Below are 144,179 nucleotides of genomic sequence, written 5' to 3' on the forward strand. Positions count from 1 at the left end.
ATATGGCATTTAAGGATTTAGAAATGTATCGGTAAAATAAATCGGTTGTTTGATAAAAATAGTTGTGAACGAATGTGAAGATAATCAACAGATTTTATTAAGAAGATAAAAAAAAAACCGAAAGAAAACATTGCGGAAGAAAGTGAGATAAAAGGGATCTGTGAGTAAACACCGCACATACACGTTTTAAAATCAAAACACCGCACATTCAAGTAGTACACACGTTTCAAAAACAAAACATTTGAAGAAATTTCTCTTAGACTAAAAATAATTAAATGGTAACATATTTGTGAATTTGAAAGTGAAACAAACAATATAATCGCCTACAAGTTGTTTAGAAAAAAAATCTTAATGAATTGCATGAACGTGCAAATGGGAAAAAACGATCAGACTTATTTTTGAATTTGTCAATTTCATTAAAAAGATCAAAATAAAACATATAAATATGCTTATATTAAATTTATATTATACTTGCATGTGGATCTATGAAGAAAATCATTTATTCTCCCTGCAGTCTCGATATACTGAATATCATTATGTACACGCTATTACATGTAAATAAAAACGCACACGATTTCATTTCTTGAGAGAAAAAATACTGACGTGGTTGATTATTGTATAATTATACAAGTTTTTATATAAAATAGTATTTTTTTTTCTTTTAAAATGCTGCAAAATGACATGGATATTTGTATTTACAACATAGCTTTATAAGGCGATTGGGTCTTACTGACGTCATAAGCAAGGGAGGTAAGCCGCGTAAGTCAATGTTCCTTTTCCCGATTAAGTAATTTTGATCGACTGTGGCGCTCACATTTTGCATAAAATATCCAAAAAACAATGTCAGTCTTATTAAATAGGCACTTATGAACTCATTCCTCTATATAACTCAATATGGTCAGGATATCGTTTCATATGACCTTTAAAAACCTCATAGGCATCGGGGTCACTGGCGAAAATCCCACAGCCGCCGTCCAGGTTGTTACAGCCTATATATATATATATATATATATATATATATATATATATATATATATATATATATATATATATATATATATATATATATATATATATATATCTTCTAGGAATAATGCTGATTATATTATACTGAAACATGCCCAAACAACGATGTTCCCTTTTTCCACCCCATAACCCTCCCCCTTCTACGTCATCATCTGCATCCAACAAATAAAAAGTTTGAAACCTGTCATTTGTTTTTAATTATGCAAATTCTGTGATCAATATATGTGATCTTATTATACATACATTTACTTATTTTTTCATTTAATTGGAGTAATTACTATTAAATTAACCTTCAAGGATGGCTAAAACATCATTTTTGCAACAACAAAGAAGATCGGTCTATTTCTGCAAGAATTCTGGCCAAGAAATCCATCAGGGCAGATCTGCCCGGAAAAACTAAAATGTTCTGAAAGGTTTTGATCAAAGGACTAAATTGAGATCTGCTACTTTTAGGGACACCCCTGTCCTGAAGCATTCAATTCTTTAACACTTGTGTTTTCTCTTCAACTTGCTAAAATTGGTGCAGTTAAAACATGTCTTATATTGACATTTAAAGAAATAACTGTTATAACGTATCATTTATTCGGTTTTGGCAATCTATGTTAGTTGAAAAGTAAAACAAATTACATTACAGAATGAACATTTATTTATGATGCAATATCTAAAAGTCAAGGTCTAATACAGGTGATAAAATATAAGTAATTAACACAAATTATTTAGTAAACTTGGCGTTATGAAAAGCAACTGCTGGCATATTTTCATGATGCACTAGCACCAGCAGAGCAATTGCTATTCATGACGCTGTCATGTTCTAAATTTTGAATTTACCGGGTAGCAGTAAGTACAAAATTTATTGTCAAGTTGTAAATTTTGTATTTACTGCCACCCGGTAAATTCAAAATTTACAGCATGACTACGCCATGTTAACTAAAACACGTTGTTTATTTCTTAAATAAATGACATGTACCTGATGACTTAATACAATGAATGAGTGTTCCATCGAACTTTGTTTTCCTATCTTTGAGCTGCTGGTAAACTTCTTCGGTCAAATGTTTCTTCAGCAGAGTTTTGCAGTCAGTTGCATTCTTTAGCGTGTTCCACAATTCCTCCAGTGACATCTTAGAGCTGTGTTGAGACGATCACTGCAACACTTCTTAAAAATGGTGTTTACATTTTTTTTCAAATTACTATTTAATAGGTCGGAACACAGCACACCCAGTTAACTATCTGTTTCCTTTTATCAACAGACCATGGCAATCCGGTAATGAATTGCAAGGTACTTTCATCATGCGTTATTACACGTTTTAGTGTATAGTAGGCGTATTGAAAATATAATTTACCATTTTGAATTATCCTTTATAAACTATTTTCAATTTTTTGTGTCAGAATTTATGACATAAAGATGGAAAATTATGTCTGATCTTTCATTTCTATTCTCACATTAAAAAAAACTAATGCTTATGAGGTCTTATATCAACTTATATAAACGCCTTATCGTCAAAGTTCAAAGAAAAGGTTTGTCCTAATAAATTAAAAGCACTGAGCACATTTTTCATGCGATATCCCTTGTTTGGGACAACATCAGTAGAAAGCACTTTAAAAATTTTCTTCAGGAAAAACAATTAGAATGTTTAACGTTCACAACTTTTTTTCTAGTGCTAGTGTTCGTTTTACATGTATTTTTAATGCCATTTCAAAACCCATGTGTATTTCCCGGACATAATCCACATGGTACAAATGCTATTCTGGACCGCAAACATATACATGCAGCAAATTTAAAAGTAGAAAAACCAGAGCATGGAATTCGGGATGTATTTGTATATTTGCGTTTTTTATTGCCATGGTTATTTAAGTATGTTAGAAATGTTTAGCTACCTGTATTTATTTTTGATGTACAATGAATAAGTCACCAATAAACAATCACTAGTATGCAGTTTTTTCCTATCAAAATCTGTTTGTACTTGTATGCGTATATTTGCCAGACTTTTGATACTGATCGACTTTTGAAGCAACCGATGACAATCTAAAAAAAATAACCGTTCTTCAATGTTAGCATGGAACAAAGTCTATGGTACGTAAATTTTCCTTTTTTACCTTTTAAAGTAAAAGCAAGAGGTACATATTTTCCGGAAAGCAATTAATAATAATTCTGTATAACACAAAAATCACGCGTGTCTGTTGACTCGTAAACAGGTAGTAGACCGCCATGCTTTGCGACTCATTCAGTGCATTGGAGAATCTGTTTGACGTAATTATTATCACATGTTAAATAATGCTATCCATATAAGGTAGAGTACCCGACCCTTTTAGGTAAGCATTAAATATATATGACTTTGAATATTTATAATTTTATAACTATATGCAGTTAAATGAGATATAACACCTTTTCTCATTTTATTAATTTTTTTTTTGCCTACACCCGTATTTAAACGGAAAGTACCTGTACTAAAAATATCACCAGAACCGCTTTTTGTGCTTTTTTTTTCATCTACATTTAGGGCCACGATCAGTTCTGTCAGCTTCGTCTAGCGTTAGCAATGCCCGCTCTTTAAACTTTATTTGGATTCAGTGGTTCTGAAAAATTTAAGCATTGAATGCTAATTTTTGGATGTCATCGGTCCTATGACACACCAAGCGGTGCAGACGAATTGAAAAGCGCTCGTTAGACGGTGTGATAGTTTGTCTGAACCGCTTGGTGTGTCAGATGACCGACAACATAAAAAAAAGCATTCAATCCATATCCTTATATTTTCATACTGATGTCTATTTTTATAAGATATTGTGTATCGCCGCTATAAAGTCTTTATTTGCGCTCTTAGTCAGGGTTTGAAACATACATGGAACAGCCATATTAACATGCTATTTACTTCGCTTCCGCAACTAAAAATATAGTGCCAGAAACTATGCAGAGAAACATACTTTTTATTATGGAGTAAATATAAACAAGAGGCCCACGGGCCACATTGCTCACCTGCTCAACAATAGGCATGATTAAATCAGCTTCATGGAGTCATAATACAAAATATCTGGACAATGTGGTATAATGTAGATCCTGTACAAAAAAATCTGTTTCCCCCTGAATATTCTTATATTTATGATCATGTCCCTTTTCTAACAGAATGATTTTATAGTCATATCACATTCAGCATTGCAGTTCTCAAAAAGACCCTTAACATTGTTTATATACAGGATATAAACCTACATCAAACTTTGAACCCCTTATGAGGCCCAATAATCGTCCAGGGGCCAAAGTTTAAACAATTTTAAAGAATCAGCAATATATAAAAATGCTTGCATATAAGTAAAAGCATATATAATAACATTTCAGTTTTTGTGAATAACTAAAATGTTTTTTTATGTACAACTGAATCCCCAATATGGCCCCACACTACTCCTAATGATTGTGATTTGAACAAATTTGAATCTACACTATCTGAAGTTGCTTTTACTAAAGTTACAGCTTTTCTAGGCAAATGTTGTTATAGAAAAAGATTTAAAGATATTTTTCTATATATTCCTATGTAAAAATTTGCCCCACCCCATATGACCCCATTTTACCTCCCGGGAATCATAATTTAAAAAAACCTTGAAATCTTACTACATGACAATGCTTTCAAACAAGTTTCAGCTTTCCTGTCCAAATTGTTCTTGAGAAAAAGATTTTTAAAGATTTATTCTATATATTCCTATGTTAAAATTTGCCCCCCCCCCCTTCCCCATTGTGGCCTCACCCTACCCCAAGGGTCACGATTATCACAACTTTGAATCAACACTACCTGAGGTTGCTTCTACATCATCTTAAGATTTTTTGGCCGCATGGTTTTGAGAAGATTTTTAAAGATTTACTCTATATATTTCTATGTAAAATTTCACCCCCCCCCCCCCCCATTGTGGCTCCACCCTACCCTCGGGAGTCATGATTTTCACAACCTTGAATTTACACTACCTGAGGATGCTTCCAAACAAGTTTCAGCTTTCCAGGCCAAATGGTTCTTGAAAAGAAGATTTTTTAAAGATTTACTCTTTATATTCTTATGTAAATATTTGACCCCCCATTGTAGCCCCACTCTACCCCTGAGGGTCATGGTTCTCACAAACTTGAATTAACGCCAGCTAAGGATGCTTCCACATAAGTTTCAACTTTACTTGCGAAATGGTTCTTGAGAAGAAGATTTTTACAGATTTACTCTAGATAGTCATATGTAAAAAGTCGACCTCCATTGTGGCCCCATCCTACCCCCGAGGGTCATTTTTCACAATTTTGAATTTACACTACGCGAAAATGCTTCCACACACGTTTAATTTCAGTTTTGCTGTCTGATTGCTTTTTGAGAAGAAGATCTTTAAAGATCCTGTGTAAAAAGTCAACCTCCCAAATTGGCCCCACCCTACCCATGAGGATCATAATTTTCAAAACTTTAAATCTACACTACCTGAGGATGCTTCCACAATAGTTTCAGCTTTCCTGGCCTAACAGTTCGTGAGAAGAAGATTTTTGAAAATTTCTCAAAATTTGTCAATAATTCCTAATTATCTCCCTTTGCAAAAGGGCGTAGTCCTTAATTTTCACAACAAATTCCCTTAGCCTAAGAATGCTCTGTGCCAAGTTTGGTTGAGATCGGCTCAGTGGTTCTTGAGAAGATGTTGAAAATGTGAAAAGTTTACAGATAGACGGACAGACCGACGGACGACAGAGAAAATGTGATCAGAATAGCTCACTTGAGCTTTCAACTCAGGTGAGCTAAAACAACATAAGAAATTTTTTATGTAATTCTGAACCTTTCATTTAATCTTACAAAAATATAGATATACTCAAAACACGTGGAGACGTTTATGATTGTGCACATGACACATGAATTTTCAAAGTGTATTCAAAGAAAACTGAACGTCGCAGATTTCCAATGCAAAGAAAGGGGCAAATATACACTGAATGTAAATATATGAGTAAGGATGCTTTCCATTAACGTTGCTTCCCTGGCGACGTCATCGGGAAACGGTGACGTTAATGTAAGGTTGGCAACGTCACAATGATACAACGAGGATAATTGCCACAATCGCTCGCCGGTGTAACGACGAAAAGTCACCCCGTGGAATATTGACTGGGGGTCAATTTTCTACGTAGAAACTTGTTTGTAGAATACTTGGAACACATCATAGAAAGTACGGCCTTAGGGTCATTTTTCTCCATGTGGTTTGTAGGAAAATTACACCATAGAATATTGACTATATTTTATCACATATTCTATGTTTACTTAGGTCCAATATTTTTTCTTTAGGGTAAAGACAGAGATGGTGGTGGGGATAGTTTACAATGCCTGTTTGGTACCTAGTTTGTAGAAAATATATTTTTCTTCCATATTAAGTTGTTCGAATAACGCTTGTTGATCACCTGTTATTACCCATCGTCATTATCTCTGTCTGTCTGTATTTTTTGTAATTAAAAAGTAATATTTTTAATTAAAGTACACTAATTATAAAAAGTTCCACTAACCCTAAATCTATGCCCAAAAAAAAAATGAAAACGACTTAGCTTTAATTAAAACTGAATGTGGGATGTTTATGTAATTTTTTCTTCTGCAATGATCTCTACATTTGTAACCCTCATGAATCATCAAAGGAAGCATAATTCTTTTAACAAATTAATAAATTGCCAGTAAAAAGTGTATTCGATTGAAAGGGTAAAAAAGACGTTAATGCAAAACGAACAACTTATTTTTAAAAACAAGCAAAAATACAAACAGACCAGCGTAAAACAAAATCAACATTCTCTTGCAAAATCAACAGAGACCGACGCAAAACAAACGATCATCAATGCAAAACCAACCCCTGTTTTTTAATTTTTTAGAATTCTGCAAAACGTACACAGTCAATACGTAGGTTTATCTATGAAATCATCTACTATAATACAATAGTGGGACCTATTCAGCAAAGCAAGTAGATGAGACTGTCCTGCAATTACCGTCTTTTATAATGCAAGAATGGAGCACAAGCGAGTGTATCGTCATTCATGTATATGCTGTCGTAACAACAAAACGATTTCCAATCGTCCGATACACTAACCATAAAATGGCAATAGCTACGTTTTTTCTTACTTGCAAAGACTCTTTTACAATTTTTTTAGGCCGGGCCGAACCATTGTCCAACTTTTCACATAATTTTAACAATTTTCCCTACTGCGTTAAATTTTTTTTAACTTTTAAACTGTTCTGTTGTACCAATCAGTTGTCAAATTTCCTTGATTTAGGAACACGCAGAAGCTAGTCCTATATCCAAATTCTAAAAGAATACCGCTTTTGTAAAAATTCACGTTTGAAATTTGTCCATCGCCTTATTTTTAATGACAATTTGATGATTTACTTAGGGTAAATAAATCTCGTCTAAACGCTTAGCAAATAAACTTTTACTTATATGTGTAAATTTACTCATGTGTTAATTTGCACAAATTAGCAAACGTTCGTCGTATGAATGGGGCATTACTCATACTTAATTAAGAACAAACAATTTGAAATAAATGGTGATACAGTGAACCAGTATTACTATACCAACAATATTACACCTAATTAGATGTTTAGTGTCATTAATGGCAGTCGAAGTGATAGAGATGAATTCCTGGTTTTCTACACCTTTTGATTGGCAATCGAGAGTCAATTAATGACTTGAACGATGATGCGAAAGAACTTGAGACGGAAGTGGAGAGTGAAAGGGGTTCATGTGCGTCTGGACTGAGCCATCTTAGCTATCCGTTTCTTACCGCACCCTCATACATTTTAACGTTGATGTCATTACTTCACTCTTCTCTGAACCGTCGATCACCAGTTCCATACAGTTGTTTGTTTGTTTACGTATAAAAATAACGGCTTTAGATCCTTTTTCCTGATAGATTAGCCTAAAGGTTGTTTATTAGGAGAAAGTTTGGGGCAAGTAAAGCGACAACTATTACAGTAGTAAACTAAATGAAAAATATTTTAAATAAATTATTTTCACATAATGGTATATGATATAATGTTACATGTATTCTGTTCAAAACTATCGTATTTTGCGTGCGCCGAAAACTGCTCTAAAGTTTTTTGTAAGTATCGTATGCAATGTAGCTATATATAGTCTAACCCAAATTTTCCTTGTAGAGCTACAGCTAAATGAACCGTATCTATGTTTTGTCACAAGTGTACACTTTCGAAAAATACCACAATTCCGACATTCATGAGTACCCTGGTGAATATTCCATTCTCTTGTAAGTTGTTGTTCTATTCATGCATAATTTAGTCTGTACCAGCAGCCAATCAGCGGTAAGCTGAATCAACCAATACGAACTTTGTGGTAAAGGGGCGGGCATTGTTTATGCAAGACGTACGTATCTGACAGAATTGAAAGTGACGCTATGGGAAAAAGTCAAACAAAGTGGTTCTGATAATAAGTTCCCACATCGTCTAAATTCACATTGGCACTTACTATGGCGAATTAGGAATACCCACTTTTACAGTTAAGGGAAAACAGTACGTTGATCACGTGACTTTCATTGATCAATTTACAGCCATTGCTAGCGCTAGCAACGCAATCGCCAGTTCTTGGGCCTTTCCGGCAGGCTCAGAAAAAAACCTCCAATGTCCATGAAACCCCCCTTATAAAAAAAAACCCTGATACATGCATAGATACAACACATTTTACGATCTGTTTAGATGTGATCTAGACTTCATAATTAAAGTCAAAATATACCACAGAAGCGATACACAAAGCTGTCTAGCCGATACTTATTTTAATAGGAAGCAACCCCATTTTGTATGAAATTCAAACATTTGGTAATGTTTTCGAGCTCAGCCGGAAAGGCCCGAGAAGTTGCGATTGCTAGCGTAGTCATTTTTACTGGAATACGCATGTTCGACTTCACAATAAGGCATTATGGGAATACGGTACAGTAGATAAATTGTACCATGTTAATTTTGCTTTATCATCCACATATGCATAGTCTGAAGTTTTGTGTTTCATTGTTAATGCGGAAAAGTAAGAGTAGCCAAGTTAATTTTAAAAGTATAATAAATAGCTAGCTTAATCTTAACTACCTTCAAGCTTACAAAACAACCTCGGATATGTGTTTATAAGCTTTCCGGAAGGGACCGAGAGGATGTGATTGCTACAAAACAGTACAAATGATTTTAATGATCTTGAAAATGTTCACCTTGAAATTAAAAAAAAATACAGTACAAGAAGACTGTCTAATGAGCTATACCATTGCCGACATGAAGCCCGCTTTTGAGAGCCCCCTTTAAACATTACTTTGTTGCATGAAAAGAAAAAAACATTGATACAATACATTTTGAGATGAATAGAAATTTATGCAAAAGGACTCGAAAACAAGTGTAATCACTTGTATTAATCCGTTTCTTAGATTATGTTAATTACATTAATTAAATAAGTAGTCTGTGCTCAGCAGGGTAAGAGGTCAGTAAATTTTACATGTACCGATAAATAACAATGATAGAGGAATGTGTATACGTTAGAGAAGTGAAAAGAAGAGAAGTGAGAAATGAAGGAGTAAGAGAAGATGGTGGAGAAAAGTAAGAATATTTAGGTTAAGAATGTGCAAGGGTTTGATAAGTATTGTTAAGTATTAAATCTTTAAGATGAGATTTTGTGTTTATAAACAGTATTGAATATACTGAAGTTATCAAGATATGATAGATTTTACTCACCAAATAATATAGTTATTTTTAATATTTATATGACCCTAAGGATATTCATTAAAGATATAACGTTATACGTTACATGTTATTTATCATATTTTCTTTTTAAATTTTTGTTTTCTAGTTTTAAAACATTTTTGATAAAGCGAAATATTGTATGGTGTTATGTAACAATAATTGAATTCTTATCTAGAGCAGGAAGTGACAAAGGTTATAGCTATTTCTTTTTCGGGAACAAGTTTAAGATCTCGAAATGAGGGAAAACGATGTATTTTTGTTCCGTTATTAAGAATAATATTGCTAATCATTGTGTGTTCTTTTTAGGACAACCTTTAACGCTTCATCGAGAAACTTTATTGTTTACTATTGTTTATAATGATAAGGATATAATTAAGTTATTGAACTCAACTGTAGTGTAATAGTTAGTAAATATGTTCTTTTCTTTAAAATCTGGTGTTCGATAAGTACATTGTACAAGTCGCATAATACTGACATTCTTAATAGAAGTGACACAAAGGTTATGTAGTTCAATTATAATATAAATTAACTGATAAAACGTGTTATGTTCCAAGTGAGGAACAAACCCGTTCTGATATTATAAAATCAATTTTTGGTTATTGTCTCGATGCAAAGAATTGTCATGTCATGTGATGTTAGCATCAGTCCACAGTCTTGGCAGCTTCTCTCAGCTCCTCCATTGATTTAAGCTTTCGAATGAAGACTTTAGGACGAATCGCTGGTTTCAAATTTTTTTTATGGCTGACCAGATGCTTCTCACTCGAATCCTGATCACAAGCTGTCAATTGGTAACGGTGAATGAAATTGTCAACTAACTTTTGGTCTTATTGTTTGACAATGTCCAGGTCCGACTCACAACCGTTCTCCCTAAAACTTATGAAAAAATGCTTTTTTGAACACACAAAGATTGGTCGAATACAGACTGACGTATAACATGAATGTCATCACCCATTAGAGGGGCGATGTCAGTCCATTGTATATGATTGAAGGTGGACTGTAACCCTGGTCGCTGTTGGCTGTGCATATTGATTTTGCGTGTTTGTCACTGCATTCGCCACATTGACAGTTGCTCGTCCACTGGTTTGGTTAAAAACATTTCCCATGTCGACTGACCGGCTACTGGCTTGATTAGAGGCACTTCCAGAGTCACTTGTTTGTCCACTGCTCAAGCTAGATGAATTGCTGTCTGGGTTGTTGGCAGAGGCGGAGGAAGAATGAATGGTCGTCTTTCCTGATCAGTATTCGTAGATTCTGATCCTGAGGCTGAAGTCTCGTCATCATTTTGTCTTCAGAACTAGTATTTGGCTTTATTTCGAGGTTGGGGTCTTATGGTTTCTCCACAAGTAAAATTTAAGTTATATTCTTGTGTGGGGAATGCTCCTCAAATAATCCGGACGTTTCGTTCGTTCCATACAAATGACGTGATTTGTCTTGGTGTACTAGCTGTAAAGCTGCAAATAACAAACAAGGAATGATGCTTGTTGATACGTATATTTTGTGAGCTTGCAATGAAGTGGTACAAAACAACATGTTAATACCATACATAAAACAGGACACAACAATTCTTTGCGTTATGACAAAGACCAAAAATTGATTTTATAACATCATAACACTTTTGTGTCTAAACTTACGTCATTTGCATCAAACGAACAAAACGTCCGGATTATTTGATCTAAATTCCCCAACTAAACAACAACAACAAATTTTATTAAATTTTACTCACTGGAACGGTTGCAAGGTCCCCTGTGGTAGTCATCATTAATTGTGTCATATGTTTCATTGCAGCGTGCACTGTTGCCTGGATTGTCTCAATAAAGTTGACAGAAGACGAGAATGGTGTTCTCATCAGACCGCGTTCCACAGTCTTGGCAGCTTCTCTCAGCTTCTCTGTTGATTAAGGCTTTAGAATGAAGATTTTGCCACGAACCGCTGTTTTCAGTTTTTTATGGTTCTGCTGACCAAATGCTTCTCACTCAAGTCCAGATCACAAGCTGCCAATTGGAACCGTTGAATAAAATGCTTCTATGAACACACCAAGAATGGTCCTCAAGAACAAGAAACCAACGCCTCACTAATTTCATAGTGTTGAATTGAAAAAAGTCCAGTGTATGTCTATCTTTTAGCGAATACAGACTGACGAATGACATGAATGTCATCCACCATTTAAGGGGCGATGTCAGTCCATTGTACATGAAGGTGGACTGTAACCCTGGTCGCTGGTGGCTGTGCATATTGAATTTGCGTCTTTGACACTGTATTCGCCACAGTGACAGTTGCTCGTTCACTGGTTTGGGTAGAAACATTTCCAATGTCGACTGATCGGCTACTGGCCTGATTAGAGGCACTTCCGGAGTCACTTGTTTGTCCACTGCTCAGGCTAGATAAATTGCTGTCTACGTTGGTGGCGGGGGTGGAGGACAAATAAATGGTCGTCCTTCCTGATCAGTATTCGTAGATTCTGATCCTGAGGCTAAAGTCTCGTCATCATTTTGTCTTCGAAACTAGTACTGATGGCTTCGTTTTGAGGTTTTAATTTTAATTCTTGTAAAATTTAATAATTATTTGTTGTTTGTGTTGTTGTTATTTTGTTGTGTGGGGAATTACTCAAATAATCCGGACGTTTTGTTCGTTCGATACAATGGTATGATGTCTTGGTGCATTAGCTGTAAAGCTGCAAATAACAAAGTCGAGATGAGGCTTGTTGATACGAATATTTTGTGAGCTCGCAATGGAATGGTATAAAACAACATGTTAATACAAAACACAAAACATGACATGACAATCCTTTTATAACATCATAACAGTTTTGTGTCTTAACTACGTTTTATCAATTAATTTAAATGAACTAGATAACTTTTGTTTCATTTCTCATAAGAATGTCAGTATTATACGACTTGCTACAAAGTACTTATCGAACACCAGTTTTTTTAAAGAAAAGAACATATTCACTAACTAGTACACTATGGTTTAGTTCAATAACTAAATTATATCCTATCACGAAAAATGGCAATAACAAACTGTCAACCATCTCAAAAATCCATAAACTAAATACAAATTCAAAGCAGAGCAACACGGACCTCTAAAAAGATAGAGGTAGGATCATGTGCCTAGGAATTTGAAGAGACATCTAGCATCTTCTGCTGCCCGGTCACACCCGCTGTGTGCTCTTTGTCGTGATAAACAATAAAATTTCTCGATGAAGCGTCAAAGGTTGTCATAAAAAGAACACACAATGATTAGCAATATTATTCTGAATAACCATACAAAAATACATTTATCGTTTCACCAATGCAATTTCAAGAGCTTAAACTTGTTCTCGAAATAGAAATAGTTATAAGTTTTGCCATTTCCTGCTTTAGAGTAGTGCAAAATTCAATTATTCTTATATAACACCATACAATATTTCGCTTCATCAAAAATGTATTAAAATAGAAAACATGATAAATGCAAAAGTTTAAAAAAGGAATATAATGAAAACAACGTATATGGGTTATCTTTGATAAGATATCCTTACGGTCATATAAATGCTAAAAGAAACTATTATTGTATAATACGAATTCAAACCTAAAGTTACACAGGAACATTCAACATAATAATCGTTTAGATCAGAATACCAAATAATATAAAAATGTATAACCTATCTGCAAATAACAAACAAAGTTTGAGTGAGGCTTGTCGATACATGTACGTATATTTCGCGAGTTCGCAATGGAAAGAACAAATGTTGGGCGCGAGTATATATATCGAATTTCAACTGACCAGCAGCCTTTGCATGTATCCAATCAAAATACATTATTTTAACCATGTGATACAAAACATTTATCACAAAATTTGCCAGAAAGCTGTATTAAATAATTACGTAAGAAATTATACAAATAGGAGCTGTCATGTTGTAAATTTTGTATTTACTACCACCCGATAAATTCAAAATTTACAACATGACACTACGTTGATTTGTGTAAATAGGACAATTGAAGAAAAAAAATGTTAAGTTGTTTCAATTTACCACAAACACAATCTGGAATGTCGACGAAATTTTGAGAATAAAGATAGGTATTTGGGTCATTATCAAAATATGCAGCCTTTTGTGTCAGTGTCAATGTAAAGGGGAAAAAATAATGTTCTGTGTAATATATACAGTACCATTGGATTTTATAAACTTAAACCTATATTGTTGAACAAATAAATCGACAATTTTACTGCTTAAAGTATAAAAAAAAATTATTTGTTATGAGATTTCAGTGAATTTATGTTGTCATTAAATTTTTCCAACGTCTTTAACCTACAATATCTTCAATAATATTGATGTTTTATTCCAAAAATCACCGTTTATTTTCAAAACAACATTCATATTTTAATTTCTGCTATGCTCCTTAACAAGTTCTCTTTTAAAAACAATGAATTTGATGAGATATATGCTTGTACAAAAAATTTTTGTCATTGGTGTTACAAGGCAAATTATATAAAAATATCTTAAAATACATCAAGTAAATAATATTGTACTACAGTTGGAATCCCCCAGATCATCATTCCCTGCTACTAAAAAGATAAATGTATCAGTGATGACATCATTGTGATAGAAATAATGACAGAAAATGTAAGTATGCTCCGAAAAATACAATGTAAACTGTGTCAATGGGATAACGTGCTATTTAAGGTTTTCTATTATGAAAGAACAAAAAAGTTTTTCACAAAAATGATGAATGTTTATCACATTATAACATAGGCTATGTAGCTTTGTGTAATATCTGTTCTCTTGGGTCATATTGCTACATTTACTATGGATACATCAGTGGTATAACGGTCAGTGGTGTAACCAAAAATTGTTGTTACACCACTGAAAAAACTGTTACACCACATGACATTATTTAATTATTTTACTTTTTCTTCCATTTCATTTATATTTTGAGCATTTTGAACGATTGTTATTAATCAATTTTACAAGTTAGACACTGTCACAATAAAGAAAGCTTGACTATTTATTTGCAATTGTGTTTTCTTAATCTGGAAAATGAGACCTGTTACACCATTGACATTATTTGAAACACCATTGACATTTTGTATGCTCTAATTATGTTTTACTCATTTTAATACTAGTACTTGATTAAAAGATAAAAGTAAAAACAAATTTATTCTAATAAAGAAATGAAATTATCAACATTTTATTTTTATTAAAAAAACAAACTTTATTAATGATTTATAGTGTATTATAAGATATGTTATTCCACTGACATTTCACATTCCCTATTATGTTATACTAAAATCTTTCAAATGCTTAAAGGTAACAAATGCTAGCTGAGCTTCAACAAACATATATAGACAAACAGAAAGTGTATATGCGTTGTATGCATTGATTTTGGAGAAAATTGGAGAAAATTCAATTTGATTGTCCAAAATGTATGATTGATATGAGCTGGTATAGTACTGACGATGTTGTTTGTGAGATTGATGAGGCAAAGAAAGTTCGAACTCGGTACAAGGTGGACAAAAGTGTGTGGATGCCAATAGTAAAAAATATAACATCAAAGAATGAGTGAATTCATGTAAAAAAAAACATCTACATGCAATTTTCCGTTAGTGGTGTTACACTGATTATAAGTGGTGTAACAGTGTGTCTATCTTCAGATTATGAAAGAATGAGGCACGAAAACTTTTATTTAAGATCAAATTTATCACGTTTTAAATGCAATCAAAAATAGAAATTAGTTTATTTTACAAAGTTTAACCCGCTTATCTCTTATTTATTATCGCTAGGTCAGTGGTGTAACTTTTATGTCAGTGGTAAAACATAATAATCAGAGGTGTAACATGTACATTTTTCTCCAAATAAAATTAACTGACAATAATACATGTATATTTGAAAACACCAGTGCATTTATAGTAATGTCTTTTTTATGATCCATTGAAAGAAAAATCCAGTTGTGTTCTTTTTAATGCTCAAATTAAAAATTTGTTGAGTAACATCAAGACTTTATCTCAAATGTTATGTTGGTCACTATGTAAATGTGTCAAATATTTTCTGTTTAAATGAATTTTGTTGATATAAACCTTATGTCCATCATTTTAAAAGAATTATTTTATTTTATTTAAGAATTTTTTCCTATACTATTTACCTGTTACACCACTGACAAAATGTTCACAGTTCATTAAATTACAGTCTAATTATCACCCAAATGGTAGATTCCAATGTTTGCAAATTTAAAGATGTTATACTTCATTGTTTGTTAAATGTGTTTTTTGCAATCAAAGTAATTTTTTCAGCAATAATTTTCTCATGTTTTTCATTTTTCAAAAGTCTGCATATTTTGATAATGACCCATTTAGGAAACTTTGTTCTAGTCTCAGTCTAGCATACAAGATTTGACATTTACGAGTACCATTATACAAGAGTGAAATATATAGATTATTACATGGCAATTTTAATATCGCATCCTATATTAGCCCAAGGTCGCAGTATATCAGCCCGAGAGCCGTCATGTTATGATTTTTATATCATACTAGACTTTAACCCATGCGTGCACGTGTTGACATTGCATATGATCTTCGGAAAATTATGAAATAGATAATCAAAAATACCGACTTTACATCCTAATTAGGTTGAAATTGCATTTAAGGTGCAAAAAAGGTCAAATTAAATTGGCCATAACTCAGAGGGATGAACACTGACCCCCATTATTTATGTATTTTTTTCTCTTTATTTTATCAAAATATTTAAATGATATACTTCTCAAGAAATTCTTGATACAAGAACATTGAGTATTGGGATACCTTAACAAATGGCTAAAATAACAAACCGAGTCGGTGCCGCTGAAAAGGTTGAACAATTTTGATAAAACATGTGCAGAGTTAAAAAATAATTTAGACGGTATGAGCAATGTGTTTGACGGAGTGAAAGAGAAAGTGGAGGAAATAAAATAAAATCACAGGCGCATAAAGAAGAAATAAATGAAATGAACGCAGAATTTAATTTAATAGATGCAAAGTCTACACGCTGCACATCTTTTAGAGATTCTGATATAGAAAAGCTAACAGAGAAAAACGTAGGACTGGCAGGCCAAATCATAAACTTAAAATGCAGATTCATGAAATGTAACTTAATTTTCTACGGTAATCACGATGTGTTCAAAGTCCAAAGACTTGGTAAGAGAAATAAAAAAGAAAAGCCAGACCAATTGTGACAAAGTTCATTTACCAAGATGACCTCGACTATGTCCTCGTGCGTGCAAATGAAATCAAAGTACTGAAGTACTGGCGGGAGTTGATTTTATCGATTATTATTTATTTTAAAATCAACGATATGTATTTTTGCATGCATTGCAAGTAAATTCCTATAAGTATTTGAATTACGCACATTTTTTATAATATGAATTCTCCTACAGGAAAAGCGTGAAAATCCAATATCAATCGTGTTGTGTAATATTCAAAGAATAAGTCCATCAAACTGCATGCGTATCAGTAATCGAAATAGTTATGAGAAATTGTATGGATCCAAGCAAAATTGAACTCTAGTCTCGTTCAACCAGACTCTCAGCTGTATCCATTTCTCTGCCTGTCGGAGATTTACGGAGACAGCTGAGCGCATGGTTAAACGATACTTTATTGAACTCTAGCGTAGGAATACATAAAAATGTAAGAATTCAAAAAATATCTAAATTGTTCGTACCATTTAAAATCTGAGTATTTACAAGGTATATATAAATTAGTTTCCTTGAAAAACAGAACTTAAACTCATTACATCGAATTTATTGATCAGAACTAAATGTTGTCAGCGATGTTGATTTGTGCTTAGGTCCAAACACTGTTTCACTTTCGGTTTGCCTGAGTAACTGCATAGGAGAGTTGATTAAAATCTACTCCCAAAAACGAAAGGTAAATCATACCGCATTCATGAATCGACAATTTCAAGAGGAAACTGAGCGAGCGAGGAAGAGTCTTTACCCAATCATGAAAGATCTGAAACTAAAAGCAGAAATTAAAATGAAGCTCATCCGAGACATTCTGTGAATGGTGATCCCTACTACCCGGAGGATGTAGTAGGGCACAGGGAACCACCGAGAGATGACGTACGTACTCCAAGCAGACCAAGGAACATGCCTCTCAAAAGGCGGCGGATCAACTCTACACCAGATTACAGATAGAAACTCGCTGGGGAGAGTGTAAAAATGATAATCCCCAGTGCTGTGACCTGAAGAATGTATTCATCAAATGTTTGTGGCAGTTTAAAGAATAATGGATAAAATCAATCATCCAGAATTCCAGGAACTTATTCAATAACATATTTTGTGCTTCCAAGAAACAAAAACTGATGACTTAGCTGAAATAAATTTGAAATTATAATTAAAAATCGAATTAATCATGCGAGAGAAATTCTGGAGGAATAATACTAGCATTTAGACAAACCTTAAGCGAATTCGTAGCTACTAGTACACATGCAACAGAATCCAAAACTGTATAATGGTTTGAAATTTGAAAAAGTTTACAAATTTCGATGAAATATTATTTGTTGGAATAGTGTATATTCCTCCAGAAAATTCTAAATATAGTTGTAGAGACATTTAGTATGATTGAACTAGAGACGCAGGAGTAGCCGGCAGATGATAAACATGTGATGTTAATTAACGGGTGACTTTAATGCTAGAACTGGAGCTGTAATCGATTTTTACGATATTGAAACGAAAGAAAAGACCAATTTAGTGAAATACTAGTATTTGAAACCATGGAAACCGAAACAATATTTACAAACAACGTGGACAAACTACAGAATATATATTTAAAAACTCCCAATAGAATTGTACAAAAATAAAAGCTGTTTATTGTAAATTGGCGTATCGATGACAAAACCGGTATTTAAAGGGACATGGTCACGATTTTAGTCAAAAATTATTTTTCCGATTTTAATATTTACAATGATTCAGAAAGTCGTTTTATAAACTATAAAGAAACCGAAATTTGACTGTCATTTGTTGAGTAATAAGCGAGTAACAGAGCTTGAAATTCTTCGCTCTGTAAACAAAGCCTTTGTTTACATTTTGAACGTAGAAGTAAAAATTCAAGTGTTAAACCTAAACGAATGTTTTAAATGTTAGACACTGTTTATCTATGCTTAAAATTAATAAAAAGATAGACAAATAAGCTGGAAAAAGATTTTTACTGTTATAATTGAACCTATGTAAACAAAATCAGGCACGAGCCTTGTTTACATGTTTAAGACTTGTGAGCCCTGTATCTTGCTTATTACTCTACGAATGACTCTCAAATTTTATTTGATCATTAGAAATGCATTTCTAAAGCATTGTAAATATTAAAAACATAAAAATAGAGTTTGACCAAAATCGTGACCATGCGCCTTTAACCGGAATACACACCTCTCTTGTGTAGTTGATTACTTTCTTTGTAATTACTCTATGTACAAATATGTGTCAAATATGCGAGTACGTGAACAAAGCAGCCCATTTTCTGACGTCCATACACCTATTGTATTGTACTTAGATAAACAAAAAATAGAAGCCACGATTTTTCAAAATCAAAGGGTTGATTGTGTTAAAAATTTAAATCATGGGATTCCTTCAAAGAACAACTGAATGTACGAAACTACAATGAATTGATAATGACCAATCATAGGGGCATCGTATGATCCACTCTACTCTCTGTGACATGGAGAGTAGAGTGGATACGATGCCCATGTGATTCAACCATGGCAGCCTGGCGCGCTCTCACGTTTTTTAAACCCTCGCCAAATATCACTCATACCGGTATATCACTAACATTGACAGATTGCTTACAGTTTATACTTTTGTTTAATCGGTTCATAAAATTCACTTCAATCTCCTAATTTTTGGTCATAGTTTATTTACAACATCAAATAACTTGTATAACGAAAATTTGATAAATCGAAAACAATTGAATATAGATAATTTACGAAATAAAATGACAGAATAAAATAAAAGATATCACAGTTCAGAACAATTTCCAAGACTATATTTGGTTTTTTCTTTTACTTTCCCTGCAATGCCTTCTCACGCTTGATGATTTCTTCCACTCCGCGCCTCATTTCCTGAATAGCCTCAATTTCACTCAATCCCAGGCGGCGCTTGTTGGAAATATCATACACTCCTCCCACACTCTCCGTGTGCTCTCCGTGGATTCCTTATATAAGAAAAATATATATTCTATTTCTTAAAGAATACTGTATTTGTTCTTCTTCTTTATATGATAGGCGCGTAGACGCGGGGGAGGTGGAGGGCTGGCCCCTCCTCCCGTCTAAATCTTTTCTTTTTCTTATGTCTGGGAAAGTTAACCTATAACCCAGTTGGCCCCTCTACCTTTAAAGTGATGAAAACACGATGCTTTTAAGTGCCTGTATGAAAATTGTTTGTAATCATAGTTATACTCTGTCCCGAGTTTTTCCTTCCACCACTTTTTACTTAATATTTCAATAATAGTAAATACCTTTGTGCTCAAACTACGTTCATCCACTAATATGAAAAATGTCCAGATTATCTGTTTTGAAACGCCCCCTCTACCACTTCAGGTTTCAATACACATCCCAAAATTGAAAGTCTACCGAGATTTTGCATTGCATCAGCCATTAATAAGACCGGTTGCTAACGTTAAAAAATTGCGCGAGGTATCCCGAGTACTTCCGAATGGAGAAAAGATGTAAACATTTCCCATTATAAATCTCCGTAAGAAGATTGTTTTCGTTCCTGTGAAATTTTATGAGCGAAAAGGGATAATTGTTCAATGAAGATATCTGGATATATTCCCTTCCAGCGATTCCAATTGTATTTCTTTCACAGTTATGTGTATTTTTATTAAAAACCATCAACAATTAATGGAAGCAATAATTTGGGACAGACTATAACATACAGAAAAGTATCAAAACAGCCTGATTAAAATCAAACCGTCTACTAGCCATTTTATTTAGTGGAAGATTTTATTTGTTCTTTTGATTCTTTTCGCCTTTACTTATGTCAATTTTTCATATTTATGTATGTACAATGTAATAGGGTCTCCTGTAAAATTCCCACTTCTATACTGTACTCTGTTTAATTTGTAAAATCTGCTGAGCTGCAAAGCTTAAAGAAATAAAGAATGAATGATTTTAAACAGACTGCTCAGGTGTCAAAATTACCTCTAGGCTGAAGGTTGAGTTTCTCGCAGAACTCCTTGAAGTCGGGTTCGGCCGCTAGTTTGGGGATTTTGATGTGGACACTTGCCCGGCAGGTGGTTCCTAGATTGGTGGGACAGAAGGTGAGGTAGCCAAGCTGATCGTGGTGGGCGAAGGTCAGCTTCTTCTCCATCTCCTGGATCGCCTGCAAATCAACAGATGGGGCATGCGTGCAGACAATCGTTTTTACCAAACATCAAATATGTTAAAATTCAAAATGTAAACATATTATCAAAGTAAAAACTTTTTTTTTAAAAAATACATGTATTAGTTAACATAAAAAGACTGAATATCCTCTTTAATATGTTACATGTAGTGTACATGTACATGTGTATATAAACTAGTACTCTAAGCTCCCCTCTCTGTCAGTTCGTCCGTTCATCTCTCTCTCTCTCTCTCTCTCTCTCTCTCTCTCTCTCTCTGTGTTTACAAACATTGATAAGACGTTTCCAGACGGCGGCGAGGTCTCCCCCCTTCTGCATGGAGATCAGACGTAGATGGTCCTCCTCATTCACCCAGCACAGGAAGGTTTTGTTGTTGTTGAAAAAGATCCCTCTGCCAATGGGCCAATCGTTGTAGCCCCCTGCATCCTGTAAAAACCTGTAATAATAGAAATGACTTTTAAAAATAATGGAAAAAATTCCGAGAAGATAAAAATAGAGTAATACTCATTTGCAAATCTTGCATTCAAAAGAAACAACTGTCTGTCATATTTTTTGGCACAAGAACCAACTATTAGTTTTAGTATTAGTTTACTAGTTTTTGGGCATGGTGTTTCGTTACGGCCACTTGTTCTCTAGCCTTAACGGCAAAGATGCAAATGTGTGAAGGCGAAAGTGTGGCGTTGCAAAGGCGAAAGAGCGAAGAAGAAACGCGAAGCGCAAAGATGCGAAGGCGTAGGAGCGATAGTAGTATTACATTAAAAGTTTTAAACTTAACTTTAACATTAAATTGTAATTAAAATCTTTGATTTAAAACTTTTCATGCAATTTTGCACGCTCGCCTTCGCCCCTTTTTCCCTCGTTCTCTGTCTCGGTCGATTACATAAACAGGTATCTTACTCGCTCGAGTGAATGTTAGGACTGTCACTGACCAGTCTGCTTACCTTGAGGTCAAGGTCTAGTAAATGACAGGTGCCAACAGGTTTATAAAATTCAGAATATGAATTCTTTTAATGGTGCTTCGTAGCAATATCTTTGTTTGATAGGGTGTACCGGAGCTCAATTTGTAATAAACACAATTTCAATGAAACATGAAGGAAATAAGTAACAAATCTCGGAGTTTTGTCCAATTATGACTTATGAAATGTACATCTACCTAGAATGCTTACAGTCTCTTTAAAAACGGTATCTAACAAGCTCTTGGCCTTTAAAATAATGTCAAATTGAATATATGTATCGGAATTCTTTTCCAATGATTTCAAATAGAATATCAAGATATTGTTTAATTTTCTACATAATTCCTTTACAACCGTTTATGACGGGAAAAAAGGTCCATCAAATGAATCATGACGTTATAATGGTTCTACAACTCAAAGGTCGCTCTGAAATCATTCACCACTGTATATAGATCTTGACATAATAAACACAAAATCATTTGAATTTCATTATACGACAAACTTTTTAGATTTTCTCAAACTTTTTTTTTTTAATCCTTCAGACACCATTTTTATCGCTTAAATCATCTTCAACGGATAAAGAGCTCTAAACACATTAAAAAATTCGAACACGAAAGTTTGGAGTTGCAAAGGCGAAATAGCGACAGAACTGTCCTTCGTCTTCGTACCTTATCACTTTCCCATCTTTGCCCTAAAGGCGAAAGAGCGGAGCTGCGAGTGAGCCTTATGGTTTAAATACTAGTCCCTATTGAGAACTAAGCAGTTTTTTTAACCAAAAATTTGTCTATCTTTTACACGACTTCTCCTCGAAAAAGAAAAAGACAAATATTTTTTTCAGTCTCGACGAATCTCGCTTGGGTTATGTACAATGTACCTATCGTCATTCTTGAACATGAAGTGGTCATCAATGAGCTGCTGGTTCTCCTCGGGGGTCATGGTTTCCAGGGAGTAGTATTTCCCCTTCAGCTCTCCCTCCAAAGAATTCAAAGCATTAACAGAAATCTTCTCCATCTCTTTGCATTGCTATCAGGGAATAAAGAATTCACGTATGAAAAAATAAACTCATTTGTATTTCCTATAAATACATGTACGTGTGTGTAGTTTTTTTGAGTTTTTTCTTCTCATTTTCGCTTTATAACTCTTTTTGCAAATTATACAATATTTATTTATAAAACGTTCATTCTCATAAAAAATTTAAAAGCGATAGCAAATTTTAAATCTGAGAGCGGGATGGTATAAGCGTGACAACACAATTTCACAAGGACTCGACCCAATAGTTGGTTAATTGTTCTTGGATAACTCTAATATCCACCATAAAACATTAATTCATTCATTCATAATTTACATTTTCCATTGTCTTTGTAATAAACTACAAGTCAAATTTCGATTTTTTTTCTGCAGTTTTCAGTAATTTCATTTTGGCACATTACAATTGCCTATAATTAATGGGCGTGTTCAATAGTAATACGTAACTGTACAAGTACCTAGCCCTGCGCCGCGCATTAACTTGTAATAAACTATGTATCGTATAATGAAATTAGAACGGGCTGGCAGCAAATACAGAATTTGCAATAAGACAGTATTACACAAAATGCATTACTAAATTGATGTGTATATACCATATGACGTACACACTTGGAGCACAAGCGGTGACTGCATGATAAATAAATGGGAGTATCATTACAGTCTCTACATTTGTAAGAGAACATATCTGATAGGATTTGACCATGAGCCCCACCTAAAATCATCACCACACAAAATCAAAAAGCGGTTCCCTTAATTATCTATAAAAATTGTTATTTCCATTATAATACTTCGAATACCCTAAAAGTACGTTAATGCCCAATCTAATTCAAAATTAAAATTAAAACTGCCATACAGGCAGCGGATGGGAGTTCTAATTTTAATTAGACTGGTTAATGCCAAGATTTAAACTCATTCGGTCTTATGTTTCAGAGAGACCTCTTTTGCACAGCTTATCGATGATCACACTGACAAACTGACAGGGTTTTGTCTTGTTTCAAACATGGCAAGTATACTGTTTGATACAACACACCTAGCTTAATTAACTGACCTCGGCATTGACCACTGGTGGAAACCCATAGCTGGCGTGGCTACGCCCGACCCTGATCCGCGTAGAGACGATGAAATCTCCGCTCGGGTCAAGGTCGCCGAATCCGAGGTTGTTCAAATCGCCAAAGTCTGGTTGAGGGTGCTTGATCTTGGGCACTTTGTGGTAGTCCTGTATGACTGGGTGGAGCACCTCCTTAAACACGTCATAGGCCTCGGGGTCACTGGCGTAGATCCCACAGCCGCTGTCCAGGTTCTGGCAGCCTATATTTCAGTGAACGTAGAGTTTTCAAAAGTGCGTATGTTTCTGTATATAAGCATGTATGCATTGTCTTGTGTAAGGTGTAGAATCATACTTAACAGAATTGCATTGATAATTATCTGTATAAGCATTAAATAAGGCATATAGATATAGATATAGATATAGATATAGATATATATATATATATATATATATATATATATATATATATATATGCATTGTTTCGGGTATTGGTAAGTTATAATCTGTCAGCTGTCCTGAGATATCTAAGCAGTACAGTTTCATAAATCATTTGAAATTAATAAATACATCAGTGTTCAAACGACGTTTGTTAAATAGTATGAAAATATCCCAAGATTTTTCTTTTGAAATGCCCCCTTTAGCTTGTCATGTTTCAATACACTGCTAATTGAAGTAAAAGTCTTGATTTTAAATTGCAAAAGAAATGAAAGTACCCGAACGTTAAAAATAATGTGCGATGTATTCTGACTGGCCAGTGGTTTTTTTACGAGAGAAAAATGATATAACAATGTGTCGATGAAGATATATTTGATATTTGATTTGTATGGAAACTGACAGGACTAAAATCTTCATGTCGCGTTTAACACATTGGTTGAGACCTACAACAACCGAAGAAATTTCATGGACTGCGCGAAATAGTCATCATGATCATGTCAGACTCGGATTCCCATAGACCAATTCACACTTTACAAAAGTTATGTCCCTTGGCCGCCATCTTTGGGGAAAAACCCATGCATTTCTCACAGTAGCCTTTGTAGTTTAGAGGGTTGTAACATCGTAATTTGACATTAGAAATCTGTTTCCGTTGTGAATTTAAAGTGCCCCAAGTTGGGGCAATCCACACATCGAAGGATTAAATTAAATTCCAAGAGATTTCGTCACAGGGCGCCCAGATTTTTGGTTGCATAAAGACGGGAAAAGTTGTTTTTTCCCTTTTGACCTTTGCGTTGACCCCGCAAAGGGGAACAACTTTTGCAAAGTGTGGATTGGACTATAGGAGACGATTTGGCTGTTTCTTTTATATCTAAGGTACTGGTATATATACATAAACAATGAATTTTGCTTTCTTTTCCGATCAATTTCTTAATTTTATAAAATGCATTTTTAAGAATCAAATAATGCAAACTTGAATAATTTAATATCGAATCAATCTACATGCGAGATGTCGAAAAATATTAATTTCATTAATTTGGCCTATCCAGAACAGGTCAGAGCAGCATTAAAATCTCCATGGTTTACATGTTGTTCTTCATAATGACATACCTGACTGAATACAATGGATGAGTGTTCCACCGAACTTTGTTTTCTTATCCTTGAGCTGCTGGTAAACCCCTGGGGTCAAATGTTTCTTCAGCAGAGACTTGCAGTCGGTTGCATTCTTCAGTTTGTTCCACAATTCCTCCAGCGACATCTTCGAAATTGTTATGAGTTGAGATATACTATTTTTTCTATACGTCCTTAACAAAACCTTAAGATTTTACTGATATCGCGTAAAATAATTTTAACCTGGTTATTGTGTAATTTGCGTTTTTTAAAAAATATTTTAAATAAATTTTGTTAAATATTGAAAATGGGTCATGTTTGCAGTAGTGCTTTTAATATTGTTGGCAAAATCGTATACTAAGTGTGCTATTCTTTCCATTGCTAGCATCTTGTCTCAAAATGGCTTGTTCAGTGGCATTTCGTTAAAATTATTCATCAATATACGGTCATTTTTTAAGAGAGACCTCTTTATACAGTTCATCATACTGACAAACTGACAGGGTTTGTCTTGTTTCAAACATGACAAATAAACTGTTTGACACGACACACCTAGCTTTATTAACTGACCTCAGCATTGACCACTGGTGGAAACCCATAGCTGGCGTGGCTACTTCCGACCCTGACCCGCGTAGAGACGATGAAATCTCCGCTCGGGTCAAGGTCGCCAAATCCGAGGTTGTTAAAATCGCCAAAGTCTGGTTTTGAGTGCTTGATCTCTGACACTTTGTGGTAGTCCTTTATGACTGGGTGGAGCACCTCCTTAAAAACCTCATAGGCATCGGGGTCACTGGCGAAAATCCCACAGCCGCCGTCCAGGTTGTTACAGCCTATATATATATATATATATATATATATATATATATATATATATATATATATATATATATATATATATATATATATATATATATATATATATATATATATATATATATATATATATATATCTTCTAGGAATAATGCTGATTATATTATACTGAAACATGCCCAAACAACGATGTTCCCTTTTTCCACCCCATAACCCTCCCCCTTCTACGTCATCATCTGCATCCAACAAATAAAAAGTTTGAAACCTGTCATTTGTTTTTAATTATGCAAATTCTGTGATCAATATATGTGATCTTATTATACATACATTTACTTATTTTTTTCATTTAATTGGAGTAATTACTATTAAATTAACCTTCAAGGATGGCTAAAACATCATTTTTGCAACAACAAAGAAGATCGGTCTATTTCTGCAAGAATTCTGGCCAAGAAATCCATCAGGGCAGATCTGCCCGGAAAAACTAAAATGTTCTGAAAGGTTTTGATCAAAGGACTAAATTGAGATCTGCTACTTTTAGGGACACCCCTGTCCTGAAGCATTCAATTCTTTAACACTTGTGTTTTCTCTTCAACTTGCTAAAATTGGTGCAGTTAAAACATGTCTTATATTGACATTTAAAGAAATAACTGTTATAACGTATCATTTATTCGGTTTTGGCAATCTATGTTAGTTGAAAAGTAAAACAAATTACATTACAGAATGAACATTTATTTATGATGCAATATCTAAAAGTCAAGGTCTAATACAGGTGATAAAATATAAGTAATTAACACAAATTATTTAGTAAACTTGGCGTTATGAAAAGCAACTGCTGGCATATTTTCATGATGCACTAGCACCAGCAGAGCAATTGCTATTCATGACGCTGTCATGTTCTAAATTTTGAATTTACCGGGTAGCAGTAAGTACAAAATTTATTGTCAAGTTGTAAATTTTGTATTTACTGCCACCCGGTAAATTCAAAATTTACAGCATGACTACGCCATGTTAACTAAAACACGTTGTTTATTTCTTAAATAAATGACATGTACCTGATGACTTAATACAATGAATGAGTGTTCCATCGAACTTTGTTTTCCTATCTTTGAGCTGCTGGTAAACTTCTTCGGTCAAATGTTTCTTCAGCAGAGTTTTGCAGTCAGTTGCATTCTTTAGCGTGTTCCACAATTCCTCCAGTGACATCTTAGAGCTGTGTTGAGACGATCACTGCAACACTTCTTAAAAATGGTGTTTACATTTTTTTTCAAATTACTATTTAATAGGTCGGAACACAGCACACCCAGTTAACTATCTGTTTCCTTTTATCAACAGACCATGGCAATCCGGTAATGAATTGCAAGGTACTTTCATCATGCGTTATTACACGTTTTAGTGTATAGTAGGCGTATTGAAAATATAATTTACCATTTTGAATTATCCTTTATAAACTATTTTCAATTTTTTGTGTCAGAATTTATGACATAAAGATGGAAAATTATGTCTGATCTTTCATTTCTATTCTCACATTAAAAAAAACTAATGCTTATGAGGTCTTATATCAACTTATATAAACGCCTTATCGTCAAAGTTCAAAGAAAAGGTTTGTCCTAATAAATTAAAAGCACTGAGCACATTTTTCATGCGATATCCCTTGTTTGGGACAACATCAGTAGAAAGCACTTTAAAAATTTTCTTCAGGAAAAACAATTAGAATGTTTAACGTTCACAACTTTTTTTCTAGTGCTAGTGTTCGTTTTACATGTATTTTTAATGCCATTTCAAAACCCATGTGTATTTCCCGGACATAATCCACATGGTACAAATGCTATTCTGGACCGCAAACATATACATGCAGCAAATTTAAAAGTAGAAAAACCAGAGCATGGAATTCGGGATGTATTTGTATATTTGCGTTTTTTATGCCATGGTTATTTAAGTATGTTAGAAATGTTTAGCTACCTGTATTTATTTTTGATGTACATTGAATAAGTCACCAATAAACAATCACTAGTATGCAGTTTTTTCCTATCAAAATCTGTTTGTACTTGTATGCGTATATTTGCCAGACTTTTGATACTGATCGACTTTTGAAGCAACCGATGACAATCTAAAAAAAATAACCGTTCTTCAATGTTAGCATGGAACAAAGTCTATGGTACGTAAATTTTCCTTTTTTACCTTTTAAAGTAAAAGCAAGAGGTACATATTTTCCGGAAAGCAATTAATAATAATTCTGTATAACACAAAAATCACGCGTGTCTGTTGACTCGTAAACAGGTAGTAGACCGCCATGCTTTGCGACTCATTCAGTGCATTGGAGAATCTGTTTGACGTAATTATTATCACATGTTAAATAATGCTATCCATATAAGGTAGAGTACCCGACCCTTTTAGGTAAGCATTAAATATATATGACTTTGAATATTTATAATTTTATAACTTTATGCAGTTATCACGATCAGTTCTGTCAGCTTCGTCTAGCGTTAGCAATGCCCGCTCTTTAAACTTTATTTGGATTCAGTGGTTCTGAAAAATTTAAGCATTGAATGCTAATTTTTGGATGTCATCGGTCCTATGACACACCAAGCTGTGCAGACGAATTGAAAAGCGCTCGTTAGACGGTGTGATAGTTTGTCTGAACCGCTTGGTGTGTCAGATGACCGACAACATAAAAAAAGCATTCAATCCATATCCTTATATTTTCATACTGATGTCTATTTTTATAAGATATTGTGTATCGCCGCTATAAAGTCTTTATTTGCGCTCTTAGTCAGGGTTTGAAACATACATGGAACAGCCATATTAACATGCTATTTACTTCGCTTCCGCAACTAAAAATATAGTGCCAGAAACTATGCAGAGAAACATACTTTTTATTATGGAGTAAATATAAACAAGAGGCCCACGGGCCACATTGCTCACCTGCTCAACAATAGGCATGATTAAATCAGCTTCATGGAGTCATAATACAAAATATCTGGACAATGTGGTATAATGTAGATCCTGTACAAAAAAATCTGTTTCCCCCTGAATATTCTTATATTTATGATCATGTCCCTTTTCTAACAGAATGATTTTATAGTCATATCACATTCAGCATTGCAGTTCTCAAAAAGACCCTTAACATTGTTTATATACAGGATATAAACCTACATCAAACTTTGAACCCCTTATGAGGCCCAATAATCGTCCAGGGGCCAAAGTTTAAACAATTTTAAAGAATCAGCAATATATAAAAATGCTTGCATATAAGTAAAAGCATATATAATAACATTTCAGTTTTTGTGAATAACTAAAATGTTTTTTTATGTACAACTGAATCCCCAATATGGCCCCACACTACTCCTAATGATTGTGATTTGAACAAATTTGAATCTACACTATCTGAAGTTGCTTTTACTAAAGTTACAGCTTTTCTAGGCAAATGTTGTTATAGAAAAAGATTTAAAGATATTTTTCTATATATTCCTATGTAAAAATTTGCCCCACCCCATATGACCCCATTTTACCTCCCGGGAATCATAATTTAAAAAAACCTTGAAATCTTACTACATGACAATGCTTTCAAACAAGTTTCAGCTTTCCTGTCCAAATTGTTCTTGAGAAAAAGATTTTTAAAGATTTATTCTATATATTCCTATGTTAAAATTTGCCCCCCCCCCCCTTCCCCATTGTGGCCTCACCCTACCCCAAGGGTCACGATTATCACAACTTTGAATCAACACTACCTGAGGTTGCTTCTACATCATCTTAAGATTTTTTGGCCGCATGGTTTTGAGAAGATTTTTAAAGATTTACTCTATATATTTCTATGTAAAATTTCACCCCCCCCCCCCCATTGTGGCTCCACCCTACCCTCGGGAGTCATGATTTTCACAACCTTGAATTTACACTACCTGAGGATGCTTCCAAACAAGTTTCAGCTTTCCAGGCCAAATGGTTCTTGAAAAGAAGATTTTTTAAAGATTTACTCTTTATATTCTTATGTAAATATTTGACCCCCCATTGTAGCCCCACTCTACCCCTGAGGGTCATGGTTCTCACAAACTTGAATTAACGCCAGCTAAGGATGCTTCCACATAAGTTTCAACTTTACTTGCGAAATGGTTCTTGAGAAGAAGATTTTTACAGATTTACTCTAGATAGTCATATGTAAAAAGTCGACCTCCATTGTGGCCCCATCCTACCCCCGAGGGTCATTTTTCACAATTTTGAATTTACACTACGCGAAAATGCTTCCACACACGTTTAATTTCAGTTTTGCTGGCTGATTGCTTTTTGAGAAGAAGATCTTTAAAGATCCTGTGTAAAAAGTCAACCTCCCAAATTGGCCCCACCCTACCCATGAGGATCATAATTTTCAAAACTTTAAATCTACACTACCTGAGGATGCTTCCACAATAGTTTCAGCTTTCCTGGCCTAACAGTTCGTGAGAAGAAGATTTTTGAAAATTTCTCAAAATTTGTCAATAATTCCTAATTATCTCCCTTTGCAAAAGGGCGTAGTCCTTAATTTTCACAACAAATTCCCTTAGCCTAAGAATGCTCTGTGCCAAGTTTGGTTGAGATCGGCTCAGTGGTTCTTGAGAAGATGTTGAAAATGTGAAAAGTTTACAGATAGACGGACAGACCGACGGACGACAGAGAAAATGTGATCAGAATAGCTCACTTGAGCTTTCAACTCAGGTGAGCTAAAACAACATAAGAAATTTTTTATGTAATTCTGAACCTTTCATTTAATCTTACAAAAATATAGATATACTCAAAACACGTGGAGACGTTTATGATTGTGCACATGACACATGAATTTTCAAAGTGTATTCAAAGAAAACTGAACGTCGCAGATTTCCAATGCAAAGAAAGGGGCAAATATACACTGAATGTAAATATATGAGTAAGGATGCTTTCCATTAACGTTGCTTCCCTGGCGACGTCATCGGGAAACGGTGACGTTAATGTAAGGTTGGCAACGTCACAATGATACAACGAGGATAATTGCCACAATCGCTCCCCGGTGTAACGACGAAAAGTCACCCCGTGGAATATTGACTGGGGGTCAATTTTCTACGTAGAAACTTGTTTGTAGAATACTTGGAACACATCATAGAAAGTACGGCCTTAGGGTCATTTTTCTCCATGTGGTTTGTAGGAAAATTACACCATAGAATATTGACTATATTTTATCACATATTCTATGTTTACTTAGGTCCAATATTTTTTCTTTAGGGTAAAGACAGAGATGGTGGTGGGGATAGTTTACAATGCCTGTTTGGTACCTAGTTTGTAGAAAATATATTTTTCTTCCATATTAAGTTGTTCGAATAACGTTTGTTGATCACCTGTTATTACCCATCGTCATTATCTCTGTCTGTCTGTATTTTTTGTAATTAAAAAGTAATATTTTTAATTAAAGTACACTAATTATAAAAAGTTCCACTAACCCTAAATCTATGCCCAAAAAAAAAATGAAAACGACTTAGCTTTAATTAAAACTGAATGTGGGATGTTTATGTAATTTTTTCTTCTGCAATGATCTCTACATTTGTAACCCTCATGAATCATCAAAGGAAGCATAATTCTTTTAACAAATTAATAAATTGCCAGTAAAAAGTGTATTCGATTGAAAGGGTAAAAAAGACGTTAATGCAAAACGAACAACTTATTTTTAAAAACAAGCAAAAATACAAACAGACCAGCGTAAAACAAAATCAACATTCTCTTGCAAAATCAACAGAGACCGACGCAAAACAAACGATCATCAATGCAAAACCAACCCCTGTTTTTTAATTTTTTAGAATTCTGCAAAACGTACACAGTCAATACGTAGGTTTATCTATGAAATCATCTACTATAATACAATAGTGGGACCTATTCAGCAAAGCAAGTAGATGAGACTGTCCTGCAATTACCGTCTTTTATAATGCAAGAATGGAGCACAAGCGAGTGTATCGTCATTCATGTATATGCTGTCGTAACAACAAAACGATTTCCAATCGTCCGATACACTAACCATAAAATGGCAATAGCTACGTTTTTTCTTACTTGCAAAGACTCTTTTACAATTTTTTTAGGCCGGGCCGAACCATTGTCCAACTTTTCACATAATTTTAACAATTTTCCCTACTGCGTTAAATTTTTTTTTAACTTTTAAACTGTTCTGTTGTACCAATCAGTTGTCAAATTTCCTTGATTTAGGAACACGCAGAAGCTAGTCCTATATCCAAATTCTAAAAGAATACCGCTTTTGTAAAAATTCACGTTTGAAATTTGTCCATCGCCTTATTTTTAATGACAATTTGATGATTTACTTAGGGTAAATAAATCTCGTCTAAACGCTTAGCAAATAAACTTTTACTTATATGTGTAAATTTACTCATGTGTTAATTTGCACAAATTAGCAAACGTTCGTCGTATGAATGGGGCATTACTCATACTTAATTAAGAACAAACAATTTGAAATAAATGGTGATACAGTGAACCAGTATTACTATACCAACAATATTACACCTAATTAGATGTTTAGTGTCATTAATGGCAGTCGAAGTGATAGAGATGAATTCCTGGTTTTCTACACCTTTTGATTGGCAATCGAGAGTCAATTAATGACTTGAACGATGATGCGAAAGAACTTGAGACGGAAGTGGAGAGTGAAAGGGGTTCATGTGCGTCTGGACTGAGCCATCTTAGCTATCCGTTTCTTACCGCACCCTCATACATTTTAACGTTGATGTCATTACTTCACTCTTCTCTGAACCGTCGATCACCAGTTCCATACAGTTGTTTGTTTGTTTACGTATAAAAATAACGGCTTTAGATCCTTTTTCCTGATAGATTAGCCTAAAGGTTGTTTATTAGGAGAAAGTTTGGGGCAAGTAAAGCGACAACTATTACAGTAGTAAACTAAATGAAAAATATTTTAAATAAATTATTTTCACATAATGGTATATGATATAATGTTACATGTATTCTGTTCAAAACTATCGTATTTTGCGTGCGCCGAAAACTGCTCTAAAGTTTTTTGTAAGTATCGTATGCATTGTAGCTATATATAGTCTAACCCAAATTTTCCTTGTAGAGCTACAGCTAAATGAACCGTATCTATGTTTTGTCACAAGTGTACACTTTCGAAAAATACCACAATTCCGACATTCATGAGTACCCTGGTGAATATTCCATTCTCTTGTAAGTTGTTGTTCTATTCATGCATAATTTAGTCTGTACCAGCAGCCAATCAGCGGTAAGCTGAATCAACCAATACGAACTTTGTGGTAAAGGGGCGGGCATTGTTTATGCAAGACGTACGTATCTGACAGAATTGAAAGTGACGCTATGGGAAAAAGTCAAACAAAGTGGTTCTGATAATAAGTTCCCACATCGTCTAAATTCACATTGGCACTTACTATGGCGAATTAGGAATACCCACTTTTACAGTTAAGGGAAAACAGTACGTTGATCACGTGACTTTCATTGATCAATTTACAGCCATTGCTAGCGCTAGCAACGCAATCGCCAGTTCTTGGGCCTTTCCGGCAGGCTCAGAAAAAAACCTCCAATGTCCATGAAACCCCCCTTATAAAAAAAAAACCCTGATACATGCATAGATACAACACATTTTACGATCTGTTTAGATGTGATCTAGACTTCATAATTAAAGTCAAAATATACCACAGAAGCGATACACAAAGCTGTCTAGCCGATACTTATTTTAATAGGAAGCAACCCCATTTTGTATGAAATTCAAACATTTGGTAATGTTTTCGAGCTCAGCCGGAAAGGCCCGAGAAGTTGCGATTGCTAGCGTAGTCATTTTTACTGGAATACGCATGTTCGACTTCACAATAAGGCATTATGGGAATACGGTACAGTAGATAAATTGTACCATGTTAATTTTGCTTTATCATCCACATATGCATAGTCTGAAGTTTTGTGTTTCATTGTTAATGCGGAAAAGTAAGAGTAGCCAAGTTAATTTTAAAAGTATAATAAATAGCTAGCTTAATCTTAACTACCTTCAAGCTTACAAAACAACCTCGGATATGTGTTTATAAGCTTTCCGGAAGGGACCGAGAGGATGTGATTGCTACAAAACAGTACAAATGATTTTAATGATCTTGAAAATGTTCACCTTGAAATTAAAAAAAAATACAGTACAAGAAGACTGTCTAATGAGCTATACCATTGCCGACATGAAGCCCGCTTTTGAGAGCCCCCTTTAAACATTACTTTGTTGCATGAAAAGAAAAAAACATTGATACAATACATTTTGAGATGAATAGAAATTTATGCAAAAGGACTCGAAAACAAGTGTAATCACTTGTATTAATCCGTTTCTTAGATTATGTTAATTACATTAATTAAATAAGTAGTCTGTGCTCAGCAGGGTAAGAGGTCAGTAAATTTTACATGTACCGATAAATAACAATGATAGAGGAATGTGTATACGTTAGAGAAGTGAAAAGAAGAGAAGTGAGAAATGAAGGAGTAAGAGAAGATGGTGGAGAAAAGTAAGAATATTTAGGTTAAGAATGTGCAAGGGTTTGATAAGTATTGTTAAGTATTAAATCTTTAAGATGAGATTTTGTGTTTATAAACAGTATTGAATATACTGAAGTTATCAAGATATGATAGATTTTACTCACCAAATAATATAGTTATTTTTAATATTTATATGACCCTAAGGATATTCATTAAAGATATAACGTTATACGTTACATGTTATTTATCATATTTTCTTTTTAAATTTTTGTTTTCTAGTTTTAAAACATTTTTGATAAAGCGAAATATTGTATGGTGTTATGTAACAATAATTGAATTCTTATCTAGAGCAGGAAGTGACAAAGGTTATAGCTATTTCTTTTTCGGGAACAAGTTTAAGATCTCGAAATGAGGGAAAACGATGTATTTTTGTTCCGTTATTAAGAATAATATTGCTAATCATTGTGTGTTCTTTTTAGGACAACCTTTAACGCTTCATCGAGAAACTTTATTGTTTACTATTGTTTATAATGATAAGGATATAATTAAGTTATTGAACTCAACTGTAGTGTAATAGTTAGTAAATATGTTCTTTTCTTTAAAATCTGGTGTTCGATAAGTACATTGTACAAGTCGCATAATACTGACATTCTTAATAGAAGTGACACAAAGGTTATGTAGTTCAATTATAATATAAATTAACTGATAAAACGTGTTATGTTCCAAGTGAGGAACAAACCCGTTCTGATATTATAAAATCAATTTTTGGTTATTGTCTCGATGCAAAGAATTGTCATGTCATGTGATGTTAGCATCAGTCCACAGTCTTGGCAGCTTCTCTCAGCTCCTCCATTGATTTAAGCTTTCGAATGAAGACTTTAGGACGAATCGCTGGTTTCAAATTTTTTTTATGGCTGACCAGATGCTTCTCACTCGAATCCTGATCACAAGCTGTCAATTGGTAACGGTGAATGAAATTGTCAACTAACTTTTGGTCTTATTGTTTGACAATGTCCAGGTCCGACTCACAACCGTTCTCCCTAAAACTTATGAAAAAATGCTTTTTTGAACACACAAAGATTGGTCGAATACAGACTGACGTATAACATGAATGTCATCACCCATTAGAGGGGCGATGTCAGTCCATTGTATATGATTGAAGGTGGACTGTAACCCTGGTCGCTGTTGGCTGTGCATATTGATTTTGCGTGTTTGTCACTGCATTCGCCACATTGACAGTTGCTCGTCCACTGGTTTGGTTAAAAACATTTCCCATGTCGACTGACCGGCTACTGGCTTGATTAGAGGCACTTCCAGAGTCACTTGTTTGTCCACTGCTCAAGCTAGATGAATTGCTGTCTGGGTTGTTGGCAGAGGCGGAGGAAGAATGAATGGTCGTCTTTCCTGATCAGTATTCGTAGATTCTGATCCTGAGGCTGAAGTCTCGTCATCATTTTGTCTTCAGAACTAGTATTTGGCTTTATTTCGAGGTTGGGGTCTTATGGTTTCTCCACAAGTAAAATTTAAGTTATATTCTTGTGTGGGGAATGCTCCTCAAATAATCCGGACGTTTCGTTCGTTCCATACAAATGACGTGATTTGTCTTGGTGTACTAGCTGTAAAGCTGCAAATAACAAACAAGGAATGATGCTTGTTGATACGTATATTTTGTGAGCTTGCAATGAAGTGGTACAAAACAACATGTTAATACCATACATAAAACAGGACACAACAATTCTTTGCGTTATGACAAAGACCAAAAATTGATTTTATAACATCATAACACTTTTGTGTCTAAACTTACGTCATTTGCATCAAACGAACAAAACGTCCGGATTATTTGATCTAAATTCCCCAACTAAACAACAACAACAAATTTTATTAAATTTTACTCACTGGAACGGTTGCAAGGTCCCCTGTGGTAGTCATCATTAATTGTGTCATATGTTTCATTGCAGCGTGCACTGTTGCCTGGATTGTCTCAATAAAGTTGACAGAAGACGAGAATGGTGTTCTCATCAGACCGCGTTCCACAGTCTTGGCAGCTTCTCTCAGCTTCTCTGTTGATTAAGGCTTTATAATGAAGATTTTGCCACGAACCGCTGTTTTCAGTTTTTTATGGTTCTGCTGACCAAATGCTTCTCACTCAAGTCCAGATCACAAGCTGCCAATTGGAACCGTTGAATAAAATGCTTCTATGAACACACCAAGAATGGTCCTCAAGAACAAGAAACCAACGCCTCACTAATTTCATAGTGTTGAATTGAAAAAAGTCCAGTGTATGTCTATCTTTTAGCGAATACAGACTGACGAATGACATGAATGTCATCCACCATTTAAGGGGCGATGTCAGTCCATTGTACAAGAAGGTGGACTGTAACCCTGGTCGCTGGTGGCTGTGCATATTGAATTTGCGTCTTTGACACTGTATTCGCCACAGTGACAGTTGCTCGTTCACTGGTTTGGGTAGAAACATTTCCAATGTCGACTGATCGGCTACTGGCCTGATTAGAGGCACTTCCGGAGTCACTTGTTTGTCCACTGCTCAGGCTAGATAAATTGCTGTCTACGTTGGTGGCGGGGGTGGAGGACAAATAAATGGTCGTCCTTCCTGATCAGTATTCGTAGATTCTGATCCTGAGGCTAAAGTCTCGTCATCATTTTGTCTTCGAAACTAGTACTGATGGCTTCGTTTTGAGGTTTTAATTTTAATTCTTGTAAAATTTAATAATTATTTGTTGTTTGTGTTGTTGTTATTTTGTTGTGTGGGGAATTACTCAAATAATCCGGACGTTTTGTTCGTTCGATACAATGGTATGATGTCTTGGTGCATTAGCTGTAAAGCTGCAAATAACAAAGTCGAGATGAGGCTTGTTGATACGAATATTTTGTGAGCTCGCAATGGAATGGTATAAAACAACATGTTAATACAAAACACAAAACATGACATGACAATCCTTTTATAAAATCATAACAGTTTTGTGTCTTAACTACGTTTTATCAATTAATTTAAATGAACTATATAACTTTTGTTTCATTTCTCATAAGAATGTCAGTATTATACGACTTGCTACAAAGTACTTATCGAACACCAGTTTTTTTAAAGAAAAGAACATATTCACTAACTAGTACACTATGGTTTAGTTCAATAACTAAATTATATCCTATCACGAAAAATGGCAATAACAAACTGTCAACCATCTCAAAAATCCATAAACTAAATACAAATTCAAAGCAGAGCAACACGGACCTCTAAAAAGATAGAGGTAGGATCATGTGCCTAGGAATTTGAAGAGACATCTAGCATCTTCTGCTGCCCGGTCACACCCGCTGTGTGCTCTTTGTCGTGATAAACAATAAAATTTCTCGATGAAGCGTCAAAGGTTGTCATAAAAAGAACACACAATGATTAGCAATATTATTCTGAATAACCATACAAAAATACATTTATCGTTTCACCAATGCAATTTCAAGAGCTTAAACTTGTTCTCGAAATAGAAATAGTTATAAGTTTTGCCATTTCCTGCTTTAGAGTAGTGCAAAATTCAATTATTCTTATATAACACCATACAATATTTCGCTTCATCAAAAATGTATTAAAATAGAAAACATGATAAATGCAAAAGTTTAAAAAAGGAATATAATGAAAACAACGTATATGGGTTATCTTTGATAAGATATCCTTACGGTCATATAAATGCTAAAAGAAACTATTATTGTATAATACGAATTCAAACCTAAAGTTACACAGGAACATTCAACATAATAATCGTTTAGATCAGAATACCAAATAATATAAAAATGTATAACCTATCTGCAAATAACAAACAAAGTTTGAGTGAGGCTTGTCGATACATGTACGTATATTTCGCGAGTTCGCAATGGAAAGAACAAATGTTGGGCGCGAGTATATATATCGAATTTCAACTGACCAGCAGCCTTTGCATGTATCCAATCAAAATACATTATTTTAACCATGTGATACAAAACATTTATCACAAAATTTGCCAGAAAGCTTTATTAAATAATTACGTAAGAAATTATACAAATAGGAGCTGTCATGTTGTAAATTTTGTATTTACTACCACCCGATAAATTCAAAATTTACAACATGACACTACGTTGATTTGTGTAAATAGGACAATTGAAGAAAAAAAATGTTAAGTTGTTTCAATTTACCACAAACACAATCTGGAATGTCGACGAAATTTTGAGAATAAAGATAGGTATTTGGGTCATTATCAAAATATGCAGCCTTTTGTGTCAGTGTCAATGTAAAGGGGAAAAAATAATGTTCTGTGTAATATATACAGTACCATTGGATTTTATAAACTTAAACCTATATTGTTGAACAAATAAATCGACAATTTTACTGCTTAAAGTATAAAAAAAAATTATTTGTTATGAGATTTCAGTGAATTTATGTTGTCATTAAATTTTTCCAACGTCTTTAACCTACAATATCTTCAATAATATTGATGTTTTATTCCAAAAATCACCGTTTATTTTCAAAACAACATTCATATTTTAATTTCTGCTATGCTCCTTAACAAGTTCTCTTTTAAAAACAATGAATTTGATGAGATATATGCTTGTACAAAAAATTTTTGTCATTGGTGTTACAAGGCAAATTATATAAAAATATCTTAAAATACATCAAGTAAATAATATTGTACTACAGTTGGAATCCCCCAGATCATCATTCCCTGCTACTAAAAAGATAAATGTATCAGTGATGACATCATTGTGATAGAAATAATGACAGAAAATGTAAGTATGCTCCGAAAAATACAATGTAAACTGTGTCAATGGGATAACGTGCTATTTAAGGTTTTCTATTATGAAAGAACAAAAAAGTTTTTCACAAAAATGATGAATGTTTATCACATTATAACATAGGCTATGTAGCTTTGTGTAATATCTGTTCTCTTGGGTCATATTGCTACATTTACTATGGATACATCAGTGGTATAACGGTCAGTGGTGTAACCAAAAATTGTTGTTACACCACTGAAAAAACTGTTACACCACATGACATTATTTAATTATTTTACTTTTTCTTCCATTTCATTTATATTTTGAGCATTTTGAACGATTGTTATTAATCAATTTTACAAGTTAGACACTGTCACAATAAAGAAAGCTTGACTATTTATTTGCAATTGTGTTTTCTTAATCTGGAAAATGAGACCTGTTACACCATTGACATTATTTGAAACACCATTGACATTTTGTATGCTCTAATTATGTTTTACTCATTTTAATACTAGTACTTGATTAAAAGATAAAAGTAAAAACAAATTTATTCTAATAAAGAAATGAAATTATCAACATTTTATTTTTATTAAAAAAACAAACTTTATTAATGATTTATAGTGTATTATAAGATATGTTATTCCACTGACATTTCACATTCCCTATTATGTTATACTAAAATCTTTCAAATGCTTAAAGGTAACAAATGCTAGCTGAGCTTCAACAAACATATATAGACAAACAGAAAGTGTATATGCGTTGTATGCATTGATTTTGGAGAAAATTGGAGAAAATTCAATTTGATTGTCCAAAATGTATGATTGATATGAGCTGGTATAGTACTGACGATGTTGTTTGTGAGATTGATGAGGCAAAGAAAGTTCGAACTCGGTACAAGGTGGACAAAAGTGTGTGGATGCCAATAGTAAAAAATATAACATCAAAGAATGAGTGAATTCATGTAAAAAAAAACATCTACATGCAATTTTCCGTTAGTGGTGTTACACTGATTATAAGTGGTGTAACAGTGTGTCTATCTTCAGATTATGAAAGAATGAGGCACGAAAACTTTTATTTAAGATCAAATTTATCACGTTTTAAATGCAATCAAAAATAGAAATTAGTTTATTTTACAAAGTTTAACCCGCTTATCTCTTATTTATTATCGCTAGGTCAGTGGTGTAACTTTTATGTCAGTGGTAAAACATAATAATCAGAGGTGTAACATGTACATTTTTCTCCAAATAAAATTAACTGACAATAATACATGTATATTTGAAAACACCAGTGCATTTATAGTAATGTCTTTTTTATGATCCATTGAAAGAAAAATCCAGTTGTGTTCTTTTTAATGCTCAAATTAAAAATTTGTTGAGTAACATCAAGACTTTATCTCAAATGTTATGTTGGTCACTATGTAAGTGTGTCAAATATTTTCTGTTTAAATGAATTTTGTTGATATAAACCTTATGTCCATCATTTTAAAAGAATTATTTTATTTTATTTAAGAATTTTTTCCTATACTATTTACCTGTTACACCACTGACAAAATGTTCACAGTTCATTAAATTACAGTCTAATTATCACCCAAATGGTAGATTCCAATGTTTGCAAATTTAAAGATGTTATACTTCATTGTTTGTTAAATGTGTTTTTTGCAATCAAAGTAATTTTTTCAGCAATAATTTTCTCATGTTTTTCATTTTTCAAAAGTCTGCATATTTTGATAATGACCCATTTAGGAAACTTTGTTCTAGTCTCAGTCTAGCATACAAGATTTGACATTTACGAGTACCATTATACAAGAGTGAAATATATAGATTATTACATGGCAATTTTAATATCGCATCCTATATTAGCCCAAGGTCGCAGTATATCAGCCCGAGAGCCGTCATGTTATGATTTTTATATCATACTAGACTTTAACCCATGCGTGCACGTGTTGACATTGCATATGATCTTCGGAAAATTATGAAATAGATAATCAAAAATACCGACTTTACATCCTAATTAGGTTGAAATTGCATTTAAGGTGCAAAAAAGGTCAAATTAAATTGGCCATAACTCAGAGGGATGAACACTGACCCCCATTATTTATGTATTTTTTTCTCTTTATTTTATCAAAATATTTAAATGATATACTTCTCAAGAAATTCTTGATACAAGAACATTGAGTATTGGGATACCTTAACAAATGGCTAAAATAACAAACCGAGTCGGTGCCGCTGAAAAGGTTGAACAATTTTGATAAAACATGTGCAGAGTTAAAAAATAATTTAGACGGTATGAGCAATGTGTTTGACGGAGTGAAAGAGAAAGTGGAGGAAATAAAATAAAATCACAGGCGCATAAAGAAGAAATAAATGAAATGAACGCAGAATTTAATTTAATAGATGCAAAGTCTACACGCTGCACATCTTTTAGAGATTCTGATATAGAAAAGCTAACAGAGAAAAACGTAGGACTGGCAGGCCAAATCATAAACTTAAAATGCAGATTCATGAAATGTAACTTAATTTTCTACGGTAATCACGATGTGTTCAAAGTCCAAAGACTTGGTAAGAGAAATAAAAAAGAAAAGCCAGACCAATTGTGACAAAGTTCATTTACCAAGATGACCTCGACTATGTCCTCGTGCGTGCAAATGAAATCAAAGTACTGAAGTACTGGCGGGAGTTGATTTTATCGATTATTATTTATTTTAAAATCAACGATATGTATTTTTGCATGCATTGCAAGTAAATTCCTATAAGTATTTGAATTACGCACATTTTTTATAATATGAATTCTCCTACAGGAAAAGCGTGAAAATCCAATATCAATCGTGTTGTGTAATATTCAAAGAATAAGTCCATCAAACTGCATGCGTATCAGTAATCGAAATAGTTATGAGAAATTGTATGGATCCAAGCAAAATTGAACTCTAGTCTCGTTCAACCAGACTCTCAGCTGTATCCATTTCTCTGCCTGTCGGAGATTTACGGAGACAGCTGAGCGCATGGTTAAACGATACTTTATTGAACTCTAGCGTAGGAATACATAAAAATGTAAGAATTCAAAAAATATCTAAATTGTTCGTACCATTTAAAATCTGAGTATTTACAAGGTATATATAAATTAGTTTCCTTGAAAAACAGAACTTAAACTCATTACATCGAATTTATTGATCAGAACTAAATGTTGTCAGCGATGTTGATTTGTGCTTAGGTCCAAACACTGTTTCACTTTCGGTTTGCCTGAGTAACTGCATAGGAGAGTTGATTAAAATCTACTCCCAAAAACGAAAGGTAAATCATACCGCATTCATGAATCGACAATTTCAAGAGGAAACTGAGCGAGCGAGGAAGAGTCTTTACCCAATCATGAAAGATCTGAAACTAAAAGCAGAAATTAAAATGAAGCTCATCCGAGACATTCTGTGAATGGTGATCCCTACTACCCGGAGGATGTAGTAGGGCACAGGGAACCACCGAGAGATGACGTACGTACTCCAAGCAGACCAAGGAACATGCCTCTCAAAAGGCGGCGGATCAACTCTACACCAGATTACAGATAGAAACTCGCTGGGGAGAGTGTAAAAATGATAATCCCCAGTGCTGTGACCTGAAGAATGTATTCATCAAATGTTTGTGGCAGTTTAAAGAATAATGGATAAAATCAATCATCCAGAATTCCAGGAACTTATTCAATAACATATTTTGTGCTTCCAAGAAACAAAAACTGATGACTTAGCTGAAATAAATTTGAAATTATAATTAAAAATCGAATTAATCATGCGAGAGAAATTCTGGAGGAATAATACTAGCATTTAGACAAACCTTAAGCGAATTCGTAGCTACTAGTACACATGCAACAGAATCCAAAACTGTATAATGGTTTGAAATTTGAAAAAGTTTACAAATTTCGATAAAATATTATTTGTTGGAATAGTGTATATTCCTCCAGAAAATTCTAAATATAGTTGTAGAGACATTTAGTATGATTGAACTAGAGACGCAGGAGTAGCCGGCAGATGATAAACATGTGATGTTAATTAACGGGTGACTTTAATGCTAGAACTGGAGCTGTAATCGATTTTTACGATATTGAAACGAAAGAAAAGACCAATTTAGTGAAATGCTAGTATTTGAAACCATGGAAACCGAAACAATATTTACAAACAACGTGGACAAACTACAGAATATATATTAAAAAACTCCCAATAGAATTGTACAAAAATAAAAGCTGTTTATTGTAAATTGGCGTATCGATGACAAAACCGGTATTTAAAGGGACATGGTCACGATTTTAGTCAAAAATTATTTTTCCGATTTTAATATTTACAATGATTCAGAAAGTCGTTTTATAAACTATAAAGAAACCGAAATTTGACTGTCATTTGTTGAGTAATAAGCGAGTAACAGAGCTTGAAATTCTTCGCTCTGTAAACAAAGCCTTTGTTTACATTTTGAACGTAGAAGTAAAAATTCAAGTGTTAAACCTAAACGAATGTTTTAAATGTTAGAAACTGTTTATCTATGCTTAAAATTAATAAAAAGATAGACAAATAAGCTGGAAAAAGATTTTTACTGTTATAATTGAACCTATGTAAACAAAAACAGGCACGAGCCTTGTTTACATGACAAAGAATTGTGAGCACTGTATCTTGCTTATTACTCTACGAATGACTCTCAAATTTTATTTGATTATTAGAAATGCATTTCTAAAGCATTGTAAATATTAAAAACATAAAAATAGAGTTTGACCAAAATCGTGACCATGCGCCTTAAACCGGAATACACACCTCTCTTGTGTAGTTGATTACTTTCTTTGTAATTACTCTATGTACAAATATGTGTCAAATATGCGAGTACGTGAACAAAGCAGCCCATTTTCTGACGTCCATACTCTTATTGTATTGTACTTAGATAAACAAAAAATAGAAGCCACGATTTTTCAAAATCAAAGGGTTGATTGTGTTAAAAATTTAAATCATGGGATTCCTTCAAAGAACAACTGCATGTACGAAACTACAATGAATTGATAATGACCAATCATAGGGGCATCGTATGATCCACTCTACTCTCTGTGACATGGAGAGTAGAGTGGATACGATGCCCATGTGATTCAACCATGGCAGCCTGGCGCGCTCTCACGTTTTTTAAACCCTCGCCAAATTGACAGATTGCTTACAGTTTATACTTTTGTTTAATCGGTTCATAAAATTCACTTAAATCTCCAAATTTTTGGTCATAGTTTATTTACAACATCAAATAACTTGTATAACGAAAATTTGATAAATCGAAAACAATTGAATATAGATAATTTACGAAATAAAATGACAGAATAGAATAAAAGATATCACAGTTCAGAACAATTTCCAGGACTATATTTGGTTTTTTCTTTTACTTTCCCTGCAATGCCTTCTCACGCTTGATGATTTCTTCCACTCCGCGCCTCATTTCCTGAATAGCCTCAATTTCACTCAATCCCAGGCGGCGCTTGTTGGAAATATCATACACTCCTCCCACACTCTCCGTGTGCTCTCCGTGGATTCCTTAAATAAGAAAAATATATATTCTATTTCTTAAAGAATACTGTATTTGTTCTTCTTTATATGATAGGCGCGTAGACGCGGGGGAGGTGGAGGGCTGGCCCCTCCTCCCTTTTAAATCTTTTCATTTTGTATGTCTGGGAAAGTTAACCTATAACCCAGTTGGCCCCTCTACCTTTAAAGTGATGAAAACACGATGCTATATACGTGCCTGTATGGAAATTGTTTGTAATCATAGTTATACTCTGTCCCGAGTTTTTCCTTCCACCACTTTTTGCTTGATATTTCAATAATAGTAAATACCTTTGTGCTCAAACTACGTTCATCCATTAATATAAATAATGTCCAGATTATATGTTTTGAAACACCCCCTCTACCTCTTCAGGTTTCAATACACATCCCAAAATTGAAAGTCTACGGAGATTTTGCATTGCATCAGCCATTAATAAGCCCGGATGATAACGTTAAAAAATTGCGCGAGGTATCCCGAGTACTTCCGAATGGAGAAAAGATGTAAACATTTCCCATTATAAATCTCCGTAAGAAGATTGTTTTCGTTCCTTCGTTCCTGTGAAATTTTATGAGCGAAAAGGGATAATTGTTCAATGAAGATATCTTGGATATATTCCCTTCCAGCGATTCCAATTGTATTTCTTTCACAGGTATGTGTATTTTTATTAAAAACCATCAACAATTAATGGAAGCAATAACTTGGGACAGATTATGTCAATTTTTCATATTTATGTATTTACAATGTAATAGGGTCTCCTGTAAAATTCCCACTTCTATACTGTACTCTGTTTAATTTGTAAAATCTGCTGAGCTGCAAAGCTTAAAGAATAAAGAATGAATGATTTTTAACAGACTGCTCAGGTGTCAAAATTACCTCTAGGCTGAAGGTTGAGTTTCTCGCAGAACTCCTTGAAGTCGGGTTCGGCCGCTAGTTTGGGAATTTTGATGTGGACACTTGCCCGGCAGGTGGTTCCTAGATTGGTGGGACAGAAGGTGAGGTAGCCAAGCTGATCGTGGTGGGCGAAGGTCAGCTTCTTCTCCATCTCCTGGATCGCCTGCAAATCAACAGACGGGACATGCGTGCAGACAATCGTTTTTACTAAATATCAAATTTGTTAAAATTCAAAATGTAATACATATTATCAAAGTAAAAACTTTTTTTTTTAAATACATGTATCAGTTAACATAAAAAGACTGAATATCCTCTTTATTATGTTACATGTAGCACATGTACATGTGTATAAACTAGTACTCTAAGCTCCCTTCTCTGTCAGTTCATCTCTCTCTCTCTCTCTCTCTCTCTCTCTCTCTCTCTCTCTCTCTCTCTCTCTCTCTCTCTCTCTCTCTGTGTTTACAAACATTGATGAGACGTTTCCAGACGGCGGCGAGGTCGCCCCCCTTCTGCATGGAGATCAGACGGAGATGGTCCTCCTCATTCACCCAGCACAGGAAGGTTTTGTTGTTGTTGAAAAAGATCCCTCTGCCAATGGGCCAATCGTTGTAGCCCCCGGCATCCTGTAAAAACCTGTAATGATAGAAATGACTTTTTAAAAAATGGCCTAAAGCAAAAAAAATTCCGAGAAGATAAAAATTGAGTTATTAATATACATTTGCAATATCTTGCAATAAAAGAAACAACTGTCTGTCATTTTTTTTTGGCACAAGAACCAACTATTAGTTTTAGTATTAGTTTATTAGTTTTGGGGCATAGTGTTTCGTTACGGCCACTTGTTCTCTAGCCTTAATGGCAAAGATACGAATGTATGAAGGCGAAAGAGGGAAAGAGCAAGAAGAAACGCGAAGAGCAAAGATGCAAAGGCGAAGGAGCGATAGTAGTGTTACATTAAAAGTTTTAAACTTAACTTTAACATTCGATTGTAATTAAAATCTTTGATTTAAACTTTTAATGCAATTTTGCACGCTCGCCTTCGCCCCTTTTTTTCCCTTGTTCTCTCTCTGGGTCGATTACATAAACAGGTATCTCAATCGCTCGAGTGAATGTTAGGACTGTCACTGACCAGTCTGCTTACCTTGGGGTCAAGATCTAGTAAATGACAGGTGCCAACTGGTTTATGAAATTCAGAATATGAATTCTTTTAATGGTGCTTCGTAGCAATATCTTTGTTTGATAGGGTGTACCGGAGCTCAATTTGTAATAAACACAATTTCAATGTAACATGAAGGAAAAAAGTAACAAATCTTGGAGTTTTGTCCAATTATGACTTATGAAATGTACATGTACCTAGAATGCCTACAGTTTCTCCAAAAAACGGCATCTAACAATCTCTTGGCCTCCACATTGAAATAATGTCAAATTTAATATATGTATCGGAATTCTTTTCCCATGGTTCAAATAGAATGTCAGGAAATTGTTTAATTTTCTACATCATTCCTTTAGAACCGTATATGGCGGGAAAATCATCAAATCAACCATGACGTTATAATGGTTCTAGAACTAAAAGGTCGCTCTGAAATCATTCACCACATACACTGTTTATAAATTTTGACCTAATAAACACAAAAACATTTGAATTTCATTATGAGACTAAATGTTTCGATTTTCTCAAACGTTTTTTTTTTACATGTAATCCTTCAGACGCCATTTTTATCGCTTAAATCATCTTTAAAGGATAAAGAGCTCTATACACATTAAAATCCAAACACGAGTCTAGAGTTGCAAAGGCGAAATAGCGACAGAAGTGTCCTTCGTCTTCGTACCTTATCACTTTCCTATCTTTGCCCTAAAGGCGAAAGAGCGGAGGTGCGAGTCTTATGGTTTAAATACTAGTCCCTAATTGAAAACTAAGCAGTTTTTTTTTACCAAAAGAAGATGGGGGAATAAGATGGCGCAAATGCCCATTCGGTGAAATACAATTTTTAATTTATTTTTCCCTGATTAAATCTATTCAAATATATTACTATACAAGTTTGCAAAAGCAAGATTTCTAACTATAGTCAGTTTTTAATATATTTAACAAAAGATAAGAAAAAAAAATAGTCTGTACTTTTGGTGGTATCGAACCCATAACATAAAAACCCTAGATATATAAGGTAAGCTTATACCAGGTACTCTTACCACTGAGCCATTTCAGACACAACAAAGTAGGCTGTTTAAATATCATGTGTGACTTTGGCCACGAACTAACGGACTTATATTATTTTTTTCAAAACGTTCAACTGTTGGGATACAAAATTATATTTTTAATGTATAGTGGGTCATCTCTTCACGTTTTTGTTGATTGGAATCGGTTTGTTTTCCATTAGACCTTATTTAGACTATGAGAAAAATATGGAGCACAGACCCACTCTATAAAAGAAAATGCCTTGAAGTTCTAAAAAATGACAGTATTTGCAAGTTTTGATACGCATACGCCTGTTTGAGTCAACGTACTCCAAGTATTGAACATATCTATAGGTTAAAAATCAATGATTTGTTAAATACATATTGTTTAAAATATTTTTTTTTAAAAATATCAGATTTATTGAATACTTTAATTTTTCAGTAGCTTGTCCGACCGTGTATGGGCATTTTACACGCCTTATCCACCCATCTTCAAATTTGTCTATCTTTTACACGACTTTCCCTCAAAGAAGAAAAAGACAAATATTTTTTTTCAGTCTCGGCGAATATCGCTGGGGTTATGTACAATGTACCTATCGTCGTTCTTGAACATGAAGTGGTCATCAATGAGCTGCTGGTTCTCCTCGGGGGTCATGGTTTCCAGGGAGTAGTATTTCCCCTTCAGCTCTCCCTCCAAAGAATTCAAAGCATCCACAGAAACCTTCTCCATCTCTTTGCGTTGCTATCAGGGAATAAAGAATTCACGTATGAAAATAACTCATTTGTATTTTCAATAAATACATGTACGTGTGTGAAATTTTTTGGAGTTTTTTTTTCTCATACAGCTTTATAAATCTTTTTTGCAAGTTATACAATTTAAATTTTTCAATGACATTTAAAAGCGATACAAAATTTCAAATCTTATCTAAGAGCGGGATGGTATAAGCGTGATAACACAATTTCACAAGGACTCGACCCAATTGTTTGTTAATTGTTCTTGGATAACTCGAATATCCACCATAAAACATCAATTCATTCATAATTTACATTTTCCATTGTCTTTGTAATAAAACTACAATTCAAATTTCGATTTTTTTTCTTCAATTTTTAGTAATTATTGCAATTGCCTATAATGGGCCTGTTCGTAGTAATACGTAGTACAAGTTGTCATTTTCATGTAATAAATTATGTATCGTATTATGAAATTAGAACGGGCTGGCAGCAAATACAAAATTTACAAGACAGTATTGCACAATATGCATTACTTAAAAAATTGATGTGTACCATATGACGTACACACTTGGAGCACAAGCGGTGATTGCATGATAAATAAATGGGAGTATCATTACAGTCTCTACATATCTGATAGGATTTGATCATGAGCCCGACCTAAAATCATCACCACACAAAATCAAAAAGCGGTTCCCTTAATTATCTATAAAAATTGTTATTTCCATTATAATACTTCGAATACCCTAACAATACGTTAATGCCCAATCTAATTCAAAATTAAAATTAAAACTGCCATACAGGCAGCGGATGGGAGTTCTAATTTTAATTAGATTGGTTAATGCCAAGATTAAAACTCATTCGTCATTGCGGTCTTATGTTTCATAGACAATCGGTTTTTAGAACACAGTTCGCAGTTCGTAGTTCGCAATTGAATAGTGAACTGCGTTCTATCTAGAACGCAGTTCGCAATTCAAAATTTAGAATTCATATTCGCAGTTCGCAATTGAATAGTGAACTGCGTTCTACCTAGAACGCAGTTCGCAATTCAAAATTTAGAATTCATATTTGCGGCTTGATTGCCTTATATGCATTTGATTAGTGAACTGCGTTCTATCTAGACCGCAGTTCGCAATTCAAAATCTAGAATTCATATTTGGGGCCCGATTGCCTTATATGCAATTGAACAGTGAACTGCGTTCTATCTAGAACGCAGTTCGCAATTCAAAATGTAGAATTCATATTTGGGGTCTGATTGCCTTATATGCAATTGAATAGTGAACTGCGCGTTCTATCTAGAACGCAGTTCGCAATTCAAAATTTAGAATTCATATTTGGGGTCCGATTGCCTTATATGCAATTGAATAGTGAACTGCGTTCTATCTAGAACGCAGTTTGCGATTCAAATTGTTGAATAGTAAACTGCGTTCTATCTAGAATGCAGTTCGCGATTTAAAATTTAGAATTTATATTTGGGGCCCGATTGCCTTATATATGCAATTGAATAGTGAACTGCGTTCTAGAACGCAGTTCGCAATTCATTTTTGGGGCCTGAAATTTTCAGGGGCATCTACTAGTGGTATTTCACTACCACTGTGAAAATATGGTGATGCAGTAATCTATAGTTTTTGAGATCTGTATGGTGTCCGGATAGGGCCATTTGCATTAGCGCGACATTGCGTTCAGATAAACGAGACATCGCGCTAACACATGTACACAACACATCGTCGCGCTAACGCAACTTTGCAAGTTTCACAGTCTAGTAGGAAGTCGTGTCCGGAAATATTAGACTGCGCATGCTGAAATTTGTTGGCCTGCATGCAAGCATGGATGAAAAATAAATAAAATGTACTTTGAAATACATATATTATTTTCAATTATTATCAATACATATGAATAAAAATATAGTTACTAGTATGTCACTGTATAAGGACATGCTAAAGTGCATATAAATTATTAATAAATCTACCAATTGATAAATTTACCTCAAATATTTGATATAATTAATAAATTCAGCAATGATATATTTATAACATGTACATGTCACAAATTCATATTAGGTGCTCTGTATATTACCTAAGCAAAGAAATTTTAAAATGTAAAATTACCGGTATATAACATGTCACACTGGCGTCGGAAGCAAATTGAAAGTGGGGTATTGAGAGAAAAAACCTAATTCCCAAAATTATGAAAATCCTAATCCGTTTTTTTTTTTTTGGGGGGGGGGGGGGGTGTAATCCTATACTTCCAAAACAAAAATCTTTCCGTCCATACATCTTTTTTCCCCAAATCATGAAAATCCTAATCCGTGGGGGTAGGGGGGGGGGTATGCCTTTCACTCCAACTTCTAAATCTTTCAAACGTACATTTATTTTTCATCCATGCTTGCGTGCATGCATATTTCAGCATGCTCAGTCTGATATTTCCGGACACGACTTCCTACTAGACTATGAAACTTGCAAAGTTGCGTTAGCGCGACGTCGTGTTGTGCAAAGTTGCGTTAGCGCGACGGCGTGTTGTGTGTTAGCGCGACAGCGTGTTGTGCAAAGTTGCGTGAGCGCGACGGCGTGTTGTGTGTTAGCGCAATGTCTCGTTTATCTGAACGCGATGTCCCGCTAACGCAAATGGCCCTATCCGGACACCATACGATTCTCAAAAACTATAGATAACTGCATCACCATATTTTCACAGTGGTAGTGAAATACCACTATACTCTGTCCCGAGTTTTTGCTTCCACCACTTTTTGCTTGATATTTCAATAATAGTAAATACCTTTGTGCTCAAACTACGTTCATCCACTAATATGAAAAATGTCCAGATTATCTGTTTTGAAACGCCCCCTCTACCGCTTCAGGTTTCAATACACATCCAAAAATTAAAAGTCTACGGAGATTTTGCATTTGATCAGCCATTAAAAAGCCCGGATGATAATGTCAAAAAATTGCGAGATGTATTCCGAGTGTATTCCGAATGGAGAAAAGATGTAAACATTTCCCATTACAAATCTCCGTAAGAAAATTGTTTTCGTTCCTGTGAAATTTTATGAGTGAAAAGGGATAATTATTCAATGAAGATATTTTGGATATATTCCCTTTCATCGATTTCAATTGTATTTCTTTCACAGGTATGTGTATTTTTATAAAAAAATCATCAAAAATTGATGGAAGCAATAACTTGGAACAAACTATAGTAGATGCCCCTGAAAATTTCGGGCCCCAAATATGAATTGCGAATTGTGTTCTTTCACTATTCAATTGAATATAAGCCCGATTCTAAAAAAAACTATAGATAACTGCATCACCATATTTTCACAGTGGTAATGAAATACCACTAGTAGATGCCCCTGAAAATTTCGGGCCCTAAATATGAATTCTAAATTTTGAATTGCGAACTGCGTTCTAGATAGAACGCAGTTCACTATTCAACAATTTGAATTGCGAACTGCGTTCTATATAGAACGCAGTTCACTATTCAATTGCATATATTAAGGCAAGCGGGCCCCAAATATGAATTCTAAATTTTGAATTGCAAACTGCGTTCTAGATAGAACGCAGTTCACTATTCGATTGCATATAAGGCAATCGGGCCCCAAATATGACACTGGATGAAATATCTGGTTTCAGCGCTGCGGAAACCCTTTGGAAACTCTGCGGAAACTTAAGGTTACTTTAAGTTTCCGACAGGTTTCAGCACAAAAACTTCAAGTTTCATTAAGTTTCCGCAGTGCTGAAACTTAGGCTGTCCATGAATCCAAATGGTTTCCGCAACGGAAACTTACTGAAACTTGAAGTTTCTGCATAGTTTCAATCTCCATATACGTTTGGGATACATATTGTTTACAAATGGTTTCCGCGACGGAAACTTACTGAAACTTGAAGTTTCTGCATAGTTTCAACCTCCATATACAATTGGGAAACATATTGTTTACAAAGGGTTTCCGCAACTGAAACTTTTTATATTTTTGCTTTCACAAAAGCTGAGCAAGGTTTCTACTTTATGTAAAAACAAAACAATTTCAAACAGTTCCAAATTTATTTTGTTCAAAAATCTGAAATTGTTTCCAATAATAAATAAAATACAGCCAAGATACAATAATGGAGAAACATCCATATGGCAATTCCCTTATTAGGGACTTTTATTTAAAAAATGATAAAATTGCACAAGAAAAAAAAAACTCCCATAGAAATCTTTACATTTGTATTTTTTTTCATCTCGATTAAATGCCTATCAAATCTCCCTTTAAAAATGCAACAAAGATCTTACTTTTTAAAAAATATGAATGCAATTTACAAAATAACTGCACGTACATGAATAAACAAAGAAAACTTCACTGTTACATGAACATGATACACTTGTCTCAATTTGAACTACAATGAATATGTACACCATAAAATATTTTTCAAAAGTCTAAAGTATCCATCTTTAAAAAAAAAAATACACTACAAGATAGTAGTTGACTATAGAGGTATGACCCAGATTTGATTTGAATATGTCAATAAATTCCAAAATGAGGTCAAAGTGACCCACTTACAAGTTGGGATAAACCTTTTCTACAATAGAACAGGATTTGATATCATTTTTTTGATAATCCATTAAGTCCAAAGTGAACTTTTCATTTCCACCCATGATGTACCAACTGATCAGATTTTAATATCATAAGCCTGTCAGCATTTAATAGATGACCCAGAGGGGGATATGAAAAGCTTGTTAGCCAATAAAAAGCTAACAATGGAGCAGTCTGTCAAATCATGTGCAAAAATATGATGTACACATTTAATAAATTATGCTGATTGCAACACACTTCATTCCTGATGAATATTCTTCTTTACACATGGTTAACCTTCCTACATTTCACTACTTTACCTACATTAATATTTTTAAATCCAAGACATAAGTAAAATATACATTGTTTATATATGACAAGTATTACTACATGTACATGTACTTGCTTTTTGTAGCATGAATGTATAAAATACAAAGTATCACACAGATCATTCACCTTACAATTCTCATCAATACCAGCATTTTACTTATGATATAAAAGCTAATTCCAATTATATATTAGTTACATAACACAGATTAAAATAAAACCCACATGGAAACAACTTTCCATCCAAGTAATTTTGTTATATAAAAATTGTAATACATGGGGTATATGTTGTCTTTATATATTTTCATATACGACATAATTGAATATTGTTTGGTGTATTTTATCATTTCTATGACCCATGCATTCATCTCCTAATGCAGTGTTTTTACATTTAAGATTGGTTTCTTAATTTTTCATATATTGCTGCAAATAAAAACTAAGTTATCAACTAGAGCAGAGCTCGTGGCAAAGCCACGAGTAGGTCTTCCGTTGTTGCTGCGAGTTGAAAGTGTATGTGATATGCTGTCAATAATTTATAATGACTAAACCTTCAGTTCTGCTTTTGTTATAAAAATGTGTTGTGATTGAAAGCCTGTTTATAAAACGTGTTTTGAAAAAGAAAGAAAGAAAATGTTTTAGGAAAACTATCTGTCGAACACAGTTTATGTAATCGTTTCAAACATTCTTTAAAAAATGAGATGTTTAATGGCGAGTTAAATTTTCAGAGGGTAGCAAGCATTGTTACATGTACTCATGAATCATGTGAGGAATTGTGTTTTTGGGAGTTGATTTTAATAAACTCTCCTATGCAGTTACTCTAGCATACCGAAACTGAAACTGTGTTTGCACCTAAGCACAAATCATCGCCGCTGACAAGACTTAGTTCTTGAAAATAATGAAGTATTTTTTTAAAGGAAACTTTTTTTATAAATACCTTGGAAATAGTCAGATTTTAAATGGTAGGAACAATTTGAAGTTTTTTTAGTCCTGTGTATTCCTACGCCAGAGTTCAATATATAGTCTCGTTCAACCATCGGCTGTCTCCTTACATCTCCGGCAAGTCAGTCTATATTTAGAGGTCGCATCATCAAGCTATCATGTGACCTGGTATCTCTTACTTGTCGGAGATTAACGGAGACAGCCAAGCATCTGGTTGAACGAGACTAGAGTTCATTATTGGTTGGATCCATACAATTTTTGAAATATTTGGAATACCAAAACATAGTTTGATGAAATCAATTCTATTTTAAAATATTACACAACATGATTCATTAGAGGTTTTTCAAAATTCTAGTCGGAACAGTCAGAGAATTCATATTATAAAAATGTGCATAATTCAAATGCAGATTATAAACTACTTGCCAAGCAAACTAGCATATCGTTGATTTTAAAATAAATAATATTCGATAAAATCAACTCTCGTCAGTACATCAGTACTTTGATTTAAAAACCGAACCCGCCTACAAAACACGTAACCTTTTCTCTAAGATAACTTCTTTATTTAAAAATATTTCTAAATTTTTGAAAACTATGTGCAAGTTTAGAATTGTTGCGTGATGACAAAATTTACAGACCCTGAAACTTACTACTACACCAAAAAACGTGCAACTTACTTGCGAGAAACGTTTCGTGTAAACCGTTAAGCGTTTCGTGTGATTGTGAAGCGTTTCGTGTAAACCGTTTAGCGTTTCGGGCAAAGCGTGTAAATCGTTTCGGGCAAAGCGTGCGAGAACCGCGTGAAACATTTATCAGATTTCATTCGGAACTCACTGACACTTCAATTCACTTTCAATTGATGAAAGGGAATATATCCAAGATATCTTCATTGAACAATTTTCACTCATAAAATTTCACAGGAACGAAAACATTTTTTTTACGGAGATTTATAATGGGAAATGTTTACATCTTTTCTCCGTTCGGAAGTACTCGGGATACCTCGCGCAATATTTAAACGTTATCATCCGGGCTTATTAATGGCTGATGCAATGCAAAATCCCCGTAGACTTTCAATATTGGGATGTGTATTGAAACCTGAAGCGATAGAGGGGGCGTTTCAACACATATAATCTGGACATTTTTCATATAAGTGGACGAACGTAGTTTTAGCACAAAGGTATTTACTATTATTGAAATATCAAGCAAAAAGTGGTGGAAGAAAAAACTCGGGACATAGTATATCTTATAAATTTATGAAACTTTGAAGTGTTTTGAAATTCTTTAACCAGGGAACAACGATGTCTATATATAAATCAGTAATAGGATAAGGTAATGTCAAACATCGAAGACTGTACAAATATTTAAGAAACTGTTTTTATTACAAGTGTTACCGTTAATAATTAAATCAAAGTTTGCCGAATCTTCCTGGAATTAAACAAAGGTTGTAAATTTACTTTGTATAAAATCTTTCTTCATGGTTACTCAGTGTGAAACATTCTTTACCTTAGACGTTTTACTTTTCCACTAAGCATCCGCCTTCGTTGCCTTTCCTTTACACTACATCTAAATTCATCATGTTCATAAGTGATTACTCGTTCGCATTTTAAAATTTTTAATGTCCGTATTCTCGGACTCCATGCTAGGAAATTTAGTTGAATATAAGCTACGTTATTCTTATCCATGTGCATGTTGTCGACGGCGCGCGGCCAAAGAAATTTTCACAATCGTTCTTTAAAAAGCTTTAAAGTTATACAATATAGGATACACATGTAATTTTTATATGCAGACCTTAATTAATTTGTTTGCAAGTTTGTAACTAATGATTATTCCTTTATCAGCCCCACTTATAATTTACTCAACTCTCTCTCTCTCTTTTCTTTCTCTCATCCAAGTCACGAGCGGCAATGTCTTAACTCCGCCCAGCTACGATCTGATTGGACAAAGGTCAGTGAAAACATTAGGTAGAAACTTTTCTGGAGTAAACCCCTATTAAACGCTTCAATGTACTTCGCTGTAACTTAAACGATCATGTTTTGATAAGCATATATATTTTTTTATTTATTCACATCGATAACTCTTACTGAGACCATTCGACTTTGTACAAGCAGCACACATATAACCTCGGACATCGGGTGTCTCCTGCACCTGGCTGAACCTGTCAATCAACCTCTGTGTATTTGTTTTCATTGGATGATCAAGCGTCTCTTTTTTTATCAATAGCCAATCGAAAATTAATGACTTCAAGGTAATCGGAATCAGTATTTGATGAAGCATACAATTCAAATGACAAAATTTTTATTAATTATCTGAAAATTATTTAAACCACTGTTAATGGAAAACAAAGAGTCTTAGAAGTAATTAACACACAGGGATTTGCCTACAATGTACAAAGTCATGCAATTACTAGTAATTATTATGGGAATCTTTACGCATGGTACTTAATTCGAACAGATTATAATAATCTATACACTGTACGCCGTTACACATGTACGAAGCGCCGGTAATATATACGAATATTGAGTCAAAAATTTAAATCATTTTTATTTCTTGTTCTTTTCAATACAATGTGAAATTACTTTCAGAAAAAATTCCGAAATACTAATTACAACTTTCTTTTTTGTGTAATCATTTGAATTTTTTCTGGTTTCATGTATATATGTGTACAGAACATACTTATTTACGCGCGAATGACACGACTTAGGAAAAAAATAATCGGTTGTTCGTAGAACATTTTTATCTTACGAATGTGACTAATTTAATTTTAAATATTTTTCAACATTATCAATGTAAATAATATCAGGTGTATTTACTGTTTGTGTTTTTACATCGTAATCTCTGAAACCAATAAAAACACTAATGTTAGCAGAAAAATCAAATCCCGCCGAATACTGAAATACCGATTTCAGTTAGCAATCTTACGGATTTTATTTTTGGTATTGACTATTGAGTTACGGTAACTTTTTTTCTGGATGATTTTATTATTTATTATTTTATGTAAAAGCACCATTCCAACAGTTACTCAATTATATAACAATTGATGACATGGGGCTATATATGTTCCGAGCTGTGTGCGCTGAAGCGACACAAGATTCTCGGTCGCATGTGGCGATTGAATTTACACAGACTGACCGAATAAACAAACGGGTGGGAATATGAAACAAAATGTTACACATGAGAAGAAGCCACCAAAAATGATTTTCGATAGATCTTGATATCGTTTTGACAATTAAAAAAGTCCAGCGCGAGCTCCTGTCAGCGGGGCGGGAGGGGGCAGCAATGAGTTCGCTTCTACAAAGAAACGAACGACCATGTAGAAAAACTACAGAAGTGATTAATATGTGACCGATAGAATCTAATCTAAAGTTGTTTAAAATTCATGTGAATTTTTTTTTTAAAAATCATCGAATGCCTCAATTCAGGACATTTTTTTATCGTGCTAGCACCTACTGCAAACATGTTACATGGAACTTTGATTATAATTTGATTTTTAAACTACCTGTTTATCTTTTCATCTTAAACGAATATAATAGTTGAAAAAATAATAAAATATTGTTGTGTCCGTGCAAAATATGAAACATGAACGCGCGATAAGGTACATGTAGAAGAACCGGAACCGACCCCTGATTACTTGGCGCCGGTTCTCCTCAGCCATGTGCGAGGGATGATCATCATTTAAAGGTTTACTATTTGTGTGTGTGTGAAGGGGGGTTGATTCAAAACATTATTTGTGCAGTTTCTAAAATATTTTACATAAACAAACTAACCATTAATTTATGTCTTAAATGTACGATGTTTACGATTTGGAGTAATATCGCTCATTAATATTCATTTACACTCAATTGTTCAATTGAATAAATATAAGATGGACAAACTTTTATAGGATTAAATTAAAACAGTTCCTGTTTTTACGGCTATATTAACTCAAGCACGTTCATATGCATGTAAGTGTGCGTCGCAGTGTGAGAATCTTGTGTATTAAAACCCGCTTAATAACAGCTAGGTAGTGCAGCCGTGGCTGATCTCAGCGGCCGTTGGCGAAGGATATATTACGTAAAGTATATGTACAACGCACAGACAGGCACAGTTCAGAACCCAGGAAGATTTGAAAAGTTTGCAGTATAATGAACATACTCTATCAAATAAAAGTTATTTATTTTAAACTTAAAACCCACAATTGATCTGTGTCTTATTATTGCTTTAGATTGAGAGTGACATTGCTTTTATTAATTAACTGAACGATTTCTTAATTGACACCCAATCGTTTAATCCATAAAAAAATTATGTGTAATCAAAACGAAACCAATTATCGAGTTCGCGGCTAAATAAACTCATACATGTATATGAGAGACACAGCTCTCGTGTATTAGATAACCGCTGACCGCTACAGCCGCGAGCATGGTGACCGATTTTCTCGGCCGCGGGCGAGGGAGAGCTTACGTAATGGTACACACACACAGCTCTGATTCAAGGTAGATTTTAAATGCATGGAGTTAATAAATAAAATGTAATGCATATAGTTTTTTAATTCCATATTTTGTGGTTAAATAGAAAAGAAAAAGAATGTTTTGTTTTCCAATTGCCGTTTTTAATGATTGTGCACTATAATAACTTAACAACAATGACTTAAACTCCTAAAAAAAAGCATGTACTCCAACAAAAACAAATTTCTTATAAATAAATGCCTCCTGTATAAACCAGCATACTTTCTGTGGCAACTTTATGCCAGTTGTACGCACAAAGACTTTCGTTAACTTGTCTAATGAAAACAGGTACATGTCAACATGTTAAGCTTTTTACACTCATACTACACAAATCACTTACAAAATAATATTGTTACGACCTTTATGAGATCCTAACAAACAACTTTTCCAGCGACATCCATATCAAAATCCTAACCGTTTTTGAGTTATTAAGCAAAAACTTTTAGGGGCTATTGGCCCTTAATTTAAGGGGCCAGCCCTTTTTTATTGGTGTCAAATGAAAGCCCTTGATATTCTGCACAACTTTTATTCTACATGTTTTAACAAAATATTTTTCGTTAAAAAGATATAAAGGAAAATATGTCTAAATTTTTGCACTTTTTGGAATCCTGTTTTTTGACCCCCTATCTTTTCCTAAATAAGGAACGTAATCCAAAAACAAAAACCGATGTATACAACTTCAATGTCTTTGTTATTCAAATTCGTTGGATTCCCATTCCCTGCTCTTATAGTCTCGGAGCCTTTGTCTGGAAACCAAAGGCCCTAAAAAAATTTAAAAGGGGAATAACTCGTTAACGGAAAGGAAATTCTAACTTCTATGAATTGATGAAGATAGTGTTTTGTAAAGTCCATTAGCCCTGAAAATTTGAGCAAAAACCGTTCAGAAATGAGCACGATATGAAGCCTCAAAGTTCGCGTCTAGGAAGAAAAAAAAAAAAAAGAAAAATAAGAATAATCTTAACCCGCACAATAATAGAAAGGTCTTCCGTTGGAAACGGAAGACCTTAATAAATGTTTAAACAAAGAAAATGAAAAAAAAAGTAGTTAACACTTATTAACTTGGAGGTGTGAGGATATATGTTACATGGAGTCTAATATTTTATGCAATATTTGCAAATATAACAAATTATTTAAGAAAATGAAAGTTAATATCTGCAAGGTCTAATCAATCATTTAATAAGTCAAAACCATGTGATTTTCTAAGATTCTAGCTTACAGACAGACATTGTAATATACTGGTATTTGATCATATAAAAAAAATACTTTTATAGTTTATAGGTTTTTTGAAATGAGAATACTTTACAGTTAAAAAGTCTTGTTCTGCAGAGGTTTAGTCGGGTCGTAGAGATGTGTCCATTCGAATCAATAAGGAGTGTCCTTGGCTGTTGTTGATGTAACCTGTAACCCGAGTCGTAGTTTATGGAAATATGCCTTTTTTGGAGACTTTCGAGCATTGTCCAGACCGATGAAGCACTCATATGATCACATCATGGCTACAGCAGACTTAATAGTTCTGGACAGTGGTAGCATTAAAATTCTTCTTCTTGCGATGAACTTGTTCCTTTCACTGGGCTGTACTTTATGTCTGTTCTATTTATCTTAAACATGAATAATAAAGTTTCATTTAGATTTTTAAACAATAAACATAAGTCATTCAGCCTAACATGTAATAAAAGCATTCTGAATAAAATTCTGAATACAGAAGCTACTATGCAGTTGCCAGTTGCTGTTTAAACTATGTCATATAATGACTACAGTAGTATCTGGTCTAAAATGTTTCATTTTATGTTTGAAGCTATGTTATTTTCATTTTGATTCAATTATTGTTTGTTGAACAATGGAAAAACTTATCAACAATGTGTTTCACCCCCACCCCCCCCCCCCCCCCCCCCCCATCAACCTCCTTTTCAAGAACTTAGACCTGGATTTCCCAAAAATTACTACAGTAAATTATTAACATCCAACACATGTATAAGTTAATGGTGAAAATAATCAATTTCAAACCAATACCTTGCGTTCACATCGTCCAGCTGGTCAAAACATTCACCCGAATCACCGAACAGAGGATGCAACTAATCACCGGAAACATTGACTTTGTATGCTGTCAATGCTGAAAAAGAAAAACGTGAAAGATTTCATTTTCCGGATTTAATTAATAAATTTTTTTCGTTACATTTAGAGTTTGTAAATTGTATAATGTGCGAAAGATTCATTTTTTGTCTTGTTTACCAACCAAGCATTCATATATTAGGGACGTTTATATAATTATGTATGTGTATACCCTGGATAATCTTGATTATCATGCATATAAAGTTGGTTAATGGTTAACTTGGTCAAAACGTATATTTAAAAGAGATACGGTAATAAAAATTAAAACGCCGAACCAAGTTTGAAAAAATGACGCCATCTTGATTTGATGGCGCGAGATCTCGTTTACAAATGTCGAGAGATAAATTATAGCCTTGAAAATGTTATTGGGAGTATCTATATTGTGAATTAAGTTACCTTGACATGAGTTCTTCGTTCCTGCATTATCTCCTTGTTGTAGAGGCTATTAATGCTTCTCAGTTCTCCATTTTACAACAGCACCTTCTTGTCCATTTTAACCTTCGCTCGGAATCATAAAGTGCGCCAATACTGACCAATCAGAACCAGCTAAATCTTGGAAAAGTGCATCTTGGGATAGTTTAAAATGAATAATGCTTAATCAAAATTATCATTTTTTACCGAATAGTATACTTTTTACATGTATATTTATTTTAAATAAGAAATGTCGGAGTCAGTATTTCCTGGTTAAATACGACAAAGTATTGGCGTGTGTTTGTTACACTATTGTATTTGTAACACGTGATTAACCCCAAAAAATGGCCGACCGTTTGTTTACAAATGTCTAATGAAATTAAACAAGTTTTAATGAGACATATGTATCAGATTTTGTCTTTAACTATATTGTATTTACATGTACTGATGATTTTGCCAAACTAAATATGATAGAGCCATATCTAGTTTACTGACAAGTTAGTCTTGACTTGTCCAATTTTCACCGCGATTCTAAGCATGGTCATATTCTTATTCAAATTATAGAGGTGTGAAAATATTATGTTCATCACAGAGCAGGTTCTGCATGAACACACAGAAATCACAAATATAATTAGATGCCGATCAATTAACGGGGTCCGGTTAACAGCGTTCACCCGTACGGTGAATTTACAACTACGATGAATTGATGGCAATTATTTTACAGTTACACATGTGCACTGATTGGTCATGCGATGAACAGTACGTTAAGAATACTTACGAAATTAAAATACAAACGCGTTAAACAAGCCGGGAAGTAAGACGTACACGTCGGACTGATATATAAACAAAATATAATCTTAATTATTTGGTATACTTTCTACATCAAATGTATACGAATGTATAATCAAATTTTAAAAATGGGATTAAAATCACGTGTACCACATGGCTAGTGCTGGATTTTAAACTGATTTTGTAATATAACGTATAACTTCAGTAAAATTATAAATAATGCTTATTATATCTTATAACAGAAACATGTGCATGTTTCATAAACATGTACGTACCAATATCTGTGTTTACAGTACAGAAAGAAAATACAAAGTATAGAAATGCACGAATCACATAGGCGTCGAACCGGGGGGGGGGGGGGGGGGGGGGGGGGGCTTAGTGCAAAGTTAGACTTAACCAATAGGCATATAGCCCCCCCCCCCCCCCACTTTTTCTCGCCGGAAATGTAATTGTTCCTAAATTTACCTTGAAAGATTGAGAAGTTGGAGTAATAGGCATACTAGCCCTCCCCCCCCCCCCCCCCCCCCCCCCCCGACTCGAGTTAGGAATTTCATGATTTTGGGAAAAAAAATTTGGGTAGGGAAATATATTTTCGGAAGTATATAGTAAAGGTATACCCCCCCCCCCTCCCCCCCCCCCCCCCCCCACGGATTAGGATTTTTTATGATTTTGGGAATTAGTTTTTTTTTAGGGTTTTTCCTCAATATTTCCGAGGATTAGTCTAGCCCCCCCCCCCCCCCCCCCCCCACTTTCAATTTGCTTCCGACGCCAGTGAATCATGATACAGTCATACATGCAGTAAAGTCTGAAATGCATGTAAATAATTAAACAATTATTATATTAGACTCAAACTCCAAGTGGGTTTTACTTGTTATTATCAACTGTAGAATTTTTTAAAAAAAATTCCTGTGTACATGTGTTGGCGTGGTATTAAAAAAGAAATGAATTAGCTCTAAACTTCAGGTTGTACGAATATTTGGTACGATTTGTAAAAATTTACGACGACTTTACCTTAATTTGTTTGCTTAATTAGTTAATGTACCTCAAGGTTCATTCAAATGATAACTAAATGATTTAAGAAGGAGTCTTACAAAATAGGTATATTAATTTATTTTACTAAATAATAATAATAATAATCAGTTTTAGTAACTCAGGTACACACAAATTGAAAAAAAATTCCCGCCGGGCTCCAGTTATAAACTCACGCTTCGTACTGTGTATATGTTATGTAATAGTCTTTTGTTCACTCCTGACAGAAAAAACCCTGCAATCCACACAGAATATACAGGCAAATCACAGAGGAGGTCACCTGGACAAAGAATGTATACACATGTATACACGTGCCCGAGTACCTAAGATTAATGATTTCATCATATGCATTAAACAAGATCAGACTTCCGTTTTTCTTTTCAAATTCAATTAATTACTTAGTAAGGTTCTTAATCGCCTTATTTGCCACATTTGAAGATAGTTACATGTATACATATAGTTTCAGTCACGCTGAAACCTTACTATACATTTTAGTATGTACGGATTCATTATCATTAGTCTAGAATTAAACCTGTTGAAAATAAATGATATCACTATTAAACTCAAATCAATTTTAGTAATAGTTTCAGCAATGCGTAAACCATTTGGAATCTTAACTTAAAGTTTCAGCATACTGAAACCTAGCGGAAATGTTCTGAAACTGATTGATATTTCCATAATAATTTACACAACTTTTCACATGATTCAAATTTAGTTTCCGCATTGCGGAAACCATCAGGAATCTTAACTTAAAGTTTCAGCATACTGAAACCTAGCGAAAATGTTCTGAAACTGATTGATATTTCCATAATAACTTACACAACTATTCACATGATTCAAATTTAGTTTCCGCATTGCGGAAACCATCAGGAATCTTAGACTAAAGTTTCTGCTGATTGAAACCTAACGGATACTTGCTGAATCGATATAATGGTTTCCGCATTGCGGAAACTATACATGAAACTTCAACTTCAAGTTTCAGCAAGGTTTCCATATAGTTTCAGTTTTGCTGAAACTTGATTTTTCATCCAGTGTGAATTCTAAATTTTGAATAGCGAACTGCGTTCTAGATAGAGAGCAGTTCACTATTCAACTGCATATAAGGCAATCGGGCCCAAAATATGAATTCTAAATTTTGAATTGCGAACTGCGTTCTAGATAGAACGTAGTTCACTATTCAATTGCATATAAGGCAATCGGGTCTCAAATATGAATTTTAAATTTTGAATTGCGAACTGCGTTCTAGATAGAACGCAGTTCACTATTCAACAATTTGAATTACGAACTGCGTTCTAGATAAAACGCAGTTCACTATTCAATTGCGAACTGCGAACTGCGTTCTAAAAACCGATTGCCTCTCTCTGATCAGAGAGACCTCTTCTGCACAGCTTATCGATGATCACACTAACAAACTGACGGGTTTTGTCTTGTTTCAAACATGGCAAGTATACTGTTTGACACGACACATCTAGCTATATTAACTGACCTCAGCATTGACCACTGGTGGAAACCCATAGCTGGCGTGGCTACGTCCGACCCTGACCCGTGTGGAGACGATGAAATCTCCGCTCGGGTCAAGGTCGCCGAATCCGAGGTTGTTCAAATCGCCAAAGTCTGGTTGAGGGTGCTTGATCTCGGGCACTTTGTGGTAGTCCTGTATGACTGGGTGGAGCACCTCCTTAAACACGTCATAGGCCTCGGGGTCACTGGCGTAGATCCCACAGCCGCTGTCCAGGTTCTTACAGCCTATATTTCAGTGAACGTAGAGTTTTCAAAGGTGCGTATGTTTCTGTATATAAGCATGTATGCATTGTCTTGGGTAAGTTGTAGAATCATTCTTTACAGAATTGCATTGATAATTATCTGTATAAGCATTTAAAAAGGCATATATATGCATTGTCTCGGGTATTGGTAAGTTATAATCTGTCAGTTGTCCTGAGATATCTAAGCAGTACATTTTCATAAATCATTTGAAATTAATAAATACTTCAGGGTTCAAACGACGTTTATCAAATAGTATGAAAATATCCCAAGATTTTTCTTTTGAAATGCCCCCTTTAGCTTGTCATGTTTCGATACACTGCTAATTGAAGTAAAAAGTCTTGATTTTAAATTGCAAAAGAAATGAAAGTACCCGAACGTTAAAAAAAATGTGCGATGTATTCTGACTGGCCAGTGGTTTTTTACGAGAGAAAAATGATATAACGATGTGTCGATGAAGATATATTTGATATTTGATTTGTATAGAAACTGACAGGACTAAAATCTTCATGTCGCGTTTAACACATTGGTTGAGACCTACAACAACCTAAGAAAATTCACAGACTGCGCGAAATAGTCATCATGATCATGTCAGACTCGGATTCCCATAGGAGACGATTTGGCTGTTTCTTTTATATCTAACGTACAGTACTGGTATATACATTAACAATGAATTTTGCTTTCTTTTCCGGTCAATTTATTAATTTTATAAAATGCATTTTTTAAGAATCAAATAATGCAAACTTGTAGGTACAATTTAATATCGAATCAATCTACATGCGAGATGTCGAAAAATATTAATTTCATTAATTTGGCCTATCCAGAACAGGTCAGAGCAGCATTAAAATCTCCATGATTTACATGTTGTTCATAATGACATACCTGACTGAATACAATGGATGAGTGTTCCACCGAACTTTGTTTTCTTATCCTTGAGCTGCTGGTAAACCTCCGGGGTCAAATGTTTCTTCAGCAGAGACTTGCAGTCGGTTGCATTCTTCAGTTTGTTCCACAATTCCTCCAGCGACATCTTAGAAATTGTTATGAGTTGAGATGATCAACAAAGAAAACAAAAAACGAACTAACGAAACTAAAACGCAACGAACAAATGATTGTTGTTGACTTGTGTTGTTTAGATACTGTGATATGACGTCATCACACTTTCACGTCATTTGGTGGGAAATGTCACATTTTCTTACCTTTCAAGGTAACCAAGTAAAAGCAGGATTTTCTCAAGCATAGGACCTTCCCCTTTATATATTTGCATCCAACAAGTATGATTCCCTCTATTTTTTTTTTTTTTACGGAAATTGGTTGTAATTCATACTTTTGAAGAAAATGACAGGACTGGAATATATAAAACTAAAGCCGGTTAAATATATATATGTTTCCGCTTCCTTTGCTGATTCTTCCATCAATGTCTTATCAATCTGAACTAAAATAAATATTCACACAAATAATCTGTACAATGCATTTGAGCCAATCATCACTCGCTGAACCTTTAATTTCAGGATTTTAGCTTTTATTGTATAGTCAAACATTTGTTTGTACTATGTAAAGCGGATTATTTGAGTGGATGTTTATTTTAGGGACGTTTCAGATTAATAAGGCATTGTTACATAAAACTTCTTTTTTTAAATTTACACTCAGGATTTTGTTTTGATTTAACCATATCAAATTTGAGAGAGAGAGAGAGAGAGAGAGAGAGAGAGAGAGAGAGAGAGAGAGAGAGTTCATTTATAGTATATAATTATTAAATAATCGAACAGGTGCTTAACTGTTTAAACGGTGAATATCCAGGACCATTTTTTTAAGAAAGCTAAAAATAAAGTTATTTCACAAGCACCTAAATTATACATATATTATAAATTAATTCAGAATAAGTGCAAATGTATATGAAAAATAATACTGGAACGTACCGCTGTCCCCGTTTCCTCAAGTCAATACTCAGCAACAAATCTGAGTTTTAACCTCAAATGTATACATGTGCATTTCTTTTGAAGTAAGTGAGAATTTTAGTTGTGGACAAAGTTGAGGGATTGGAAATTTTGGTAACGGTGGGACCAGTTAGTCAAAGAGTTCCTTTAGATAGAAAAAAAGGACATATTTATTATGTAACCAAAATTGTGTAGAAAATGAATGTCACTTTATTACTGATTGGCCATTATATAAGGAGAGCATTTTTCCACTGTATCTCAAAACTCAACAAATATTTTATCAACAAAGATAAACTCATCTGGTAATGTCCAATGAAGAAAGAACATTAATTAAAAAGTTAAGTGAATTTTTAATTAATGCACTCCAATAATAAGCCGTCTTCGTCCTTTTAATACTTTCTGCTGTATGGAGTAAAACAATTTTAAAATTAAAATGTTCCTCGTGCATTTCTGTTTTCCTCTATATATCTGCAATCCCCCCCCCCCCCCCCCACTAACCTCGTACCCTATATCTGGGTTTGGAAAGTTTCTGCGTTTTATTCTTATATTAATATTTATTTTGATATATTCTCTGGGATATACACATCATAAATAGTAGGAGTCTCCCTCTCAAAATTATAATATGTCATTAGTTACTGTGGAATAAAACATTGATCCACTCCCCTCTTTGATCCAATATACGCACCCCCCCCCCCACTTCTTCTCAAACATACCCCTATACTAATTTCAATTCTTGGCTTGAACATCTTAATTTCCCGCTTTTTATTCAAGGATGCTCAACGTACAACAAATTAACCATCGGGTCTACCAACAGATTTCAGATATGAATTGCTTACCTATAATTATTATTTAGTAAGAAAAAAAATTCATAAACATTTTACATTTTATTTGGATATTTTCTTTATATTTTAATATCGAGCTGATCAATACAGTCCAAGATTGGCCACGACCATCAGGCTCGAGTTTTAAGGACTTTGATTGCCAAAATATTTTCCGTAGATCAGGTTCAATTCATAACATGAATTGAGCCAAATGAATTTTTGTGAGCTCACACAAGGAATACGTATTATTTTACCACTTGCAATTTAAATGTTTTTTCGTTATCATAAAAATAGAAAAAAAATTGCCGAGGGTTTCATTCTACCTTTTGAATAGAATTATACTTTTTATTTTATTTTATTGACACTCTTGGTCATCTTGAAGACAATTCATCACGATTCAAAACTTCATCCTCCAAAACATTTGTTTAAAGAACTATTGTCGTAAATAGAGTTATTGCCCTTTAAATGTGTTCAATGACATGTTCATGAATTTTTCCAGAGAGACACACACAAAATGAATTGTTCATCAGAGAGAAACCCTTTAACGGTCAGGTTCTTCCAGATAAAAGAGGCAGCAAGAAAAGGAGTGGAAAACAATTTATTAAATGTTTCTAAAGTAACAACAGAATGGAATAGGAAAAATGTCACACAACAAAATGGCGTCGTCTTCACATCTCGCCCCCCCTGGGAAAGAAAACACAGACCTACGGTAAAACATAACACAGCTCCTTGTTAATATATAGAAAAAATATCACAGCTATAAAAATAATGTATAACTTAGCAATAATCTGCCCACTAGTCTTCACATACAACTAGAGATCTACAGCTTAAATGACATAGCACATCCTTTGGCACCAGGAATAGATAAGGATCAGGGATCTTCTCTTCACTAATTAACAAAGTAAGCAAACAAGTCAAGAAATTTACTCCAAAAAAAAACAAACAATATAACCATTGTTAGACACAGGAAAATATTAAGTATACGTTCCACAACCAAATAATAACATAATAAATAAATAATTCCAAATCAATTTTTTTTTCTGTAGTCTTTAAATGTCATAAATATTCCTAATACTGTGAAGGATTTTTTTTCTCTAATCTCCATTCAAAAGAGAATGGGATAAATCTGCACCAAGAGAGAAATTCGGCCACAAGAGAGATAGCAGTTCTTCCGGGGGGCGATCAGCAAGATCGGCGCCTGCCTGACAAACGACTGGTCACACACAGTGGGGGGAAAATGTCCACACTTCCTCTTTACTTGGCGTTCTTCTCAGCCTGGATGATTTCCTTGATTCCATTGTACATTTCCTGCATGGCTTGGTACTCAGTGAGACCGAGGCGGCGCTTGTTGGAGATGTCGTACACTCCTCCCACACTCTCTGTGTGCTCACCATGGATTCCTAGGAAAGGAGACCAAAAATTACTCAGTAATGCAATCTAATAAGACTAAGAGTCATTGCACATAGTCCATAACTTTGAAAGGAGAAATAATATGGCTAACTATCTTGATAAGTAGTGGTAATAAGCTTAAGGCTCTTGAATTCCCTTTTCTTTAGTTTAAAGAAGAAATAAAATCAAAAGTTAATCTCTCTGTACTTAATATACATTCAAAAAAGGATGTTATGACGTACACACTTGAAAGAATTATAATAATCAAGAGTTATTGCCCTTGCACTAAGTTGACCTCCCCACACCCTCCCTGCCACCGTGGGTGGGTGTGGAGGGGTGCTCAAGTTCCCCCTCCCTCTTCCTAGGGACCTCCAGTAGTCCTTTGTTTTAGCTCTAGGCTGGAGTCAGGTGTCTGCACAGATAGTGTTTAGGACTTACCTCTAGGCTGGAGTTTGTTGTCTGCACAGATCTTGTTCAGGACTTCCTCGTTCTTGGCGAGTTTTGGGACTTTAATGTGTACACTGGCTCGGAGTGTGGTTCCCAGGTTGGTGGGACAGAAGGTAAGGTAACCATGGCGTTTACTGTAGGCGAAGGTCAGCTTCTTCTCCAGTTGCTTGATGGCCTGTCATAAAATGAAGAATTTAGTAGAGTACAGAATTATTATTATTCACTAAGCAATAATTTTATTTTGGCCTGATATATTTAACTTCCGTGCACTTACAGAAACGAGGCGTTTGTAGACCTCCCCCACATCACCTCCCTTCTGCATGGAGATGAAGCGAAGATGATCCTCCTCATTGATCCAGCACAGGAAAGTTTTGTTGTCGTTGAAGAAGATTCCTCTGGCTTTGGGCCAGCCATTGTAACCACCGGCATCTCCCAGCATCCTGACCATCAAAGAAATTTTTATTGAAATAATAGTTGTTGAATAAATAAGTCCTTATCAAAACTCTTCCAACTTTGCATTCAGTTAATCAAAAAATCAAATGAGAAATTTAAAAAGTCAAACTTCATTATATCACTTGTTACAGTGGTCTCTGAATTTTTCCCAATTCTTTGCTTATCTATCAATGTGTATCTGGATTTTTTTTTGCAGGTAAGTTTTTTTGTTTTGGCAAAATGTTGCTTTTTTCCTTTTCAACAAAATACACAATCAACAAATAATAATTTGTATAGTTTTACAGTTATCAATGGAAAAACTGCACAAAAAATAAATAAAAAGAACCTTACAAAACTCCTTTTTTTTTCTAAATGAAAAACACAAAAATTTGCATCCCCCCCAAAATACAGGTTATACAGCAATTCTTGTAACATGCACATACTTGTCGTCATTCTTGAACATGAAGTGGTCATCAATGAGCTGCTGGTTCTCCTCGGGGGTCATGGTTTCCAGGGAGTAGTATTTCCCCTTCAGCTCTCCCTCCAGGGTATTTAGAGCGGCAATGGTTTTATTTTCCATTTCCTTGCGTTGCTACAAAAAAAAAAAAAAAAATGTGTGGTTATTTTCAGACCTTTTGCCAATTGGCCACTCTTGTTGTTCATAGATTTAACCCTCCAACATTCATAATTAAAGATTTGCATTCAAAAAAACAAAACACATAGACTGTGTATTCTGTAACACTAAGCATCAAAGTGTATTCAGAGAGTTTAATACAAGCTGGTATATTTTAAGGAGTCTTATATGAATAGGTGATTATGTATGTATTCCTCACTTCTGGAAAAGTTTTTAAAGTTGTAAAACTGAAGGGTTCCCTGCCCCTTAACTGCTAAGATGTATGCATGTTGTGTATATTGTGTAGCAGGAATGTTTTGTGGCTCAGTTTATTTACAACCATTCATACTAAAGCAGATGTACTGAAGTGGGTCCAAGTTCATTTCAAATTTTGTAGATTAAATTGCATCCATAGAAAGATTACACTAAAATTTCATGTAACATTGACAACAATAAAGTAGGGAACCACCTGAGAGTGGCTTCCTCACTGTAAAATAAAACCTAGGGCAATGTGAGCATGGAAATAAGAATTTTCAGTTCATTAACTGTGCATACAGAAACATCTTTCATGTGTATTTATACATGTATATGCATGCAATGTTAAGCTAAGAAACTTATTACAACATGAAAATAAGAAGTCCCAATTTACAAGCAGGGGGTAGATCGAAAGCCTCAGCACAATGACCATTCTTACCTCATCTGTGGAGACGGGTGGGAAGGGGTACCCCTCATGACTCCTACCCACACGCACACGGGTGGATACGATGAACTCGCCAGTTGCGTCTAGTGGGTCGAATCCCAGCTTGTCCTGGGGGCCAAAGTCACATGGGGGGTGCTCTACCTTGTCGACCTTGTGGTAGTCCATGATGACTGGGTCCAGGAGCTCCTTGAACACCTCATATCCCTCGGGGTCACAGGCGTACACTCCAACCCCCGAGTTCAAGTTCAAGGCACCTGCAAGTATAAACACTGACTGTCAGAAAGGGTTTAATATATTATATTATGCCAGGGGTGAGCAATTACCATTGCCCGACGCCCAGGGCTACCGATTTTAGAGGTAGGGCTAGCAGAAATCCTCACTGTGGTAGCCCATCAGGCTAGTAAATAATAACGATGATAAACGAAATCAGACTTCCGTAAGCGTCATTATAACGTCGACTGATTTTATGTACGACTTAAGTGTTATGCAAAATTAAGATCTCTCATTCGCTATAATGTATGTGCATTGTATGTACTAATCGCTGGTCCGCATGGCAATGACGCTTTGTTTCAAACATGGAGAAGTACCTGACGATAAGTAAGCGTAAACGTTCGTTTGATCGCCTTGATGACAACAATAATCAGCAGTTGGATACTACTGATCGTAATGTCGATAAAACCTGTCCCACAGAAACTACTGAAAAACAAATTGATTAAAAATAAAATAACAGTAACTATATATATTGTTTGCATTATTATCTATTTGACATTGTTTACAGCTTTAATTCAACTGATATGAAGAAAATGTTGGGCTAGTAAGTTTTAACTTTGGGCTAGTAACTTTGCTACTGCCAGTAGCCCCTGGGCTAGTAGACAATTTTTGTAATTGCACACCCCTGCATGCACAATTTTTTTTTTTCCACTTTAACACTTACTTTAATTTATTTATTTTTTTGGGGGGTGGGGTGGGAGGTGTGGTAATTAATTAAATTCTTTACTTAGAAAACTGCATTAATATAACATTTACTACTTTCAATTCCCCTTTCTGCTTTTTTTTTTTTTTTTTTAAACAATGACTATTTAATTCCGTTTCTCCCAAAATTGTATAAATACAGGTAACTCCGTTTTGAGACAAATAATGATTAAAAACAGGTCTAACTGGAGAGAGAGAGAGAGAGAGAGAGTTAGTTTTCCTATTGATAGCACATGGCAGAGAAATACTCCAGATAGCATTCTAACATGATTCATAATGCACTGTAACCCGAGGTGACCCAGTAATTGTTGTGTACGTGTGTGACCTCTCATTGCCTCACACCTTCCCATTATAACTGGAGTCTCTTGCAAATTAATGTCAAAATTTTCATTAAAACTCAAAGGTAGTGTGTCTCCTTCAAAGCATGAGAGAGAGAGAAAGAGAGAGAGAGAAAAGGCTCTGCAACTGTAATCCCCATATAACAAGGTGACCCTTGTGTAAGTAGCTAATATAAACAGGAAGTCTGGAAGAGATATTACCCTATTCATATTTGTTCATAGCTTACTCGCTTCCGCACACACATTCCCAAGCTTTATCAAGAACACCTGTTACCTTACAGGTATATCAATACTAATCCTCCACTTGTTCAGTGTAAGAACCTATTATATAGTAGACGATGTGAAGCTGATGAGAACTAATGTAATTCATTCAGTGATAATGGCAATGAGGCAGATAACATTGCAATATTATTTTTCTTTGAAAAGTGAGCTATTTTTAATATGTTTATCCATATTTATTGTTTATCTTTGAAGCATACAATTTTTTTAGTGGTTTTGAACATTTAAATTTTAAACATTAGTCAATTTCAGAAAAATTTCACTCAACCACTTAATTTGTTAAATGTCCGTTGAAGTTTATCAGATTTAAATAAAATCTCTGTGAAATTATTTATCAGTGTTACAAACCACTATTCATAATTTTTTCATAATAAATTTTACGAGAGATTTTACAGTTATAAATCATAACATAATATATAGAAGGTGTATTTAAAGCTATAACGTTATAGAATAAAAATCAATGGACAAAAACCTATCCCTTGAATGACCTTGGGTTAACATTGATCTACACTGAGTTCCGCACACGTCATTATACCAATCAATTGTCGAAATTCAAAGCTCTCGCATCTGGGCGAAAAAATCGTGCATTTCGTTTCTTAGCCTGCATTACATTGTAATGGAAGCATGCTTATTTCCCCCAAAAATCGGCTATGTAAATCAAATGACAGGATGCTGTATGTTGTTTAGCTGGAATTTTTCGCTGCGCCGGTGGTGTTCAATATTTTTAAAGGTTGGTTTGGCTGCCCTCCAAACTGTTTTTTATCACTCTGTGTAAGTTACCACAGGCACTGAAGTGTGACGTCACAATGACCGACTGCATTGAAATAAAGGTCGAATAGGGCAAATTTTTAAAGGTGGAAGGGGAATATCTAACGGTGAATAAAAATGAATAGAAATTAAACAAATTGAAAGAAAATCGCATTTTCCTTCATTTATCACTGTAGCAAAGCACCAAAGCCTGCTAAATTTCTTCTCGTGGGGCGTTTTCACATCTATCTGAGATGCCGGTATTTTTTTTATCTTACCTGAGCGAATACAGTCAGCCAAAGTGCCTCCCAATTTACTTTTCTTGTCCTTTAGTTTTTCGTACACCTCCTTAGTACAGTGTTTTTTTAGCAGAGATTTGCTCTCCCCCTCGCTAAGTTTCTTCCAAAGCTCTGGTAAATCAGACATTTTTTCTTGTGTGTTGCTTTTCCCACTCTGGCTGGTAGACTGTGAGGCTAAATCGCTGCAATATTTCTTGTACATTGCGCTTCGTTTTGTATGATGTCTCCGATTCGTTACCTAGGCAGTGCGCGATTGTAACGAGCGATTTCATTGGTTGATCGGGCCAACGACTACTTCTAATACTAATGTCATTGTACTGTGTATTTGGCCGATTGATATCAAGGCTTGAATGGCACAGGCCACCGTACGTACGTTTAGACATGACTCATAAGGGTTTGTTTTTTTTTTTTCAAATTTATTGTAACGTCTTAAGGTCAATAGAGAATATCAGTTATTTTCGGAACCGAGCTTTTTACCTGTGGAAATGCACGTGCATGCACATGCATATAACTGTACATAATACAGCTTACCTGAGCGAATACAGTCAGCTAGTGTGCCCCCAAGTTTTGTTTTTTTATCCTTAAGTATCTTGTATCTTTCCGGCGTTAAGTGTTTCTTCAGCAAAGACTTGCTCTCTCCTCTGCTTAGATTTGCCCACAATTGTTCCAATTCCGTCCCTTGCATCTGGGGTTCAAATTTCCGCACGGGCGGTTCCCTCTTATTGAAGCTTTCCAATTGTTCGATGTAATGTTTATACATTTTGACGCGGTTTTTTTCGTTCGATTTTTTACGTACTGTACTCAAAAATATCTCAAAATCCAAGCAGTTGCTATGTGTGAAATGGTCCCCAAAGCTAATCCTCGGTAAATTGAATTAAAAACCTCCGTTATACGTTGGAGCATTAATGCGAACGTGCTCGAACAAGCCAGTTTTGATTTTTGAAAGAAAAGAATTGATCTTTAAGTGCGCCATGTATCTGCTTTTGATAAGTATTGAACGTGGAGATTTAACCAAAGTCTTGTATATCTTCCTCAATGGACGTAACCCAAAACCAAGCGGTTATAGTGGTGGTAGATTTACAGAGATGCACTATTGAATGTTAGGGATTTATTTTATGATTCAACACTGGACAATACAAATAGAGAATTTGCACTGATAGAAAAATAACATTAATAGATGAATTTGTATTCAGTTATAGCTGGGAGAGAGAGAGAGAGAGAGATGATACTGTATGAATCAGTTGATTTGATTGGTTGAGTCAATTAAATCAGAAAAAGGCATTAATTAAGGCACATATTAATTTTCAATATCGCTGAAAATAGAAAATAGTGCTGTCTAGGAATATTTGCATATGTTATTATCAATGTCCTTAAAAGTTAAAACATGCAGTAACCTACGACCAAGCGAGCTACATTATGTAATATTTGTCTGTTTTTATATGAAGATTTCCATATTACGTTACCGCAAGAGATAAAATGAAATAAGGTTAAACAATTAGCCGACTGGGTAAGAGTGAGGGGAAGAAAGGATAATGTCAAGCACGTAGATATTGGTACTTGTTAATGACGCGATGCATGTGCATGAATGAATAAAAAATGTACATTGTCCCCTCCAGCCTCCTCATTCAGAATCATATTCCTTGAACTTATAGCATCCTTTAAAATCAAAGGTTGTGGATGCACGAACAAGCTACTGAATATTACCCATATATTGACACCAAGCCTAATATAAACTGTGCATGCCTTCACACATTTTCGTGGTCATCAATTTTCGCGGAATTAGTACAAAACAAATTTTTCAAGGATGCATAAAATAGTGGCCAATGAATTCAATTTGGTATTATGAATTTCACTTTGATGAACACATATGAACAATATGTTAATCAGTCTAACAACGAAAACCGCGAAAATTGTTATCCATCGAAAATTCATTTAATGAAAACACGGTCAGTTTAGATCTATTCCTCATCAAGGGATCTCAAGATACATAAATATAATTAGATTATTAAAATTAAGTAAAATATTGTTCAGTTCCTCGTAATGCAAACCACATGCATGCAAAATTACATTCATACAATGCAATGTTATATACATCATAAGCATTAAGGATAACCCAAAAAGCTATACACTTAAAAACAAATATCCTATTTATATTTTCTATATAGATATCGTTGTGCCATGTCACCCTATGCTTGTCTTGCGCATGTCTGTGCATTTTTATGCAAATCGAAAGATACCCCCCCGCTTTTTCACACGCCGTATCCCCTCCCCGCGCTCGATTCTACTGGAGTGTATGCAGGTAAAGCGTTTAGTAACGCATGACCTCATTTCGCCACACCCTCTCCCCACCTGAGTTTCTTACCTGAGCGAATACAGTCCGCTAAAGTCCCGCCCAGCTTCGTTTTTCGATTCTTCAGTTTCTCGTACCTGTCTGGAGTCAGGTGTTTCTTTAGCAGGGACTTGCTGGCATTCTCTCTCAGGCGCTTCCACAAACTTGCAAGATCAGACATTTTGGAGGGACACGAAAACTTCACTGTGTAGAGCAGACAGGAGTGACCTCTAACACTAATCTCTTATTGACCAAGTTTAAATTTATTGATCGCGTTAAAAACTCTGGCGGGTCTATTGAGTCATTCCAAGCAGGTATATATAGGTATATAGTATACACAGTTTTAGATCTATACCGACACCTAGTTTGTGGGGGAAGACCAATTACACATCGCAATGAAAAAATATCTAATCATAAAGAAATTTTGATTGATAGAAAGAGTACATACAACTTCAAATTTCAAATCATTTATTACTAGTAATTTGCATTTACATTTTCTTTGTTTGTTTGTTTCTTTCTTTCTATCAGAATCTGTTTCAAGAACAGAATAACAACCTCACCTTCATAGAATGAGTACCTCTATCAGCACATCAATTAATCAATTAACTTTGAATGAATTTGCTTAATTTGACCTGTCTTTGCCAATCCTGCTTACAATTACGAAAAAGTACGGACATTATTGCTAGTTAAGAGTGCATATTATGTAAAAATTGCCATCACTAGTCTCTGTCTGACAATAGTGATTGCAAGACGACCTTGTCAATGTTTATGCTTGTCAATGCTTATGTGGAGAGAGAGAGAGAGAGAGAGAGAGAGAGAGAGAGAGAGAGAGAGAGAGAGAGAGAGGAGAGAGAGAGAGAGAGAGAGAGAGAGAGAGAGAGAGAGAGAGAGATAGAGACAGACAGACAGAGAGAAAGAGAGAGAGACAGATAGAGAGATAGAGACAGAGACAGACAGACAGACAGACAGAAAGAGAGAGAGACAGATAGAGAGAGAGATAGAGACAGACAGACATAGAGAAAGAGAGAGAGAGAGATAGAGACAGACAGACAGAGAGAAAGAGAGAGATAGAGACAGACAGACAGAGAGAAAGAGAGAGAGAGACAGATAGAGAGAGAGAGAGATAGAGACAGACAGACAGAGAGAAAGAGACAGATAGAGAGAGAGATAGAGACAGAGAGAAAGAGAGAGAGAGAGATAGAGACAGACAGACAGAGAGAAAGAGAGAGAGATAGAGTCAGACAGACAGACAGACAGACAGAGAAAGAGAGCGGGACAGTGAGAAAGAGATAGACAGAAACACACAGAGAGAGAGAGAGAGAGAGAATAGTTGGGTGGGTGGGGTGGATTGAGGAACCCTTTTAGCCATATTTAAGTATAACTATAACATGATGTTTCTGGAAAGATTTTCATTTTTGCATGCTAAATATATGCACACCTAACTGCAGACATGTAATGCCTATGTACTTACCGCTGATAGAGGGTTAAGAGTATCTAATGAATCAATATACATGTACTAGCAAAGGTGTATTTATGTATCATAGCTAAAAAAATCACGTAAACCCCTTAGGCCATTACATCATATTCTTCATTACACCTGTACACTGGAAGTCCACACACTGATTATACATGTACCTTAACTAGATCTATCTATCCATGAGATTTGGTTGATGACGTGTTACAGATATAGTAACATCTTTATTAAATAAAACATAGCGGGATAAAGCCCCGGCTGACAATTTCACGCTCCCGAGCTCTGACTTCTATAAATATCACCATCCTCCCGTCCCTTGGTCACTCTAAGCCAGACCTCGTACGCACGGCGGATTCTGGGTCACACGGAAGGACGATTTACGCCAGAACATCAGATGAAAAAGAGAGAGTTGATACTATATAATGGCTGTTTTCTTATAAGGCCCAATATCTATTGTAGAATCTACGTAATTAGACACCAATATTGCAAATTACATACGTCATCACAAAAAGATACTGAAGATAGCATCCTCTTCCTCATGCAACAAAGCCGAACTACAAACTAAAACAAAATCAAAATTAGTCCCTATATGAATATTTGTATTCTTAGAATTTGCCGTCATACGCTTTGCTGTAAACCAATCTATATTCGCGGCGATTTTATTTCGCGATTGTTCAGTAATAGCTGGCGGGAGCTAATTTTTACGATAAAAGATATATATGTATAGTTCAGCAAATTATTCACGGACAGGGTTGCGGCGGTTTTTTTTTTTGGGGGGGGGGGGGGGGGGGTTGGCAAGTTAAAGATACGTTCTCGGTAATTTTGAGAAAATTTCTCACACAAAATTAAGATAAAAGTAGGTTTACTGTAAGCAGTGTTCCGCTTATAAAGTGACAAAGTTCATTCAAATATCAATAAATAATGTTTACATTGTAAATCGATGTCTTGTGTTGACAATGAATGGATTATTTATTTTGTAATCAATCAAAATATTAGTTACAGCGAGGACGTCAGACTTCAAAATTTTGGTTTAAAACGCCCGAGGTGTGCCGATGGAATTTCATTTAAAGAAAAAACTGGATGATAGTAGCCATTTTTAGGCTGAGAAGAAGAGCAGTATTTTTATAGAAAAAAACACAAATATACATATTTGGAAAACTATTTGGAGTTTTCCTTTATTAAATTATTCTTCATGGCGAACGGCACGATCTTTGCAATTTTAAGATAGATATGATGAGAAGTTCGATGAACATCCAGTCTCCTTTAATTACTTCTATGCAGCGTTAGGATAAACATCTAGAAAATATGTACTAGTATGCCTAATGTTGCTCACTTAGTGTCAATAAGAATAGTCAAATGCTTTCTTTGTTGGTTCATACGGGCTATGAAAAAAGGTTGCTGCAAAAAAAAAAAAAAATCCAAAAAAACATAATACCCCCCCCCCCCAAAAAAAAAGCAAACAAACAAACAAAATTTTTTAAAAAATTAAGATAACAAAACAAAACAAAAAAACATAGCATGGGTTTGTGTTTTTACTGTCATGCTTATCATCTCCATTTTCTTATTTTAATTAAGAGATATACCAATTTTTACTTTCCAGGAAGTTTTGTTTCTAACAAAGTATAAGTCTTGGTGCTTTATGTACTTGATAACAAAGGCTCATTTAACATTGCACACTGTATAGAGCTACAAGTAAAAAATCACAAAGTGCTTAAACAGCGCGGGAAACGGGTACTTCAGACCTAGATGACGGCGGAGATAGACCATTTGTCAGCGGACCAACTAGGAAGTGTGTTGTATAAAGCAAAGGAATGATCGAGCAAAGAAGTGGGGCACGATACAGAAATGTCCGCAAAGAGTTCATACATCAAACAATCGATGAAGTAATTTTATCATGTTGACCACCACGTTGAGATAATGCCACTTCATTCATAAAAAAAATGATTCCAATTATATGGCAAGGTCAACAAGGGAATGTCAAGGCCATGTGATTGCTTAAATGCCTCGATGAGGTAAACATTTTATGAAGTCAATATGGCGTAGCATAGACAGAAACAGATTCTAAACAATTTTATGGCCAGGTCAAAGATTAAGGCAATCATGTATTGGCCAAGCAAATTTAAGGTAAAAGGGAGGCCAGGACAAATGACCAAGCTATTGTAACATTAAGACGAACAATGATGATCTTTGGCTATGGGCAATACTATGGTACATTGTGACAGGGTTAAGGGTTCAGGCAAATGTAGACGGACAAGGGTCCGGAACCATATTTCGGCTATCACAAGTTGATGTGCAAGATATTGTGCTCAGAGGAAGGGTTCGGGGAAATACGTTGTGGCTGGGAAATAATTCGGGCTGATAATGTGGTTATCGTAAGTGTAAAAGCCATTGCGTTATATGTTGTTTTCATATTTAAAGAGTTAAGGGCAATATGTTGGGGAAGGGCACGGATTAAGGGCAATATGTTGTTGATGGGCAATGGTTTAGGGCAATCTATAGCGGTTGCAAAAAATTAAATGCAAGGTGTTATGGCCGGGCTGGCAAGGGTTGGCGCCAGTAAGTTTCGTTACATACAAAGGTGAAATGCAATATATTTTGGCCCGATAGCAATAAAGGATGAGGTCAATAAAGGCTGAGGGCAATTTGTTGTGACCTGAAAAGGTTAAGGCCAGCTACATGTAGGATTATGACAGGAGAAAAAGATCGGGCCAATTGTGAAACCAGTGGAATGATTAAGCGTAGTATGTACGTCTTGAAAGAAGTTCCGAAAATATTAATATGGTGTGACCGGACAAGGATTCAAACAAGATAGAAAATGCATGTTTTGTTGTGTAGCATGTTCAACAATATGTCACCGATGCAAGGGGGGGGGGGCTCCAGTTCTGAAATGTTCACGTTCACGTGCATTAGGCTTGTTACAAACACGACCTCAGATGGCGGGGTCTCGCCATGTTTCGGTTGCTATCTCTGCGTTATATGTCAGCCGATATTTGTTACAGACAGAGAAATGCAGTTGCATGGTTTTATTTTCTCTTTTTCTGACTATCTAGGCATCTTGCAAAAACGAAATATTCGAATACAGCAAACGCTCTAAAGGTGCGATATCAAAGACCGTTTGATTATTGTCGTCTATTATATCTCATATTGCGTAATTAAGTTTTGAAAATAATTGAGGAAATTTACATTACTGGAGTTCACCTTTGCCCAACCTAGGGTCGAACTTCGGACCTATACGCAACATTTTCTCTTAGCTGAATGCGACCTGCGCTCACATCTCTGCCATCTAGACAAGTCAAGAGTCCGAAGGTTATAAATTATACATTCATGAAAGTTTGCCCCCCCCCCCCCCCCCCCAAATTACCTACTCAGTACGATTGCTGTTTATATGCAACGTATAAAAGTATTATTATGGAATGCACTGAATTTGACTTGAGCATTGAGCAACATAATGAGGTAGCAGTTAATCTTTATAATACTGAGCAACATATTCTGTATTTTCTGTAATAAAACTTTACACTTCCTTGCCGTAACAAATTTTGCTGACATGTCAATTCCGTGTTGAACGTGTAGGAAGATTGTTTCGGTGTTGTCGATGATTTGAAGATTAATATTAAATTTAGAGTGTTCTGAATGCTAAATTATGAATAATGAATCATTCCTTGTCGTTTTGAAATCATAATACATTAGATTTGTCAATGAGAGAGAGATAGAGAGAGAGAGAGAGAGAGAGAGAGATATGTACACGGACAAAGCAAACAAGTCCATTTGGATCTACATAACATACAGTACAAACAAACAAAGGGTACACAACCTATAGTTGGCTTCTGTACTACTCTGGTGATGGGGAGAGAGCGGGCAGTCAGCTTCATACTACTACATGTATACTATAGGTAAACCAAAGAACAATTCAAGAATGCACTCAGGTAACAATTAGTACTGTGTACGTAAACCCAAACCCAGACTCTGCACTGCCTAAGTAAATAAATACAGGTCTCACCTGGCGTCCTTGCACATAAGAAGTCAGAGTTCATCGACCTGGGTTTTGGTCCGTCTAAGTAGATGATTCCGGTATATTATCTTTTGGATCTTCTATTGCACACCAGAAGAACACTTTAAAATTCACGATCGAGTGCAGTGTTTGAATTCTAAGTATCAAGTTGAGTGCACGTTCGTGCATACAGATTATGGTGTCCGTGCACACAGATAATGGTGTCCGTGCACACAGGTAATGGTGTCCGTGCACACAGATAATGGTGTCCGTGCACACAGGTAATGGTGTCCGTGCACACAGGTAATGCTCTCCGTGAACGGACCAGCGCAAGATGGTCAAGGAATGCGGAAGTATATATAGACCAAATATCTGGACGTTGTGACCATTGCCGACCATTCCTGAGGAAATAAATCCATAGTGTTAAAACACTGCAAATTTTTTTCATCCAAGTCAATGAAGTCATGTATTGAGATAATGAATAAATTTGCAAAAAGTTGATGATTTTATTCATAATTGTGTTTAATCCTATGGAGTTTACACGTTAGATTTTTGGTTTTGTTTTTTGTTTTGTTTTTGGTAATATTGAAGTGCTCTGGATAAGCACATGACGTATTATTGACAATATGCATAATCACAACTCAAACTCTAGATGTCTTGATAAAGCATCAGATACATGTAAAACATACAAAACTTAGCTAGTATTCAGTATATATGATACAGAAATTGTTGAACCAAGTTCATTTACTTTTTTCGTAATAATTTCTTTACAGGGTCTGACGGGGTCTGTCTTCAATTAGTGTACAGAATTAAATGAGGTACTAGTACGCATTACAGATCCCTCCCACGAAATAATCAGACAATGGTTTCTACGGAACTCTGAAGTACAAAAAGTAACACTGCATTGTAAAATAATAACGATCCTTGCGGTTTTCTTTTTTTGTGCATCAAAGCGAACATTAAGTTTCACGATTGAAATGCGATTGCATATTGCATATTTTTTCAATGTTCTACAAAATCTGCAACCCTTTGGATTATACCGGCATGTGTAATCACGATTGAGATTAAGATCCAAATAGATTTTCTAATTTTCAATGATAAAACAAGATGTATAGAAGGCGTACGTAATAAAGCCGGTGTAGGATTTCACGTCTTGACGACCGAAATACCCCGGCCAAGTAAGGAAGATGCTTGCAGTTTGAGAGCGGCGGAAGGGGGTTCAAGGAAACACACAATCATTGGTGAAAGCAAGCAGTTCCACGTCAAAATATTCGGCTACGTCGACTGCCAGATAAAAACAGGACCAAGGTATCCCCTCTCAGCAAAACATTTGTTTGCAAACTAAAAGCTGATGTTGTATTTTTATTTGCAAGTGTAAGCGAAGATCGCAGTGGGGGGAAGGAATCTTTTTCTTCATTTCGGTAACATTCTTCGCATGCATTGCAGATAATATATGATATAGATGTTCAACATAACTCGGTAATAAATAGCTAGATATGTTTAATAGATTGGAGTGTTCGATTTATTTCGATGATCCGCTTTGCATTGTATACACAGGGACTGCATGCAGCGGTGGAATTTCAATTAGTCGGATCAAAACACACTCGACACAACGGCAATATCGGACAAGTGCCTTCAGTTGCTGCTTCATCGTAAAGCTCTTCTCAGTAATGACGTATCTCACTCCAAAATCTCCGATTTTGATTAGTTACGCATATCGAACGCTACGCGATGAGTTACATCTCATGACGTCTTTATATAAAAGTCCCCTGTGGGAAAGATGTAAAGCATATAGAAAAATCGACATCACTAACTAAAATGGGGATATACACTCAAGCCATAATTAAACATTTTGAAATGAAACGACAAGTATATGGATAAAAATAGCACACTCCTTTACACCAAGTTGCCGTGTGTAAAACAGAAGGCTGTCAAATATCAAACAATGTATGATCAAAAGTCTTTCGATCTGTAAACTGCTTCTTATGTACATATAGAGTGAATATTGTTGGCTTTCATTAAAGAGAGCCAATTGCATCCCAAGGACAACACTCGGACAATATTTCTAGACGGAACATATGAAATTGAGGATCTAGATGACCGGGTTGCGTTCTGTAGCAGGTTTATGCTTATTTTACAGCAACCACTGTCTCTGCTCATTAAATCACAACCAGCTTGCTGTTCGGCGTGGGTGTCAGGCGCGGGAGTCGCCGCGAGGTTCTTTTTTCTGTTGCCAAGCGCCGAGCATGTCGCCATGTTAACGCGCGCAGATTCAGAAATAGCCAGGAAATGGCATCATTAATTTACTGTACGCGACGACGCCACACTTGTTCATTCATAGCGACAATGGTTATGGGGCCGTAACGAGATCAAGAAGTCGTTTTAGAACAATAATTTCTTTTAATATTTTTCAGACAATCCGTTCATTTACATGTTCAGAAAACATATAGTACATGCATGTACTTATATGTATTTTGTGTGCTGAAGTTATAAATTAATCGAAATATTTTTATTTTTAATTTTTTTTTTCAAACTTTAATTTTTTTTAAAACAATTGATATTCTTGAGTTTAAATAAGCCAACTCAAGGACTTGATAAGGTAACTTATTTGACTTCTGATCAAAGTCCCACCTCTTGCACATCATTATCTGGTCCTACAAAGCTGAAGTCTTCCTTTATCTTTTGCTATACGAGCTTGCCTTACCCTGTACAAAAAAGAACATTCGTAAATGAGTAAATTTTATAAGCGTGATATTATGTTTTAAATAAGCGTATAGATTAAAAACTCATAATTATGATTTTTAAAAAAATCTTTCATCAGCCTTTTGAATTGTATGAAACAATATTGAAGACCATATGATACGATCAACAATTTGGACAATTGAACTACACATACAATGTATAACAATACGTCATGTGACGATTAAATACAGGACCACGTTGGGTAGTCTGTTTTAATATCCTAATAAATCTAGGGATGTTATATATGGCTGAACATGAATTGAATCACAGTCGACAGAAATTAAAGAAATGAAAAGCTGTATTTGGAGTTGTTTTAGACGTACATCTGCCTAAGTTGGCCTAAAAAAAGCTGGTGCATTGGCAACATGACAAAATATCCTTGCAGACTACGCAAACGGGTCTAAATCCAAGCGGCTGTTTACCCGTAATCTGCTTAACATGTTGGTAATGCAGAAAGAACATGTCGTCTACACTTAATTAATTACGGTACAGCTTAACGTCTCAATGGTAAGAAAAATCTGCGGGAAATCAGACCTGGCCGGTCTATAGAGCCTATTGATCCCCTGCACTTTCTCAGCTATCTTGTTTTCAACTTTGAATAATTTATTTGCATATATACAAATAATTAATATTATCTCCGGTAAAAGGGGGTACATAATCTCAATTAAAATTTACCAACAGGTGTGGAGAGAGAGAGAGAGAGAGAGAGAGAGAGAGAGAGAGAGAGAGAGAGGGGTCCCCTACTATTTATCAATTATATTAGAGAGATGAGAGATTTGAATCAAATCTCTTTGTATTATACATTAATGGTCTCTGAAGGGAGTATTATCAGTTGCCCGGATGGTGTGAGCTGGGGTGCAGTACTGAATTAACAAGGTATGACGAAGATCACGTCCACAAATCACCGAGCGACAGGTAGACAGGTAAACAAAATGTGCAGGTAAAATAAATATATGGAGCGTCCACAACGTTACATGTACCAAAGCGGGATTCTTTGAGGACATTGAGAGAAATAATTTTCTAGCTGTGTCAGACTATAAGACAAGGAAATAAGGCCACACATTCAATCTATAGCTAGTTTTGCCCGACGGCTAAATTCATCAAGAAAAAAAAGTTTTTAGATAAAAAGACAATGAGTCATACGCAAGGTAAATACGTGTAGATTAGGATCAAATTCAGCAAACTTAGAGAAGCCCCTGTCATTCTTAAAAATTGTCTATTTTGGCCCCCCCCTCCTTCCACATGGAGTCTTCTCTTCCGCAGGAAATACAGGCATCGGGGGGGGGGGGGGGCTACCTTCCCCGCACTTTTTTCACAGTTTTCTTAAATTTACATACAAAAAATTGAATTAACATGGAGTTGCCCCCCCCCCCCCCCCACACTTTTATGGGACCATGTAAAAAATTGAATTGAAACTAATGAAATACCCCCCCCCCCCCCCTGCGGATTAGGATTTTCAGGATTTTGGAAAGTAACCATTTTTCTCTGGCCCCCTCACTTTCAAAAACGATGCTACGTGTCTGAAATATACAAGATCAATAGCACTGCATATAATATAACATTTGTGGTGGCAAAGAGTATGTTGTATGTCACCAAGTACTTGAGGTCTTAGCCGTCTATAGTCTGTTATCAGCGATTTCCATTCGTTAATGCTTGTAATGTTACACTATGTCGTTTAAAACGCCAGCGAGTAAAACGGTAGTCGAATGGTGGGTATCAAATTTCCGAAAAAAAATCATTTGAAGCAACACAATCATTTTCATGCATAACACTGATCAATATAAAAAAAATATACGAGTTTTTAAATCATTATTCTTACTATAGCGTAATTCGTCCTTCGACGGGATTATCAAAAGAGGGGATTATAAGATTTACATATAAGTCCCTTGCACATGTAAGGGTACGTACATGAAATTGATTTTTTAAAGACTTGTTCTACGCATTAAAAAATCCTGGTTTGAAAATAATAAAATGGCTAACGTGGCAGATACATAATACCGATAACACACATATCGTATGTATAGATCTGTTCATCTAATGCTCGCCTGACATGGTTCCCATTCGCATTTGACACATAAGACGATATCGGAAATCACAATCCCCCTTCTGACTTGAAATCACTGTAGCATTCAAATCTCTTTGTTAGAGGAACACAATGTCTTAATTTTAAAAACTAGTCTATTTTTTAAACATATATCTGTACCGTTTTAAAACGCTCGCATGAAGAGTTCAAAGACGATTGTACGAGTGTATTCTCAACGCTCAATATTAAATAACTCTTTTATCATTTTTTTACTTATTTTTACAGGTAAAATAATTTGTAATAATTGTGTGACCTTCAATGATGTAAGGTCACTCATTTCTTGCAGTTCTTACGACACGCAGAAACAATTAATGACACAACCTCGGAAAACCCAACATTTATATAACGAACAGAATCTTTCTCCCTTTGAAAGAAAATTCTGCGATTTTCCTTATTTAATCAATTTTATTAGATTCTATTATATGCATGTCTTCATCACGAAGATATGGAACTCATAAGCGTGGGAGAGTTATCTTCCTTTACACCCCCCTTTTTTTTTGGGGGGGGGGGGGGGGATAAACATGTATTAGATATCAACAGCTTTTAACTTTATTGTTTAACATTATTCTTAAACACATTACGATATTTCTTTCATAACAAGATTCTTTATTACAGCACAGTATTATCAGAATAAAATCACATTAAAAGAAACACATGGATTTAGCTGTGCTATCTGTGTTGAATTATTCACACATGCAAAGAATTAAAGAATTTTTTTATTCACTGATGACAAGACAGAACTACAGGTTTAAACAATGAAAATGGCTTTAAATATTTCATAAGATAAATATAATATCATACTGTAATATTTACAACCAGCATCAATAAAATAATGCCGATTATCCAAAATTAAATTGAAAATTTTGTACAATCAAAATGATATCACAGTGAAGCTGACTGAGAATAAAATGCCCTTATACCATTTAATTTGTCTGGTACTAGTTCACACAGAACAGTCAGCAGATCAGAACCGCAAGTTTCTGAATCAATTTACATGTTACATTATTTAACTCAAAATGTCTACATGTACACCGGCATCATACAGATCCATTGGATTATGAATTGGCTGGGAGTCTTTGTCTTAGTAACTACTAAAATGAGTGGCTATAAAATTTATTCCTTAAAATTCTGTCTACCACAACAAGAACATAATTAACGACAAAATGTGTACCAAAAATCTAAATGTAGGTCATATGGATTGATACGTTTTCAGACACAATTGTGCAAAAAGGTTTATGCAAATGTACATGTATAAAATGACTCTACAAGTACAAGATTTCAGCAAATGATGATTTGAGCAGGTTTACATGTATCAACTGATATGAAACACAACTGTTTAATAATTATTCAAACAATTTCAGGGCCCAAAGATTAAAGGCTTCATTTGTCAAAAATCATTCTAAGCACTAAAAATTTCATAGAAACTTATGTTGCCTAACAAAAGTTTCATTGTTTGCATGATCATTTAAGCAATAATTACAACATGTTGACTGTTGGCTATATCATTTCAAACGACATCTATCCTTAACTGTTATAACATCTAGCTAGGTAGCAGGACATTTCTATGTACGTACAAATAAATTACACCCGACTAGGTACAGCAGATTCTTAAACAAACACAAGGACTTAATAGCAACATAAAATCCCTAAAGTACTCCTCACATAAAATCGCAAAAAGTACCCCTCGCGGATTTTAAAATTTCTGTCAGTTGTGAACTATATTCAATAAAGATAAAAATTTATGATAACTTGCTTTTTCATAATTTTCATGATTTGATAAAAAAAACGATGAATCGCAGAATTAAGTTCTTGCGTAAAATAACGAATCTACATTATGCTAGCATCTAATTCAGCTTCTGCTTTCTCCAGGCCAGGTCCCATGATCTCTTTAACATGCTAGATATAGGTCACTTCTACTGATCCATGATGCGTGTCCATCACCAGAGAGGGTTCTTGCGGAACATCCCCCTCCACTGCGAGATCTCCGCCTCATTCAGCCGCCTCTGTAGGAACACCAGTTTGTTCTCCAGCTCTCTGATTTCCTGCAAGATAAATTTGGATGTTAAAATCAATCACTTAAATCTCCATCATCTCTCCCCCGTCCCCTCCCCCCTCCCCCACAACCATTAACATCTTTCCTTCCTTCTCTCCATCTTCTTCTTAAAACCCCTTTTTCTCTCCTTTCCCCCTCTCTTTTTCTCTTCTCTCTCTTCTTCCCCTCTATATTATTTTTCTAATGGAGGAAGGTGGGGGTCCAGGGAAAGTTTTGTTTGCCAGAGGGGTGTCCATGGCCTATTTTCTATCAGCATATCATTTTCTATATACGGTTTAATTTTCCTCATCTCTCTTATTCCCCTTGTTAATTTCTCTCTCTCTCCTGTACACTCTTTTCTAAGAAGTTTTTGTTGGATCACACGATTTCCTGCTATGAAGTAACAAATAGCTTGATACTTCATCACCACTATTGGATCATTTTCTAAAACATAAATGATCTTCTTATATTGTCCAGCTAAATGTTGGTGCTGCTTTTCTAAAACTGATAAAGTAATATACAATATTACTGCTACCACTCTCTACATTGATAGAGTTGTATACAATCTTACTGTGAATGTGTCCACTCTCTATAAAGATAGAATTATACACAATCTAACTGTGCCCACTCTCTATAATGATAGAATTACCTACAATCTTGCCCACTCTCTACATTGATAGAATTACCTACAATCTTACTGTACTCACTCTCTATATCTATAGAATTAACTACAATCTTACTGTGCCCACTCTTTATATTGATAAAATTAACTACAATCTTACTGTGCCCACTCTCTATAATTATAGAATTAACTACAATCTTACTGTGCCCACCCTCTATATTTATAGAATTAACTACAATTTTAATGTGCCCACTCTCTTTATTGATAAAATGATTCCAAATCTTACTGTGCCCACTCTCTACATTGAAAGAATTATACACCATCTTACTGTGCCCACTATTTATAATGATAGAATTAACTACAATCTTACTGTGTCCACTCTTTATATTGATAGAATTAACTACAATTTTACTGTGCCCACTCTCTATAATGATAGAATTACCTCAAATCGTGATGTGCTTACTCTTTACATTGATAGAATTATACACAATCTTACTGTACTCACTCTTTATAATGATAGAACTACCTACAATCTTAATATGCCCACTCTCTACATTGATAGAATTATACACCATCTTACTGTGCCCATTATTTAAAATGATAGAATTTACTACAATCTTACTGTGTCCACTCTTTATATTGATAGAATTAACTACAATTTTACTGTGCCCACTCTCTACATTGATAGAATTAACTACAATCTTACTGTGCCCACTCTCTACATTGATAAAATTAACTACAATCTTACTGTGCCCACTCTCTATAATGATAGAATTAACTACAATCTTACTGTGCCCACTCTCTACATTGATAGAATAAACTACAATCATGATGTGCTTACTCTCTACATTGATAGAATTATACACAATCTAACTGTGCCCACTCTCTTTAATGATAAAATTAACTACAATCTTACTGTGCCCACTCTTTACATTGATAGAATTATACACAACCTAACTGTGCCCACTCTTTATAATGATAGAATTACCTGCAATCTTAATGTGCCCACTCTCTACATTGATAGAATTATACACAATCTTACTGTGCCCACTCTCTACATTGATACAATTATACACAATCTTACTGTGCCCACTCTCTATATCGATAGAATTATACACAATCTTACTGTGCCCACTCTCTACATTGATAGAATTATACACAATCTTACTATACCCACTCTTTATATTGATAAAATTAACAACAATCTTACTGTGCCCACTCTCTATAATTATAGAATTAACTACAATCTTAATGTGCCCACTCTCTATATTGATAAAATTATTCCAAATCTTACTGTGCCCACTCTCTACATTGAAAGAATTATACACCATCTTACTGTGCCCACTCTCTATAACGATAGAATTAACTACAATCTTACTGTGCCCACTCTCTACATTGATAGAATTAACTACAATCTTACTGTGCCAACTCTCTACATTGATAGAATTACCTACAATCTTAATGTGCCCGCTCTTTACATAGATAGAATTATACACAATCTTACTGTGCCCATTCTCTACATTGATAGAGTTTTATACAATCTTACTGTGCCCACTATATAGATAGAATTAACTACAATCTTACTGTGCCCACTCTCTACATTGATAGAATTAACTACAATCTTACTGTGCCCACTCTCTCGTTTCTTCTGATGTCTAGGCCCGGTGTGACAGATTCTATGTTCTCCACCTAAACCAGAATATACAAAGAAATGGTAAGACAAAGATGTACGTTCCTTTTATTATACATATAAACAAAAAATACAGTGACTGCATTCTCTTTGAGGTTAATGTATTAAGAAAATGAGACTTAAAATTCTCAACATATTCAATTTCAACATTTTACCTGACTGAGAGGAAAGTGATATTTACATTGAGAGATGTTTCAATTTAAAATATCCATGAACTTGTAAGTTGAGTTAAAGTAATATCTAATGCCACATATAATCATGCCACTTTATTTACTACATGTATATCAATAATCCTTACGAGAGCTGGATGGTTGCTGCCATTCATAAGATCAGGCACAACTTATCTTCCATTTTTTCTCTAATTTTTTTCTACCTCCACAAAGTGAAAATTCCACTTTAATTTCATTTTATATACCGGTAATACTTTTCTATTTGGATACATGGTTTCAATGGAAAATATGTACTATGGATTAATGTACCTTGAATTTTTAGCATAAGTTAAGATGCAAATTAATAAGGAAATAATTTTAGTGGAAATTTATTTTAATTTGAGAAATACATGTACATGTAGATCTTGTGTGTGCGAAAACTTTATATTGTGTGTCCTAAAACTTTATAGAACTCCTTTATGAGAAGAGCTCTGTCTGAACATATAGAAAAACATATAAATTATAGAGCTAAAAGATATGGAATTTGTTGTTACTTAATACATGTACTAGTTTAATTTTATGTAACTAAACAAATAATTTAGAAAAATGCTAAGGTAGATATGATGGATAATTTGTTGCTCAACCATATCCTCCTTAACTGTTTAGAAATATTGGTTGATCTTGCTTAAGGTAACTTACTACACCTACACTTTTTAACACACTACATCACAAGATGGAGATACAAGTGTTTTGTTGATTGATTTGGTTGAATATTGTCATAGCCCAGTGGTTAAAGTATCAGGCTTGTGAACTGCAGATCATGAGTTCAAATCCACCTTGGGCCTTTGTTCACATTTTACAGAACTAGATTTTTGAAAATATAATTTTTTATCTAAAATTGCACATTTTTTTGCCTGTTTGAATTATATACTTCTTATCCATCATGCTACCTATCATAATCAATTAATTTGCTGTTGATTTGACAGAGATATCAGAAGAAGTATGTTGAAACTGGGGGGGGGGGGGGGGGGGGGCTAGACTTATCAAAATCTTAACAAGCCAAAATAAAATAAATTAAAAAAGGGTCCTAGGTTTAGGTTATATGGATAACTTAACAAAAAAAAGGGAGGGGGCTATCCCCCCTCTCCCCTACCCCCTTTTCCGATGCCTATATTTAATACTGTAAAACGAGAAAATATGGCGCACTACAAATTTTAGCGCCTTTGGCGCAACTGCCTCTGAGCGCTAAAATTAATAGTGCGCCAACAATTTTCCATTTTAATATGTATTAAATTTCTTCAAGTTGCAAAACAATAACGTCAGTCCATTTTTAAGGCTATATAGAAGTGTTCATTTAAATATCAGATGCTGTCGGTTCTGTTTATTTAAACAATTACGCAGGTAAACGGTATGGGTTATCGGGTATAAGTGTCTAAACATGAATTAATTAATTCAGTTTCAATTGCTTTTTAATATCTCTCATTAGCACCTTGAAAATTGGGCTTCTCCCCATGCCACTTCCATTTAGCGCCTCAAGGTGAAAATGTGATTATACGTGGCAAACGTTAACGCTAACAATACATGATTGATCATAATTTCTTTGGTCTCTGATTAGTGGATATAAAGATAACAAGACGATACCTATTTTTGTGTCTTTTCAATGTAAAATTACTGTGAAAAAGATTCTCTCATGGCGATCGAAACGCATGGTAAATGTAGCATTCGATTTCACTTTTAGTTTCGGGACTCTTCTAGTGTTATCCAAGTCGACACGTTGAATTCAAAGTTCGATAACTCAAATATGTTTACCAACAAAAATTACACATCATCGCCAATAAATGAGGTTTTCATATCTATCTACTGACGATTTACACAAAAAAAGTGTATTGTTCTCAACGACAGTTTACCGTGCATGCGAGATAGAAATCAAAGTCGTTGTGTTCACGTGCATGAGTGAAAACAGAACTAAATTTTGGGCGAGATCGTTTATCAAACAACAACATTTTTTGTATTCTTTTAAAAAAAAAAAGATGCATGCGCTAAAATATAATTGCGCTAATGTACTGACACTTGCGTTTGCGCTAAAATACGTATGCGCCAACTTTTCTCGTTTTACAGTAATTATTTCTAGGTGTAGTGAGCCACCTTAAGGTGTAGTGAGCCACCTTAAAGATTCATACCCTCCTCAAGATGTCCTCTATTCTCTTCTTCATGGTTTGCGTTTGATTTGAGATTTTGACTGATTTTGCTTTAGGTGTCACTGAAATGACAAGAAACAGATTTCACTAGCTGAATGTCATCAGGAAAAAGTTTCTTGCATGCAAACCATACACTAATTCTCAACATCAAACCATGGCATTATGCCAAAAATCAAATTTCATTTCACATCTTCTATTTAAATTATTAAATACTTTTTTTTTTCCAAAAGAATGACATCAGACAATAAATTTGTTAAATAAATAGTTATACATGTACTGTATATTGTATCAAAATATGAATATATGTTTAAACAAGTTATGCTTGTGAGACTGGTAAAAGTGTATGCCTTTAACCTTAGAACAGGAATTAAACTAATGTGTATATCAAATAAGCCAAGTCTATTTATCTGTTTATTTAAACAAAGCAAACTTATATAAAATTTATTCGAAATCATATTAACTACTTGTACATGTATAAATCACTTCCTCACCATTCTGATGAAACTTTACAACCTCTAGGATGTAAGGGCTAAAAATAGAAATAAACATAAATTATGGTCATATATTTTTGATTTGTATCAAAAGATTATGCGAGAGAGAAGCAAAGAAAGGGAGACAATGCAAAAGAATGAGTTCAACAAGACATCAGCCTTGAAAAGCAGCTAAATAAATGTAATGTCCTCATTTTGTACAAGCAAAAGATTCCTGTATAGAATCACCTTTATGACATTGACAGGTTGCATTGTATTTGTAACTTACACAGACTTGTTCACCTTATGACATTGACAGGTTGTAACTTACACAGACTTGTTCACCTTATGACATTGACAGGTTGTAACTAACAAAGACTTGTTCACCTTATGACATTGACAGGTTGTAACTTACAAAGACTTGTTCACCTTATGACATTGACAGGTTGTAACTTACACAGACTTGTTCACCTTATGACATTGACAGGCTGTAACTTACAAAGACTTGTTCACCTTATGACATTGACAGGTTGTAACTTACACAGACTTGTTCACCTTATGACATTGACAGGTTGTAACTTACAGACTTGTTCACCTTATGACATTGACAGGTTGTAATTTACACAGACTTGTTCACCTTATGACATTGACAGGTTGTAACTTACACAGACTTGTTCACCTTATGACATTGACAGGTTGTAACTTACACAGACTTGTTCATCTTATGACATTGACAGGTTGTAACTTACACAGACTTGTTCACCTTATGACATTGACAGGTTGTAACTTACACAGACTTGTTCACCTTATGACATTGACAGCTTGTAACTTACAAAGACTTGTTCACCTTATGACATTGACAGGTTGTAACTTACACGGACTTGTTCACCTTATGACATTGACAGGTTGTAACTTACACAGACTTGTTCACCTTATGACATTGACAGGTTGTAACTTACACAGACTTGTTCACCTTATGACATTGACAGCTTGCAAGTTACACGGACTTGTTCACCTTATGACATTGACAGCTTGTAACTTACACGGACTTGTTCACCTTATGACATTGACAGCTTTTAACTTACACGGACTTGTTCACCTTATGACATTGACAGCTTGTAACTTACACAGACTTGTTCACCTTATGACATTGACAGGTTGTAACTTACACGGACTTGTTCACCTTATGACATTGACAGGTTGTAACTTACACAGACTTGGAGTTGACTGGAATGTTCCTTTTGATTGGAATCAAAGACCCTCTGTGGTTTCTCAGCTGAAAATGAAAAACAATCATCATTCATAGAAAATCTGTTGAAATTGCTTATCGTACAATAAATCAATCTTTTTGCTGTATGTGCGCACTGTGAAATGTGCTAATCATACTGCATTCTGCATACGTCAAGTACATGTACACAGTAGCAGCAACTTTTAATAGATGTGGACTAGCTGTTAAAATTGAGATTTTCTGTGTCATAAACTAAATTAATTAATTTGGGTGTCTAAGTACAATGTAGCACAGCAGACAATGCATGAGAATTCGCTTCTCACTGCTGTGAACCGTGATCAATCCCTGAGGTCATCAGTCGCTGTATGTGAAGGGGTATGATGGTCGACTGCTTGGACATGTGGGTTTTCCCCAGGTACACTGGCTTCCTCCCACACACCAATGACCCCCTTGCACTAACATCAGTGCCAATGAGAGATATTCCCATTCAGTTGTAGAACTTATTTATTAATTAATGGTTGTAAAATAAGTTTACTTTTAAAAACTTAAAATTATTTAATTATTCAAATATATTCAAGCTTGGTCTCAGTCTGGCTGATCAAATTGAGTCCTAAAATTTCAATTACTAATCAAGTATGTATATGTATAGAAATTAAATGGCTATTTGTGATACTAAAGAGTCCAGAAATTATTTGGCTATTTGTGATACTAAAGAGTCCAGAAATTATTTAGCTATTTGCGGTACTAAAGAGTCCAGAAATTATTTGGCTATTTGCGGTACTGAAGAGTCCAGAAATTATTTGGCTATTTGCGGTACTGAAGAGTCCAGAAATTATTTGGCTATTTGCGGTACTGAAGAGTCCAGAAATTATTTGGCTATTTGAAGTACTGAAGAGTCCAGAAATTATTTGGCTATTTGCAGTACTAAAGAGACCAGAAATTATTTGGCTATTTGCAGTACTGAAGAGACCAGAAATTATTTGGCTATTTGCGGTACTAAAGAGACCAGAAACTATTTGGCTATTTGCGGTACTAAAGAGTCCAGAAATTATTTGGCTATTTGCGGTACTAAAGAGTCCAGAAATTATTTGGCTATTTGCGGGACTAAAAAGACCAGAAATTATTTGGCTATTTCGTAACTAAAGAGACCAGAAATCAGATTTGCACTGCAACACATGTTCATGCAAGAAGGTTATTAAGAGTATGTTAGAGTTCATACATCAGAAGGAAATCAGAGTTATCTATCTTTTTACATCATAAAGTTCTAGAATTACGTTACAGGGTTATTTATCTGTATAAGGGTTATCTTTACATGTATGGTGGACCCTTTAAGTCATGCATGTTCATATATATATGTTAGAAGGAAATCAGACTTAGCAATCTTTTTTTCTTTTATCAATAAGCACATGATTCAATGAATAGTTAGTGTTGTGGATACAGGGTAATGAGTTATCTATCCTGGACCCTGTATTTCCTACCTTAAATACCACCCCCTCCTCATCAATCTGGAATGCTTCACAAAGCCGACCTTTGACCTCATCGCTATGATCCTTGTCGCGGAGATGTATACTTTGTATAACTCTGTGGTCATCCTCATCACTCAGTTCCATACCTGCAAAACGAAGAAAATACTGTCTATATAAAAGCTTCTGAAAAATCTTCTAGCTTACAGGATGTTTTCTGGTGAAGTAGAAATGTTCATAAATATACTAAAAAGGGAAACAGACAGCTAATTATAACATGATGAGGTGTACATATGAGACATGAGGAATTTATTTCATTAACATTAGGTAAACATAAAACAATCATGGCATTACACTGTATATTTACCAAGTACTTTTTCTCTATCTTTTTTAGTAGACTAATTGTAATTCATAACTCTATAGAAACTGACGGGACTAAAATCTACACAATCCAGTTCTTACCAGTTTATTCATTAGTTGATTCAGGAGCCTAACAAAATCACAGATTGCTAAAAATTATCATGATGATGTTGGACTCAAATTCCCACATAAGAAGAACTGGCTATTTCTTCTGTCTAACATATTGATAGAAATTAACAATAATTTAGTTACTTTTACCTACTCTACATGATTAATTCATTAACATAAAAAGGGAAATGTAAATGTAAACAATAAAATCCTATCTTCGATGATTTACGTGGGTGAAACGGGTAACAATCCTTGCAGCAGATATAAACTATATAAACAGCTTACTTAATTTTCAACTTAAAACTGATTTGAAAACAATTCATAAAAAATCCACTCTTGAAAATGTTGCTCTTTCAGCACATTTTTAAAATCTTGAGGCTATGTATAACTGTTTATAAGTTACCAAACTGCTACTTCTTATGTGGAATAACAAAGAAGAACAGTTCTGGTTAACAGGATAATTGATTGGTAATATTTCAGCACAATGTGAAGTAATCACACTTATCAATGCTTCATCGCACACAAGATGACATACAGTTACTCAAACAATAGAAATGCATGTAAAACTGCACAAAAGCAGCGATAATATATTAACTACTTTTGCTCTGGGTTGCTTTTATAAAACTACATAATACAAATACAGGTTGACAGTTCGTAGTTCCTTCTAGCTGCAGGTCTATAGCTGCCCGGTCTGAAAAAAATTCGGATGGACGACCTGGGAGCTACAGTGCCTCCCATAGTAAAAAACTGCAATTTACGGCACACAAAAAATTGCGCTAGTTTTGGACTGATTAACCTTATTCTCACACAGTTAGTACCATTAAAATTTTCAGGCAATTTACTACTGATATCGTCACTTCACTTGCCTCAGACTATCTCTTAGACATGCTATCCGACCTCGGTAAATGAAGTATATTTATTCACGTCGAGATCCAGAGTCGCCATTTTTACATGTAAACAAACTGCGCCACTTCACTTTACAGGGCTGGTGATGGTGTTTAAAAGAATATCAGAGGCAAGTGAAGTGACGATATCTGTAGTAAAATGTCCGAGGAATTTTTTGGAATCAAACATTTGTACAGAATGTGTTCAGAAATGAGATTAATCAGTCCAAAAATAGCGCAATTTTTTGTGCGACGTAAATTGCAGTTTTTTACTATGGGAGGCACTGTAGCTCCCAGCTCTTCCATCCGATTTTTTTCAGACCGGGAGCTACAGACCTGAACCTGTTACATGTAAGCCCTTGATATAAATTATAATTAAGCAATTACAACTAGATTTTAGTGGTTTGTTGTTATTGTTTTTTTATTTTTCAAATTTCACTCAAATAAATGTGTGTGAAGAATATATAGTTTACCTTGTTCGTCTAAATCTAAACGCTTCAACTGAACCCATATTTTTCGTTTTGATGGATTGTGTTCAACATCCGCCATATTTGTTTTTTGTTGGATACTTGCTAACTCGTACGTAAAACCACGTATATAATCAAAGTTCTGAAAGTACTTATAGAAGGCAGAAACCCACAGAAGTAAGTAATTTTTTGTTTTTGTTTTTTGCTGTTGTAAATAACGAGTCGCTATTTTGTAATTTAGAATATGCATTAATAAAATTATGCCATTAACAATCGTCTATTCATATTTTTATACTGAACTTCTTTTAAAAATTACTTACTGTACAGCATTCCATATGTTTTTAAATTGTCACCTTCAAAAAACATTTTCTATTTGCTTACAGTGTACATACTGATTTGATATATCTTTTTTTTTCATTTACATGCATATGCATTATTACATAATATATTATTCAAAAGCTTGTAAGTGAAAACTGCTACATGTTTATCTTTTATATTTCTAATCTTGTATTCATTAATATTTTCCCAACTTTTCTCATCGTATATTTCAAATTCTTTACTTCGTATTGATTGATAACAAGGCTTACAAAACCTTTTTTTTCAATAACAGGCTGTTAAGATTTATTTATAATTTCTTTCTTGTATATCATTGAGAGCATTCCAAAAAGAAAGATCATATTCATTCCAAAAACATTGGTAGAAATCACTTGGTAATCCATCGAGCCAGGTAAGAAGATAGGGGGATAAGATAGCGCTAATGCCCATTCAGTTTAGTCGTCAAATACAATTTTGAATTCATTTTTTCACAATTGAATCTATTTAAATACATTTTAAAGGGAAAGGTCAGGTATAACACATCTCTAGTGAAATATATAAACAAGGTTTGTTTAAAACATCCACCATGCATATACTTTATCTCATGATCTCATCTTAAGCCATCAAACTTGGTTTAATTATCTGGTCAGTGTTAAATCTCCTGCAAGCGCATGGAGGCTGCCATTATAGCATCTCTGTGACGTCAGCATACCAGTTCGATAAACTGACCCACTTATTGTATAACATAACTCTGCAAGAATGGCGCAAGAAAATATATTTGGGATAGCACCTTATGCATTTAAACCTGAATATACTGAAGATGTTGAAAATCTGCCTGCCGATAATAAATCATTAAGTCCAATTATTCCAACAATTAGACAGTTTGAGGTCATGCCCACTGCCGAGGAATGCATGTGTTGTAAACATTGCGATTATACAATTGAAAATATGGGAGAGATAGGTTGTATAACTGACCATGACCAATTTGATCTTCTAATTCTTAATCCAGATGTTATTAAGGTCTTCCGTTTCCAACGGAAGACCTTATAGTTTTCGTACGATTTCTTATTATTATTATTAAGGTCTTCCGTTTTCAACGGAAGACCTTATTGTTATTGCTTTGATTCTTTTCCTCTATTATTATTATTATTCTTTTTTTTTTCTCCCACGTTTTCTCAAAAGTGCTTCAGCCGATTTTGATGAAACTTTCAGATCTTATTCATGACAAAATTTGTAAGAAAATTACACGAGATTTTTTTGGTCGTCACTTCCGGTACCGAGTTATTTAAGATTTCATGTTTTTGCTTGTTCACGATTTTTCTCAAAAAGTATTTACGATAGAACCTTCAAATTTTCAGAGAAGGTAGAGAGTGAACGGCCGCAGTGCCCTTCGTATATCCGAACGTCCGCCGTCACTTCCGGTCGTCACCGGAAGGAAATGAAAAACCTTAATATTTCAAATTTTTAGATTTGAATTTTATTTATGTTTTTATTCGATTGAGACGCTTAAAACACTTCAGAATATGAAATTCGTGTTAAAATCGATCCGGGCATTCCTGAGATTTTGAGTTCAAAAGTTCTGAAGCGAGAGTCCGCGTAGCTCAGTCGTTAGAGTGTTGGACTTGTGCCCAGGCGACCCGGGTTCCATCCCCGAGTGCCGATTATTTTTTCTTTCCTAATTTTGTTTTGTCTGACGATTTTTCCTTTAAAGTGATGGTTTTTATTGTTTTCCGTTTTATTTTTATCATAAATAAAAATAATAACAGGTTTTTTAGTACAAATATAGAGCTCGTTTTTGTCAGCAGTTCGCATCGCCGCCATCAAAGACATGCCGCCGAAGCACCCCTGCAGTACGACCGCATTAGAGTTCACTGGGTCGCTTTGCCGGCATCAAAGAAATGCCGCCATCTCAATGACTGTATGCACACAACATTTAGCAATGCACCAACGTTATTCTACATGGCTTTAAAAGGAGGACTGATTAGTATTTGTTCACATATATAGATACACGCTTGCATGTATGCATGCGTTTATTGACATACGTTGCTGATATACTGATTCCCTAAACACTACAAAAAACTAGAAAATCTCTCTCTCTCTTTCTCTCTCTCTCTCTCTCTCTCTCTCTCTCTCTCTCTCTCTCTCTCTCTCTCTCTCTCTCTCTCTCTAAAGTACATAAGAACTAAGTACAGGTAACATGCAGTAAATTGGATAGAGGATAAATGTACATTGGCGTCCAAAAATTATACCTGTATTTATTTCAGGTTACGGGATAATGTCTATGGATTCAAATAATTTGAAATTCATTGTTTAATGATTGTCTTCTTACTGATTGGAAGTCAACGCGAAAAAGTCATTTTTATCAAAGATGGTGTACTTTTTCCTTTTTTGTGTATGTCTATATACTGATACAAATCTGTTGCCTGTCTGGGATTAAGAAAAACCTCCGAAGTTTACACTCGTAACTATACAAACGAACGGGTGACTGCGACAAGATTTGAAAACTGACCACCCGTTTATGAGTGTTTGAGCCTAAAAATAAACAGATGTAAAAAAAAAAAAATCAATAGTTACATCTTTCAAACAACGCTTATACATTGTTCTAACATATGTATTTTATTTAATACCACATATTGGAATATGTGATATTTAGAATTTAATATTCTACGTTTAATATAGAAGTCACCGACCGACCCCCCCCCCCTCCAAATTCATAAAATCATTTAGTTTTTAGGGCCCGATTTTACTTGATCTTTGATCTTGGCCTTTAATTTCCACTAATTACCATTCTAGATTACTGTACTAATTACCAGACCAATTCGTTCATTATTAACAGAGTTATGAAGCTTTTGGCATTTGAGTTTTAGTTGTTGTGTTTGACATGTACTGTAAAAAAAAAATTCTGACTCCCAAGCCCTTCACTCAATCCTAATGAAAATTCGTGAAAATTAAGCTCTGACCCCATTCTTATTGTCTGTCAAATATGCAGCGGATTGAACAATTAAGAAGAAATTCCTGGATTAAACGGCGCTTATTGCTTATATGTGGAAATTAAATTTACACACTGTACACGCACCGAACCCAACCCCCCCCCCCTTCCTATTCACAAAATCATTTAGTTTTTCTGGCCTGATTTTACTGGATCTTTCATCTTGAGCCTTTATTTTCAACCTAATTCAATTCTAGATTACTGTTCTAATGACCAGACCTATTCTTTCATTTTTAAGAGAGTTATAAATTTTTGGGCATTTGTGTTTCGATTGGCGTGCTTGACATGTACTGTAGAAAAAATTTTTAACTCCAGAGCCCCTCACTCTATCCTAATGAAATTTTATGTAAATGTACCTCGGACCCCATTCTTATTGTCTGCCAAATATGCAGCGGATTGAACAATTAAGAAGAAATTCCTGAGATCAAACGGTGAGTATAGCCTGTACGGGGATTTAAAATTTACAGAGTACAAGGGATGTAAGCAGCCGCGTAATATTTCTGTTGTATGTATATTTCTTGTTTTCCGTTTAGTCTGTATCTACGATAGTGTGTGAACTACTTATGAATGTTAGAACTGTGGAAAATTACTGTCTTCAAATTTTTACGTGTTACTTATTTCGTTATTTCTACATTTATAAAGATTTTGTTATAGTAAACGACACGAAAAAAAATATCAACACTGAAATACATGGGTAAAATGCATCAGTCATTGTTTTAGGACTTCCCCAAATTGTTGTTAACCGAATCCGAGATCCACACCTCAAAATTCTATTTTCGATTTATTTACGACGAAAATCAAGCTCGGGTCTTTTCACCCCCCTCCAGACACAAACACGCATCAATATTTCAAATGACCTCACACTGTTACCAAACCTAAATAGTCAGACATCTTACACTTTGTTTTTCATCTCATACAAAAACTCAGCTCTTCTCCCGGGCGGAAACGCCCCAAATTCAAACACAAATTCGGGAATTATTTCGCGTCAGCCATGTTTTGAGACACCTGCAAAGGTTGTGTGTTCTAATCTCGCCGGAGCCAAGATTTGCTCTTTCTCTCTGTAAGAGGGCAAAGTATATTTAACATCGGGTTCGAGATTCACATTTACAATTTCTACAAAAGTTAAAATTTGGGAATGAAAAAGTATTTTTATGTTTATATCCTAATTGAATAACTGTAATAATTCTTAATTTTTTACACTTGTGAATCTGTCCATTGATTGGTCAATTTACGGTATAGGCAGTAGGCCATCTTTTGGCGGCATTTTCATCGTAGATGTTGACGGGGGAAGACCTTTTTGTCTAATAGATTCCTCATATGAGCTGTTCCATGGTCACTATAATACTGCACACTGTCGTAAATCACAAGAATCCTGTCCACGACGCCAAATGTAACGGGATGGGAGAAATAATGACGGACCAGACCGGGTTTCGAACCCGGGCCCTCTGAATCTCTAGTCAGGTGCTCTACCAACTGAGCTATCTGGCGCCGGTATTCGAACTGGTCTGACCGTCACATCTCTATTACTTTCTCTCCTTTTTATTTCTTTTTCTAACTAAAATATTCAACATAAAAGGGTTGTTGGACTGTAGTACAAGTCGAAAAACACTCTTCAATTAAGATTTAGACAAAAACAGTCTTTTATTATTAGGGTCTTCCGTCTTCAGCGGAACACCCTTCTATTCTTATTGTTATTAGGGTCTTCCGTTTACAAAGGAAGACCCTCCTTTTTTCTTTGGTTTCTTTTTATTACAGGTCATTAGACCTGTTATTAGGTCAAAATATCTCTTATTTAATATGATATAAAATGGGGCTGGTACTTCAAATTAGGAATCCAACGGGTTGTATAATCCTTCATCCATCGCTCTTTTAGATCACATCTGCATTTCTTGATATGTTTCGTTGATGAAGATAAAAGGCAAGGTCATTTCCTCTTCTAAAAATCGGACGGAAGACCTCCTCGTTGCTCGCAACGAGATCGTGTCTAGTTATTATTATTTTTTTCCACAAATTTTGTGCACGAGATTTCTCGAAAACTATTCGACCGATTTCGACCATTTTTTCAGAGAAGATGAGTCTTGATGTAAACTTCATACGTTTTTGAGATTTTTCCTGTCGGCACTTCCGGTACCGATTTATCGGCCATTTTGTACATTTTTACGACCTATTTTGTGCAGAGCTGATCTCAGAAACTATCAGAGATATGACTATGAAATTTTCAGGATAGGTAGTCTATAGTCTGAAGTTGTGCACTATTATTTTGTTTTACGCCAGTGGCGCCATTTCTTGGAGCTCGCCTAGGCACGAAAATTGGGTTTGAATTTTCATTCAAATTCTTCATACGTTTTCATCTGTATCTTTTTATCAGTTGATATTTTGTTAAGACATATATAACAAAAATAGTAGATAATTAAACGTTCTTTCCAACAAAATCAAGAAAAAGGGGCTGGCCCCTTAAATTAGGGGCCAAGACACTCGTAAACTCTATTGCAAATAACTTAAAAACGATCAAAATTTTGTAATGCAATATAGAAGCAAAGTTGTTGATTGTAGCAATATTTATCAGGTAAAATCATTTTCACACCCATTTATGACGTAATTAGGGATTTTAAGGGGCCAAAGTACTTAAACTTTGATGCAATATATCTAGAGAAGGAGACATATTTTGTTAGGCAATGTAGAAAAGAAAATGTTTGCATTGATGATTCTAATCAATTCCACTAATCAAAACTCCAAAGTCTGTCCCCATTAAGGATCTATAGGACTGGCCCCTAAAATATTCAATCATTTGTATCTCAAAAATGAACAACAATTTTAGATTGGTGTAAGAACAAAAAATGTTAGTATTCGTGAGAACTTTCGATTGAACTCAAGAAAAAGGGGCTGGCCCCTTAAATGAGGAGCCAAGACACTCGTAAACTATGTTACAGATAACTTGAAAACAAGCAAGATTTCAAATATCTTTGGTACTTAGCCTTTTTTACAAAATTGATACCAGCGAGATTTTAGTCACTGTAAGTGATTGAGACACAAACTTTTATAAATGATAGACAATCGATTGAAGATATATTTAACGGGTTTTCTTTTGTCAACCGTCACTTCCGGTACTCACCAGAAGAGTTCAAACAATTCATTTTTTTCACAAGTTTACCTGATTATCTTTGGTGTTTCATCTGCTATGATTAACAGTAGTGTGCACTAAACATATGTATAAAAAACCCTAGCTTTTATTTTCATAAACCTCTTTTGTTCGTCCGTTTTCGGTCTCGAGACAAAAAACCTAGATTCACCAAGATCGCAGATTTGGCAGAGAATATCGATATTTCATCGTATCATATGAAAACAAAATCGGACGGAAGACCTACTCGTTACTCGTAACGAGATCTAGTTTCCATTACTATAATTCAATTTATGATGTTTAAGAAACAACAAGGATGTGTAACTTCCCTAGACACTGACCATCCATGTGAACTGATAAGAACTGTGAATGGGGTATGCTGACATCACAGAACATTTGGAAGTTATCGGGATGCTGCGATAAAACCCGATGATAAGCCACAACATATTCAACTCTAAATAGTGGAGAGCATCAAAATGGCAGCCCCCATGACTTTGTCAAACTTTGATATTCAATCTGTGATCGTTGCTGAATTATGATCATGTTAAGAAGAGTTTAGTGGTTGACATTATTTTTATGGTAAATATAAATATTTCAACTCTTCTTTACTTTTGCCTGACCTTTCCCTTTAATTTAAGTTTACAAAAACACAATTTCTAACTATATATTTAGTTTTTCATATATTTAACAAAAGATAACTTGAAGAAAAAAATTATGTCTTAAATTTTATGGTATCGAACCCATAACATAAAACCCCTGGACATATAAGGTTAGATTACGTCGGGTGCTCTAACCACTGAGCCATTTCAGACACAACCAAAAAGATGTTTAAAACTACGTGTTACATTGGCCTCAATTTACGGACTTGTATCATTTTTTCAAAACGTTCAATTGTTGGGATACAAAATGATATTTTTAATGTGAAGTGGGTCACCTCTCCACGTTTTTGTTGATTGAAATCGGTTTGATTTCCATTAGACCTTAGGCCATTGCAAGTTTTTTCTTTGTTTAGCGTCCACCCAAAACTAAAAAACCTGTCTTTCTATCAGGAAAAAACCCCCACCACAAACCTTAGAAAAAAACCCACAACTTTAAAGGTTCAACAGAATAAAATTTGTCATATATTTTGAAGTATTTTCTTCATTTTGTAACAAAAATAACAAATACCTACTATATGATTTCCATTTTGAATGTTTTTATATTTGATTTCTGATCCGGATTTAAAAATGCGATCCTGAGCCTGACATATGAAAAAGCGATATCATTTTATGAACAACAATTGTGGGTTTTTTTTTTAATTTTTATATCTCAAAACCAATCCGTCCGCGGACGCTAAACATGTAAAAAAAAAACTTGAAATGGCCTTATTTAGACCATGAGAAAAATATGGAGCACAGACCCACTCTATATAAATAAATGCCTTGATCTAAAATATGACAATATTTGCAGGTTTTGATACGTAAACACCTGTTTGAGTGAACATATTCCCTGTATTAAACATATTTATAGGTTAAAAATTAATGATATGTTAAATATATATTGTTTTAAATGATGTTTTAAGAAATATCAGATTGATTTGATATTTTAATTTTTCAGTATGTTGTACGACCGTGCATGGGCATTTTACACGCCTTATCCATCCATCTCCTTTATCATATTTCATATCATTACATGTAACAGCTTCCGTACATTCATACAACGTCGAAAATTTACCTAGCATATATTTATTATTTTCATTTATTAATGTAAGTTGATTTCCGATAAGTAATCATCGATTAATTTATTATCAATGTTTTAAGTTGCGTATAAGGCCTGGTAAAACTTTAACATTTTCTCCATACTTACATTTGTATTATGAATTTAAAGGGACTTGGACACGATTTGAGCTCAAAATTAAAAATTTTATTTTTCCAATTTCAATGTTTAGAATGGTTAATATGGGTACTTTTAATGCTTTGTCAGAATTTGAAAGTCAAATATTGAGTTATGTGCAAGATACAGAGTTTGAAAATCTTTGTTTTGTAAACAAAGCTCGAGCTTTGTTATGGTTTACATATGTCTTTTATTGGTATGAGTGTCAATCAAATGTTTCTTTTTTTCTGTTTATCATATTATCTATGAACACATTAAATCAGTTTACCTTCCTTGCCATGAGTCATTTGGTCAAAGAAATGGTAATTCCTTACTTTACATAATTTCAATTTAATTTTGTAAACAAATATTATACATAACATAAACAAAACAATGATTTCTTACCTCTGTATCTCTCTTATAACTTGATTTCTAACATTCTAATTTTGGTCGATCATTCAAAATGAGCAAGTAAACCATTTTATAAATAAAAAAAGAAAAAGAAAATTTTGATCAATTCGTGTACAAGTTCCTTTATGATGCTTAGTCAAATTGTTTGGCTATTTCAGTACAAAATCGCTTTTCCTACCAATTAATTATCCAAGAATGCTGATAGATTAATAATAAAATTGTGATTTTCTTTTAATTTTTAAAGCATTTTTGAAAGCTTATGTTCAGTACCGTCAGCGATTGACAAAGTCCAAATACAATCATACCCGCTCCGAAATCAATAATTATGTGTACACGTGAGAAAAGTTCATTGAAATTCATTAGAAGGGATTTTACCAGAAAATTTCACGTGAAATTATTTTAGTTGCTTTTCCATGCGACAAAATTCATTTGAGAAAATGTGAGGCACAATTAATCGTGTTAAATAAATGCTAACATTGTTACATACCGTCATATATGAATAGATAAAGTACAATGACACCGACCTTAATAAAGGTCATAATTCATTTGAACGCGAACCGAATTCGGTTAAGAACAGTTTAAGCAAGAAATATCAAGAAAACCGAACGATTATTTTAATTTTACCTCGCTCCCCTAAAATGTTGCTCACTCAGAGAGAGAGAGAGAGAGAGAGAGAGAGAGAGAGAGAGAGAGAGAGAGAGAGAGAGAGAGAGAGAGAGAGAGAGAGAGATTCTATGACCTCTTTGATTAGATCGCCTTTTTCTGGGTCATATCTCTTTGGGTCACTCGTTTAAGTCTTTGAGCCGTCGGTTGGGGACCTGAATTCCTCTCTCGTCGATACAAAAAGGTTGATATGTACACGGGCACACATTCTTTGTAAGGTCAGAAAAATGAATTGCCTGTAGGTTAAATGACATAGACAATTCCTATACATCAGGTATCTGTCTGAAACCCCTAATTGTTTGCTTAAATATGGAAACCGAATATCAAATGAAGTGTTTTATAAATAAATTCTTAGTATAAAGTTATGTAAACATAACATTTAAAATTTAAGATACATGTATGTATGTATGTGTAAATATTTGTTACATATACTTGTATGTTATTTCTTATCTAGTGAATGTGTTTGGGTTTATATAAAGTTTAAAAATATAAAAAAAATCTAAGTTCAGTAAATCCAGGAGATTGGGGGGGGGGGGGGGCTTCTATCATGTGACTTTGTTTATCAAAGACTGTGTTCGCACCATACAAACACTTCTATTCGACATTCTCCCACTCCACCGTGGAGTACCTTTCGTGACATCTTAGAAATTTCAAGATAAACGGTCTCTTCAAATGGTGGATTCAAAATCATCGACAAACACTGGTTGATAAGATAATCGAGGGTCCGCTGTCCCCCTGGCCCCTGAAGTCTGGCATTGGCGGGGTAAGGAAGTGTCACCACGGAGCAGCGATGAATTTTGACGATATTCTGATTCGGTTGGGGGAGTTTGGGCGGTACCAGAAAATCCTGTACTTTCTGGCCGTCTGTCTCCCCGGAATCAGCTGTGGGGTTTTTATGGTCATTTCTGTCTTTTTAATGGGTGTCCCTGAACACAGGTCAGATTTGTTGTTTTTTACTTTCATTTATTTATATATATTTCATTTATTAACATCGTTGATAATAATGGTATATAAACATTATTCCTCTGGTATATAATGCAATTTTTCAATATCAGAATTGCACACGTATTCATATTAAGTTTATAAAAGAATCCGTAAAAATTATTATAACATTAATGCATAAAAGATACTTTTATGAAAATAAATCAATAGGATCAGAAACGTGATCTTATGAATATCGACGTAACAACTTATTGTTCTTTCAGATCACGAAAATTCATAAAAATTAAAGACAATTTGAACTACAAGTTATATTTTCAGTCACTCTTACACAAGTTAACAACAACAACGTTTTTAAAACACATTAGGATTCATCTAGATATACATGTATAGATGATACTAAAGACATCAAATATATTTTAATCTGTGTTTTGATTCAAGACCATTTTTTCCTTGTGTGTGTGTGTGTGGGGGGGGGGGGGGGGGGTACTGAGTTAACACCAATGGAGCGATTTTTTCTACTGACGTCATCTCCTGTTATGGCCGCGGAAAAAATTCCTGTCCATATGAAATTTCTATCAACCAAAGACATAATGATATGAAAAAGTAGATAGCGTGCTGATCACGTACTGAGGTGCAGTACTGTTGGTAGAATGTCAAAACGATCGAGACTTCCTAAAGTCTGTACGTGGCAGGCACGTAGCATCGTTTTTGAAAGTGGGGCTGGCGAACATATTCAATTTCACTCCTCATTTCCTTATTTTCATATCAATTTTTTACATACTCACAAAAAAGTGGGGGGGGGGGCAACTCCATGAAAGTTCCATTTTTTATATGTAAATTTTTAAAAAAAATCTTGCTGCGAGAAAATGGGGGGGGGGGCAGCCCCCCCGCCCCCCCCCCCCCCCCCCCCCGATGCTACGTGCCTGCGTGGCCTTCAATTAAACAATCTATGCTTTTCAAAAGTACGGGATTTACCTGTACACGGGATCCTCATTAATGTTTTATCCGATACCAAAATTAACAACAAGGAGGTGTATGTGTACAGGTTGTCTATTAATTTGGTTACTGCCTTGGCACCTCCCTCAAAGAGTTATTAAAAAAGGCCGGTCTCATTTCTTATCTTTCTCCAATTCACTAACTCTTAATCAACACGAATGACTTTGTCGATAAACACTGGATTGCATCGTGATCTGATGAATAAAAGTTTTGAACTTTAGGCGACAAAGTATTTTCCGATACCTCAGTTCTTTTAATCTTCAGCAATATCTGTTTTTCGCCAAGGTATCGGGTAAAAGATTTTTTCCTGATTCTTACTTTAGTATCTGCATGATACATGTACATAATTATAATTATTAGTCGAATTTAATTTTTTAAGAAGAATTTTAAGATCACCATCAGGCACGTAGCATCGTTTTTGAAAGTGGGGGGGCCAGACTCATCCAAAAAATCTTGACAAGCAAAAAAAAAAAAAAAAAAAAAAAAAAAAAAAAAAAGGAAATTTAAACTTTTCCAAACCAAAATCTTCAAAATCCTAATCCGGGGGGGGGGGGGGGGGGGGGGGGGGGGCGCGCAAGCGTAGTAGTATATAACTTCAATTTCACTCCTTATTTCCTTATTTTTATATCAATTTTTTACATACTCCCAAAAAAAGTGGGGGGGGGGGGCCAACTCAATGATATTCCTATTCTTTATATGTAAATTTTAAAAAAGTTGTTGCTGCGAGAAAAAGTGGGGGGGCCAGCCCCCCCCCCTGGCCCCCCCTGATGCTACGTGCCTGACCATATAGGAATCCTAATGGTTTATTTTTGCTCTAAAAAGTGGATTTATAAATCTGTGAAAAGTAATTAGCTAGAATACATCTCAAATTTAACAAGTTTCCTTTAAGAAGGTCCCTCATAATGTATTTTTTCCTGATTTATCATAAATCGTCTTTTTGATCTTTAGATGTGCAATACCACAACTAGAAAACGACACATTTGCCATTCAAAGCGACCGTCACAAAAAGTTGATAGATCTGTATATCCCAAACGCCGATCCCGATGACAGTACCCTGAAATATGACAGATGCCAGTACTATGTCTACGACAGCGCAGCTGTTCAAGGTAACGCGTCGCGACACATTGAGAAGTGTTCTAAATGGGTCTACAGCGAGGACATCTACAAGTCAACCTTCGCTAAACAGGTTCGTGTGTACGAGACATACCGCATATCCGGTAATTTTCGCTATGATCTAATTTTCGCTTTTTTCGCAATCTCTATTAAATCGCAAATATAATTGAATATACCGAAATTATATCCTGTATCATTTTCTATAAAAAAAAAAAAAACCTTTTGAAATCGCTAAAAATGACTTACGCAAATTAAAAATGTTTCGGTCAGATTTTCCCCATTTTGGCAAATTTTGTGACAGGCGAAAAAAAAAAATCGGATATACGGTAGACCCCAATTAAAGTGATTGACAGCAGTATCCGAATAATAAAAACCACGGAATAACATAATTTACACCTCTCTATACTGGTTTTGGTGACCACTTTTATGAGCATATAAAAACAATTTTGCTGTATACAGAAGTTTCATTTAAAATTTATCAAATTGTACATTTATAATGCATAAAATCCTTAGGATTTTTTTTTAAATATTAGGCTAAGCTTATTCCTAAGCTTTCCAAATTTGATACATCTTTGATTTTCTTCCACAGACAAAATATGATCTGTTTATTGATGTATTTAAATTGTAATATGGTTATAATAGGTAACACTTGAGTAGTTAGAAAGATACATGAAGATATGCTCACTAAGTTGACATCTACAGAAGAACTCTCACAAATGCTATTTATTTTGAGTTACTATACAAAGATTTATTGCCGCCTTTTTGTGTCCCTTTTAATTTTTATCTAGGCACTTTTATTTAGATTTTGCCCGATTTAAAATCCGATTAAATATGAAATCGTTTTTTGAGATTCCATTCTATCTTTGAAAAAGCTCAAATTTAAATTCGCACTCTAACAGTACATCGTCTCAAGTCACAGGTTTTGTGTCCATTCTATTTCCACAAAAATAGAATGAAAATAGAATGGACACAAAACCCGTGGCTTGAGACGATGTCTAACAGTAGGGCGAACTGGAAAAAAAATGCGAACGGAGTCATCGATGATTGAACTGTTATTGTAATATGAATGTATTTGACGTGTGAGTTGTAAATCAATCATATATTCTATTAATATGTTCTTTCAGATTGATTTGGTCTGTGATGATCGATACAAAACTTCTCTGGCCAAATCCCTGTTCTTCGTCGGCGTTCTCCTTGGAGCTCTCGGGCTCGGGATTCTGTCAGATGCGTAAGTATTACATTCCCGACCTTACTCTTCACATTTTAATTTTTTTTTTCAAAGTGCGTTGATATGGTCGATATTATGGGTAAATGTGGCGTATTTGGAGTAAAATTTTAGACATGAAATTGAGAAGAAATATGCATACTTCTTATAATAAAAGTTTCACCAACTCTATACCCATAAAAAAAATGTTTTTCTCTGTTTTCGAACATGTGAAGTTGTCAAGCATTGATTTAAAGTCTCCTGTACTTAAATGCATATGGGCATGGTCTTATTGTTAAAACCATAGTAAATAATATACTTGTACTTTACCATATAGAATTAAGAGAGCTATCATGGTAAAAGAGTGATCACATAATTTTTTATACATGGCATTGGTATTTCGCTAGTCTAGAAAGTCAGCTCCACCTCTTATACATATTGATAACAATCTTGTGTTCGATCAAGGGCGGATAAGCGAAATTTTTCTTTTTCGAAAGTTGTAAGGAGAAAAACATAGAATGAGTTTTTTGTATCACAGTCTAAAATCTTAATTTATGTCAGTCGGAAATTGCCAAGACTCTTTGATAAAATAAATAAAAGTGAAATAAAAAAATAAACGCAACGGAAGCGACCGAAAAAGACCAAAATCTCGGCGCTTTGTGCAGTCATCTTTTAACGCACTTTGAAGAAAAATCATTTCAAAGTGCGTTAATTTTTCAAAGTGCATTGCCACATTGCGCAAAATTGAACTTTTTGCATCCATGCATATCTTTCTACAGCATTGGACGGAAGAAAACCCTCAGTCTTTCTGTCGTTGCTATGATGGCGTCCTCCATTGGACTAGCGTGGGCTCCAAACTACATCGTTTTTGTCCTCATCCGGATATGCGTGGGAGCTTCCACTTCCGGTGTCTTCATGACAGGATTTGTCATAGGTGAAAATTAAACTACCATCTCTAATTAATTCATTTAATTATCGAATTATTAAATAGATCACCAAGGTAAATGACTATGAGGTCCAAAATGCAAAAGTTAAAGATCAAAACTTATGTCTTGAATTAGATACAAATGGAATTGACAAGGCTCCATGAAGTGCATAAGAAAACCCGTATCTTGCAAGCAAGCAAAGTTATAGGATAGTAAAAAATGAGGTGTTGTTAATGTTTTAAGAAGTTTCTTTCTAGGATTGAATTAGTATATGTTAATTATTAAGAACTTATACAAACTGTCTGCGTCCGTGTTTTTTTGTCATAATTCACGACTTCCTATCATGCATTGAAAAATTTACACCCACCAAGTATGATTCCCTTTATTTCATACTAAAATTATTTGTATTTCAAAACTGATAAAACTGACAGGACTGAAATCTACACGTCCCATATATCGATTGGTCGACACCTTCAACAGCCTAAGAAAAACTAAACGTCTTGATGTGCATTAACAATAGTATAGTTAATTTTTCTTACTTTTTTTTTTACAATCAATTTATTAGTTTGTGAAAAATATGTTGTAAATATAAACAAAAGAATGCTTTCTTTGATGATTCATGTGGGCCATGAAGATATCGACCATTTCAGAAAAAAATTACGTAACCCGCTAACGCCACTGTGAAGAAGAGGGCTCTATATAGATATATAGAAAGATGTTCAAATTCTAAAGATGATATTTTTGGATATTTCTTTACAAAATAATAGTTTATAGCCAAACAACCCATTTTTGAAAATTTAAGACATACATGTATTAACAGACATATCTGACAACCGAGTCTACTTGAGTACAGGTATATTTCAATTGTACGTTTCATATACGTCTGTAGTTGTCGTGGATCATCATCCTCTGGTTCTTAGCAATACATTTTAAATATTATGAAGTTTGTTGGAATATTACTTTATTCTATTTAATTCCAATGAGACGTTAATTTTAGGCATAGAGTTGATGAAGGAGGCCGAGCGGTCAGAAAATTAACCATCAGATGTACCTAGAACTTTAATATATGATTATTTTAAACTTTAAACTATAATCAAGTAAAGAAAACATCGACCTACTTTAAACATATTACATTTGGCTGTGTATTCTATTCAGCGTTTTTGGCAGAAAACGGTGCACGCTAAATCAAGAACATCGCCAAATGTAAAATATTTAAGTAGATAAAGAGGTACGATTTCAACATATAAAACCAGAAGTTCTCAATGGTTTCAAACGAAACTTTAAATATATGATAATTATGACAGTTTTAACATTTCCCATTCCTCATTTAACAAATTTGGAGGTTATTTCAATTTTTACTTTTTTCATCCCCCCTTTTTTCATAGTTTGAAGTCTAATATCTCGAAAACAGCAAGAGATAGAAAAAAGTTGTCGCTTACAATTTTGTATATCAAACTATGAAGTATCTAAATCCAAAATTTCATAGTTTATAATTAAAAAATAAAACAGATACAAAGGTCCTTTTAATATTTTGTTTTTTACATGTGTTTACCGGAAGTATATAGACCGGAAGTCCAAAAAGGGACACATGGTAGAACTAAACAATTGCTTAAAGAATCTAATATTAAATTTTTATTTTTCGGTTCCGTTTTCAAAAAATCGCTGACGAAACTTTGTCGAGAAGAATAATGATAATAAAACAGAACGAAAGCAATAGGTCTTTTCGACCGAAAGTCGAAAAGCCCTAATAAGATACGATTTTACCTGACATTTACAATCAAAAAAGGGAAAGGGGATGTCGAAAAGCCCTTACTTTTTGTTGAAGACAAAAAAAGTTCTAGTTTATATAGAGCTCTTCTACGAAAGGAGACAATCACAGCCTAAAAATGACCCTCTTAATACTATGGTTTTTTTTTCAATAATGCGTTGTAGGTATGGAGCTGGTTGGGCCCAGTAAGCGACTGTTCGCCGGCGTCATTAACGAGGTGTTCTTTGCCGTGGGTCTGGTTCTATTAGCGGGGGTGGCGTACGCTTTCAGGGACTGGTTCTGGATCGAGCTGTCCCTCTCGATTCCCACTGTTGTCTTCATGGCCTTTTGGTGGTAAGTCATAGCTAGGGGCCAGACCTCAGGGTCATGAAGGAATTTCAGACTTACGTCTAAATTTCAGTCAGTCGATAGAATTAGTGTTTATCATAATATGCGTTTTGAAATTCGTAATGAACAGCTTTATATCATGACAATTTTTGTAGCATTTCAATTTTGTCGGTGTTTTCAATCTAGAGACATTAAGACTGTGTACAATTTTTTAGTTTAAGTCTTATATTGCTTCATGATCCTGGAGCCAGGTCCCGAGGCAATTAAACTTAGACAAGGTCATAAACAAGGCGTCAGTTCCCCGGGCAATAAAACTTTTAGCATCTTCCAAGTTTCCGTCATTTTAATTTTGACTATTTTTAACGAAAATAAACATACCTGTCGATTAAGTACAATTGAAATCAATGAAAGGAGAATTTTTTCTCTCCAAATTTACAGGTCGTCTGTTGAAACCCTCAGATACGAAAACAAATTTATGTTACAATTATATCAATAGGAAGTTGAGCGATGTATACACAAAGGCCTGTACATGTATACAGTTCTTGGGGAAATTTCTAGTTATTTTAAAGGGTCCTTGATTAAATAAATAAAGTATCGTCTTAATAAATACATGTACATTTATTTATACTACTATTGAAACCATCACGATCATATGATATAATTGTACGTTTTTTATATTACATGAAATATCTTCGATTTACATATTGATGGGATATGTTCAATTTAAATATTTATTCAGCATTTTGCCGGAATCCCCAAGATGGCTACTGAGTAAGGGCCGGCGACAGGAAGCGGAAGAAGTATTACGTAAAGCCGCAAGGGTCAACAAGGTTACACTTCCTGAAAAGTTATTTGACGAAGACGACTTCGATAAAAAACCGGAAACAGCCGCCTTGTGGAATCTGTTTACATCGAGAGTTTTGCTCATCCGAACATTAATCATCTTTTTCAACTGGTAAGTTTTGTACGAGTTTACAAGCTAGGACACTTCAAAACCAATGTAGCATAATTATTAATCAATATAATGATAATTCATATTTCTGGACTACAGGTGTATAAAAACCAAATATTAAAACTGCATTAGTTGTATTTGATGTTGAAAGAATTAACAAACCATTATTGGAGATAAATTTATATCTTAATCGGGAATTGAGCCTTAGCCCTAGGGCTTTATGATAGATATGATCACTGTTAGACCGAAATTATATAACCTCATAATTTAAAAGATTATTCCTTGTTACTTATATTTATATAATTTTCAGCAATTTTACGACAAAATTTTAGAATATCGACATATTTGTGTGACTTTCATTTATTTTAATCGTGGTGCTTGATTGCGCCTCAATATTACGTCATTTGAATTTACTGGGTTGTACAATACAAGATCGATTCGTTGAGATTTTACTGACAAAGGCACTGAAAGATGTAATTACTGTGCTATGTTTATTAGGATGGTAGTTAGTATGACGTATTATGGACTGTCTCTCAACACGGGGAACCTGGGTGGCGATTTTTACGTCAACTTCCTGATTTCCGGTGTGGTCGAATTTCCTGCCTATACCCTTTGCCTGCTTCTGTTGGATCGCTGGGGAAGGAAAAAATGTCACTGTTCCGCCATGCTCCTCGGTGGAATCGCTTGTCTGTGTACAATCTTTACCATCAGCTTTGGCGGGGAAGGTAGTTGATCTCTACTTGTGGTTTGAACATTTTTTCATTGAGTATCAATTTTCATGAAATCGTTGTTGATCCGCTCAACGAAATGAAATGTTCTTTGAAAGAAGAGCTGTAATTGCAAATTAACAACAAACTGTATGGGTATAACACCAATGCCACTCATTTTCGCGTCAAAACTGTGTGTACGTACTGTTTACTTTAATTCCGAGAAAATTAATGCAATTGAATTATACATAAACCACAGTAATGTTTTAAAGGCATAGTAGTTTTTCATTTTTTTTAAAAACGATTTTTTTTTTAGATTTACAGTGGTTGACGACGACACTAGCGATGATAGGAAAACTAGGATCCGCCGCTGCTTTCGCTGTGATTTACGTGTTTTCAGCTGAACTTTATCCAACGGTCGTTAGGAACGCCGGAATGGGGGCCAGTTCCTGCTGCGCGCGCATTGGTGGAATTCTTGCGCCTTATGTCGCAGATTCGGTAAAACTTTTTTTAGATGATAAGAAGTTGTCTTCTGAATTTTTGGTACTCAAATAATTAAATCTAACAAATAAGAACCCTCCCCACATATTATGTAGCTGTTAAAAATATTTATGTTGATGTTTTATAAGTAGAATCCTACATTTCATGACAAAAACTATTGTGTTATTAGGGGGTGCTGATCGGGGGTCAGTTTGGACAGGCTGTTCCACTGGTTATATTTGGCGGCGCCTCCGTGTTGGCGGGATTATTGTCCCTAAAACTGCCGGAAACCCTGGACGAAGGTCTCCCGGAATCCATAGACGATGGTGTGGCGTTTGGAACGTAAGTTTATCTAATAGGGCTAGCTACAGATTAAATGTTTCCTTTTTGAGTTTGCACAATGTCCTACCCCAATTTATGCAGTGATGCAAAATATAAATATACCAAATCTAAAGTTTCTCTTTTTTAAGTAAGCCATTTCACAGTTTAACTCAATTTTTAACTTATTGATTTTATCTTTCGATATTTTTTTCCTATTAACTCATTTAAAAAACTCGTGTGATCAGACTGTATGATTTTTTTCTTGTTAACAGACCAGAGTATAGGAAGAGATCAAAACTATCACTGGCTATAGACCCCCCGTCGGCTAGCATCGGGCTCACCAAACTATAACCTCAGAGACAGAATTTAAAAGACATCGGGTTCACGAAACTCAAATTACACAGAGAAAGAAACGACGACACAAGATAGAAGCAACTTTAATAATACACAGCGACCGAAAGACAAAACTCTTGAATATTCGACTAACAGAGTTTGTGACAATCTAAATAATAATTATTAAAGCGTTCCTATATTTGATTGTATGTGCAGGCCGGGTTTTATCTGACGTTTCTAATTATGTTTTTTTTTTTACATTTATCATTAAGATGAATAAGATCAGTGCATATGGCTGCTAATGTTCAGAAGGACGCAATAAACATTTGTTTTATCAAACTTTCAAACTAATAAATGTCGTTATTCTAAAATTAAACGCACGGACCATCGAACAGGAAGAGGGTACAGTGAACGAAGAAAACATCAACTAGTTCATCATTTTCAGGAGAGTTTTTTCTTCTTTATAATTATAATTGTATGCCTATTGATTTGAAAGATGAATTACTTTCACTTTCAGCGTTGGTCGTTATATATGACAATTATGACGTCAATTGTTACGCATTCGCAAATTATTTTTAAACATATTCTACGTTTTTTGCTTTAAATGTGAAAACTTGAAATCCTTTGTATTTATAGTTTCATGATAAATACTGAAATCTGATTGGTTTAGACGCAGTTGAAAATCCGTTCTATTACCCTCAGCGTTAGCAACACACTTGGCAACGATTAACATTATATAAATAATGCCTGTTTGGGAGGGTAACAGTTGAAATTGACAACCCGAGAAAACCATTGTCAACCGACGCGAAGCGGAGGTTGACAATGGTTTTCGAGGGGTGTCAATTTCAACTGTTATCCTCCCAAACAGGCACTATTTATTTTGTTATACTGAATGTCTTAATTTTTAAGAAAATTTTACTGCTTTTATATAGGAATAATGTGAATTCTACAGCAAACCGTACGCGCATAATTTTCGCGCATGTAACAAATTTGTAATGTTACCCGTTGCTAAGGGCGTTGCTAACGCTGAAGGTAAAAGAACGGATTATGAACTGCGTCTTAACAAATCAGATTTCAATATTTAACATGAAAGTATAACAAAACGAATTGTTACATGCGCTTAAATGATGCGCGTACGGTTCGCCGGAGAATTCAAGTCATTGCTATAGAAAGACAGTTAACTAGAGTTGTCTTTAAAATTACGACATTGAGTATTATATAAATAGTGCCTGTTTGGGAGGGTAACAGTTGAAATTGACACCCAGAGAAAACCATTGTCAACCGACGCGAAGCGGAGGTTGACAATGGTTTTCGAGGGGTGTCAATTTCAACTGTTATCCTCCCAAACAGGCACTATTTATTTTGTTATACTGAATGTCTTTTTAAAAATTTTTAAGAAAATTTTACTGCTTTTATAAAGGAATAACGTGAATTCTACAGCGAACCGTACGCGCATAATTTTCGCGCATGTAACATTTTTTAATGTTACCCGTTGCCAAGTGCGTTGCTAACGCTGAGGGTAATAGTAAATATTATTAACTGCGTCTTAACCAATCAGATTTCGGTATTTAACATGAAAGTATAACAAAATAAAATAAATACTTAGTGTCTGTTTGGGAGGATAACAGTTGAAATTGACACCCCTCGAAAACCATTGTCAACCTCCGCTTCGTATCGATTGACAATGGTTTTCTCGGGGTGTCAATTTCAACTGTTATCCTCCCAAACAGACACTATTTATATAATGGTATGTAGTTTAGGTATGCGGTACTTTAACCAGTTGAACAAATATAAAATAGAGTTTCTGTTCTGCATTCATAATGATTGCAAAACATCATGACACTATGAAACTTGAAGACTAAGTCTTCAGACGATTTCAATGTTTTGCATCCACAATTACAAACGACTAAAAGCCTTGCAAAATATGTACACTTTTCTTGTTCCTTAGAATAATGGTAACCATCTAATAAATAATCGTAAACGTATTTTTTGAAAGTCGATTTCTTTCTTTTAGAAGAATACATTATATCAGATGTCTAAAGAATGAATTATAATGTAAATGCCAATAAACAGATCGTACAATATTATGTAAAAAATTGCATGTATGCGCGAATCTAGGAGGTGGGTGACCCTGGAAAATGCAAATTTCTTAAATTTAATTTGTGAAATATACCTCGGACCTCCCTCCCCCCGGCAAACTCGAATATCCCTCTCCTCCTTTTCACGGAAAAGAAAGCCTGGATCCGCGCAAGGTATATAGTCGAGGTGCATCATACTTGAGCTTTAAACATCTGGCACAGTTTTTTTCTGCAAGCAGAGTAGATCTGGGACAGTTCTTACTTGATTGACAACTGATAAAGCTCTCCATCGAGGAAACATCGAAGTAACATGAACACGTGACCCGCGTACATCTGTGTGTATATCTATAATCACCAATGTATTCATACCGCCGGTTTATCCCTGCTAACATCATGCGCGGATCCATAATTTTTTCCAGGGGGAGGAATATTTCAGTTTGCCAGAGGGGTCCGAGGTATATCTTCGGTAATGTCACAATGTAATTTTCACGGGGGGGGGGGGGGGGGGGGGGATGGCATTAATGTTATAAACATAGCATAAACTCATCGTAACGAAGAAACACCAAGCTTTGTATAAAAACGTTGTTTTTATAAATTCTCTATATAGTCTATTTCAACTTTTACCATAATGGTACTATGCTGACTCAGTCAAATATTCATCATCATATATGTCACACGGGGATCTAAAACTATTTTCCATAAGAGTGGGTCTGAGGAAAGCTTTTATTTGCGAAAGGAGGGCGGGTATTCAATGCAAAACTTTACAGTGTAATTTTGATCGGAAATTCTCCCATTAATCCTAGATCCGCGCCTTAATGCTTTGATGAAAGGTATTGTAAAACTGGACATCTATATACTGTAGACCGGGTTTTGCAGCCGCCGAGGTGAATTTGTTCATCTTCCGCCAATTGACACGAGAAGATAGTCGTTCTTCAGAGGTGGGTGAGATTCAGTGTTCCTGTGAATCATGTTGGATTACTTTCACGTAGTATCCTGTTATGCTTGGTAACAAGTTAGCGTTAAGTTTACGGTAAGAAGTAAAGTTACGTAATTTTGACGTCAAAGATAACAACTGGTAATAAAGGCGTTAATGCAGTGCTCTGCTCAGTTGAAAAATGTTCTGTGGAATATAAAACCTGAACCATACGACCAGACAGATGGCAAACTTTATAAAGAGTAAGGAAAAGAGTCCTCTTAAAATGTTATGTAAATATTTAGGTTCCTAAGAGAAAAGGAAAAAAATCTTTAAGTGTCATTATCGGACCAATTCGATAAATACTATATACATGTAGTAAGGTTGTATGATACATGCATCTTATTATTTTGTGCACAAGTTATAAATTAATCTGTAGTTTATTTTACCGTCTTTCATTTCTAGCTAATTACTATGTTCAAACAATTTACCATGTATATAATTATTCAGTTTAAAACTCTATTAGTGAGTTTGATGCTAATGTTTAAAATACATTTTCTCCAAGTTGTGAAAACTAATTTTTATGTTATAATTCATAAATTATAGACATCCAACAAATAATGCATTCACAAATAATATATGAACTATACCCTATACCCAACCCTAGTGTTTTACCAAAAATATCTATGAATCTATGATACTACCGAGAACCGGTTGTGAATTGGGTTAGGCGTATAAGGGAATGTGGTTTAATAGCTCCAGTCAAGATCAGAGTAAACAGAATATATATAGCCGCAAAAAGAGATGATTTTACTTCGACTTCTTTCTTTTCTTCCTTAACGCTCTTATCATTTGGTCAGTTCAGTAGATGTTTGTAGAGCCGATCAATCAATCATCTACACTCTTAACTAGGACAAACTTTTGAATTGGCTATCAGGAGGTAAAAGAAGTCTAAGTTGAACAGAAAGGCCATGTATTTCAGGTGGTTAACAACACTTTCTCGTATTAGGGTACTGGAATAAGATTCTCACATTTGACCATTGGTCCGACGGGATAGGAAAAGTGGCCGACTCTGAAGTGAACCATGAACTTTGACGAGATTCTGGAGAAGTTGGGGGAGTTCGGGCGCTACCAGAAGATCGTGTATTTCCTGGCGGTGTGCCTGCCCTCGGTCAGTGGTGGGGCGTTCATGGTGATCTCGGTGTTCCTCTTGGGGGTTCCCGATCACAGGTGTGTAGCCTATCTGCTCACAGGTGTGTAGCCTATCTGCTCACATATGTGTAGCTTATCTGCTCACAGGTGTGTAGTCTATCTACTCACAAGTGTGTAGCCTATCTGCGAAACAAACAGAAGTGTCGCTACAGTCTTTAAATAAAGCATTACTAGTATCTCTACTGTGTAATTAAATGATCTTAATTTTGACAAATTATATTAGGCAACAACCTCTTTATATAACAAACATTTTATTTGTTTTTGTTGTTTTGAAATTAGCTTTTTAATAAATGGATGAAATAAACTGTATCTAACATTGTGGTAATGTGCAGTTGTCTATTGGAAGATACGATATCTATATATGTGTGTTTATTGTAAATCAGACGGCCTCTTTATAATTTAAAAAAAGCAAGAATTTGACATATGGTTTCATTTAAGGTGGAATAATACATTCTCACATAACGGCTGACCTCTGATGGAAACGAAATTTCTTTTTATTGAAAGGATTTTATCGATGGTAACGAGTAACTTACTCCATAGCTGAGTGGATAAAGTGTCGGACTTGTGATCCGTACACCCCACGTTCGAATCACGCAGTGGCTTTTGTTGTTGCTTACTATATAGATTTTTTTTATCCCCTAAACTTAAAATTTTTTCGCTTATTTGACATATATACAGTTTAAATATCATTATATCCTTCTTGAAAAAAAAAGCTGTTTATTATATGTGTCTTTTTTCCAGGTGTGTTAATTATTCTACCTTAATAATTTTATTATTGGATTACTATACATATATCGCCTATAAATATGGTACATTCATTTATTTAGAGTTTCTTGTATAACATTATTTCACAACTTTGTTTTTACAGGTGTGCCTTGCCGGCACTTGAAAACGATACATACGAAATTCAAAATGAAGCGCACAGATCACTAGTGGAAATATATATTCCGAATACCGATCCCGATGATGAAACGCTTTTATATGATCGCTGTAATTACTTTGTGTATACCAATGATACAGTCACAAATTTTACCAAGGATTCAAAACAGAAATCAAAGTGTTCAGAGTGGGTGTATAGTGACGACATACACGGCAAAACTTTTGCAACAAAGGTAGAACTTCTACACTAAATACTATATATTACTACATGTATATATCTGTAGTTAAAGGCATTATATAGTTTTTATGAGGCCATGTAAAATTAAATGTGTGATTTTTTGAAGATGAATATCGTGTGCGAAGATCGGTTCCGAATATCGTTGGCAAAGTCCATGTTTTTCGTTGGGGTTTTATTTGGAGCCTTTGGGTTTGGCAATCTCTCGGACGCGTAAGGTTTTATATGATATAATGACAGTTATAAAGATTACAACTTCGTGCATTTTATAGATCTGGAAATCTTTAATTAACAATATCACTTTTTTGGATAGATTAACATTTTTAAAGTTCATTTAATCGTGTAAATCATATAAGTCTTCAAAACGAAAATGACAAGTGGTTTTTGATTAAAATAAGATATTAATGAGATTGATTTTGTTTTGTGTTTGATGCTGCAGAATTGGTCGCAAGAAGACGCTGTGCAGCGCAGCCATATTGATGATGGTTTCATCTATCGGACTGTCTTGGGCTTCTAGCTATGTCGCTTATGTCCTTATCCGGTTCTGCATGGGAGCTTCCTATGGGGGCACAAGTTGTGGATTCATTATAGGTATACACACTCTGTTTTTGTTTAAATTCGTGGACCGGGACCCGAGATGTTTGGATTTCGTAGTGACACCGTGCCTAGGAATTATTACTAACATTTCAAAGAATCATGAAATTTATTATTTTCTTTAAGTATAATACATGTGTATGTATATTGTCTTAAAAATCAAGTTAAAAAAATACACACTGATCAATCTTTTGAAAATAAATAATCCTTAATAAATGCCTTCACATATTAAGATGTTTTCACAGTATTTCGTTTAAGTTTACAGATAAGACATGCCTTGAATTTATTTTTAACTATCAACATTTTTGATACTTATTTCAAAATTCAAATTTATTCCAAGTACACTATATAGCGGAAGAGGGTCCAAACTTAATAGATAAAATCTTAAAACAAAAACAAAGAAATTGGATAGTAAATAAAGACGTGTAGATAGATATGTATGAACAATTTGTAAAAAAGACAACTTAGGATCATTAATTGTGAGTGTATATTAACTTTCAGGGATGGAAATGGTGGGTCCCCGGAAGCGAGTGTACGCTGGGATAGTGACTAATTACTTCTTCGCCTTCGGCTTCATCCTGTTGGGAGGGATAGCCTATGTTCTGCGGGACTGGTTTTGGATCGAACTGTGTCTTTCAATTCCGACAGTTTTTTACCTGTCATATTGGTGGTAGGCTATTTTTAGTAACATTGGTAACTTCTCGGGCCTAGATTTCCAGCAGAGCTCGGAAATATAACTCAGTTGTAAATTTTTTAAACAAAATGGAGTCGCTTCCCATTGATTTAAATATTCGTTAGACAGATTTGGTTTATTCTACGATATATCATCAAAGTTGATAAAACTAATCTCTAATCTCTACAGATATAGAGATTTAACGCTTCGCCTGTTGTATTAAAAGATGTCACTAAGGTTTTACAGTGTAGACAGAAACCATTGTTATGAAGGATCGGCCATTTATACAACAAGTACAATTACAGGCTCTTTAACAGCCCATGAATAATTTAAACTGTTGAACGTACTTTCAAAATAAAGCGAAATTTATTATAGGATAATACCTGAGTCTCCAAGGTGGCTGTTAAGGAAAGGAAGACTAGAGGAAGCGGAAATGATATTACGTAGGGCAGCCGAGGTCAATAAGGTTTTACTTCCGGAGAAGTTATTTGACGAAGAAGCACAGAACACACCATCAACAGTACGAATATGGAGTCTGTTCTCCTCGAAAACTCTTCTCACGAGAACCTTGATCCTCTTCTTTAATTGGTAAATAAGTTTCATTTTTTGATTAAGGAATTGTTAATTGTGATTAAGTTTCATTTATTGATTAAGGAATTGTTAATTGGGAATTAAGCTTCATAAGGAATTTTTATTTGGTAATTAAGTATCAAATCAATTGTTCTTCGACTTTTATAGGGAATAAATATAAGATTTATCACGTGGTCGAGTCCCACAAAACGCTAAGTAATTTACTGTAGATTTGATCCCTTACTAACCTGTATCTCCCCACCACGGTACCCCGCCCTCCCTCCTAAAATTGAATGAATCCCTACATGTTGAATTAGCCCTTTTTTTTCAATGATTGTAAGTAACATAAGATACTTTACTTTTTAGCTCACCTGAGCTGAAAGCTCAAGTGAGCTATTCTGATCACATTTTGTCTGTCGTCCGTCTGTCCGTCTGTCCGTCCGTCTGTCCGTCCGTCCGTCTGTCCGTAAACTTTTCACATTTTCAACATCTTCTCAAGAACTGCTAGGCCAATTTCAACCAAACGTGGCACAAATCATCCTTAGGCAAAGGGGATTCAAAGTTGTGAACATTAAGGGTCACACCCGTTTTCAAGGGGAGATAATTAGAAATTAATGAAAAATTTCGAGAAATTTTCAAAAATCTTCTTCTCAAGAACCAGAAAGCCAGGAAAGCTGAAACTTGTGTGGAAGCATCCTCAGGTAGTGTAGATTCAAAGTTGTGAAATTCATGACCCCCGGGGGTAGGGTGGGGCCACAATGGGGGGTCGAAGTTTTACATAGGAATATATAGAGTAAATCTTTAAAAATCTTCTTCTCAGAAACTAAACAGCCAGGAAAGCTGAAACTTGTGTGGAAGCATTCTCAGTTAGTGTAGATTCAAAGTTGTGAAAATCATGACCCCTGGGGTTAGGTTGGGGCCACAATGGGGGGTCGAAGTTTTACATAGATATATATTGTAAATCTTTAAAAATCTTCTTCTCAGAAACTAATCAGCCAGGAAAGCTGAAACTTGTGTGGAAGCATCCTCAGTTAGTGTAGATTCAAAGTTGTGAAAATCATGACCCCTGGGGTTAGGTTGGGGCCACAATGGGGGGGGGGGTCAAAGTTTTACATAGGAATATATAGAGTAAATCTTTAAAAATCTTCTTCTCAGAAACTAAACAGCCAGGAAAGCTGAAACTTTTGTGGAAGCATCCTCAGGTAGTGTAGAATCTAAGTTGTGAAAATCATGACCCCCAGGGTTAGGTTGGGGCCACAGTGGGGGGTCGAAGTTTTACATAGGAAAATATAGAGTAAATCTTTAAAAATCTTCTTCTCAGAAACTAAACAGCCAGGAAAGCTGAAACTTGTGTGGAAGCATCCTCAGGTAGTGTAGATTCAAAGTTGTGAAAATCATGACCCCTGGGGTTAGGTTGGGGCCACAATGGAGTGTCGAAGTTTTACATAGGAATATATAGAGTAAATCTTTAAAAATCTTCTTCTCAGAAACTAATCAGCCAGGAAAGCTGAAACTTGTGTGGAAGCATCCTCAGGTAGTGTAGATTCAAAGTTGTGAAAATCATGATCCCTAGGGGTAGGGTGAGGCCACATTGGGGGGGGGGTGTTAAAATTTTACATAGGAATATATAGAGTAAATCTTTAAAAATCTTCTTCTCAGAAACTAATCAGCCAGGAAAGCTGAAACTTGTGGGAAGTATCTTCAGGTAGTTGTGAAAATCATGACCCCTGGGGGTAGGGTGAGGCCACATGGGGGGGGGGGGTGTTAAAGTTTTACATAGGAATAAAGAGTAAATCTTTAAAAATCTTCTTCTCAGAAACTAATCAGCAAGATGATTCTTTATAATTGTTAAGACTTTGGCTCCAGGACAATTCTTCGGCCTCACAAGAAGGTTCAGAGTTTGATGTTGCGAAATATCCCATATATAAACAATTGTAAAGGATCTTTTTGAGAACTGCAATACTCAACATGTGATATGACTATAAAATTGAAGCAGGCAGCTATTTTTTCAGTAGAATCTTTTTGTATTACTGTTTTGGGTTATTGCCCTTTATTTATTGATTCTTGATTATTTTAATTAATGCATCCACTGTTAACCAATTATTGTGATGATTATTTTTATACAATAATAAATATTCAATGTATATAAGTTGTTTTGCATAAGTAGTTTTGGGTTAGGCTGGATTAGTTTGTTTATTTTTGATTTCCAATTTTTAGATACTATGAATTATTTTAGGCCGGCACATATATAGGGACAGTGTCTATTGCTTTGTACCGAGTGACTGTTTGGGGTTAAACTTGAACAGGTACGGAGAGGTTGAGGGTGTTAACATCCCTGGTCTATCTAATCTTCGTGTTTTTCTAACCAACGATACAGGAATGTGTGGTCATTTCTGCCCTGTATCGCATTAATACAAGTGTGCGGTCATACCTGCTTGTATTGGTGGTGATTGCGGCGCCTGCGTTAGGTTGAGCTGTTGGCGCAAGTGTGCGGTCATCCCTGCTTGAGTTAACGTTGGTACCTGTTGAGTTGCGTAGGTGTGCGGTCATCCCTGCCTGCGTAACGTTGAGTCCCTATATATGTGCAGGAGCGGTGATTAAAGTCTGCTCTTGTAAATATTGGCAGCAATCAGGGCTATCCGAGTTCCAAGGGGGAAAATGGATTTTATTTATACAGGATCTACATGTATTAATGTACATTGTCCAGATTGTATTATGACTCCATTTAGCTGACTTTATCATACCTGTTGTTCCTCAGGTGAGCGATGTGGCCCATGGGCCTCTTGTTTATTATTTTCATCGTGCAAACCCCGCCTGTTCCCCAACATTGTACTTTGACAATTTTTTTTACCATACCACGCAAAACAATCACGTGCTATTCAGACTTTGGAATATAGTAGATTGCCGATGATCCACCAGGCCAATCAATAGAAAACAATGAAGATAAACGAAAAACACCCTGGAGGAAATTAATAAAATTAAAAAGATATGTATGTTAATATTTTTCAACGATAAACCTTAATTGCAGTACATTATGTTTGTTTTAAAACTTAGATTGCTTGTGGTTTCTGGTTCCTGGTCTCTAGGAGAATGGTGAACAACAGGACCCACTCTGATCATTTAAACAATTAAATGCTTTCTTTTATTATTTATACGGGGTATGAAGGTAGCTACATTCCAGATAAAATGTAAAACCTGCGTTAGCGGGCGATGCAATTTTTCTATAAAAAAATATACCTATTATGATCGCTACCTTCATAATCCGCATGAATTAATAAACGGATCGTAAAAAGTAGATGAACTAGATAATTGTTAATGTACATCAGTACGTTTGATAAAAGCAAATTCGTCTTACATGGTATATTGTCTGACATCACCATGATTGTTTTGTGCAGCCCGTGATTTTTCTGTTTTCTTTTGGCTGAGGAAGGTTTCAATCAATCGATAAACGGGGCGTGTAGATTTCAGTACTTATGAAATACAGGAAATCATATTCGGCGGATGAAAATATATATTTATAAGGATGGTAGTATGACATCTTAGTATATAACATTTTTTGAATAAGTTTGTTCGTTATGTCACAAATGAGATAATTTTATAACTTTGCCCTGAAAATTGTTGAATAACACCGGAAATAGTTATATTGCCCTCCCGGAAAAAGTTATATTTCACAGTAAATGGTTATATTGCCCTCCGAAACTGTTATATCACCCTAGCGTGCAATCATTCTGCATATTAATTACGTCGGGTTCGAAATTAAGCTAAGCAAACGTAAACACTTTCTCGAAAATAAAAATGTCATGACAGTGTATCCTATTAAGAGAGACTTACTTTAATTGTTTAATTTGAATAATTATGTTCTTTTTGAAAGCATCGATCGACATTTTACAAGAAAAATGATTTGGAAGATATGAGGATGCATTGATAATTAAAAATACACATGTTAATGAAGTAAATATATCCTTGAACAGATTTTTCTTTTTAAAAATTTTATATAACTTATATTACATGTCTTCTCGGACAACAATACCAGAATATTTGTCCCTCGGTGACAAGAAAGCCCTGGAGTGTTATGTCGCCCTCTGCCTTCGGCATCGGGCAACATAACACTCCGGGGCTTTCCTGTCACCTCGGGGCAAATATTCTGGTATGTCGCCCTCGAAGCCATGTAATATATGTATAATACAGACTGTCCGAAATTGTGCCATGTTTATCATGATGGCAGTATGACGTATACATTGTCCATTTCTGTGCTATGTTCAAAAAGAGGGCAGTATGACGTCTTCAGAATGTCCAGCTATGTTTATTAAATTAGGAGGACAGTATGGCGTATACAGACAGTCCATTATTGTATATGTGCTGTATTGAACAGGATGGTCGTCAGCATGACCTACTACGGTCTGTCCCTCAACACGGGGAACCTGGCCGGGGATTTCTACCTCAACTACTTCCTGACCGCTGTAATGGACTTCCCCGCATACACGCTGTGTCTGATGCTGATGGACCGCTGGGGACGGAAGAAGTGTCACTGTTCCGCCATGATATTGGGCGGGATCGCATGTCTGAGCACCATATTAACAACCACTTTTGGAGGGAAGGGTAAACACTCATGTCTTGTTACTAGTTTTTTGATTTTTTTGTATTTGGCAATACTTGAAGCACGTATTTTAAATCATTATCTTGCAAATATAAGTAAACAAAAGCTTCAAGTTTCGTATCATAGTTCTGAACATTATATTCCGAAATTTATTCTCATCTATAGTTACCAATCTTAAATTCAATAAAATATTCAAATTACCACCCAAGCTTAAGTAAATACTTCAACGTTATAAAGGAAACGTGATAATATGATGGTGCATGGATGACATGTGATACCAATGCCCGTGTTATCAATCCACTGAATTGGTAAAATTAAACAAACCTTTAATTATGCAATTTCTTTTTCAATCAAAAGATCTACAGTGGCTGACGACGACACTAGCGATGATAGGAAAACTAGGATCCGCCGCTGCTTTCGCTGTGATTTACGTGTTTTCTGCTGAACTTTATCCAACAGTTGTAAGGAACGCTGGAATGGGGGCCAGTTCCTGCTGCGCGCGCATTGGTGGAATTCTTGCCCCTTACGTTGCCGATTCGGTAATTTTATGTATTGCAAATTTTAGGTTTTACATTGTCTCATTTAAGAGCAAATAATATACTCAAAAGTACGAGTTACTTGTATATCATTTATAGATTACGATTCAATAAAGAGAATACTAGTATTCTGTCCTCAAGTTCATGAAGAAGTCACATTCAAGAGAATCTCCAAACTGTCGTGTAATGTTATAATAGCAATTTTAAAAACAAAATTATTCAAACTACTTCCCTACAATTACTGCTGTTTAATAACGACAAATAACACCTCTGCAAGCAACCGAAATTAAGATTGTCTTGTTTATTTGATATATTTCTAAATCATTGAAATAAGTGATTGTTTTATATTTAAAAAATCATTTGGATCACAATCAAAGTATTCAAACTCCCTAACGTTTTTTACAGGGCGTGCTGATCGGTGGACAGTTCGGTAAGGCGGTGCCTTTGGTCATTATCGGCGCCGCGTCGGTGGTGGCGGGACTGATGTCACTCAAATTACCGGAGACCCTCAATACCAGAATGCCAGACACAATAGCAGATGGAATTTCCTTTGGAACGTAAGTGTTTAGAACCAGAAAAACGATTTAAGTTTTATATTTTCTAGCTTTATAATTCTAATAAGGAAAAAAAAATGTTTGTAAAATTGTAGAATAGTTTTATTTAAAACCCTGGCAACATTTTTGTTTATATTCTCTCTCTTATTTTCAGAACGGAATATAACAAAATGGCCGATGTGACTCTTTCAGTTGAGCCGCCTTCTAAAGAGAATATCACTTCAAAACTATAATAAGGGACTCTTGTACGTCTGCCAACATAATGCATATACATGTTTAGATAAAGACACTTTTCTTCCTTTGAAAACATGATGCAAAGTTTGCAATAAACCCAGGCTAATTGCTATGGATCAGAATAGTTCGGAATTATACGAAAATTCAGCAACACTGTTTACAATTCTAAAACTTACGAATGAAAGTATACCAATACATGTATTATAAAAGTACAAACTCATGTCAATGTCAAGAGAAAAGCAGTCTTAAGTGTTAGTTAACAGTTTATGGCTTTTTGGAAAATATGAAGAAATGATTAAAGTTAGCTTCCAGATAGGGCATTTGAATGAACAGGAAATTGTTATTGTATTTCGGGTCTTTTTTTCCCAGTTTAAAACAACCAGTAATTAAGAAAGATGTCGTAACAATATACTAAAACAAAACAAAAAATGATCACAATATTCCACATAATTATTCTAATGTGTATCAATTTAAAAGAATATTATAGATTATATTCGTAATGCTAATTTTATTTTGTATTGTCTTAATATTATACACATTGTCTTAAATCATTATAACTCGTCTTTATATCATATGTAAAGCAATAAAAATAAATGAGGAAGTTTAGAACAGTTTTATTTCATTTTTATACTTGCGTAGTGAAGTCCTGTTTTGCACACTTGATTTATTTATTGCGTCAGAACTTTCAGTACTTTGATTTAAAAGTCTGTTTAATATTTTGCTCGTGGTTTAACTTACTCAATCATAGACTAATAACGGAAATACTTCACAATAAAAAATAGTCTATCTTGGTGTAAAGATGTCATGACCAACTAAAAGTGCAGATAAATAAAAAACAATCTAATATTCAGTTACATACTCATTGTTATCATGTACTTTAAATGAGAGCTCGCTTGATGTAAACATTTCTAGTTGTTCAGCAAAAGAAATTTTTGCCACATTGACATAAATCTCACTGACCACTGTTTAGGATAATATTCACAATTGATGTTCTCCAGTATTTTGCTAATTGTTCTCCATTGAAATAGATAAATAAATATATGATAGTCTTGCAAGGGATGAACAATCGAAAGGTTGACAGTTAAAATTCGGAATTCCAATTTTAGAAACAACCTAGGCCTGAAAATTCTCAGTTTAGTCCGTTTATCTTGACAGTACTTTTTAAAAGTAGAATAGTATTACTATAATTGGTATTTTTCAAGCTTAATTTAAACAGAGTGTTATGTATTTCTAAAATAATTAATGATTACTATAGATTGTAGATAATTCCTTAAATTCTATCGTTGACCTTTTGGCCTCTTTCTATACCTGACCATTCCCTGACGATCAGTATCTCCACTGGAAAGATAATCCGTCCCTACATAGTGTCTATGGAATCTCTCCGGTTAAATCAGTGATAGATAGCAGCCACGTACGGCTCATTCTACCTAAGTTCATTTTGTGTGTGTGAGGAGTTTTTAAAAAGTGCCAAAACATTGCTTTTGTGGTCCGTAGTGAATATCGTACAATGGAGCTGTGGTATCTAAAATTAGTATAAAATACGTGAACGTCAGCGAAAGAAACTTCTTCTTTACTTGACTACACACATTTGTCTACATCCCCTAGACAGGAAACTAAAATTAAGTGACCCATGCAGAGTAATTTTTAACAGAATATCAAGCGCTGAATTTGTTTTTGTTCAGCTCAAATTTATTCGTTCATCAACCTCTGGAAACGAGAAACCAAAGTACATTGGCAATGCAATTTGATATCTTGAAATCAGCACGGTCTTTAGAAAGTCCATGACTAAAGTACAAGTACAGATGCCGAAATAATTATTTGCATAACCAATTGCCATTTCTACAAATTGACAGTTTTGTTATTACGCAATAAGCCGGTTTAGAAGTCGTTGGGTCTCGGGCAGTGTTTTTCCCTTTGAGAATTTAATTTTTATAATTTTTGAATGTATGTATAAATAGTGTATAAATAGTGAATCTGTAACAATGCCCGAATGAACCGTACATATCCGGTTATTTTTGCGTGTCACAAAATTGCAAATACTTGGAAAATGTGTAACTTCTTTTATTTGCGTAAGTCATTTTTGATATTTATAAAGTTTCTTATAGCAAACAATAGCGTATGGACAATTGTGATAGCGAAGAAATTGGATCATCGCGAAAATTACCTGATATACAGATTAATAGTGTAGAACTAAAATATTTTTGTACATGAGAGGAACATTCACTATGAAAACATTTATGTTGAACAATAAAAAATATTTACATTCCCTTTATATGCAATGGAAATATGTGACGTTAAAAAATTTCAAAAACACACGTCAAATCTTGGAAACGTCGAGTACATGCGTTTTGAATAGATTTATTATTGTTAAGTTAAATTAAACGTGCAAACTTACACAATACATTTGAAATGTACTTATGAAAAATAATTGTTAAATCATATACATAATATTTTTGATATTTAAAAATTTTTCCTGAAAAAGTGATGGCACTTTATTTTTAGACGCAGAAGTGCACTAAATAACAGGTTTTATGGCTGTTAAATTTATTTAATACATGTAGCTATTTCTGATATTTAATGAATGTATATATTGTTCTATGCGCAGCAATACCAATTGTTATACAGCAATATATAACATCATGCATGTATATACATCAATACACAATATTTACATTTTTCAGTGTCTTTGTCTGTATTGACACATTGTTATGTATTGTCCCATAAACTCAAATGAGATGATAATCTACTACAAAGCCCTTCGGGCTTTTTTGGAATTGATCATGCCGCGACTAAAACTATAATCTCATAATACGCAAAAATGATTCCTTATTTTAATAAATAAAAGCAGAGCAATGTCTTTTGCTATATAACATTATTTCATATAGTGTGCAGTCCCATTGAGATTATGCAAGTGATATCGTACAGTTATTGGTCTCCTAGCTTCTTGATTGCAAGATGTCAGTTTCTCGGACGGTCGTCCTCTTGTATGGAGTGATTAATGAAGACATGAGACCCTGGTTGTGACCAAAGTTTACATAAGATAGATAGAAGACCAACACTAAAACAACTACTTTATCTTAAACGACAAACGTCCTGCAAAGCCCGAACGTTTACTATTAATCACCCTTATAAGGTGTTATATATATATATATATATATATATATATATATATATATATATATATATATATATATATATATATATATATATATATATATATATATATATATAATTGTAGATACCAAACAGTAATAGTAAAACAAGACCTCAATAAAAAAAAAAAATGGTCTGAAGTTTATTATTTACCCTTGTCTATCAAACTATAATAACCCTTACACGTTTCGCATGTCTTCCTCACTAAGACGGTGTGTACCACTGGTCATGTGACAATGTCTCTGGGAGGACCAGCAGTATTGACAGATTTTGGCTGGGTAGAAGTAAACTCAACGTAGACGATGAAGTTCGACGATATTTTCAAGGAAATAGGCGAGTTTGGTCCGTACCAGAGGCGGAACTACCTGCTCCTGGTAGTGGGCTGGGTCCTGACTGGTCCAATAATGGTCCTCTCCGTGTTCGTGATGGGATCTCCGGATCACAGGTTAGAATCATACCCACGACACATATATTGTTATTACGACACATATATTGCTATTACGACACATACATTGCTATTACCGAGACGAACTGTTCACCATTAAGCAACGTTTTACAAGTCTTTTGGAGTTTCTATTTTGCTATTTTGAATTCGCATAGCAGCACTCATTGCACTAATACAATTATTTGACAAACGTTTGTTCAAAAAGCTATTGAATTATACAATAATGCTTTTGGTTAAATGTGATACGTCTTTAAGTGAATATGTACCTGATTCTGCACACGTTGAAGGCCCATAGAGGTACATATTTAGTTGGAGAGATTACAGAGCAGAGTATCAAAGTGTTTACCCAAGCAACGTCTGCTCGTCTGGTGGTGTTCCAGATTACATAGATGTAGCTGCAAGATTATACATAATACTGAACAAAAGTGCTCTTTCATTCAAACTTATGATGAATTATTACATATAGTTCTATGATTCATATGAGACGTTTGTGATACGTTTTTAGTGCAACTCGACTAGTATCTGTTTTTGCACATGTTTGAGAGAGATTGGTAATATTGTTACAATGAATCCCATGCATTGTGATTTTTTACATTCATTTTTGGGAGTCATCGCTGCTGAAAAGACTAAGTTCTTGAAAATAATTGATAAATTCGATGTAATGTATGCTAAAGCATTGCTTTTCAAGGAAACTTATTTATAAATACCTTGAAAATAGTCAGATTTTTAATGGTATGAACAATTTAGATATTTTTTGTAGTCGTATGTATTCCTACGCCAGAGTTCAATATAGTTTCGTTCAACTCGACGCTCGGCTGTCTCCGTAAACCTCCGACAAGCAGAGAGTATCTTTTGCTTGTCGGAGATTTACGGTGTCAGCCGAGCGTTTGGTTGAACGAGACTAGAGTTCAATATTGCTTGGATTCATACAATTTTCGAGAAATATTTCTATTACTGATACATAGTTTGATTGAATTAATTTTATCTTTAAATATTATTTAACATGATTCATATGGGGGTTTCTCGACATTCTTATCGAAAAAATCCAAAAATTCATATTATAAAGATGTGCGTAATTCAAATACAAATTAGAAACTACATGTACTTGTCATAACATAATGATATCATTGATTCTAAAATAAATAAACATCGACAAAATCAACTCCCGTCAGTTCTTCAATACTTTGATTCTGAAAGTCATTTGGAATATAATATCGTACTTTTCCTCAATAAATAATGAATAAAATTGTGATTCATAACTCGTAGGAAATGTTATTTCGTAAGTGAAAGGTACTACACAAATATTAATTAAGTAGTTTCGTTCAAAACCTATGAAACTACTTAGAACATTTTAACAAGACCTTGGACTAAACGTGGGATGTAACAATCTATTTCTTGCGTCAAAACAAATTAAAATGACGCTGGTTTCAAGCGTTAATATACACCGATTGCGTAGTCTTCGCTCAAAAGCCAGACAAATCCTGTTAATTTCAAAGGGGCATGGCTGAATGGCCTTCAATGAAATAGACAGGCCTACGTCACATTGCCATTTGACACAACTACCGTAAGTCCGAGCTCTTGTTAAAATGGTTCTATATGTATATATGGCTGATGTCTCTTCACTTTGCAGTAAAATGTTGTTACAAGTAATAGATTGTATCTGGGATGTCAAAAAGAGAAGTTTCGATTATCTAATTTCAGATGTCAGATCCCCGGTCTGTATAACGATTCGTATGTAGTTCAAGGAAAACAGCACACGGATCTCATTCACAAATATATTCCTCTGGACAGTGATGGGGAATATGACAAATGCTACCTGTATAACATCGACCGATCAAAAACAGTGTTTGACAACGAAAGCCGACCAATCAATGCATCTAAAATAAAATGTTTTGCTTGGGTTTATGACAAAACTTTATTTCAAGATACATTTGTGACGAAGGTATGCAAAGAAGCAAAGAAGTCTCTCTCTCTCTCTCTCTCAACACATCTATTTTAAATGCTCAGATCATAATGGTGTTTTAATTTTGCTGATGTATTAAAGCTATACATGTTCAAAACTGTATGATACTTATGTAATGTATAAGTAAATAAAATATACTTTAAATTAATAATTAAAACAAATGAATCAAGCAATACTTAATGAGCAAATACGTATTGATGGTAAAGTGGTATGGACTGTTAATCTTTATATAGGAAAATCTAGTGTGTGACAACAAATACAGAATCTCACTGTCCAAGACCATCTACTTTGCGGGTGTATTGACCGGTTCCTTTCTCTTTGGAATGGTTTCTGATTTGTAAGCATCTACACAGTGAGACATACATATATCTTAGAGGAGTTGTTAACATAAAGTGTTCAGTTGTAATGTTGATATACATTGGTGAAATACTCTGAATGTATCATATAGCGTGCCCTATTAAGACACCTTGGTCAGTCCAAGAATTTGACAAAATCACAGTTTGTAATATTAAAATAAGGTATCACAATTGTCCAGTAACTATGTTTTTTTTTTGCTTTGGATATCGAACGTGCATGAAAAGCACCATTATATTTATTGCACAATAAAATTGCTTCAGTGAGAACAATCTACTAGAAATGAAGCGATCCACGAATGACCGAGAGAGGATCAAAACGAGTTAATTAAATGCAGGTTTCCGATTATGTTTGAAGCGTGGAAGTCAGAGTATATTATATGCAAACAGTTTTACGTAGATGCATTGATAATACCTGCTATGGTTCCTTCTCTAGGATTGGACGTAAGAAGACTCTGTTCATTGGTATTGTCTTTGAGCTGGCATCCACACTGGCCTTGGCGTGGTCGTACAATTACCTGACGTACGTCATATTACGGTTCTGTACCGGGGCGGCCTGTGTTGGAGTCTTCATGACAACTTACGTGCTTGGTACAAAGACTTAAATTTTCTTAGAAAGTGAATTTGAAGAAAATATTTATTCAAATTTTTACAATTCAAAATGAATAATAACTCATAGTTAGGTTTATTGTATGACAAATGAAAAAAATGATAAAAGAGAACGTACTAGTAGAAGATGGGATTTTTGAACATTTATACAAAACAAATTAAGATCAAAGAAAGATACAATTTACAAAGAACATCGATTCAAAATGCTAATGTGATGTGAACAAAATACGAAGCCAATGTTTGTAATTCTCTTGTAATACATATACAAATTATACTCCCCCACCTAAAATACAGGCTCTGCTTATTATCATTCCTATCTTCCTTAGCCATGGAATGGGTCGGTCCGTCGACAAGGACTTACGCAGGCCTGATCATAGCTTTCTTTGGACCCGTGGGAGAACTCTACTTGGAGCTTATCGCTTACCTGACTAGGGAATGGTTTTGGATTGTAATCGGAGTAGCGGTTCCATTTGTGCTGGTTTTTATTTTATATTGGTATGGATCTTGAATTATCCATCTGGTTGAGGGCTGAAGTATCATTGCTATTTTTAGACTTTATTTATCTTCCTAAAAAACGTCTTACAAAGCTTAAAATATTTTTTTTCGAAAAATTTTGTCTCCTTAATGAAAATTTAAAGCCAAAATCATCATATCAAAAATTTAGGGCATGTCTAATGGGTAGTTTGTGTACTCTCAATTCATAATTTGTATTTTGTAAGGTAAGTTTCTTGTATTTTGTTGATCAATTATAGATATCTTTGACATTTTGTTGTAAATTAACTTCATTTATATATTGTTTGACAGTTTTCTTCCCGAATCTCCTCGTTGGCTATATAGTACAGGCAAAAAGGAAGAAGCGAGCAAACTTTTAGAGAAAGCTGCAAAATACAACGGAAAAGATATTTCTTCAAAGCTCTTCGATGATATAGATATAGGGAAAAAAGAGGCCGGGAAAATATGGCTGCTGTTTTCCGATCGTCGCCTAGGAGTCAGAACTGTCATCATTTTTTATAATTGGTAAAATCGTATTAATTTGTATCATTATATTTGTTTTCTTATTATTAGATACGGTTATTTTGACAGTTGTTTTGAATTATATAGTAAGTTTTATTTATTCCTTTCGTATTTGACAATGATTTTTTCCCGAAATGATATAGATGTAATATTTTCGTTTGATTAAAACTCTGCCCAAAATATACAACTGCTATTATTTAAGATTTCAAAGAGTGAAATTTATTCACAAAACTGTATTAATAACTTTGGTTTTACGCGGAGTTTTCAATATATCAGGATGGTGGCCAGTATGGTATTTTACGGTCTCTCCCTCAACACGGGGATTTTGTACGGGGACTACTACATCAACTTTCTGATCATTGTGCTGGTGGAGTTCCCTGGACACATTCTTCCTCTTTTTATGATTGACAGAATCGGCAGAAAAAGAAGCCATTTTATTTACATGGGAGTGGGCGGCATAGCTTGCCTCAGTACAATATTTACAGTTAATTTTGGCGGAGAGGGTAATCATTAGCAAAAAAGTATTAAATTTTTAATTAAGAAAAAACAGCCGGAATACATGTGTTTTTAAGCTCACCCGAACCGAAGGTTCATGTTAGCTTTTCTGATTATCTGTTGTCCGTCGTCCGTCTCTGCGCCTTTTTGTCTGTAAACTTTCCACATTTTTTACTATAATTTCTCTAAAACCACAGGTCAAAATTTGACCAAACTTGGTATAAAGTTAACTTATGTATCGTGACCCCCGGATCATAATTAGGGTCTCAGGCGGGGTTCAAAGTTTAACATAGAAATACGTAGGAAAAATATTTAAAAGTTTTCTTCTCAAGAACCACTGCACAAGAAATGCAAATATAACACACAAGCTTGTATAATAAATGACAATTCTAGATTGTTAAAATCGTGACCCCGGACCAAAACTGGGACCACAAGCGGAGTACAAAGCTTAAAATAGAATAAAATGCATATTTTTTAAATAGAATGTTACAAGGAACTGTTGTACAGGTAAGCGATGTGGCCCATTGACCTATTGTTAGAATAAAAAGACAAGCAAACTCACTGTGAACATACACTATTTCATTACCGTAACAGCTGTATCCATGCACATGATATTTCATTGTTGAACTTAAGTATCTAAAGTAATTTCATTGTTGAACTTAAGTATCTAAAGTACTTCTATGCACATGTCATTTATTATGTGATCTTGTAAGCATGAAATTTCTTTGCCAAAATTTTCTTCACATGATTTGATATTTTACATATTAAGTCGGTATCTAACTAAAACTACACGCCTGAACTTCGCAGGGTACCATTTCCCTTTAATAGACTAAGCCTAATATATATAATGTCTACTCCATTCACGTAGTCTCTGATGCACTAGTGAAGACCTAGAGTGTATATCTACAATTTTGTATTGGTATAGTATCAAGAAATACAACCTTTGTGTTTTTTCACCTATTGTAGACCTGCAGTATATAACTACAGCTTTAGCCATGCTGGGGAAACTGTTTGCTACTGCGGCCTTTGCCACTATCTATGTGCTGTCTGCCGAGCTGTTCCCTACTGCTATCAGAAACATTGGGATGGGCTCCAGCTCCTGCTGGGCTCGCGTGGGTGGAATGATCTCTCCCTTCATTGCTGACACGGTGAGCTAAATTCAAATTGTCAACAAAAGAAAATTTGGTACGCAACAAACATATTACAACTTGATTTATAAAAGAATTATAATAAACTGATCAGTTTTTAAATGCTACAACAATTTCTTTGAAGGTAGATAACGTAAGTGTTTTTTCATGGCTTGCGTGCATCTAATATAACAAAGTTTTGTTTTTACTAAGTGAATGTACGTTTGAATGTTGTATGTGTTGTTTTGAAGAATGCATTGTTTTATAGTACTGGGATATACTACAGCGCACGTAACGTTTGCTATGTATTTCGATATGATTGGTCATTAACAAAAGCCAAGCACAAGTTAAGAAACGTAAAATACATGGTCTTATATACATGTATACTTCAATCACATGTATCCAATTTTTTTCCTTAAATTTGAACTTCAGTTCATCTAATGCAAGCATACTTTTGTGTAATTTTTTCATAATTTGTAAAAAAATGTTTTCATGTTGAACATTTTGGTAGGCTGATTTGGTGGGAGGAACATCAGGGACAGCTATACCTCTGTCCATATTTGGAGGAGCTTGTCTCCTTGCCGCCGGGCTAACACTGATTCTTCCTGAAACGCTTCACCAGATGCTACCAGAAACAATTGAGGATGGAAAGAATTTCACAACGTAAGGCATCTCTTAGTTTTCAATATCATTTATTAAGAATTTTTATATTTTACAGATATGAGGTCTATCACATTTTTTCTTATATATTGTCGTCTGTTTAGCTGAAGTGGAGAAAAAAACCCTGCAGCATTATACTCGACAAAATCTAAATGTAGTGTTTATAAATGGTTGATTGATTATTAATTTATTAGATTTCATTTTCATATCGACAACTAAAGTGTTCTTTAAGTTTTCTTTTTTTTTCTTATCATAAAACGTTTTGTTTGATTTCAGGAAAGAGTATAAAGAGAAATCTAAGAAGTATCTTCAAGGAACCCAGGGAATTATTGTCACTCAGTTTTGATAGAAAACCGAAAAAAATAAAAAATAAAAAAATCGGTGCTCGTAATTGTAAACCAACTTATATTCGCGTGTGAGAGACTTGTTGTCGCCAATATTTCTTCGTATTATACAAATACGGGTCTATATAAGACTTGGTCACGAAAATTAGTAGTTGCGAATCAGATTATCTCTAGTAAATCGTTGTGAATAAAATTTGGTATAAAGTATTGGAAATAAAATAGAAAATATTAAATTTTACTTTCCGATAAATGTTTTTTCTTATTTTTGTCATCAACCTCCTCCTCTCTTTATTCCTTGGTCATATGTGATGCACTATAATGTTTGTATGTACATGCCATGTTTATCTATAATACAACTATCACCGTTTATTCTCTTTATTGTGCGTGGTTTATACATGAAATGTCAAAATGATGTATTTCATCTTTGGACCCTATTATGAAGCTGAAGTGCAAACATAAAACTTTTCACGATATTAGAAGAAACAAATATTATTTTTATTATGTAAATTTTCTGTATTTTCTGTATAACCAAATAAACTGACAGAACAGATTTACATACATTCTAATATTTTTTGTAACAAATTATGAAGTAAAATAAAAAAAAACCCCCATAAATCCCATTTTACAACACCATGTTACGTGGGTTGGAAATATCAATTCGTTCTAGGTTTATTTTTGATTGCGTTAACATCAACTTGTACTTATACTTGTAATTAAATCTGTTAATTTCATGTCAAATACTAATTATATGATCTGGAAATAAATTTTTTTTCTCGCAGTTTTTACGTGTGACATCTAAATGTCGGGCTAATCCCTATGTCATTGTAGCTTTATCGTTCTCAGGTAGTAAGTTCAATTTCCGCTCTCGACATCCCTAGATTTTTAGTCGAACTCCTGAATATATTTTATATTCAAAATTTATTTAAAATGTATCTAACCAAATTTTTAATATCATGCTCTCGTATTAAAAAAAACAGGGCCTTCTTTTATATCTTTACATAAGAAAGTAAAAGTTCTGAATTGTCTTAACAAACTGCAATTTTTTAAAAATCAAATTCAAAAATATTGTTTGCTATTAAACTTTTTTTGTCTATTTTAATATATATATATATATATATATATATATATATATATATATATATATATATATATATATATATATATATATATATAGGTACACAGTCATTTCAAGGAGCGGGGTGATATGATATCCATCTTTGGCATTAGTTACTTTAACACGACGGGAAAGTTAGGATTAAGGAGAAATTATGTGAAAAAAATAAAGATGTATTCCAATTCTAATGAAAATATATTATTGTTATATACCTTTTGCTTTCTACTTGTTATGTTTGATTTCGTAGTTGAAATTCTGAACCTGTTTTCCTTTCATATTTGTTTAACCGTTAGGTCACGACTGAGGCACACTTTTATCCGAACTCAACGCAGAATAATTAATTCAACAAGCACTTTATAAAATGCTCCCATCTGATTATATACCCCCCCCCCCCCCCCAAAAAAAACCCCCGAAACAAACAAACCCAAAAAACCAAACAATTAACGCAAAAACAAAATAATCGAATAGATTCAAACGATTTATAAACATTCATTGAGTATAATGCAATATTGCATTCAGTATTGTTTTCTTATGGTGGTCAAAGTGCCTGAAGATTATCGTGTACTTATACGTAATGTTTTGAGATATCACTCGATATTAAAAAAATAGATCAAAATCCATGACTTGAGTGGTATGCATACTTTTGTCAAGCAAGTCAGAAGAGCCTCTTGAGTTGCACATACCTCTTTTACGAAGACACCACTTTCTGGTAAGGTCATGTGACATCACAATGTATAAAACCAACAGCATCGAAAACTTTTCCTAAGTCGAACCTTTTTTCTACACATACAATGGAGTTTGATGCTATTTTTAAAGAGATTGGCGAATTTGGTCTGTACCAGAAAAGGAACTACTTTTATATACTGTTTGCCTGGATCATAACAGGACCGATAATGGTTCTCTCTGTGTTCGTCATGGGCTCGCAAGATTACAGGTTAGACCGTTAGCATTGATACACATTTTTTTTTACCGTGATTACCAAATTTGTACATAAATCCCATTTGTTGGCAAAAACATATTGGCAACTGCATAGATTTTGATTTTTCTTAATCTCATAATTTTTTTTCATTAAATTTATAATGACAAAAATGAATAAAGATAAACTCAAATACTGTTCACATTTAAAGTTATGAATTACAAAGATTTATCAATCATTTAATATTTATTCGTTTGATGAGATATCGGCGCTTCTGATTGGTTGAAAAATTTCTTTGATACCTGCATCAATAAAATTTTCGCCGGATCTACTTTTCTCAACTGCTCTGATCTAACACTATTTATAGAACGGGAATTTCCAAGATAAACACTGTCAACAAAATGTAAAGTTGTGTCTGTTTTATTGTCATCAAACAAAATGCAAACTTGTGAATATAAGAACTTGAAAGTTTAACCTTCAAAAATAAACAAAACACTTTGTTTGATTCACGAAATAGAAAATTAAGTGTCTTCTCATGATTTCGTCTGCTTGAGATCAATCAACATTTACAGCGAGGCTGGCTGTTCCTTTTAAGGATTTCAGTATCATAACGAACATATAGGCATATAAACTTTCACGGTAACACTGCTGGTCAAATTTGGTAACGATAATTTTTAAATTTACACACGTAGATGATCGGTCATCAAAATAAGCGTCGTAAAGAAAAGCTATGAGTAATGCATCAACTCCTTCGGTGAATTCCTAGTGGCAGATATATACCATTTAAGTACATCACTGGCTATCTAGTTACCACAAAGTTTACAAAAGTCGCTTATACATACTATTCTTT

At 34.6% G+C, this 144,179-nt stretch overlaps 8 protein-coding genes and 2 long non-coding RNA genes across 11 annotated transcripts in view; 4 read left to right on the forward strand and 6 right to left on the reverse strand.

Moving 5' to 3' along the window:
* Positions 1-19,554: 19,554 nt before the first annotated feature.
* Positions 19,555-25,776, reverse strand: LOC128185723 (arginine kinase-like). The gene is made up of 6 exons (XM_052855359.1): positions 25,626-25,776; positions 24,084-24,343; positions 22,884-23,032; positions 21,327-21,492; positions 20,857-21,037; positions 19,555-19,868 (listed from the first exon to the last, which is right to left on the reverse strand). The coding sequence occupies exons 1-6, from the start codon at positions 25,771-25,773 to the stop codon at positions 19,717-19,719; spliced, it is 1,056 nt and encodes a 351-aa protein (XP_052711319.1). The 5' UTR covers positions 25,774-25,776; the 3' UTR covers positions 19,555-19,716.
* A 407-nt stretch (positions 25,777-26,183) lies between these two features.
* Positions 26,184-27,636, reverse strand: LOC128183696 (arginine kinase-like). The gene is made up of 2 exons (XM_052852809.1): positions 27,486-27,636; positions 26,184-26,452 (listed from the first exon to the last, which is right to left on the reverse strand). The coding sequence occupies exons 1-2, from the start codon at positions 27,634-27,636 to the stop codon at positions 26,184-26,186; spliced, it is 420 nt and encodes a 139-aa protein (XP_052708769.1).
* A 17,277-nt stretch (positions 27,637-44,913) lies between these two features.
* On the reverse strand, positions 44,914-75,246 carry LOC128183511 (taurocyamine kinase-like). The gene is made up of 12 exons (XM_052852541.1): positions 74,890-75,246; positions 71,718-71,977; positions 70,854-71,002; positions 70,253-70,418; positions 69,970-70,153; positions 69,399-69,542; positions 66,267-66,428; positions 65,110-65,369; positions 48,863-49,011; positions 46,568-46,733; positions 46,083-46,263; positions 44,914-45,199 (listed from the first exon to the last, which is right to left on the reverse strand). Exons 1-12 carry the CDS (start codon positions 75,116-75,118, stop codon positions 45,048-45,050), a joined length of 2,202 nt encoding a protein of 733 aa, XP_052708501.1. The 5' UTR covers positions 75,119-75,246; the 3' UTR covers positions 44,914-45,047.
* On the reverse strand, positions 60,298-62,784 carry LOC128183512 (uncharacterized). Its single transcript, XR_008243616.1, has 3 exons — positions 61,791-62,784; positions 61,296-61,395; positions 60,298-60,883 (listed from the first exon to the last, which is right to left on the reverse strand). It is a non-coding gene; the product is annotated as an uncharacterized LOC128183512 (long non-coding RNA).
* A 2,847-nt stretch (positions 75,247-78,093) lies between the features above and the next one.
* On the reverse strand, positions 78,094-84,856 carry LOC128185930 (uncharacterized). The gene is made up of 3 exons (XR_008243863.1): positions 84,781-84,856; positions 82,159-82,550; positions 78,094-78,722 (listed from the first exon to the last, which is right to left on the reverse strand). It is a non-coding gene; the product is annotated as an uncharacterized LOC128185930 (long non-coding RNA).
* A 2,703-nt stretch (positions 84,857-87,559) lies between these two features.
* Positions 87,560-98,910, reverse strand: LOC128185859 (uncharacterized). The gene is made up of 7 exons (XM_052855531.1): positions 98,652-98,910; positions 96,842-96,975; positions 95,347-95,411; positions 94,157-94,194; positions 93,648-93,727; positions 91,255-91,317; positions 87,560-89,016 (listed from the first exon to the last, which is right to left on the reverse strand). The coding sequence occupies exons 1-7, from the start codon at positions 98,893-98,895 to the stop codon at positions 88,912-88,914; spliced, it is 729 nt and encodes a 242-aa protein (XP_052711491.1). The 5' UTR covers positions 98,896-98,910; the 3' UTR covers positions 87,560-88,911.
* Positions 98,911-108,677: 9,767 nt separating this feature from the next.
* Positions 108,678-118,577, forward strand: LOC128184210 (organic cation transporter protein-like). The gene is made up of 10 exons (XM_052853581.1): positions 108,678-108,928; positions 110,879-111,116; positions 112,168-112,271; positions 113,027-113,181; positions 115,106-115,274; positions 116,008-116,223; positions 116,719-116,945; positions 117,244-117,425; positions 117,598-117,749; positions 118,001-118,577. The coding sequence occupies exons 1-10, from the start codon at positions 108,783-108,785 to the stop codon at positions 118,077-118,079; spliced, it is 1,668 nt and encodes a 555-aa protein (XP_052709541.1). The 5' UTR covers positions 108,678-108,782; the 3' UTR covers positions 118,080-118,577.
* A 2,361-nt stretch (positions 118,578-120,938) lies between these two features.
* Positions 120,939-131,733, forward strand: LOC128184211 (organic cation transporter protein-like). Of its 2 annotated transcripts, XM_052853584.1 has the most exons (11): positions 120,939-121,077; positions 122,062-122,282; positions 123,133-123,376; positions 123,488-123,591; positions 123,818-123,969; positions 124,474-124,642; positions 125,021-125,233; positions 129,588-129,814; positions 130,170-130,351; positions 130,754-130,905; positions 131,057-131,733. In XM_052853584.1, exons 2-11 carry the CDS (start codon positions 122,137-122,139, stop codon positions 131,133-131,135), a joined length of 1,668 nt encoding a protein of 555 aa, XP_052709544.1. In that variant the 5' UTR covers positions 120,939-121,077; positions 122,062-122,136; the 3' UTR covers positions 131,136-131,733. The 2 variants fall into 2 exon arrangements, with proteins under 2 accessions (XP_052709544.1, XP_052709543.1); XM_052853583.1 differs by lacking the exon at positions 120,939-121,077 and having other exon boundaries at positions 121,977-122,282.
* Positions 131,734-134,523: 2,790 nt separating this feature from the next.
* On the forward strand, positions 134,524-141,308 carry LOC128184212 (organic cation transporter protein-like). Its single transcript, XM_052853585.1, has 10 exons — positions 134,524-134,734; positions 136,436-136,676; positions 136,931-137,034; positions 137,487-137,641; positions 137,986-138,154; positions 138,464-138,676; positions 138,950-139,176; positions 140,135-140,316; positions 140,807-140,958; positions 141,232-141,308. Exons 1-10 carry the CDS (start codon positions 134,592-134,594, stop codon positions 141,299-141,301), a joined length of 1,656 nt encoding a protein of 551 aa, XP_052709545.1. The 5' UTR covers positions 134,524-134,591; the 3' UTR covers positions 141,302-141,308.
* Positions 141,309-143,163: 1,855 nt separating this feature from the next.
* Positions 143,164-144,179, forward strand: part of LOC128184213 (organic cation transporter protein-like) — an 11,283-nt gene continuing 10,267 nt past the window's right edge. Inside the window, exon 1 of the mRNA XM_052853586.1 lies at positions 143,164-143,347. Within this exon, the coding sequence (XP_052709546.1) occupies positions 143,205-143,347 (143 nt within the window). The 5' untranslated portion in view covers positions 143,164-143,204. The remainder of the gene's footprint in view (positions 143,348-144,179) is intronic.

Source organism: Crassostrea angulata, chromosome 5 (assembly GCF_025612915.1).
Source record: "Crassostrea angulata isolate pt1a10 chromosome 5, ASM2561291v2, whole genome shotgun sequence".
Lineage (NCBI taxonomy): Eukaryota > Metazoa > Mollusca > Bivalvia > Ostreida > Ostreidae > Magallana > Magallana angulata.

Bases quoted from the DNA above. Each gene is read 5' to 3' on its own strand.
- LOC128185723 (XM_052855359.1), bottom strand. From the start codon at position 25,773: ATGTCGCTGGAGGAATTGTGGAACAAACTGAAGAATGCAACCGACTGC. The intron at 21,493-22,883 runs GTACATTGTACA...CTATTATTACAG, and splicing joins ATGTTCAAGAATGACGATAG to GTTTTTACAGGATGCAGGGG. The intron at 19,869-20,856 runs GTAATTTTGACA...TTCTTATATAAG, and splicing joins ACTCAACCTTCAGCCTAGAG to GAATCCACGGAGAGCACACG.
- LOC128183696 (XM_052852809.1), bottom strand. From the start codon at position 27,636: ATGTCACTGGAGGAATTGTGGAACACGCTAAAGAATGCAACTGACTGC. The intron at 26,453-27,485 runs GTACATGTCATT...ATATATATATAG, and splicing joins TCATTGTATTAAGTCATCAG to GCTGTAACAACCTGGACGGC.
- LOC128183511 (XM_052852541.1), bottom strand. From the start codon at position 75,118: ATGTATAAACATTACATCGAACAATTGGAAAGCTTCAATAAGAGGGAA. The intron at 70,154-70,252 runs GTAAGTGCACGG...ATTTTATGACAG, and splicing joins TCTACAAACGCCTCGTTTCT to GCCATCAAGCAACTGGAGAA. The intron at 69,543-69,969 runs GTAAGTCCTAAA...CTCCTTTCCTAG, and splicing joins CAACAAACTCCAGCCTAGAG to GAATCCATGGTGAGCACACA.
- LOC128185859 (XM_052855531.1), bottom strand. From the start codon at position 98,895: ATGCATATTCTAAATTACAAAATAGCGACTCGTTATTTACAACAGCAA. The intron at 93,728-94,156 runs GTGAGGAAGTGA...TTGTCATTTCAG, and splicing joins TGTAAAGTTTCATCAGAATG to TGACACCTAAAGCAAAATCA. The intron at 89,017-91,254 runs GTAAGATTGTAG...TTTATCTTGCAG, and splicing joins GAAACGAGAGAGTGGGCACA to GAAATCAGAGAGCTGGAGAA.
- LOC128184210 (XM_052853581.1), top strand. From the start codon at position 108,783: ATGAATTTTGACGATATTCTGATTCGGTTGGGGGAGTTTGGGCGGTAC. The intron at 112,272-113,026 runs GTAAGTATTACA...ATCTTTCTACAG, and splicing joins CTCGGGATTCTGTCAGATGC to CATTGGACGGAAGAAAACCC. The intron at 115,275-116,007 runs GTAAGTCATAGC...ATATTTATTCAG, and splicing joins GTCTTCATGGCCTTTTGGTG to CATTTTGCCGGAATCCCCAA.
- LOC128184211 (XM_052853584.1), top strand. From the start codon at position 122,137: ATGAACTTTGACGAGATTCTGGAGAAGTTGGGGGAGTTCGGGCGCTAC. The intron at 123,970-124,473 runs GTATACACACTC...ATTAACTTTCAG, and splicing joins AAGTTGTGGATTCATTATAG to GGATGGAAATGGTGGGTCCC. The intron at 129,815-130,169 runs GTAAACACTCAT...TTCAATCAAAAG, and splicing joins AACCACTTTTGGAGGGAAGG to ATCTACAGTGGCTGACGACG.
- LOC128184212 (XM_052853585.1), top strand. From the start codon at position 134,592: ATGAAGTTCGACGATATTTTCAAGGAAATAGGCGAGTTTGGTCCGTAC. The intron at 138,677-138,949 runs GTAAAATCGTAT...TCAATATATCAG, and splicing joins GTCATCATTTTTTATAATTG to GATGGTGGCCAGTATGGTAT. The intron at 140,959-141,231 runs GTAAGGCATCTC...GTTTGATTTCAG, and splicing joins GATGGAAAGAATTTCACAAC to GAAAGAGTATAAAGAGAAAT.